This window comes from Bubalus bubalis, chromosome 11 (assembly GCF_019923935.1).
Source record: "Bubalus bubalis isolate 160015118507 breed Murrah chromosome 11, NDDB_SH_1, whole genome shotgun sequence".
Lineage (NCBI taxonomy): Eukaryota > Metazoa > Chordata > Mammalia > Artiodactyla > Bovidae > Bubalus > Bubalus bubalis.
The window spans coordinates 44788137-44932315 of NC_059167.1; the positions used below are offsets into that span (position 1 = coordinate 44788137).

General features: G+C 39.5%; 4 protein-coding genes across 7 annotated transcripts; 1 reads left to right on the forward strand and 3 right to left on the reverse strand.

Annotated features, from left to right (window-relative positions):
• Positions 1–1606: 1606 nt before the first annotated feature.
• TMOD3 (tropomodulin 3) lies at positions 1607–89041 on the forward strand. 3 transcript variants are annotated; one of them, XM_025295596.3, is made up of 10 exons: positions 1607–1777; positions 41699–41894; positions 46975–47131; positions 69260–69382; positions 70568–70657; positions 72661–72791; positions 74513–74620; positions 78628–78771; positions 80343–80487; positions 83909–86191. In XM_025295596.3, the coding sequence occupies exons 2-10, from the start codon at positions 41769–41771 to the stop codon at positions 83923–83925; spliced, it is 1041 nt and encodes a 346-aa protein (XP_025151381.2). In that variant the 5' UTR covers positions 1607–1777; positions 41699–41768; the 3' UTR covers positions 83926–86191. The 3 variants fall into 3 exon arrangements, with proteins under 3 accessions (XP_025151381.2, XP_006066029.3, XP_044780952.1); XM_006065967.3 differs by having other exon boundaries at positions 1608–1777; positions 86090–89041; XM_044925017.1 differs by lacking the exon at positions 1607–1777 and adding an exon at positions 3731–3755 and having other exon boundaries at positions 86090–89041.
• LOC102403605 (prefoldin subunit 4) lies at positions 48046–48598 on the reverse strand. Its single transcript, XM_006065966.3, is given in 2 exon segments — positions 48046–48371; positions 48374–48598. Coding segments are annotated over 2 exon segments (399 nt in total). The 5' UTR covers positions 48504–48598; the 3' UTR covers positions 48046–48102.
• A 1618-nt stretch (positions 89042–90659) lies between the features above and the next one.
• LOC102402947 (RNA polymerase-associated protein LEO1) lies at positions 90660–102411 on the reverse strand. The gene is made up of 9 exons (XM_025295597.2): positions 100736–102411; positions 99977–100122; positions 99138–99222; positions 97805–97899; positions 96436–96570; positions 95821–95956; positions 94763–94913; positions 94187–94284; positions 90660–93222 (listed from the first exon to the last, which is right to left on the reverse strand). Exons 1-9 carry the CDS (start codon positions 100817–100819, stop codon positions 93163–93165), a joined length of 990 nt encoding a protein of 329 aa, XP_025151382.2. The 5' UTR covers positions 100820–102411; the 3' UTR covers positions 90660–93162.
• A 3539-nt stretch (positions 102412–105950) lies between these two features.
• On the reverse strand, positions 105951–140211 carry LEO1 (LEO1 homolog, Paf1/RNA polymerase II complex component). 2 transcript variants are annotated; one of them, XM_006065963.3, is made up of 12 exons: positions 139928–140211; positions 130057–130818; positions 128153–128257; positions 125503–125597; positions 124351–124496; positions 123538–123622; positions 121433–121527; positions 120742–120876; positions 119424–119559; positions 118046–118232; positions 115218–115315; positions 105951–106194 (listed from the first exon to the last, which is right to left on the reverse strand). In XM_006065963.3, exons 1-12 carry the CDS (start codon positions 139983–139985, stop codon positions 106090–106092), a joined length of 2007 nt encoding a protein of 668 aa, XP_006066025.1. In that variant the 5' UTR covers positions 139986–140211; the 3' UTR covers positions 105951–106089. The 2 variants fall into 2 exon arrangements, with proteins under 2 accessions (XP_006066025.1, XP_044780953.1); XM_044925018.1 differs by lacking the exon at positions 139928–140211 and adding an exon at positions 139554–139575.
• Positions 140212–144179: the final 3968 nt, after the last annotated feature.

The window sequence follows — 144179 nt, forward strand, 5'->3', positions numbered from 1 at the left end:
GAGCCTCTTGGTGAAAGTGAAAGAGGAGAGTGAAAAAGTGGCTTAAAGCTCAACATTCAGAAAACTAAGATCATGGCATCTGGTCCCATCACTTCATGGCAAATAGATGGGGAAACAGTGGAAACTTCATGGCTGACTTTATTTTGGGAGGCTCCAAAGTCACTGCAGATGGTGATTGCAGCCATGAAATTAAAAGACACTTACTCCTTGGAAAGAAAGTTATGACCAACCTAGACAGCATATTAAATAGCAGAGATATTACTTTGCCAACAAAGGTCCGCCTAGTCAAGGCTATGGTTTTTCCAGTGGTCAGGTATGGATGTGAGAGTTGGACTGTGAAGAAAGCTGAGTGCCGAAGAATTGATGCTTTTGAACTGTGGTGTTGGAGAAGACTCTTGAGAGTGCCTTGGACTGCAAGGAGATCAAACCAGTCCATCCTAAAGGAGATCAGTCCTGGGTGTTCATTGAAAGGACTGATGTTGAAGCTGCAACTCCAATACTTTGGCCACCTGATGTGAAGAGCTGACTCATTTGAAAAGACCCTGATTCTGGGAAAGATTGAGGGCAGGAGGAGAAGGGGACCACAGAGGATGAGATGGTTGGATGGTATCACAGACTTGATGGACATGGGTTTGGGTGGACTCCGGGAGTTGGTGATGGACAGGGAGGCCTGGTGTGCTGTGGTTCATGGCTGTGGTTCGTGGTGTCGCAAAGAGTCGGACACGACTGAGCAACCGAACTGAACTGATACTGGGTGTAGTTGGAATGTATCTCAAGCAGGCACTTCAGTCCTCTATCTGGATGCATTTGTTTTGTTTTGTTTTGTTTTTAAGAAGGCGTATCAAAGTGGAGCTTGCTCCGAGGAATAGTTTATTCCTGAAGGGCAGACCAGGAAAATTACCGGCGAGTGATTAATGAATGCAAGGTCATGGCTATTTCCTGTCCTCAGAGCACAGGACAAAAGGCAGCCATTTCACTGGCCACCGTGGAGCTGTCTTCTAAAGTATTCCTGCTCTTTTCCTCTTCGCCTCCAGAGTGTCCACCTGCCCCAGCTCCCGGCTAAGCAGCTCTTCTATTTTTTCTCCCACTTCCATCACTTCAGTTCCACTGCCTGGTGTACAGCTTGTAGCTAAAATGCGAGGTTGGGATGGGGCTGAAACTGATCTCTGCAACATCATCCCTGGTTTCATACCTAAGGAACTCACTAGGGTCACAATGCCCTTGAGGTGACATCTCCTTATTTATGTCTCTCTCGTGTCTTGGCCTTTGTTTCCTTTTCTATCAGTTTTTCAAGAAAAATTTAGAGGACTCAAAGTCATGTCCTCACATTAGCAACCAAGCATACAAGTCCTGCCGTGAGTCCCTCTTGACTAAAAGTCAAAGTAAAAAAGAAAATCTATACTAATGAGCCGTTAGCTTCTGTTTATAGCTCCCAAAGGGTCCAAGGTAGAGGACGTTTCCTCGGGCTGGTGTTAAGTCTTGGTATTCGCAGCCTCTTTCAACGTCCACCAAATAGAAAATACCAGGGCTTCGCCTAGTCGCGCCCTCCTCGCTTGGACTACAACTCCCAGGATGCCCCCTTGACCTGGGAGTGCGCACGCGCGTCTGGGGGGCGGAGTGGGAACCAGCGCCGTCGAGTTGGGGGAACGCCGGCGGGTGGATCCGACCACTCCCTGGGAGGCGGACGCAGGCGGACGGGCGGGTACTGGGAACCGAGCGGCAGGCAGTCCCCGCAGGTTTGTGAAGGAGGTCGGTGGCCGCAGCGGACGCCCGTCAGGTAAGCCCAGCCTGGTGCTTTCCAGGAAGGCCGTCTACGGGCGCGGGCAGGGAGTCGCACCGGCCATGGTGGCTGAGGCGGGAGAGGTTGCTGCTTTCCAGCCGCCCGGCTTGCGATCTCCTTCCCTACCGATCCCACTCGGGGAGTGAGGGGACGCTAGGGGTTGCTTCAGAGCTGACGGGCCGGGGTAGCAGCCGTGGGACGTGCTGGGGCGTCGCCCGCGGTGGAGGCGCGCGAACCCCGAGTTGCTGATGAATCACTCGGGGGCCCGGCCTCGTGGGGTTCGGGACCGGCCCCTTCCCCGCCGGGCTGGAGCTCGCGCGGGCCGCTGTCGTGAGAGCTCGAGGTGCCTGCCCCTTCCCCCTCGCCGGGGTGTAGCTCGGGGGACTAGCGTCTAAAGGTTTTTTTTTTACCAAGACTCCTTCAAAGATTTCTGCTTGGTGAAAGTTGGAAAGAAAAAAAAAGCAGGGCACACCCTTTCCTTTTTGATTGAAATCTGGCTTGTCTTGCGTTCCCCCTTTTGATCTATTTGCTGTTAGAATAAGTTCCTGGCTCCCATGCAGGACAGCTGGATCCGGCTGTGAGGTTTGTATGTTGGTTTGTTTTGAGGACGTGACTGGGTCGTTGTATTTTTGCTTACAGAAATTGGGGTGTTACCTCTGCAAGCCTGCATTCTGATTACAAACAAGTGAGAACAGACATAGGGGTTTTTTTTTTGTTTGTTTGGTTTGGTTTGGGGGGTTTTTTATGTTTAGTTAAGAATCGCATTTCCAACTTGCCCTTGGCTTCTCTTAAAACCAAAAGTCATCTGGTAATGAACATTGCAGTAAAACGTAATCCCAGGAGGTCGTACTTGAACAGGAAATAAGCCTGTGGAGATTTAAACTAGTTATGTGCGGTCTCCCTTGGTTTGTAACATTTTCATGTACCTCGTGTTTCTTTTTTCTGAGAATTCCTTCAGATTAATTTTTCAGATTAAATTGATTAATTAATTGGCCTGTCCAAAAATATATTAGGCTTAGAAAAATAATTTTCTTCAGCCTCATTTACCTTTGCTAGTCTCTCCTTCCTAGTCCTAGGCACCTTTTAAAAGTTTTATTTATTTGATTGTTCTGGATCTTCATTGCCTCAGGCAGGCTTTCTCTAGCTGTGGCAAACGGGGGCTGGGGGGCTGTTGTTCTTCCTTGGGTACGAGGACTTCTCATTTCGGTGACACAGGTTAAAAGGCCAAGCGACTTTGCAGCACACCCGCTCAGTATTTGTGGCTCTCAGGCTTAGTTACACACCGCCTGTGGAATCTTACCCACCTGTTTCCCCTGCCTTGGGAGACGGACTCACATCCACTGTATCACCAGGGAAGTCCTTTGGCACCTTTTTTTTTTTTAACCCTCTCACTTCTTTAGGAGCCAAAGTTATTTTATTAGAATACTTAGAATCACTTAACACATTTCTAGGAAAGTAAGAAAAAGGGAAAATGTCAGATGCAGTATATTTTGGCTTGTTTAGCTTGCTTTCTTTCAAAACTCCCAGGATTTCTAGTTTGCTCATCTTTAAAATGAGGTTGTTCGGCCAGATGACCCCAAGATTATCAGCCCTAAATACCTGACTTTAAAAATTCATTTTATTCATTCAGGAAACATTGAGCACACCTGTCATTCCAAGCCCTTGTACTAGGTATAAAGGAACAAAAATAGTTCTTTAGGATGTCACTGACCTAATGCTCAATTTGTGTGTGTGTTGTTATGACTAATTCCAAAGTTTTGTGGTGTATCTTCCAGGTCAAATTACTCTGCAATGAGTAACTTCACCTAAAGTTAAATACTTACAGGTCAAATCCAGTTACAGTGCTCAGATTCCTCTAATCAGATTTTTCAACTTTCAGCTGCTGGTTTATTTAAATGAAACATAGATTCATCACAACAGAAAGGACTTGAATGGGGTAGAGTGACGCTTCTCACCATAAATTACCCAGTGTCTGGTAGGTTTGAAGTGGGGCCTTTGTATCTTCTGGTCAGATAGGGAATACTGTAGTTGCATGGGGAGATGACACTTGGAATATGAAGGGCTGGGAGATGTTTTAGGGTGTTTGTAATGACAGTTTAAAGACCAGTGCTGATAGCTGTGATATGAGATGCATAGCAATGGCTTTTTCCAACCCTCTTTCATTATTAAAAATAATAATAATCCTTCTCTCTAACAAACATAATTTCCTCCCCAAGGTTTCGCCCTTTCTTTTTTTCTCTTTTGCTCCTTCCCTTCTCCTTTCTCTTTGTTGTATTCTCTGATCTTTTTTCTCATCTCTCGTCCTCTTTCACCCTCACATGTTTTCATTCACATTAATTTGGTAATTCACTGATTCAACATGTGTTTTGCCCCCACCTGTACAAGACCCTGTCTTAGGCTTCTGGTGACTACAGACATAGAAGATATATATATTTTTTTGTCTGAGAGTCTGCTGTCTCCGGGATTAGGCATGTGTACTTGTTTATAGTTCAGAGCACTGTAAGCTTGTCTGTAGGGAATAAAAACATGCTGTAGGAGTTCAGAGGGAGAGCTTCAACAGTCATGGGAGTAGGTAACAAATGAAGTCATCTTTTTCCCACTAAGTGATCATCTGCATTCCCCTAGGCTATATACTCTCTATACTGTTTGAATGTATTTATGATATATCTACATAGAATAGAGTGCAACTTCATAAGTTTATTTATTTGGAACCTGGAGTGAGGTGGCTTTATGAAAATCAGTTAGATCTGAGCACTGTCCTGTGGAGGGTAAGAGGTGGTCAAGATGAAAACAGACCTGGATAGAGGCACAGAGGACTCAGTGATAACGGTAGAAAAGGTCTCAGTGAGTTTTAGGTGTCTGTGATGTACACTGCTGCTATTCTTTAGGATATGTTATCTTTTAAAGATCAAATTACCTGGCAAATTATTCTTCATGCTTTTCAGTTGTCCTTAAATTTAAACATACATGACTCTGTCTTGATTGAAGTAGTTGAGAGCCTTATTCTTTGGGTTGTAATAATTGCCAAAATACTATCTTCCATCCTTGCTGACATCCAATTTAGCTGCCTTTTCCTTTCTCAGTTTTATTTCAGACCCTCTAAAATGACAACTATAAAATCATATTAGAAAAAAATTTTTTACTGAACTTCTCACAGTCCATTAGGCATGTATTGAAATTTGTGAATAGTCAAAGTTGATTTGACATTAATGAAACCTGAACATGAACACATATACTTTTGATCTATATACCTATAGGCATCTGTAACCCATTAGGTGGTTTACAATAACGAAGGAATAGAGAGGTGAATAGCAAGTAATTGAACATGTGTGTGGTATTCTAAAATTTCATTTGAAACAAAATCATTAACTTCTGTCTTGAAGCAGAGTACTACATTTTCTTTTTTCTTTTTTTTTTTTAACTGAGGTATAATTCACATTTGATGGAATGCACACATCTTCAATATCCAGTTCAAGTAGTTCTGTCCATTTTATACACTGTAACTTCTACTAACGAGATAGAACATAATTTTTATCACCATAGAAAGTACCCTCATGCCCCTTTCCAGCCATTTCCTTTACACATTCTCCAAAGGCCACCACTTTCTTACTCCCTATTTCTGACACCATAGGTTTGTTTTGCCTATTCTTGGACTTGACATAAATGGTAACATAATGTTTCTGAGGTTTGTCAGTGTTGTGTGTATCAGTGGTAGGTAGTATCAGTGGTTTCTCTCTCCAATTTGTGTATCTCATTTCCTCTTGATGGATATTTGGGCTATTTCTAGATTTGAGTTGTTAGGAATAAAGTTGTTATGAACGTTTTATGAGTCTTGTGTGGATAAGTGTTTTATTTCTCTTTATAAGTTCCTAAGAGTGGATTTACTGAGTCACAGGGTAAGATGTATGTTTAATTTTATTAAAAAGTTGCCAAACAGGTCTCCAGAGTGGTTTATGTGAGTTCTAGTTGCCAAATTTTAATGTTACCAAATTTTAGTGCCATCAGCCCTTTTTATTTTAGTCAAACTAAAGGATATAAAATGGTACCTCACTATAGTTTTAATTTGCCTTTTTTTTTTTTTGATGATTAAGGATGTTGAGTGCTTTGCATGCTCAGTGTGTCTGATTCTTTGCCACCCCCTGGACTTAGCCCACCAGGCTCCTCTGTCCATGGGATTTGCCAGGCAAGAATACTAGAATGGGTTGCCATCCTCTTCCAGGGATCGAACCGGGTCTCGCGCATTGCTGGCAGACGCTTTACCCTCTGAGCCACCAGGGAAGCCCCGAGGCTGCTTAGTATTGTTTTAATATAGAAAGCATTCAGTGGGGTCAAGGAATGGTCCTGAGGCCAGCCATCTTTTCAGGGTGAGGAAAGCCAATTTAGCCTTTATAAAGTTAGAGGATCTGCATGTACACATAATTGGTTTTGAAACTCTTACCAGTAAGTTCCCCCGTTTAAGTTACATGATTGGTCTGTTAATTTCTATATTCTCTTCTGTGGAAGGAAGCAGGAAGGCACCTGCCTCTGTTCAGCACGTGTGCGCGCACACACACACATATAAGGCTTCCCTGGTGGCTCAGATGGTAAAGAATCTGCCTGCAATGCAGGAGACCCAGGTTCAGTCCCTCGGTCGGGAAGATCCCCTGGAGAAGGGAATGGCAACTCACTCCATTATTCTTGCCTGGAAATTCCCATGGATAGAGGAGCCTGGAGGGCTACAGTCCACCGGGTCGCTAAGGGTCGGACACAACTGAGCGACTGACACATATATATACACATAGACATATATATATAAAACCCATGCATTTTAGTTTTCATCTTTCTGCTACACTACTTCAGTCCAATCCTTTTTGACACACAGTTCCTGACTTTGTCTTGAAACAATTTCTAAGGTTGGTTCTTTTTTCTTGGTTATCAGATTATCAGATTTTATTGACCGGTAACACAATATAGTAACATTTTAAAAAGAACATCACCTTAATCATATTACTCTAATATAACTATTTTGTTTTTTCTCATTTCCTTCCAGGCTCTGTTCATCCACATACATATTTTTATGGTTGAAATCATAGTGTACGTGTCCTTTTCTGTGGTAACCAGTGGACACCGTGTTCTGTATGTGGGTCACCCTTGTTAGTAAAGACAAATAAAGCTGGAGATGGAGATGAGACCACTAGGGGACTTAGCAGTGGGAAACCTTGAAACTAAAGCTTGATTGAAATTGAAGTAGAAGACAGTTGAGATTTTCGAAGATAGAGTTACCCTTCCATGGAAATGCAGGACAACTTTGGTTTCCTTATTCTTTTTCTTTTTAATGTATAACAGCTTTCAGTTCAATTCAGTTCAGTAACAGCTTTATTAAAATATAATTCACATATACAGTTCACGTGATGGAAAGAGCCGACTTATAGGAAAAGAACCTGAAGATAGGAAAGATTGAAGGCAGAAGAAGGGGACGACAGAGGATGAGATGGTTGGATGGCATCACTAATTCAATGGACATGAGTTTGGGCAAACTCCGGGAGATAGTGAAAGACAGGGAAGCCTGGTGTGCTGCAGTCCAGGAGGTCGAAAAGAGTCAGACATGACTGAGCAACTGAACGACAACAGCATACAGTTCACTCATTTAAAGTGTAAAAGACAGTGGATTTCAGTATATTCATAGAGTTGGGTAACTGTCACCACAATTCATTTTAGAACATTCTCATCACATCAAAAAGTAACCCCTTGCCCATTAGTAGTCACTACCCAGTTCCTCCCAACCCCCCTAGCCGTAGGCAACTGTTGTACTTTTTGTCTATGAATTTGCCTGTTCTGGACATTTCATATAAACGGAATCATGCAATACATCATCTTTTGTGACAGACCTCTTTTGCCCTTATACTCTTTCTTGTTTTTCCTCTTTTTGCTTGTTTTCTATTTATTATTTCACCCTTTTAATAATTCACTTTGAGAATTGTACCACAGGCTAGGTTCCTCCACAGACATGCACCCTTTTTGATCTGTAGAGAGAGACACTCCCTCGGGTATGTGTGCTCAAACACACCTACTGTCTGAGGGAGGAACACAAACACACCAAGACACACTTAAAATCTAAGGTAATTGATACATGGAGATTACTCTTTAAAAATAACAGTTTTACATCTGGGCACATCTAAGCACTAATGTCACTACAAGTATGCACATGTGAACGTAATTCCTGAAGCGCATGGGAGAAAACGGGTGGAAATATGGTAAGCTGGGAGGAAATGAGGCATGAGTAGACAAGAGTGAATGAGAACTGATGGCAAGTTGAGTTTATTTCAAGTATATTCTCCTGGTGTTAAAACACTTCCTGAAACTTTCAATCTGTTAAATCAGTAGCAATCGTCTGATGTTTGTATTATTTAATATGTACCAATATATTGGCTCAGAGGTTAAAGCGTCTGCCTCCAATGCAGGAGACCGGGTTTGATCCCTGGGTCGGGAAGATCCCCTGGAGAAGGAAATGGCAACCCACTCCAGTATTCTTGCCTGGAGAATCCCATGGACGGAGGAGCCTGGTAGGCTACAGTCCACGGGGTTGCCAAGAGTCTGACGCGACTGAGTGATTTCACTTTCACTTATAGACTTGTATGTAAGATTGTTGTAGTTAGCTTAGATTTGATATAACCCCAGGATTTATTTTTGTTCATGGTGGGTGATTATTAACCCAAGTTAGTATTCTTAAAGAACTGTTTGTTTGTTTTTTCCCCCCTTTGTCATAATGGCCTCTGGGCTACTTTGCTTGGCTTGAAGGTGGGATTGGAGGGGTGGTTGGGATGGGGGAGTGGGGAAGTAGGGAAGAAAGATTATTATGATTAGGAAAAATCAGTAAAGGATTATTTAAAAGTCAACCCCCTCCATTTGTTTGTCCCAAAGAACTACAGTATCTTAGAGAAGATGGTAGAACCATACACAGAAATGGACCTTGGTGGATTTACACATTTTTATCTCTGCCAAGCCCTCTGTGCAGCTACACCTGCTTTAGCTTTGCCAGTTTTGAGCCCCTGTTAGTCCTCCTTGTAAAGAGTCTCACTTCCTGTTCTCCTCTAAGACATCATTTGCTCTCCACCAGGGTACAGGTCTCGTCACTGCATTCAGCTTCTTAGTCAGCCTTCCCATCTGCCATTTCCTCTTGTCTATCTTTTCCCACTGCTAAATAGGAGTTCTGGCTTATAACTCCTTCTGAGTCAGATACCAGGGGAGCCTCTTCAAAGAAATGTTTGAACCAGTCCCCGAAAGAACGGGTCTCAACGTGAGCAGAGGGTGAAAGGACATTTCAGGTGTAATGAGCAGTGTTATCTGAGGGCTGGAGGCAGAAGAGCAGGGAACCATGTTTACTTCGTTGCTGTAATACAGAGTATGTGAGGATCACGTCTTCCCCTTTAAGTTTCTTCCTTTCCTTTCCCTGGCTCCCTTCTCATCCTCCTCCCATCCCTTTTTAACATGTACTTTGATCTTCTAGCTTCAAATATAGCTCCGCCCTGCTATCTGGATATAAGATCCTTCCCTGATCACCCACAGTGATCTCTGAACTTCTGTAGCACTAATTGCTGGTACCATTCTTTTGTCAGTAATTTATATATTGCCTTGATTTAAAAAACAACACACACACACAAAAGCTTTATGTGCATGTCTCATTTTCCCAAAATAGAGTTTATTAATCACGGTTCTTAGGTCTCAGAACACTACCCGCTTAAGCTAGCTTACTCGAAGGTATGGCAGAAAGGCTGGGAGTTATAGTGGGTGTTACCCAGTTAAGGCGCCTGAGCTCCTTGCACCGAACTACAGCTGGAACCCAGAGCAGGCACTTGGAAAGCCCCTGTCCTCCTCCCTCTGAACAGTTTGCATGGGCTCTCTTCAGCTTCTTTCTGTGCTTCCACTCCATTCCAGAGCAGTAATTTGGATTTTTTAAAATATCATCTGTCTTTGTAACTGAGTTTCTTGGTGCCCTCTTACATCTTACACCTGTGGCAAATGTCCCAGCCCTGCTCCATCCTCTCCTGACTTTCTCTGTTTTCCTTTGGCTTCTGCTTCCCCCTTAGCTTCAGCTTAATTTGTGACTTTGGCTTGCTATGAGGCTGCCTCCGGACTAGACTGGACGATATATGATCTCTCAACTTAGGTTTTGTTTCCCAGCTTTTCAGATTCCTGAAGATGGATTTGATCTTTCTTAGGCTAGGGGTACTCCCTGTACTGAACATCTGTGAGGAAGGAGACATTGTTATGGCTGTGTGCTTCAAAAGGCCTGAGGTAAGGGAGGTCTCAGACAAGGGGGTTTAGGGTTGGTCATCCCCAGCCATGCTTACTTTGGTACCAGAGGTCATTGTGTTTTTGTATCTGCACTGCATTTGGCAGATTGACAGCTAAAAAGTAGGTGTGTCTCTTTAGCATCAGTTTATTGCTATGACTTCTGGCCTGGAAAATCCCATGGACGGAGGAACCTGGTAGGCTACAGTCCAGGAGGTTGCAAAGAGTCGGATACGACTGAGCAACTTCACTTTCCACTTTCTGACCGTTAGAATTAACTTTGGGGCATAACAGGCAAATCAGAGCAATATTTTTAATATTAAAAATAAATTACCAAAGTCTGTTTTATCATCACTTGAAAGATTTCTCATTTTAGAGCTAATTAACTATTTTTTAAATATTTTTGAAATGTATTTCCTAGTTCAGAAGGAATAAAGGAGTAGAATGTTGATAATCAATTAAATAAAAAGCGATAATAAGTTTTTACTGACTCTGCCCCCAGTCCTGTTAGGACTGGTAAAATCAGGTCCTCCCATCATAGATCTCAAATCTTACTGAGTCCCACTCCCTTCTAATTTTGTTATACATTTAGTATCTGCTATGCTGCAAGCCCTGTACTGAGCTGATAATATAAAAATAAATGCCTGTCCTTAAAAGACTCTTGGCCTATGAAGAAAATAGATATTAAGCAACTGATTATATTATGAGATAAATGTTGATAGAAGTGTAGGCAAAGTGGTGACTTAACATCTCTCTTGTGCTGCTTTCTTTGTACATTTGTCATGTCTCACTTTTTTATAATCTTTTTTTAGTCTTCATTGCTCTCACCCAGAATTTTCAATTAATTACTTGGATTATATGGATCTCAGTATGATATCTCATTTACCTAGCATGAACTAATGAAGCTATTCCTTTAAAATGAACTTTGAAGATAATGACTTTATTAGCCAAAATTTATCAAACATCTGCTCTATGTCAAGAACTGTTTTGATTTAGATGTATTCATTTGATGAATTAATATATCAGCTGCCTGAGATAGGTACTGTTGTTATTCTCATTTTACAGATAAGAAAACAGAGACAAAAGGTCACTCACTAGCTTGCCCAAGTTTGCAAAGTGAACTGTCTGTAAGAAGACTAAGTTCTTTTTAAAAATCTATTTTAAATGTCATTTTTGGTAAAATGCATTATAAAGCTCTTCCTGGTCTTAAATTCTTTTAAGATGATTTGGAGGATATAGAATTCAGAGTTCATTGTGTTCAGCTGAACATGCATACCCTTGTGCATCAGGTATTATTCTGTGCTGCTGATTTGCCTTCTGAGGTTGTTGGCAGTTTGGGGGTAGTTATATTAAATTGCCCCACACTTCTGTGTTTTTTTATGGTTTTTCCTTCTCTTTGCCTCCAGCTGTGGCTTCTTTTGCCAATTACTGCCGTTTCAGCAACTTGCTTCTGTTAGTATGTGGTGTGTAGTAACATAAAAGTAAAAACGTGGTAGAAAGTATTTGATAGAGGCAGCATGATAGAGTGTAGAAAACGGATTTTAGGGTCAGGTTCAAATCTCACATCCATTGTTGAGAAAGAAGTTGTGTATCCTTCGACAGGCTGTTTATCTTGAGCCTCAGTTTCATCATCTATGAAATGGGGATAGCAATATTTTAAATATTTTGCTATGAGGAGATGTATTTGCTAAAGTAGCTGACACATAACAGGTATGCAAATAAAAATTATTCCTTTATTTTTCTCTTCATTATGTTGGAGTATGACATATGGCCTCTTTGGTAATCTGAGAACTCAGATTAATGAAAGAAATTTGTTTCTAAGATGTAAGAAAGGTATAGACAGTCTTATTCTAACACTTAAAAATTTTAGTTTATAGTTGGCATCAAGTGTCCATTTGAATATTATCCTAAACTCCTGTTTTGGGTCTTATACTAAGCTCTTAGTAACCTCCTCCCCTTCTCTGCATTAAATTAAGTGGCCTTTACTCCTTTCTATGTGGCTTTCTTGATTTCCTTTGTCTGCTGTTAAAGGAAAAATGTCCCTAGCCCTTACTAAAAGAACATATGCCAAGGCGGACATTATGACCTTGGGGACAGTAAACCAAGCTTCTTGACCAATAGCAATGATTTCTAAGATTTCCTTTCTTTCATCACTTCTGCTTTTTTCCAACTATCAACAGTCTTATATATTAGTTTTTCTTTCCACCCCACCCCTTTCATTTCTCCTTTCTCCTGAACTATCCCCACTAGCTGCACAGTTCTATTTCATTAGTTTTATATGGTTTGGTTTTTATTGTATGTATATGTATTTCTCAAAGACTATATTTTGATAATTTTTATTATTTATTGGAAGCTCTACTATCGTAATATGATGAAAATTTTCGGCTTTTGCACCAGAGGTTTTGTACCTTCTGTCTTGAAATTCCAGTAAAAACCTGTGGTACCCTCTCCTTACGGGACTGTTAAATGCTTCACCACAAGCAAGTACGCCAGCTCAAGTCACCCCAAAGATTTTTAAACAGTTTTACTGAAGCATAATTTATGTATTGTAAAGTTTGTCCACTTTAAGTGTACAATTCAGTAACAGCAAATAACTTTCTCTTCTCAAAAAATACTGAGTGCTGTCTTTAGTCTATAGGAGGATAGTCATCTTGGCCTTCTCCCTTTCTGTTCCTGAGATCACTTGTGGTGGGCTGTGTGATCTTGCTCCTGGTTGCCAAGTGGTTACTTACATGTCTCCATCTGTTGATCATTGCTTCAGTTATTCACTTGGGATACCATAGTATCTCATCAACAGTGACGTTCTCTATGCTTGGGACACAAAGTCAAAGTGTTGCGATAGTGCTATTTTCTTGAAGAATGGCTCCTTTTTGGCATTAAGCGAGGGAACTCATTCTTTCCTGCCAGGTATTCTTCACCTGATGAGAATTATACCCTAATTCCTACCCCTTGAGACATCAGGACATGTTATGTAAATTGTAGGCATGTGCCTCTCCAGACATAACTGCTTCTCTATGTTAGTCTGAAAATTAATTGCTATGGCCGAGCTTGGTGTGTCCCTGGTCTGAAATTGATTAGGGTAAAATGAGTGGTGACCCTAAAAGTCACACGTGTGCTATTTCTCCAATGTTATGTATGAAATACTTCACCATGTAGGAGTAAGGCACAGTCCAAGGGGAGCATGTGTTCATAGCAGACAGGGCACCAGACACCTGAATTAATGAAAGTGCTGGGGCTAAATGGTGTGGTGCATCTTGAGCGTTGTTAACCTTCAGGGTGGAAAAGAGGCCAAGTAGCCTGGGAGGAGCTAGGAAAGGCTTTGAGGAAGATGGACTTGAGCTAATCTTTGAAGGGTATGCAAATTTGGATAGGATGGAGAAGTGAAATTTGGCACTGGGGTAGGGAGGATTGTTGAAGAGAAGTGCAGTCCATTTGGGGCAACAAATGAGCCACAGATGTAAAGGTGAACTTTAGGATATTTGTGTGACCTTGAGCCAGCTTGATTAGACCTGAAGATTCCTAATAATCCTTAGTTAAAAAGTAGAAAGGTGGAGTTTTAGGAAAATCACCCAACAAACTGTCAAAATACAAACCGTTAACAAATAAAAATGAATTCTAAGCAAACAAGTGTAATATAGAAGCACTGTTTGAGGAAGCGTAGTTGGGTAACTGTGATCAAGATCATTAGAGCAGGAAAGCAAAAGCTTACGTCAGGCAAGGAGTTCATTTGTCCCTAGGAAAGAGGGCTTGGTACAGCATTGTTTTCACTTCCTCTCTTTATGAGACTCCAGAAATTTTCCTAGGTACTGGAACCATTCTTGGGATGAGGCAGAGTCCAGAAACAGAAATCTTTAAAGGCCTGCACAGAACTTGGGGAAAGCTAAAGTGATTCCTCTTGATGTTTCCTTAGAGAAAAACACCCCAAAACTGGCCCCTTCCCAGTTTGAGTTTTAATTATATAAGGCCTTTGGTCCCAAGCTTCTGGAGCTTTGGAGAATTGATAATTATATATCTCTTTAAATGATTTTTACTATTGGTCTCATAAATTGTTAGGTTTTCCCCTTAATGTTCTGAAATTCTTTTAATAGTACTCTTTTTTTTTAATTTATTTTATTTTATTTTTTAGCTGTACAATATTGTACTGGTTTTGCCATATATCAACATGAATCTGCCACACTCTTTAATGAAACTTTTTGTTATGGCATGCATAAACTCAGAGGCAATATTTGTCACTGTTTTTCATACACAACTGCAAAGTAAAATGAATGATGTATTTGTTATTTAAATTAAAAATTACATGTGCGTGATACAGAACTCAAAAGGGACCGCTGGAGATCTAGTGCACACTCTCCCTGTTTCTTTAGTTCTCTAATTTGTCTCTGGTTCTTATGAGCCCTTCCAGAGTTGGTCCCAAGGCCCTTATTTTTAAAACTTGAGTGATCCTAGACTTTTAGAAAGACCTAGGGATCATTTGTTTACCATTAGTATTTTTTGTGGTAATAGAGAAAAGTGCCAGATTTGAGGAATGGACATGGATGAATTAATGGGGTTGAGTGACTCCTCTAAAATTTCTTAGACTATCATCTTCTGAAACTAAAGCATTTATGAAGCCTGTTTCCCAAACGCCTCTTTCCTAGATTCTAAATCTGTTTTCCCAATCTATTTTCCTTGTTCTAAAGTCTTTTCCCTAATATCTTCTAGTACTGTCCTATTTTTGAGTGTCTTGGTTTTAAATTTTAATTGAAATAGAGACAGAAGTTACTTGTACATTTATTTTAAAAAGAAAAAATGAACAAGGCAGAAGTGCATATGCTGCTTTATACTTCAGCATTTTTACTATATTAATAAAATTTGAATTTAATTTTGTAACTAAAATTCTTTTGCATTCATTCTTATGATTTATTATGTATTGGGAATTCATGTTTTCATAGAACCATTTCTAATTTTATTTTGGAAAAATAGGAAATTATCTCTAGAAATTTGCTTTATTTGGCAACTTATCAAGAAAGCATTTATTAATATGGTCATTCCACTTTAACTTCTTCTCTAGTGCATAACAACATAGGCCCATGTTTGACTTCATTATTTAGTTTTTTTGTTGTTTAATCTGTTCTTGTTTTCCAAGTCACTTTCCTAAAGTGTTTCACTTTATGGTTTTTGAGCTTACCTAGCATGATTCGGAGAAGGCAATGGCACCCCACTCCAGTACTCTTCCCTGGAAAATCCCATGGACGGAGGAGCCTGGTGGGCTGCAGTCCATGGGATCGCTAAGAGTCGGACACGACTGAGCGACTTCACTTTCACTTTTCACTTTCATGCACTGGAGAAGGAAATGGCAACCCACTCCAGTGTTCTTGCCTAGAGAATCCCAGGGACGGCGGAGCCTGGTGGGCTGCTGTCTATGGGGTCGCACAGAATCGGACACGACTGAAACGACTTAGCAGCAGCAGCAGCAGCAGCAGCATGATTCAGCGCTCATATTTTCCCTTTCTGCTTATACATTGTTCATCTTGACAGCGATAAGGGCAAGTTACTATTTTTTCCCTCAAGTTTGGTTAGTATTTCTTTAAGATCACAGACATTAGAGCTAGAAGAGACCTGAGGACATTGGAGTTGGGAATAAAGTTAATAGGCTTCATCCCTTTGCCACTTCTCATCTGTTGGTAGTGGCTGCCTGAAGACTGAGGAGAGTTTACGCTGACTGGGAGAAGACGGTTTGATTTGCTGTGTCTGGACCTGGAGGAGTCTATTGTCAGAACTAAGACATATCTTGGTTATTCCTCATCTAGCCTGAAAAACTGAGAAGGGAAGTAACTTGCTCAAAGTCACAGAGCCCTTACGTCCATGGATCTACTGACCGCCAATGTTTGGAACTAAATGCTAAGCTTTTCTCTCCCCAAGAATTCTGGATTACTTTCTGTATTTTTTGGTTTGTGTTTGTTTTTTTCTCCTTGAGGGATAACTGAATTCTATTAAGTATTGGGTTGGCCAAAAAGTTTGCTTATTTTTTCCATACCATGGCTCTAGTTGTGCTCAGTTGTCTTTAACTTCATTTAAGACAGTTTTGTTAGATTGTATTGTGACAGCTGTTATATCAGTGTGGCATTTAAAAAAAAAAACAAAATAGGTCAGTTTTTATGTAGCCATTTTAATATTGAAGGTGGAAGGAAAAAAGCATTTTCAGCATATTATGCTATATTATTTCAAGAAAGGTAAAAACACAATTGAAATGTGAAAAAAGATTTGTGCAGCATATGGAGAAGGTACTATGATTGAACATGTCCAAAGTGGTTTGTGAAGTTTCATGGTAGACATTTCTCACTGAACAGTGCTCCAGTCAGTTGACACTGATAGTGATCAGATAGAACAGTCAGCATTATACCATGTGGGAGATAGCCAACATACTCAAATCATCCAAATCAAGCACTGAGAATCATTTGCACCAGCTTGGTTATGTTTATCGGTGGTTATGTTAATGGTTTTCACATAAGTTAAGTGAAAAACCTTGATTGTATTTCTGCATGTGATTCTCTAAAACATAATGAGAATGTTCTGTTTTTAAAACAAATTGTGATGGCGATGAAAACTGGATACTGTACAATAATGTGAAACAGACAGATGGTGGGGAAGTGCAGTGAACCACCACCAACCACACCAAAGATTGGTCTTCATCTGAAGAAGTTGATATTATGTACGTAGTGGATTATGTACATAGGGAGTCCTCTATTATGAGCTCCTTCTGAAAAACCAAATGATTCATTCCAATAAGTACTGCTCCCGGTTAGACCAACTCAAAGCAGCACTCTATGAGAAGTGTCCAGAATTAGTCAACAGAAAACCCAAAATCTTCTGTCAAGATAAAGCAAGATTGCATGTTTCTTTGATGACTAGGCAAACACTATTACAGCTTGGCTGGGAAGTTCTGATTCGTTTGTTCTATTCACCAGACGTTGTACCTTCAGAGTCCATTTATTTTGGTCTTTACCATGTTCTCTAAATGGAAAAAAATTCAATTCTCTGGAAGATTGTAAAAAGTACCTGGAACACTTCTTTGCTCAAAAAGATAAAATGTTTTATAAAGATGGAATTATGAAGTTCCTTGAAAAATGACAGAAGGTAGTGAAACAAAATGGTGAATATGTTGTTCAATGAGATTCTTGGTGAAAATGAAAAATGTATCTTTTATTTTTACTTAAAAACCCAAGGAACTTTTTTGCTAACCCAATACTTCAATTTTTCATTTTCCCTGTTGTGTCTTCCGAAAAGACTCAGAAGTTTTCATCAGGCAGTTTAGAAATAAAATTTTCCTCATTCTAGGAAAGAAAGGGGACTTGAGTTATAGTCTAGCTAAAACTGAGAACTTTCTTTTCACTTATTTTTAAGACTGAAAAGTTTTCCTATTAAACTTTTAAAACTTGCTATATTATCCTCATTACAATACAACCAGACCTACCCTCCAAAAAAGGTAGGGGAAAGTAGAATTTTATTAGAAAGAATGAATTTTATTAGAGATTGTTGGTTCAAAACAAAATCCGGTCTGAAAGGATTAAAACACTAGCAGTTATATCACCTGTACTAGTTGACATTTTGGGCAAGATTGTGCATTATTTTGTAATTACAGATACAAGTATCACAGTACACAACACAGATAACAATAGTAGCTGTATTCTGTGTGTATGTTATGGATATGGGCTTACTTTGATGGCTTCAGTTCAGTTCAGTCGCTCAGTCATGTCCAACTCTTTGCGACCCCATGAATCGCAGCACGCCAGGCCTCCCTGTCCATCACCAACTCCCAGAGTTCACTCAGACTCACGTCCATTGAGTCAGTGATGCCATCCAGCCATCTCATCCTCTGTCGTCCCCTTCTCCTTCTGCCCCAAATCTCTCCCAGCATCAGAGTCTTTTCCAATGAGTCAACTATTCACATGAGGTGGCCAAAGCACTGGAGTTTCAGCCTTAGCATCATTCCTTCCAAAGAAATCCCTGGGCTGATCTCCTTCAGAATGGACTGGTTGGATCTCCTTGCAGTCCAAGGGACTCTCAAGAGTCTTCAACACCACAGTTCAAAAGCATCAATTCTTCGGCGCTCAGCCTTCTTCACAGTCCAACTCTCACATCCATACATGACCACTGGAAAAACCATAGCCTTGACCAGACGGACCTTTGCTGGCAAAGTAATGTCTCTGCTTTTCAACGTGCTATCTAGGTTGGTCATAACTTTCCTTCCAAGGAGTAAGCGTCTTTTAATTTCATGGCTGCAGTCACCATCTGCAGTGATTTTGGAGCTCCCAAAAATAAAGTCTGACACTGTTTCCCCATCTATTTCCTGTGAAGTGATGGGACCAGATGCCATGATCTTTGTTTTCTGAATGTTGAGCTTTAAGCTAACTTTTTCACTCTCCACTTTCATTTTCATCAAGAGGCTTTTTAGCTCCTCTTCATTTTCTGCCATAAGGGTGGTGTCATCTGCATATCTGAGGTTTTTGATATTTCTCCCGGCAATCTTGATTCCAGCTGTGCTTCTTCCAGCCCAGCGTTTCTCATGATGTACTCTGCATATAAGTTAAAGAAGCAGGGTGACAACATACAGCCTTGACGTACTCCTTTTCCTATTTGGAACCATTCTGTTGTTCCATGTCCAGTTCGAACTGTTGCTTCCTGACCTGCATATAGGTTTCTCAAGAGGCAAGTAAGGTGATCTGGTATTCCCATCTCTTTCAGAATTTTCCACAGTTTATTGTGATCCACACAGTAAAAGGCTTTGGCATAGTCAATAAAGCAGAAATAGATGTTTTTCTGGAACTCTCTTGGTTTTTAAGCTTTTTTGATGGCTTAGATTAGTTCTAATAATTCCTTAGAGCACTTTGTCCCATGTTTTACCAAAACCTTCACTTTTTTAAGTCTCACAAATGCTGAGACAGCTTTCACACAAAGTATTTTGATGCCTTATTAAAAATGTTAGTCAGCAGGTCTGCAAGTATTGATAGCAACACTTATGTACATCTTCATATAGTCACATTTTTTTGAGAATAGTGGATTTATCCCAGGATAGTTTCCTCATTCAGAAGTATATTTTTCTATAGAAACACATTTTCAGTTAAACAGTGAATGATGTACTTCTTAATCCTTTTCTGTGGCACAATTATTGATACATAGCATTGCTGTAGGATAGGGTTGTATATACCAGTGGATGTTAAAAGGGAGTGGAGAAGGAGAAGTGAAGAGACATCCCAGTGATGGGTTCATCTAATGTACCACCTGGGCTGTACTCTTAGGATGGAAAGTGGCAAGAGGGTCTGAGGGAGAATCAGATTTACTTTCATTGTGTGCCCCGCTTGCTGGTCTCCACATTGGCATATTGAGAGAGCTCAGCAGTGTATCTGAAGAAAACTTAACAGTGTTGAGTTTGAATCTGCATTTATCATTAAATCTGCAGTTGAATATTATGGCCTCTGTGCCCTGTTTTTGCCATGTCTTTGATTCTTATGATCTTTAGATTTCAGTTTGACAAATGTTATATATTAATGCATATACATGGAATCTAGAAAAATGGTTCAGATGAACTTATTAGCAGAGCAGGAATGGAGACGCAGAGGTGAAGAAAAGACATGTGGACACAGCAGGGGAAGGAAAGGGTAGGGCAAATTTGGAGATTATCATTGACATATATACACTACCATGTGTAAAATAGCTAGCTAGTGGGAAGATGCATATAGCACAGGAAGCTCAACTTGGTGCTCTGTGATGACCTAGCAAGATGGGATGTGGGGTGGGGTGGGAGGGAGGCTCAAGAGGGAGGAGATATATGTATACATATCGCTGATTCACTTTGTTGTACAGCAAAAACTGACACTACATTGTAAAGCAATTATACTCCAATAATAAAATTTTAAAAAAAATCCAGTTTGATATACAAGCAGCTCATGCAGCTCAATATCAGAAAAATAAATGACCCAATCAAAAAATGGGCTGAAGAACTAAACAGACATTTCTCCAAAGAAGACATACAGATGGCTAACAAACACATGAAAAGATGCTCAACATCACTCATCAGATAAATGCAAATCAAAGCCACAATGAGGTACCATCTCACGCCAGTCAGAATGGCTGCTATCAAAAAGTCTACAAACAATAAATGCTGGAGAGGGTGTGGAGAAAAGGGAACCCTCTTACACTGTTGATGGGAATGTAAGCTAGTACAGCCACTATGCAGAACAATGTGGAGATTCCTTAAAAAACTGGAAATAGAACTGCCATACGACCCAGCAGCCCCACTGCTGAGCATACAAACCAAAGAAACCAGAATTGAAAGAAACATGTGCATCCCAATGCTCATTGCAGCACTGTTTACAATAGCTAGGACATGGAAGCAACCTAGATGTCCATCAGCAGACGAATGGATAAGAAAGCTTTGGTACATATTTACAATGGAATATTACTCAACTATTAAGAAGAACGCATTTGAATCAGTTCTAGTGAGGTGGATGAAACTGGAGCCTATTAGACAGAGTGAAGTAATAAGTCAGAAAGAAAAACACTGATACAGTATATTAACGCATGTATATGTAATTTAGAAAGATGGTAATGAAGACCCTATATGTGAGATAGCACAAGAGACACAGATGTAAAGAACAGACTTTTGGACTGTGTGGGAGAAGGCAAGGGTGGAATGATTTGAGAATAGTATTCAAACATTTATATTACCATATGTGAAATAGATGACCAGTCCAAGTTCAATCATGAAGCAGGGCACTCAAAGCCAGTGCACTGGGACAACCCAGAGGGATGGGATGGGGAGGGGGGTTCGGGATGGGGGACACATGTACACCCGTGACTGATTCGTGTCAATGTATGGCAGAAACTACCACAATATTGTAAAGTAATTAGCCTCCAATTCAAATAAATAAATTAATTTTTAAAAATTCCAGTTTGAGAAACATAAAATGGGGAGAGAGAATAGCAATCTGTTTATGGAATTATCTGAAATTCTTTTCCTTTCATTTTCATGGTCCTTTTCCTCTCCCTATATCCCACCCGCTTACGTCCAGTGTATGCCTTCTCCTGGACAGCACATTAAATGTAATTGGCACTTAATAAATGTATACAAATACATTTACTGATTTGAAGATGGGGAAATTGGTAAGGCTGAAAAGGAGTTTTTCAGAATGAAGGAAAAAATCTGGTCTGAAGCCCAGGAAATTCAAAAGGGTGAGACTGAGGAAAGATGTTGCTGTTCACCTTTTTGCTCACTGCATAAAACTCAGCTTGATCTCAGCATGATTTCTTTTAGATCTAGCCTAGTTTATTTTAGGATTTAGTATCTAGTTCATTGCTTACTAACTCGGTGTATTAAGAAAATTCTTGCGAGAGGAAGAATGAGTCATAGCAATACTTCCCTTGGGAGAGAGAGAGAGAAAACTCTCAGTCTCTCCATTGTATACTTGGAGTGAATGCAGCATTTTGACTGATGGCTGAGCACTGATAAGCTTTTCCTGCAAGTCACCTCATATTTGGTTTTGTCCGCAGTGTGACTGGTAGAAGGATCCTTTAGGTTAACCAACAGAGATAAAGAGCTCTGTAACCTTAATACCCTGAGAGACTTGTTTATGATGTCATTTCTATTTTAAGGTTTTTTTGAGTTTACAGTAACTTTTAGAAAAGCTTGAACATTTCCTTGTTTACCCAGTCCATTAAACAAACCAAAAAGAAGACTGAAAAATATTTGGTACTTATAAACTGGGTTTGCTAAGGGCGTGGTTGATGTGGCATTCATCCAAATAGAGTGGGTTCCTTTCTGACCTTGCCTTGGATCTCTGATGCTGCAACTACACCAAGAATAGATAGAGAGGAGGTGGGCTACAACTGGGAGCTGGCTTGGCTACTTTGAACCAGAAAAGGAAGTGGGGGTGCTCCCATAGGAGCCACAAGGTCTCTCAGTAGAGTCTTGTTGAAAGATTGTTTTTGAAGTGGTATGAATAACCTATGAAGTATTTCTCCTAATAGTCACAGAAATGACCTGGTTGCTTTTGCCCTTAAGGTCACACTGGATAACCTGCTTCCAGTTTAATCTCTTTTTTGTTCTGGCCCTAACAAGTTTTTCTGGACTGCCCTCAGTCTCCAGACTTTATATTCTTTCCTTGTGCTTTTGGGGTGGGTCTGTAGACCTCATTTTTTAAAAAAAATCAAGATAACATCAGTTACAATGGCAAGAAAGAGCTGCTTAACTAATCTCCTACTTAGTGAAGGTTGGTAAGTTTCCATGGAACTTTTACACAGAATAATCAACTACCATTTTCTCAAACTTCTGTGTGCTGAGCAACTTCCTCACTCAGATGTACCCACATCTAGGTCAACTGTAGCATCCTGTGAATGCCACAAAAATCATTATTTAACACTCTGCCTTTTATGCTTCATGGTATAAAAGAGGCAGTGAACAGAATAGAAAGATTTAACATCCAATTATTTCCTTTAAAAAATGTCTTATTTACTACAAAAGTAATATACATTATATACACCTAAAATAAAATGGTTTTTATTTTTTAGAAGGTAAATATGGTATGCATAGTATTTTGGACACAGTGGTGTCCAAAGTACATTTTTTGGTTATACTGTTATCTAGAATCATAAGCTCATAAAAAGGAAATGACCTGTGAGACTTTTAAACTCCTGCAGTTGAGGAATCTGCTGCACAGTATTCCTAACAGATATTCCTGTGCTTTAGCAAATGCCAGGAATAGAGGACTTTCTTTACTCCAGCCTTCTCCATCAAAGGGAATGTTCCTCAAACCAGCAGAGTTGAAACTCAGGGCTGACACTAAATAGGACAGATTTAGATGCTTTAAATGTTAGAGATAGCTTATTTTAAAATTGTTTCCAGGTTATTTTTGAAGCCAGGCCCAAACAAGAATGAAAAAGGAATGTTGATTTGAATTTTTTTTAACCAAAACATACTGAATCAGATACTTAACAAGTTTTGGATGATGAACCATATTCAATTCAAAAGACTAATAGATATGTATCCAGAGAGAATATTTTGATCCTGAGTACTGTTATCTAATATGTATCAACATTGAAATACTTTTATTGGTTAAAAAGAAATGTGTAGTCATTAAATTTTCTTTAGCATAAAAGGATAAGACTACCAGCCAATAGTCAGTACCTGAAACAAAAGACAAACCTGAATTTAATACCTACTGTAATTAGAGAGAGAGCTATGCTAGCTAAACACAGTATCTCTGAGCAGAGGATACCAATTTCTTATATATGGTTTTTGGAAAGAGTGGAAATATGGGACTGGCAATTGCTACACCATTGTGGTGTGGGTATTCTAAACTGGTTGACTCAATTTGCATTCTGTTAGCAAATTATGCATATCAGTTGCTCCACATCCTTGCCAGTATTTGATATTGTCATTCTTAACAGTACTTGGTATTGTCATTCTTTTTTGTTTTGGCTATGCTTGTAGGTATTAGTATTTTTATTTTGAAAAAGGCAAATTTTGAGGAAAAAAAGCTAAAAATACAGAGTTAGCTCAATCAAATGTTAATTTTCCTATTAATTTTTAGCTTAATTTATTTGCTTCTTAGTAAATAAGCCTGGATTTATTTCTTAAGCAACTTCTTAACTTATATTTGATCTAGGAAGAAACATCCTGAACAAAGCTACTGTCCTTTAAAGGTAAAAGGTTAGTGTTTCAGTAATCCTGAATGACTCCAGGTTGACTTAACGTGACTTTCGTAAGTTTACCCTTAGTCTTAAGATTAGATATGTTTGTTATTTTTTAGTTTTGGCCTGTGCCATGATGTATTCTTGATGTAGCACGAAACAAAGCAAAGTCCTTGATGGAATATAGTTTAGGTTTTAGTGACAAGATATAGATAATACATAGCATGTTAGATAATATAGAGAGAAATATAGGGTAAGAAAGTAGAGAATGCCTCGTACAGTAGTGGAGGAGCCTGTGGGAGTTGTTATTTTATATGTAGTGGACAGAGAACTCCTCTCAAATCAGTTGATATTTAAGCAGAGATTTTTTTTCTTAATATATTTATTTTATTGAAGTATAGTTGACTTACAGTGTTTCAGGTACACAGCAAGGTGAATCAGTTACACATGTGCATATATTATTTTCCATTATAGGTTATTACAAGATACTGACTATAGTTCCTGTGCAATACAGCAAACTTTTGTTGCTTGTTAAGCAAAGATCTTAAAGAAGTGAAACAACAGGTCATTTAGCCGTTTTAAGGAAGATTTTTCCAGGTAGAAGGAACAGCAAGTGGAAAAGCCCTCAGGCAGGAGTACGCCTGGTTTGTTGGAGGAAGAACAAGAAGATAAATGTTGCTCAAGTGATGTGAACAAAGTGAAGAATGATTGGAGATGTGTTGGGACTTGGGTTGGGGGAGCTGGGATGTTGTACAGCTGTGTGGATCATTGGAAAGCCATTTGGTTTTTATTCTGATTGAGATGAGATGACATTAGAAGATGTGAGCAGCACAGTTAATGGAATCCGGCCAATTCACACAAGAACCTATACACAAATGTTCATAGATACTTTATTTGTAATAGTCAAGAACTGTCTTTCAACATCTGAATGGTTAAACTGCAGAAAATACATACCATGGAATATAACTTTTTAAAGTGAACTATTGATACAGAACATCTTGGATGAATCTTTAGGAATTTATGCTTAATGATAAAAGCCAGATCCCTAAGGTTGCATATTGTGTGATTCTATGTATATAACCTTTTTTTAAAATGACTTAATTTTAGAAATGGAGGGCATTTCTTAATTTTAGAAATGGAGGGCATCAAATGTTGTTTGATAGAATTAGAGAAGGAGATGGGTGTGGTTATAAAAGGATAACATGGGGAATCTTTGTGATGTTGAAACTATTCAGTATCTTGACTGTAGTGGTAGGCACACAAACCTAAAAGATAATAAAATTGTATGGAACATACTATACACATATACACAAATATGAGCATAAGTAAAACTGGAAAATCAGACTAAGATCAGTGGGCTATGTCAGTGTCAGTATGTTCATTGTGATATACTATAGCTTTGCAAAATGTTCAGTTCAGTCGCTCAGTTGTGTCCAACTCTTTGCGACCCCATGAACTGCCACATGCCAGGTCTCCCTGTCCATCACCAACTCCTGGAGTCCACCCAAACCCATGTCCATTGAATCTGTGATGCCATCCACCCATCTCATCCTCTGTCGTCCCCTTCTCCTCCTGTCCTCAATCTTTCCCAGCATCAGGGTCTTTTCCAGTGAGTCAGCTCTTCGCATCAGGTGGCCAAAGTATTGGAGTTTCAGCTTCAACATCAGTCCTACCAATGAACATCCAAGACTGATCTCCTTTAGGATTGACTGGTTGGATCTCCCTGCAGTCCAGGGGACTCTCAAGAGTCTTCTCCGACACCACAGTTCAAAAGCATCAATTCTTTGGCGCTCAGCTTTCTTCACAGTCCAACTCTCACATCCGTATATGACCACTGGAAAAACCATAGCCTTGACTAGACGGACCTTTGTTGGCAAAGTAATGTCTCTGCTTTTTAACATGCTGTTTAGGTTGGTCATAACTTTCCTTCCAAGGAGTAAGCGTCTTTTAATTTCAATGCTGCAGTCACCATCTTCAGTGATTTTGGAGCCCCCCAAAACAAAGTCAGCCACTGTTTCCCCATCTATTTCCCATGAAGTGATGGGACCGGATGCCATGATCTTCGTTTTCTGAATGTTGAGCTTTAAGCCAACTTTTTCACTCTCCACTTTCACTTTCATCAAGAGGCTTTTGAGTTCCTCTTCACTTTCTGCCATGAGGGTGGTATCATCTGCATATCTGAGGTTATTGATATTTTCCCCAGAAATCTTGATTCCAGCTTGTGCTTCCTCCAGCCCAGCATTTCTCATGATGTACTCTACATATAAGTTATTATATGTATATAATATATACATGTATGTGTATATGTATAATACATATATATGTATGTATAATATATAATATATATGTAATATATGTATTAATATGAATATATATATTACCGTCAGAAAAAACTGGACAACATGTTCAAGGGATCCCTCTGTGTTGCTTCTTGCAACTGCATGTGAATCTATATATAATCTCAATAAAAACTTAAAAAGAATAAGGTACCTGTGCTACCTTTGCTGAAAATAGACTACAGGCTATATGGGCCTGCAGGAGCCCCAGTTAGGAGGGGATTGCAATAGCCCAGGAAACAGATAATGATGACTTAGACCAAAGTGGAAGCAGTGGAGATGGTAAGTCCATGATGTTTTAAAGATAGAGCCAAATGTTTGATGGATCAGATGCGGAGTGTGAGAGAAGTCCAAGTTAACTCCAAGATTTGACTGAGTTGCTGTTTATTAAATGGTAAAAACATGGCGGGAGTAGTAGGTCTGGGGGGAAAAAATTAAGAGTCTGTTAGTATATATGTGTTTGAGATATCTGTAAGCCATCCAAGTAGAAATGTTACATAGGTAGAAATTTTTAAGTCTGGAGTTTGGGAGAGAGGTCCAAATTAAAGATACAAATCCAGGAGTTGTCAGTATATGAAGTCACCTGGGGAGTAAGTATAGAAGAGAGGCTATCGTAAGTCCTAGGAAGACGAGGAGAAACTAGCAAAGGAGAATGAGGTGAGGCAGCCGAGATACGAGAAGACCAAGAGAAAATAATGGCACCATAGCCAAGTGAGAAAAGTGTTTTGGGATGAAAAGCGTGATCTCTTATCAGATGCTGCTTCAAGAATTGACAGTTGGATTTGGCACCATGCAGGTTATTGCTGACAAGATCAATTTGGGTGGAGTAAGTGCTAGGAATGAACACCAGATTGAAGAGGGTAGAATAAGAGGGCGGCAATGTGGGGTACCAAAACCAAATAGTTCTTTTGAGGAATTTTGCTATAAAGAGTAAAGAAATAGTTGAGAGGGAGATGTGAAGTGTCTGGGGGGGATATAAAGTCAAAGGAATGTTTGTTTTTAATTTGGAAGGTATGTTCCTATCTGTGTGATGATGGTCATGATGCTGTTGAGAAAGGTCAACTTATTGGAGTAATAATGTATATATGAGCATGAATGGGATCTTGTCACGGACTATGGGATTGGCCGTAAATAAAGAGTCTCAACAGCTTATGAAAACAAGAAGGAAAGTAGACTTATGGGTACACATTCAGGTCAGTTGGTAGATGTAGCAGTGGGAACTTACATATCCTTTTATGATTGCTTCAATATTCTTAGTGAAATATTAAGGTGGAATCTTCATCTGAGAGTGATAGGTAAGAAATATTAAAGGTTTGAGGGAAAATAAGAAAGTAAAGAAAATAAGAAGTAAAATAGTCATATTTGATTGTGAGAGAGTGACTGGACCAGGGAAATACAATGGGATTACCCACTAATTTGATGTTAGTGGGGTGATAAATATTAAATATGGTTAGTCAGTTCGTGTGTTTTTTTCGTGCTCTATCTTCCAGTCTGGTACAGGTGAGGGGTAGGAAGAGCGTTTTAACTAGGATTGGGGTTTTGATAAAAGAGTTCCCAAGAGAGATAGAAGATTAAAGAAATTGAGTTATGGAGGGATATAATTATTGGTAATGATTAGCATTAGGTTACAGCCATGGGACTGTAGAGCTAATATAGGGCAGAGGACCAGACCCTCAGAAGAAAGTCAAGGAACTCAAACTGGGTGTTGGAAGAGTCAGCTGTGTGGATCTTGAAATCACAGGGATTGCTGTGTGCCAAATTCATGATTGCCTCTTCCTCAGCAGTTCGACAATAATTGTCAAAAATATTGGCGAGAAAGTAAGTTAGGAGCAGTAGTTGTGTAGTATTTTTTAAAAAAAATCATGGCAGATATTTGCTTGTTTCACTTTTTAGACTGAGCTCTATCTTGCAGGATCTCATTTTCTGGACCAGGGATTGAACCTGGGCCACAGCAGAGAAAGCCCAGAATCCTAATCACTGGGCCACCAAGCCATAGCCAGCAGTTTTATTTAGTAATTTTTAATTGGTTTATTTGGGTGGGTTAGTTGGTTATTATTATTATTATTAGTTTGTTGAAAATTTATTAAAACAATTTACAATGTGGATCTCAAAACAAATCATTATGAAGCTATTAACCAAAAACCTTTTTTTTTTTCCCAGACCTAGAAATATAGGTAGCATAGGGCCATGTTCAGCTCTTCAGGAAAAATAAGTATAGAACAACAAAAAGTTTATTAAATACAAACTGAAATTAGCACAGGGGTCAGCCCTTCAGGCGTCTCTTGTCCTTATCTCCTTACTGCCAGTCTATGAACAAGTCCTTTTAACTTTGCTTCTAAAATACATTACATGTTTTTTTCCACTTCTGTCTTCACAGCTATAAATTCAAGCAAAGCCATCACTGCTTCTCACCTAGATTACTACTGTTAGGAGAGTCCTAGGTTGAGAAAGTTGCAAGAGACTTTTAGATCTTGGCTGAAAAGTCACCTTTCAGAACAGTCATCAAAACCACTTAAAGTAACTTTTCTGACCCTCATGTCATCTATAGCATTGTCCTAGGTTTTTCTTATCATATATGTTATTATTACCTTGGGTCTTTTGTTCATTGTTTTTGTCTTTCTGCTACCTTTAAACTAAATTGGAGCAAGGAACTTGGCTGTCTTGTATACTACTCCTGCCTGTTGTCTGGAACAAGTCAATTTCTGGTGCAGGAGATATTCAAAAATATTTGTTGAATGAACAGTAAATATATTGGAAAGCAAATAATCATCTGGGAATCTTGAAACAGAAAAAAAAAAGTTTCTAATCTGGTGGACCAGGTTAGTTCAGTACCAGTGGGTCCTAGGAGAAGCCAGTGAGGAAAAGACACACAGTCTTAAGCCCAGCACATCTGAAGAGTGAGGCTTGGTATTCCGCAAGGAGGAAATTCATTTCTTTACTCAAAAGAAAATCAAATCTTCATTAGGGCATGTGTTTCATTTCAGAGGTCTGGTCACTGATAATCAGATGTTCTTTCTTTTGTTTTAACTGGGGAAGATTAGACAGCAGAGAATTCTGAATGTTTTGATAGTAAAGAAAAGATGACTAATGCAGAGGCTGTAAAGAATTAGCAGAAGTATGGAAAGACTGATTGTTGTTTTTCAGTAGCTAAGTCGTGTCCAACTCTTTGCGACCCCATGGGTTGCAGTACACTAGGCTCCTCTGTCTTCCAGTCTCTCCTGGAATTTGCTTAGATTCATGTCCATTGAGTCAGTAATGCTGTCTAACCATCTCATCCTCTGGTGCCTCCTTCTCCTTCTGCCTTCAGTCTTTCCCAGCATCAGTGTCTTTTCCAGTGAGTCAGCTCTTCTCATCAAGTGGCCAAAGTATTGGAACTTCAGCTTCAGCATTAGTCCTTCCAATTAATATTCAGGGTTGATTTCCTTTAGGAAATGAAATTGACTGGTTTGATCTCCCTGCAGTCCGAGGGACTCTTAAGAGTCTTCTCCAGCACCACAGTTCAAAAAGCATCAATTCTTCAGTGCTAAGCCTTCTTCATGGTCCAGTTCTCATATCTGTACACGACTACTGGAAAAACCATAGCTTTGACTATAGTGAACCCTTGTCGGCAAAGTGATGTCTTTGCTTTTTAACACTGTCTAGGTTTGTCATAGCTTTCCTGCCAAGAGCAATTGTCTTTTAATTTCATGGCTGCAGTCACCGTCCACAGTGTTTTTGGAGCCCAATAAAATAAAATCTGTCATTGCTTCCACATATTTCCCTTCTATTTGCCATGAAGTGATGGGACTGGATACCATGTTCTTAGTTTTTAAAATACTGAGTTTCAAGCCAGTTTTTGCACTTTCCTCTTCCACCCTCATCAAGAGGCTCTTTAGTTCTTTACTTCCTGCCGTTAGCGTGGTATCATCTGCGTAGTCTGAGGTGGCTGATATTTCTCCCGGCAATCTTGGTTGCAGCTTGTGATTCATCCAGCCTGGCATTTCATGTGATGTACTGTGCATATAAGTTAAACAAGCAGGGTGACAATACACAGCCTTGTGTACTCCTTTCCCAATTTGGGAACAAGGAGATTGTAGATATCTGGGACAGGTAGTTGTTGTTCAGTCAGTAAATTGTGTCTGACTCTTTGGGATCCCATGGACTGCAGCACGCCAGGTTTCCCTGTCTTTTACTATCTCCCAGTGTTTGCTCAGACTCATGTCCATTGATGTAGTGGTGCCATCCAACAATCTCATTCTCTGTCGCCCCCTTCTCCTCCTGCTCTCAATCTTTCCCAGCATCAAAGTCTTTTCCAATGTGTTGACTCTTCACATCAGGTAACTAAGCAAAATGATCACATGGATCACAGCCTTGTGTAACTCAGTGAAGCTATGAACCATGCTGTGCAGGGCCACCTCCTAAGACAGATGGGTCATGGGAGAGTTTTGACAAAATGTGGTCCATTGGAGAAGGGAATCGCAAACCACTTCAGTATTCTTGCCTCGAGAACGCCATGAACAGTACAGAAAGGGGCATGTAGAGGGACTACCAAAAAAAGGAAAGGGGAGAGTGATACATGATCCAGTTAAATCAAAATTGTCTTCCCTATGAATAACCAAGTATTGTGCCTCTTGATGGCATCCCAGTAAGAAATGAGCTCTGGGAGAGAATCTCTTCTGCAAGGGACTCACAGAGTCCAGCAAGACAGACAGACAATGACTGAATACACTGTCACTGTTGTTTTGACTTGAGATAGAGGGTGTGTTTATAAGTAGTTGGCCAGCAAACCCTGGGATAGAATTTCATGTGGTGGTCCTCAGCTTTGTTTTTGCAGAGACCTGATTTCAATCCATCAGTAGGTGCCTGATTTCTTAAAAAATGGCCCGTACTAACCACGCTTATAAGAGACTGGTGCTTCAGTCAAACATGAGTTTATTAATTTACAGTGAGGAAAGCTATGTGAATAGCCAAGTTTTAATTAGATTACTTGGTGAGCACAGAGAAGAATAAGGGGAACTGAGTAAATATTGAATGACATTAAGCATTGGCCATCTGAGCTGCTTCCTACAAGGCTTATAACTGCAGTGGGAACTAGCCAATCACATCTGCTGATTAGGACACTGAGCTTTCCTTGTGCTGAATGAACATGGCCAAATCTTGTTTAATGAACCCCATTTTCTTATATCTGCATGGCAACCCTTTCTTTCTGTGGTTATGTTACAACCATTCTAGAGTCATTTGTTCTACTTTTTTGGGAAACATTCTCTTTTCATCCTTGTATGTTGATCTTATCAGTTGAAGATCATTCCTGGGGGTGGGAATGGAGAGCAGAGAAAATGTCCAGGATGATATGTATGACGTTTACTTAGGCCTTAAAGAATATGTAAGGATTTGAGGACAGAGGAAGATGAGAAAGAGTGCATTCATTGTGGAGAGAGGGAAATAAGCAAAGGCATAGAGACCTAAAACTTTAGGGACTGTTTGGCATATAGGCTATGTGATGGTCAGCAGCCAGAAATAATGTTGGAAAGCTAGCTGGGATCCGTTTGTAAACTTCGTATCTCATGTTGAGGAGTTTGGGTTTTATCTGGTAAGTCAGGAGTTGGCAAATGTTTTCTTTGAAGGACCAGATAGTAAATACTTCAGGTTTGGCACACCATATGGGTCTCTGTTGTATTTACTCAACTCTGCCATTGTAGCGCAAGAGCAACCACAGACAATACATAAGAGTGTGACTGCGAGTATGTTCCAGTAAAACGTTATTTACAAAAATAGGCAGCAGGCCAAACGACCCTGTACTTTACCTTATCCCATTGAAGATACTGTGAGACTTAGATTTTTGAACCAGAGCACATGACCACATGTGTGCATTAAAGAGAGAAGAGATAAGAGGCTGAACCCAGAGCCTGCCTATTGAAATAGTGATGAAATGAGGGTTAACTCCTCATATATTAAAAGAATGTAACTCTGAATCATGTAATTCCAGTTGTGGGGGTTTTTTTGGTCCTTTTTTTTTTTTTTTTACTGGAAGAATTTTAAAAATTAATTTATTTTTTAATTGAAGGATAATTGCATTACAGAATTTTGTTGGTTTCTGCCAAACATCAACATGAATCAGCCATAAGTACGCATATATCCCCTCCTTCTTGAACCTCCCTCCCACCTCCCTCCCCATCCCACCTCTCTAGGTTGTTTCAGAGCCCCTGTTTGAGTTCTCTGAGTTTTATAGCAAATTCCTGTTGGCTGTCTGTTTTACATATGATAATGTAAGTCTCCATGTTACTCTCTCCATACGTCTCCCCCTCGCCTTCCTCCCCTCCCCCCACCACATTCGCAGGTCTGTTCCCTATGTCTGTGTCTCCATTGCTGCCCTGCAAATAATTTCATCAGTACCATCTTTCTAGATTCCATATATGTGTGTTAGTATATGATATTTATCTTTCTCTTTCCAACATACTTTACTTTGTACAATAGGCTCTGGGTTCATCCACCTCATTAGAACTGACTCAAATGTGTTCCTTTTTATGGCTGAGTAATATTTCATATATATGTACCACAGCTTCTTTATCCATTCATCTGTCAATGGACATCTAGTTTGCTTCCATGTTCTAGCTGTTGTAAATAGTGTTGCGGTGAACATTCAGGTACATGTTTCTTCTTGAATTTTGGTTTCCTAAGGGTATATGCCTAAAAATAGGATTGCTGGGTCATATGGTGGTTTTATTCCTAGTTTTTTAAGGAATCTCTGTACCGTCTTCCTTAGTGGCCTATCAATTTACATTCCCACCAACAGTTCAAGAGGGTTCCCTTTTCTCCACATCCTCTCCACCATTTACTGTTTATAAACTTTTTGATCATGGCCATTCTGACTGGTGTGAAGTAATATCTCATTGTAGTTTTGATTTGCATTTCTCTAATAATGAGTGATGTTGAGCATCTTTTCATCACGTGTTTGTTACCATCTCTGTGTATTCTTTGGAGAAATGTCTGTTTAGGTCTTTTCCCCACTTTTTGATTGAGTTGTTTGTTTTTCTGGTATTGACTTGTATGAGCCACTTGTATATTTTGGGAGTTAATCCTTTGTCAGTTGTTTCATTTGCTGTTATTTTCTCCCATTCTGCGGGTTGTCTTTTCACCTTGTTTGTGGTTTCCTTTGCTGTGCAAAAGCCTTTTTTTTTAAAAATTCATTTTTTTAATTGAAGGATAATTGCTTTACAGAATTTTGTTGTTTTCTGTCAAACCTCAACACAAAAGCTTTTAAGTTTAATAAGTGAAAGTGAAGTAGCTCAGTCATGTCCGACTCTTTGCGACACCATGGACTGTAGCCTACCAGGCTCCTCCATCCATGGGATTTTCCAGGCAAGAATACTGGAGTGGGTTGCCAGTTTCTTCTCCAGGTAAGTTTAATAAGGTCCCACTTAATGTGGTGTTGCAGTCCCTTGGACTGCAAGGAGATCCAACCAGTCCGTCCTAAGGAAATCAGTCCTGAATATTCATTGGAAGGACTGATGCTGAAGCTGAAACTTCAGCTGAATACTTTGGCCACCTGATGCGAACTGACTCCTCAAGATTGAAGGCAGGAGGAGAAGGGGATGACAGAAGATGAGACGGTTGGATGGCATCACCAGATCAATGGACATGAGCTCGAGTAAACTACGGGAGTTGGTGATGGATAGGGAAGCCTGGCGTGCTGCAGTCCATGGGGTCGAAAAGAGTCAGATACGACTGAGCAACTGAACTGAACTGAGGTTTCACTTGTTTATTTTTATTTCCCTTACTCTAGGAGGTAGGTCATAGAGGATCTTGCTTTGATTTAGTCATCGAGTATTCTGCCTATGTTTTCCTCTAAGAGTTTTATATAGTTTCTGGTCTTACATTTAGGTCTTTAATCCATTTTGAGTTTATCTTTGTGTGTGGTGTTAGGAAGTATTCTAATTTCATTCTTTTACATGTAGTTGTCCAGTTTGAAGAGGCTATCTTTGCCCATTGTATGCCAGTTGTTTTTTAAATAGTGTCAAGATCTAACTCTATTTTAGAAAAAAAGTGAAACTAAAGGAGAATAACTGGACACTGGTTAAGTAGAGAGGTATTTCTCTTAAATTATTGTAGATCCTAGTGTTAATTGATTATTTTTGCAAAAACTAAATTGCCATCAATGGGAATATGGTACTGACTGCTTCAAGTTCTGTATAAATTCATTATGCCTCTCCAACCATCTGCCATGTGCGAACATAAGTCTTCCTACTATTTTTCTGTATTTGAACCTCAGAGCATCCTTTGGTTACATAGTACTTTGTCTCCATTTTGTGCAAATGCATCATTTAGGTATTAAAACTGCCTGTGTATTCAGTTCAGTTCAGTCACTCAGTTGTGTCCAGCGCTTTGTGACCCCATGGACTGCAGCACACCAGGCTTCCCTGTCCATCACCAACTCCTGGAGTTTACTCAAACTCATGTCCATCGAGTTGGTGATGCCATCCAATCATCTCATCCTCTGTCCTCCCCTTTTCCTCCTGCCTTCAATCTTTTCCAGTGAGTCAGTTCTTCGCATCAGGTGGCCAAAGTATTGAAGTTTCAGCTTCAGCATCAGTCCTTCCAATGAATATTCTGGACCGATTTCCTTTAAGATGGACGGGTTGGATCTCCTTGAATCCAAGGGACTCTCAACAGTCTTTCTCCAACACCACAGTTCAAAAGCATCAGTTCTTCAGCGCTCAGCTTTCTTTATAGTCAAACTCTCACATCCTTACATGACTATGGGGAAAACCATAGCTTTGACTAGATGGACCTTTGTTGGCAAAGTACTGTCTCTGCTTTTTAATATGCTCTTTAGGTTGGTCATAACTTTTCTTCCAAGGAGCAACCATCTTTTAATTTCATGGCTACAGACACCATCTGCAGTGATTTTGGAGCCCAGCAAAGTAAAGTCTGTCACAGTTTCCATTGTTTCCCCATCTATTTGCCATGAAGTGATGGGACCCAATGCCATGATCTTAGTTTTCTGAATGTTGAGTTTTAAGCCAACTCTCACTCTCCTCTTTCACTTTCATCAAGAGGCTCTTTAGTTCTTCTTTGCTTTCTGCTCTACGTGTGGTGTCATCTGCATATCTGAGGTTATTGATATTTCTCCCAGCAATCTTGATTCCAGCTTGTATTTCTCATGATGTACTCTGAATATAAGTTAAATAAGCAGGGTGACAATATACAGCCTTGACCACTCCTTTCCCGATTTGGAACCAGTCTGTTGTTCCATCTCCAGTTCTAACGGTTGCTTCTTGACTTGCATACAGATTTCTCAGGAGGCAGGTCAGGTGGTCTGGTTTTCCCATCTCCTTATGAATTTTCCACAAGAACAATTAAAGCAGTTCTACCTGGTGCTAATGCAATGATAAATATAAATGTAAATATGGCATCTGGAATCTCATAATAGTGCTTCATTTAAAGTGATCCCAAAGATCTAGAATATAGCTATTAAAAAATCTAAATAGAAAGCTAAAATTTTAAACATCTGTCAAATGAGATGGCTGACAATCCATCTGGAAGTCATGTGTGGAAAAGGAGAAGGATTCTAGAGACAGGTAATAACTGAAAAGAAGTTGGTTAATGGAATGAAGGCTTTTGGCGGAACATTCCAGGAGTTTCCCTGTGTTCCTTGGTATTGCTTCCAATAGCTGAATCCAGGGGAGCAGTGGTGGAGTGAAAAGAGAACCGCATCCTGGCAACAGCCCCTCTAGACTTTGGGGCTGTTCTAACAGAGCTCTCCAGCCTGTGAGCAGGGCAAGACAGCTGCCAGGAGGATGAGCCATCCGGCTGTCAGAATGTATACAGTCGGCTCCTCCAGAGCAGAGCAGTGACTCTCAAAGCCTGGTTCCAGACCGACTGCATCAGCACCAGCTGGCAGCTTGTTAAAAATGCAGCTTTTCAGCCCTACCCCTCGACCTACTTAATCAGGAAACCTGGGGTGGGGCCTCAGGGTGACGTTCTAACAAGCCCTCCAGGGGGTTCTGATTCACTCTAAAACTTGAAAACTGTTGCTCCAAAAAATGAGTCAAGGATAGAGAATTAAAGAGTCTGATCATACCAGAATTTCAAGTTTAAAAATTTTCTACTTCTGCCTGAAAGTTTACCTAATTGGCAAAACTAACTTTTGCTTATATACAATCTTTAAAAAAAATGACTATGAGACTATTATGTTAAAAAAAAAAATCTATTCCTGTACTGTGTAAATTGTGAAGTGTATTTTTATTAAATGGATTTTACATTAGCTTGGCGATTAAAAGAGGTTCCTGTAGACTCAGTGTAGATTTAAGATACTTCCTCTAGGACACTGGTTGAAACCATTTAGCATTTGTTCTCCTTCCAATACACAGATGTCAAAGGGCAAACAAGAGAGGACATGTTATCCATGGACAGAAAGCAGAGCTAAGCACAGCTTCCAGAGCTTCCCTTCCTAAGAATTTCGAAGCTTCTCTTGCTAATGCTTGGCATATTGTCACTACACAGCTAATCCTCAGTGAAGGATAAGAGGTACAATCAGGTTAGGAATCTGAACGCTTTTGGTGAGTTTTGAGCAACGTTAGGTAGGATGAACTACCTGGAAGTTCTTGCCTCTTGGCAAAATTCCATAGTCTGAACCTAAAGGAAATGCCTTTGCATTGCTTTGAAAAGGAAAAAACAAGCCAAGGAAGTAAATTCCTTAGATAACTGAAAAACATTTTGATATGTTTTCCCCAAGAAATACCTTAATAAATTAGTAAGAGTTAAAATGGAAGAAGAGATTTGAAATGTGTAACTGACAAAGATTAGTATCCAGAATATGGTAAAGAGCATCTATCCTGTTTTTTAAAGATAACACAATATAAAAATGGGCAGAGGTTCTTCATAGAGTAAGGAACACCACTGTGTCTAAGTGATGAAGGCCAAGAACATAAAAAGAGGCACAGCCTCATCACAACTTAGCAAAATGCAAATTAAAACCACAGTGAAATATCATTTCATATCCACCAGAGTGGGTAAAAATACCCCACCTCTGATAATATCAGTAGTTAGCAAGGATGAACAACATGAATTGTCATGCACTGAATCTTCCAGGAATCTAAATTGGTACAACCACTTTGAAAATAGTTTAACATTACCTAGTAAAGTTGGTAATACCATACCCTTGTCCCAGCAATTCCATTCCTAGCTTTGGACAACTTGGAGAAACTCGTGCACTTGTGTACCAGCTCAATAGGCAACAAGCAGCCTATTTCACAGCAGAAAAATAGAGCAGGAAAGACTGCAGGTCTTCAGATGTCCATTTATACATTGGAATATTATATAGAAATGAAAAGGAAGGAATTTCAGCTCTAAATATGAACGCAAAGCAATGTTGAGTATAAAAAGCAAGTCATACTTGTGGACACAGTGTGGGGAGGGAGAGTGAGATGAATAAAGCAAGCATCAACATATACCCACTATCAGGTGCAGGATGGATAGCTAGTGAGAAGTTGCTTGTAGCACAGGGAGCCCAGTCTTGTGCTCTGTGATGACCTGGAGGGATGGGATGTGGGAGGGTAGGGAGGGAATGTTTGTATAATTATGGATGATTTGCATTGTTGTATGGCAGAAACCAACACAGCATTGTAAGAAATTTTTAAAATTAAATAAATATATCAGGAAAAAGATAAGATACATAATGTGCAAGTCCACATGTGTATATGTACCAAAAATAGCAAAACTAAAACTGTTTAAAGATATGTACATTTGAGGTAAAACTGTAAAGAAAGTAAGAGAATGATTAATTCAAAATTCAATACTTCTTCTGGCTACTACTTCTAGAGGAAAGGATGGAAAGGGGAACATGAGAGTACTAGTATTGTTCTCTTTCTGAGGCTGGGTTGTATGTTCTCATTATGTTCATTTTATTAATCTTTAAGCAATACTATTCAGTGCTTTGTGTGACAGATTTTACTTTGGGATAAGGAGCCATCTCTTGGAGTAATCTCTTCAGTCACTTTAAGGGATGTCATGTTCCAAACCTATAGATCCTGAGTGGCATGTAACATTGCCTTTGCCCCTAATGCCTCGTTCCTATCATATTGCCTGTTACGGTACCTTATTAGTAAGATTGAAATGGAGCAGGACCCTATGGATATTGTCCTTCATGTCCTCTACCTGCTTTTTTTTCTGTGGAAACTATTTAGCTAAAGAATAAGTTTAATCAGAGAAGTGCGAACATGAAGAAACAAAGGAAAACAGTCAAAAGGAGGCCAAATAACACTAGTTTAGCCATTAAGCAAAGTCAAGGACTTTCAGTTCCTCCTCAAGGGCTGTATGTATGTGTTAGTCACTCAATTGTGTCTGACCCTTTACTACCCCATGGACTGTAACCCACCAGGCTCTTCTGTCCCTGGAATTCTCCAGGCAGGAATACTGCAGTGGGTAGCCATTCCTTTCTCCAGGGATCTTCCTGAACTAGAGATTGAACCCAGGTCTCCTGCACTGCAGGCAAATTCTTTACTGTAAGCTACAGTAAATTCCAGGAACAGAGGGGCCTGGCAAGCTAGAGTCCATGGGGTTGCAAAGGATCAGACATGACTGACACACACACAAGGGCTGTAGATAATGTTTTGAGCCATGTCCTGTGAGCTGTCATAGATACTGAAACCCCCACCAGGTGGAGAAGTTAGTTACATGATGACCAGATTATAGCCAAGACTTAAGTTGACACAATTCCAAGAGCTGGCCTTAAGAAATGGAAACCAACCAACTCTGGAACTAAAGATTAACTGTACTTAAAACATATCAAGATGATGCTGATCAGACCACTAATGACCAATTTCAGATGCCTGTCAGAGGTGACTGTGCTGTTTCTGTATGTAGCCCCCTCCCTTGGCCTATAAAAGCTCTAGCCCACTGATTGTTGGCCGGGAGAGTGGGGGTTGGCCTTTGGACAGCCCCCCACCCCCAGCTGCTGGCATCCAAAATAAAGCAAAGTGTCCTTTTCCCCAGCCTTGCCTCTTTACTGGCTTTTAAGCAGTGAGCAGCTGAACCCCACTTTTACAGGATGACTGTTTATTTTATGGCCCAAGCTGGAACACTTATGAGTAAGGTGAGGGGATGCTCAAAATAATTAATACTTATTTCTTTAAAATATTTATTGAGCAAGGTGTTGGCTTTATTGTATGCTATAAGCCTCATGGCAAGCAGATGGGGAAACAATCGACAGTGAGAGACTTTTATTTTTGGGGGCTACAAAATCACTGCAGATGGTGACTGCAGCCATGAAATTAAAAGATGCTTGCTCCTTGGAAGAAAAGCTATGACCAACCTAGACAGAATATTAAAAAGCAGAGACATTACTTTGCCAACAGAGGTCCGTCTAGTCAAAGCTATGATTTTTCCAGTAGTCATGTGTGGATGTGAGAGTTGGACTATAAAGAAAGCTGAGTGTCAAAGAATTGATGCTTTTGAACTGTGGTGTTGGAGAAGACTCTTGAGAGTCCTTTGGACTGCAAGGAGATCCAACCAGTCCATCCTAAAGGAAATTAGTCCTGACTATTTATTGGAAGGACTGATGCTGAAGCTGAAACGCCAATGCTTTGGCCACCTGATGTGAAGAACTGACTCATTTGAAAAGATCCTGATGCTGGGAAAGATTGAAGGCAGGAGGAGAAGGGGAGGACAGAGGATGAGATGGTTGATGGCATCACTATGGACATGAGTTTGAGTAAACTCTGGGAGTTGGTGATGGACAGGGAATCCTGGCGTGCTGCAGTCCATAGGGTCACAAAGAGTCAAATATGACTGAGTAACTGAACTGAACTGATAAACTTCAAAAATATGTTAAACTACATTAAAGACGTTTTGAATTGATTGTTCAAACATTAAAAAATAGCAAAAGCTGATTACTCTTAGTACATATTCATGTACTTATCAGTTTCTTACCCTTATCTGTCTCAAATACCATATCACTGATACTTTAATAAAGAAAGTATTTTTTCAAAATGTTTTCTATTTTTTCCCCTGTAGTTACCTGCCACTTTCTTTAAAATTGCATTTTATGGTTAATATATTTGAAAGTGCTGATACCTTCTATTGAATAGTCCCCACAAACTTTATTGTTTTTAGTTGAGAAGATACACTCCCTGGATGCTTGGTAAGCATGTATTCTTAAAGTTGGAAGTACAGAGGAGGTTTACCAAGCTTAGTAATGACAATAATGATAATAATTATGTGTTCAAAAAAGCGAAAAATAATCCATGGTTGCTGCTAAATCAGATGAGGTGCCAGCAGAACAGGTGTAAGCCAGACCCATCTAGGGCTGTTACACAGAATGCCTCTAATTTAACATCTGTGTAAGTACAGCTCCATTTATTTGCTTGTTATTGGACCCAGATGTTTGCTAGCTGACAGACCCCTGTAGTGAACCTTCCTTTCTTCGTAGGAGATGAAAACACATAAAAGGATCCATAAAGTGTTGCTAGTTTGAGGAGGAAAATGTATTAGTAAAAATATTAAGTTAGGAGAAATTGGGAGAAGGGAGTAGAAAGTGTATCCCAGCTTTAAAGTACTGGGCGTTTTACAGCCGAGAAAAATTTAGCCACATCGCTAAGTCTCAGGATTATTTCTTAATCATACAGAAACATTTGTGAGACAAATGATCCACATATGTAGCTAGAATTTATAGAAATACTTCATTTTTATTTCACACTTTTTGTGGTTCTTATTTTAAGTATTTTTTTCCTGTGGTACAGTCCTGCTGTATCTGGAAAGATGCTGCTTTTTGAGTCACTTCAGAGCTGTTTGGGAGGGACGGACAGGGTGAGGAAATGGTGAGATCCTTTCCTATCACCAGACCCACCTGACCAGTCTTTCCGGTCAGTGGATGACATATCGCAGCACAGTATTGCGTTTTTTTCAAAAGCATTTTCAGAATGCTATGTTGTTCTTTTTTTCCTTTAAAGATGCCTTTTCCTAATAAGAATGTTAGTATGTATTGTTTAGAATATATATAATATTTCATATTTAAAAAATAATCAGTACACTTTCTTCAGAATTTTATTTCAACTTGGAACCTAGATTACTTTGCCAAATAAATGTATTATTTTCATAATGCAGCAAAATATAAATTAGAAGGAAAAAATGCCTTATCAAAAATATTTTTAAAATGCACCTTCTCATTTTTTTCCAATGGCCACTTCTCCTGTGGAAAGTATATTAATATCCCCTCTACACTGAGTCAGAAAATAATGTTCTTCTAAGCAGTTTATAGCAAAACAAGCATACCTCAAACATACTGTGCTTAAACAAAGTACTCTGGTAGCACTCATTTGAAAACCATTGATGGAAAAAATTATATTTTGATACATAAATTCTTCCCCCCTAAAACTCAGTTATCAGGAAATCTAAGTACTATCAAGAAGCTGTTTTAATGGATTTGAATTATATTCTCTCCTTCACCTCTTTCTTTCTAGTTGTGGCTTTCTGTTTTTGTTTGGTTGCTTTTTGTCAACAAAAGACAAAAGGTAAAGGCATTTAATGATTCATAGAGGAGGGTAGTGCGTGATATATGGTCAAAGAATTTACGATACATGGAAATTACATTTCATTTAACCTAGAATAGATCGAAGTAAGGTGGACATGGCATAACATTTTAAATGTTTTTGTTTTCTCTCCATAGTTTTGAGAAAAAAAATCACTTCTCACTGTATTGGATAGCAAAAATTAAGTGACTTCCTCTTCTGCAAACCATGGCACTGTCGTTCCGGAAGGACTTAGAAAAATACAAGGACCTGGATGAAGACGAACTCCTTGGGAATCTGTCAGAAGTAGAACTGAAACAACTGGAAACTGTTCTGGATGATCTTGACCCTGAGGTAGGTGCTAGGTCATAAAGAGAAATGAAATAATTTTTGAAACCCTTTGATACTAAGTAGCTGCCTTCGAGCACTTATCTTTTTCATGACTTTTCCCTGACACTGCCCTCCCACTCCTCTTCTTTATCCAAATGAACTTGTGCCTCCTCAGTTCCCCCACTTTTGCCTTGTATCTCTAATAACATAACTAGTCTAAGCATTTTTTCCAACGTTTTTATTTTCAAACATATCCTAAAATTTTCTCCCTTTTAAGAAATCTTTTCTCTCTGGGCAGGGAATAATGTTTTGGGTAAAATACAGCATATGCCAGCCTCTGTGCCTCTTCAGGGCTTCTATATCAGGATGGTTGCGGTGTAGAAAGTGTCTCTAGAAGGTTCTTCATGACCTTAAATCTAATGCTTACCTTTCTGAAAGATGCTGAACAAACTGGATCAAAGTTTCCAGTCATTGGTAGAATAGATCTAAGTAGACTCTGGGCAGTACTGCAATCCATGTAAAGCAGACCTGAATATATGTTTTGTTTTGCAAAATGGATGTTGTTTATCTTATACATTACTTAAGGCTAAGGTAGAGATCCTTGATCCTTGAATTATTATTAATCCCTGATATGTTTCTGGGGGTAGCAGCAGTTGGGTGGCAGTGAGGGGAGAACACTGAGTTTATGGCTCCCTACTCTGAAGGTAATGACTAATTGCTGGGCTTCTTTTCTTTACCATGACATTGATTTTTAGTGCCTTTTATGGATTGTGGTAGAGTTTGTTTTATGAAAGTGTTCTTGTCACTACCACACGTTTATTTCCTGCTAGAATATTTTTTAAATTTTATTGAGCATTACACTCCTATTCTCAGCATTACTTCAGCACTTGGTTAATGTGTCTGTACTACAGATCAAATCCCTTAACCATAATTGTTATTGTAAGGAAGATTTTTTAGTGCACCTAAGTCTGTAGGATAACTCAGAATAACAGTGCTCTTTTGCATGTCACAGCAGAATCTTCCCCAGGCATTTCAACCTGTCAGACCTATTTGAATCAAACAGTGGAACATAAAGCTTTCATCTAGTCCAGAGTTTCTCAGCCTTGGCACTGTTGACATTTGGGGCTGGGTAATTCTTTGCTGTGGGCTGTCTGATGCATTATAGGATGTTTAGCAGCATCCTAGACCTCTGCTCACTACATGCTAATAGCACACCCTCCTGTTCTAGAATGTACCTGGGGTTTTGTTTTAATCAGGTCTGGTAAGATGACATGTAAGAATAACTTAATTGAAAGAAGAGTTTATTACTTACAGTCCCCAACAGCAGGAGGCACACCAAGCTGCGCAGGGCCGCCAGGGGAAGGAGGGGGTTGGCCAGGAGTCAGAAGGAATGAGGAGCAAGTATGGCCTAGAACTTGTATTGTGCTTTCCAAGGGAAAAAATAGGTAAGACAGAGTAAGCAAGTGTGGGCAAGCGTAGGATTGGGTAGTTTGAATAATTTCAGTGTCTCTGGGCTACAGAAGTGGCTTCTAGTTATCTGGTATCTGGTCCTGGGCTGATTTAGGGCAGAGCAAGTATTGGCTTCGTGTGTGAGAGGTAGAAGAGGTGGTTGGGGATGCAGTCTCTGGTTTCATACCAAAGGCACAGTGATGACAGACAGAGTTGTTTGCTGTCCCTAGGAACTGGTTAGCCCTGCGAGGGGCGTTCTTTCCAGGATTAGCAAGGCCCCCACAATGTCAAAGCATCCTAAAATACAGACAATTTAAAATATGGTTAACATGCTCTCCCGCCAGTTGTGACGATCAAAGATATTTCCAGATATTGCCAGTCGTCCCCTGGGTAACAAAAACACCCTTAGTTGAAAATAATTGATCTAGCTCTTGTCCTCTGTTTCACAGATAGAAAACAAAAAGTTAGGTGACTTGCCTCAGTTTTACAATTGTGGAAAGACCAGAGACTAGATCCTTCACTACCTGATTGATGCCTGGTAGAGTCTGGTGGTCTTTCTGTTAAATGACAGTGAGTCCCCTTTAATTTGTGCCTTATGCTGTAGGTCTAAAAGCTGATGGCTTTTATTTTCTTATTTGGAAATCCATGGCCTGCTTCTTGTATGGAGAGACTTGAGTTCTAACGTTTGGATGTATTTTGTAAACTCCCCAATGCTAGTTGTGACTACCCGACCCCTGGTAATAGTGGTTGAGACCAGAGGAACAGTGATGTTCAGTGACAGCTTGATGCAGTGTGAATATGATATCTCATTATAAATATTTTGGAGGGCTATTTTACTTTCCTTATGCTACATTCAGTTTACTCATTTGCTAACTTAACTGTTTTTTTGAAACTTCTGTCTCCAAAAGACAGCCAATCAGTCTAGGCAAAAGCTATTTTTTCAATTCTAAACTGGGAATTATTACAACAGCATTTCACTGTAAGGGAGAAGCATGTAATTTTAATGAGATTTTTATCTATTTATTAATAGATAAAATATATTTTTATCTGTTAAGTAATTATGATCTATTAACTTACTTGATTAAAGTGTACTTCTAATAAAGCTTAGCTTTTGGCCTCCAAAGCCAGATAGCTCTCATTTATTTTGTGGTCAAAGACTGTATTTAAGGAGCCGGGATTCCAGCTATTGTATCATTTAAAACCTGTATGTTTAATATGGGCTTGAATAGGCAGGTGGAACACTGCAACTCTATTGCTACCACCATGAAATAGCAGTATATGTATAAGGGTCTTATTGATGGTGAAGGGAAGTAGCTTTTATTAATTTGCCTTAATGAGCATTTTTCTTTAAAAATATCCTTGGGATTTCCCTAGTGAACTAGTGGTTAAGACTGCGCCTTCCAATGCAGGGGGTGAGAGTTTGATCCCTTGTCCAGTAGATAAGATTCCACATGCTTTGAGGCCAAAAGAATCAGAATATAAAACAGAAGCAATGCTGTAACAAATTCAGTAAAGACTTTAAAATGGTCAACATCAAAACAATCTTTGTTTAAAAAGTATTCTCAAATCCTTATTCAGGGCCTTCCCCAATGGTCCAGTGGCTGGGACTCCATGCTCTCAATGCAAGGGACGCAGGTCAGGAAACTAGGTCCCACATGGGGCAGCTAAATATCCCGCATGCCACAACTAAAGATTCCATGTGCCGCAACGAAGGTCAGAGGTGGCGGGTGCTGTAACTGGGACCTGGCACAGCCAAATGAATACATAAAATAAATGTATTTTTAAAGTCTTTATTCAATAACTATTGGAGGTGGGAAGCAACCTATATATCTCAGGTACTATGCTAGGCTTAGGGATGCAAGAGTGATCTAAACAAGCGTGGTCTTTGCCCTCATGAGACAGGCTGGTAGGAGTGGGGGGAGTTAGACATTAATCAAATAATCAAGCTGTATAAGAGCATATAATGGGAGGTCAGGAAAAGCTTTCTGTGGAGGGATGAAGCTGCATTCTGAAAAATGAATAACAAAAAAGGATGGACAGAGCGTCCCAGGGAAGGAAGTATATGACAGGTAAAAGGGAGGAGCAGGGCTGATGTAGCTAGAATGGAGAGGGTGTGTGAGGTGAGGCTGGGGTAACCTCTAGGGTGCGGGGATGGGGTGGGCGTGAAGGTTGAAGAGTATTTGGCAACTGAGCCAGGGAGACCAGCCGAGAGGCCTCTGCAATTTTCCATCCCAGCTTGGATCGCAGTGTAGACCAGAGTAATTGTCTGATCTACAATTAGAGGTGGAGGAAAGTTAGACAGCTCTTTTTAGGAAGTAAAAATGGCAGGATGGTTGGTTGGGAATGGATTCCTCATGTGAAGCTCTTGCCTTGATTTCAAAGCCAGAGGGTAGACATCTTCTGTTTCTTCTTTTTGTTCTTATAGACAGTTTTGTGTTGTAGAAACATTTTTGGTGCATGGTGAGGAACAGATCTCTTTTGTATTTCATCTTGAAAGATGAACTTTTGTGTAATACATGCAAAATTACATGAAGAAAACACAAAAGATGAATTTTATGAAAATTATTGTGGATTTCAGCAAATGGCCAGAGTTGAAGTGCCATACCATATTTTTAGTTATACAATGAAAATTTGTTTTTATCATTATCCATATAAGATTACCCCAATGAAAAATGATCTTAAAACAGCCAGGAGATTCAGCATCCTCATGGATATTGGGAGGTACTTCAGAACAGAGTTGTACCTTTTATGTGACTTTTTGTCTGCCTCCCATTTTCAAAGCAAAGAATACTTAAGAACTGTGAGACAAGGTAATATCATCTCTTTGGTTTTTGACAAGCAAAAGGATGACCCTTTTGTCATTGTCTAGTCACTGCTTGTCATTCTTGGGCTTAGTGAAAATACAGAGTAGGACCTAAAAAAGAAAACTTTAGTCCATCGCCTCCCGCCTGTCCCCCAACTGTCAGTTGCTCCATGCACTCAAAAAGGCTGTACTCATGTGGAAACCTAGGGATATAACTCTTGCCGTAAGAATCTCTGAGTGTCTTAGTCTTAGTGCATGAGTAGCCAATGACAGTGGTTGCTCCAAATACATCCTAGTTCCAATGTATACACACATACGTCCATACAGAAGTTGGAACACGTTGCATTTAAACACAAACAAGTAAATGTTAATTGCCAGATATCCTGTATAGATATACTGTATGTACACGTAGTTTTCTTGTGAAAAAAATCTTTATGATGAAATAGACATTATGAAGGACTATGATGTATATAGTCATTTAGCATTCTTTTGCAATGAATGTTACAATATTTTCTGTATATACATATATGTTGAGCTGTTATTAAGCATCACAAACTATTTTTTGTTACTGTCCCCGGACACTTAAAAAATAAAGGGTGTTTCCTGCTAGTAGAATACTCTCTGAAGAAGAGGTGCTGTGCCTATTTAAATAATAGTGTAAGTTAATTTTACCTAATTTTAAAAAACTTCGTTTGGAATACTTTTATGTTGCTGTCCTCGAACCCTGTGATGAAGTCTTTAATGCCTACATCTCATTTTAGTCTATAATTCTTTCTTAGATGGGTAACATCTGGATGCATACAGCATTAGCGTTCTTGCTGATCATAATGGCTGCTTCATTCTCTTTGGCAGAACGCCCTTCTGCCTGCAGGGTTCCGGCAGAAGAACCAGACATCAAAGTCTGCCACAGGGCCATTTGATCGAGAACACCTCCTTTCATATCTGGAGAAGGAAGCTTTGGAGCATAAGGACAGGGAAGACTATGTGCCCTACACTGGAGAAAAAAAAGGTAAGTACAAAACTTTGAAGCACAGAACATGATTCAGTAGCACTTGATTTTTTTTTCTTATAGGTAGAACTGGAGAAAATATTTTTAAAGCTGCATCATGGATAGCCTCAAAGATATAATACTGTTGACTTTAAAAATTATTAGATAATTTGGGCATTTCTTTTACGTTCAGTAACTTGGCCCGTAAGTTCCTTGTTAATGATTTGTTAGTGAGGTTTTATTACATAGTGATTTTTAGTTCTCTCAGGAACTCTTTAGTTCTCAACTGTAACAGATACTAAAAGTTAACTGAGGTAAAATTTTAAATGGAATACTACATTACAAAATGCAGTGATGTCAAAGTGCCACTCAATCCTAACTCTTTATGTATAAAGTGGAATGCCATTAAAAAAAAATTCAGTTCATATTTTCAAAGACTCTTTTTAAGACCCTACAGCCTTCTTTATTAATTCAATGATTCATAACCATTATAATTTTAATTATCAATGCTTCATAATTATTACTTTGGGAAATTCTTCGAGACCAGGTCCTTCTCACTGAAGATTTTGACCTTAGCTAGCCTCAGTGGAGAACGAGTACAGCTATATTTTTTAAAGCTCTGTATATAATAATATTTCGGAGACGGCAGTGGCACCCCACTCCAGTCCATGGGGTCGCTAGAGTCAGACATGACTGAGCGACTTCCCTTTCTTTTTCTTTTTTTTTTTTTTTTTGACTGCTTAACTGATTTTAATAACATGACATGAAGCCCCTACACTTGATATAATTGTTATGCAAAATACATATATGAATACTGTCTTCTTTTAAAAATATAAAATAAATAAGCAAGACATGAAAATAGGCAAGTTTCCGTTAAATAAATGAAAAATTTAAAAAAAGTTTTGCTTTCCATTTCATTTGAAGAAGGGAAATTATCATTTTAAACAATATTCAAGTTTATTAAACAAATTAAAAAAAATTTTATAAAATGTTTAACTTTCATCAGCTTCAAGGTTTATGTTACTCCCGAATTTTGCATATAACTGAACTTTCAGATCTGCTAACACCCGCTGAATTGATTCCACTCTGGATTCTAAGGCGTCAATTTCCTCTTGCAAATTTTTCTTGGCTTCTTCTAACATTTCTTGTGTTTCTTCTTGAGAATGACTAATGAAAACATCGCCAATCTGATAAGGTATCATTAAGCAGTCGTCATCTGCAAGCATGATGTCCTCACAGGCATCTTCTAAATTCTGGAGTTCTTTTTTACTTCTATTTCTTCCTTCAGCTCTGTGATTCTACTTGTATTCCGTGCAAATTTGTTTATCTTTTGTTGATCCTCAAAAGTGACATTGACATCTTCTGCAGCCGCCTTCTTCATGGTGGCCGCCATCTTGGGACTGCGCTACGGCGCGAGGCGGGGAGGGCGGCCGAGCGGACCCGCGGCCCCGCGCCCGCCCTCGCTCGCCCTCGGCCCGGACCCGCGGCGGACGCCTACTTCCCTTTCACTTTTCACTTTCATGCATTGGAGGAGGAAATGGCAACACACTCCAGTGTTCTTGCCTGGAGAATCCCAGGGACAGTAAGCCTGGTGGGCTGCCATCTATGGGGTTGCACAGAGGCAGACACGACTGAAGCGACTTAGCAGCAGTAGCAGCAGCATATAATAATATTTAACATGCAATAGGTTAAGTTTCTCACCTTTCAATACAGGTTGGCCCGAGAAGCCAGATTCTGCTTGCTTTCTGTTGAGAGTACTGTGCATGGAGCGCTGGGGAATGGTGGCAGCAGTAGAGCTGATCTTCAGTTCTTCCAGGCACTGCTTTGACGTCTGAATCCTTCATAGACCAGGCAGGGAGAATGGTTAGAACATGGTGCTTTCTCCTAGGGAGGCTTTAGCTTTTTATTCAGGAAGGAAGCCATTCTCAAGAATATGGCCACAGCTCTGTCACAGGGTGACCCTTTAGCTGCAGGCAAAGGGAGAAAATTCATTTTAGCATTTTCATCTCTGTAATAGACAAAGGTTGTGGATGGCTTTTGAATCGGTATTCATAAAGTCTGCATCAGGCCTTTTCAAAATTACCTATTATCCCCAACTCCTTTGCTCTTTTTATCAACCCCACATCCCCCTCATCTCTAGTTGAGAGTCAGTGCCTTACTTAGATACTTACATTTGTCAGTGTTCTACAGAGAAAGAAAACCAAAAGGGTGTGTGTGTCTGTGTGTAGAGACAGATTTATTTATTCATTTGCTCATTCATTCCTTTTTGTAAAAATTGAGGTATAGTTGATGTATGAAATATAAGTTTCAGGTATATAACATAGTGATTCACATTTTTAATGGTGATACTTCATTTGGTTATTAAAAATATTAGCTATATTCCCTGTGCTGTACAATATATCCTTGTAGCCTGTTTATTTTATACATAATGTGTGTGTCTGTGTGTTCATTTGTGTCTGCCTCTTTGCAACCCCATGGACTGTTGCACACCAGGCTCCTCTGTCTATGAAATTTTTCAGGCAAGAATACTGGAATGGGTTGCCATTTCCTACTCCAGGGGATCTTCCTGACCCAGGAATCAAACCCACGTCTCTTGAGTCTCCTGCATTGGCAGGCAGATGCTTTACCGCTGAGCCACCTGGGAAGTCCACACATAGTAGTTTATGCCTATTAATACCCTGTCCCTATTTTTTCCCTCCCCCTGTCTTCTCCTGCTGGTAACCACTAGTTTGTCTTCTGTATCTGTGAGTCTGCTGCTTTTTTGTTATATTCACTAGTATATTCTCTATTTTTTAGATTCTACATGTAAGTGATAACATACAGGATTTGTCTTTGTCTGACTTACTTCACTAAGCATAATACCATCTGAGTTTATCTGTTTCAGATGGCAAGATTTCTTTTTTTTTTTATATAGCTGAGTAGTATTCCATTGTGCATACATACCACAACTTCTTTATCTGTTCATTTGTTGATGAACACTTAGGTTGCTTCCATATCTTGGCTGTTGTGTTATAAATAATGCTGCTGTGAATACTGAGTGCATGTATCTTTTTGGATTAGCATTTTTATTTTTTTCAGATATATACCCAGGAGTGGAATTGCTGGATCATATGGTAGTTCTGTTTGCAGTTTTTTGAGGAACCTCCATACTATTCCACAGTGGCTACCCCAATTTACATTCTCACCAAGGGTTCCCTTTTCTCTACATCCTTACCAACTTTTGTTATTTGTATTCTTTTTGATGATAGTCATTCTGACAGGTGTGGTATGATATCTCATTATAATTTTAATTTGCATTTCTCTGATGATTAATGATGTTGACATGTGCCTGTTGGCCATATGTTTGTCTTTGGGAAAATGTCTCTTTAGGCCTTTTGTCCATTTTTAATTTTTTTTTTTTGGATGTTGTGTTTTATGAGCTATTTATGTATTTTGGGTAGTAACCCTTTATCAGTCATATCATTTGCAGATATTTTTTCCCATTCAGTAGGTTGTCTTTTCATCTAGTTGGTGATTTCCTTTGCTGTGCAAAAAGCTTTCAAGTTTAATTACATCCTTTTGTTTATTTTTGCTTTTCCTTTGCCTTAGGGTACAGATCCAAAAAAGGACTGCTAGGATTTATATCAAAGAGTATTCTGTGTATGTTTTCTTCTGGGATTTTTATGGTTTCCAGTCAGACATTTAGGTCTTTAATCCATTTTGAGTTTATTTTTGTATATGGTGTTACAGAATGTTGTAATTATATTATTTTACAGGTAACTGGCTAGTTTCCCCAGCACCACTTATTGAAGAGACTGTCTTTTCTCTGTTGCATATTCTTGCCTCTTTTATCATAGAAGATTTGACCATAAGTGCATGGGTTTATTTATGGGCTCTCTATTCTTTTCGTTTGATCTATGTTTCTCTTTTTGTGCCAACACCATGCTGTTTTGATACCTGTGGCTTTGTAGTATAGTCTGAAGTCAAGGGAACCTGATTCCTCCAGCTTCATTTTTCTTTCTCAAGATTGTTTTAGCTATTAGGGGGTCTTTTGTGTTTCCATATAAATTTTAAAATTATTTGTTGTAATTCTGTAAAAAAGAAAAAATGCCTTTGATATTTTGATAGGGATTACATTGAATCTGTAGATAGCCTTGGGGAGTATGATCATTTTAACAATATTAATTATTTGAATTCAGGAACATAGTATGTCTTTCCATCTGTTTGTGTTGTCTTCAGTATCTTTCCTCATTGTCTTAAAGTTTTATGAGTACAGGTCTTTTACCTCCTTAGGCAGGTTTGTTCCTAAATATTTTATTCTTTGATGCAGTTGTATAATAGGTTTCCTCAGTGAAAATAGATTTATTATAAGGAATTGGCTCATGTGATTATGGAGGCTTAGTAAGTCTAAAATCTGCCAAATAGGCTGGCAGGCTGGAGACCCAGGGAAGAGTTACAGTTGTAGCCCAAAGGCAGTCTTCTGTCAGAATTCCTTCTTGCTCTCAGTGAAGATCAGCCTTTGTTCTGTTAAGGCCATCGACTGATAGTAAGACCCACCAGATTATTGCTTTCTCAAAGACTACGGGTTTCAATGTTAATCTCATTCAAAAAATGCTTTCACAGAAACTTCTAGAATAATATTTGACCAAATAGCTGGGCACCATGCTCAGCCAAATTGGCGTATAAAATTAACTGTCACACTGCTGTAATGCTGGGTATGTCATGTTCCTCGGGTGTTTGGGGGCCAGAAAAGGCATTGAAAACCAATGCCTAGTTTTGAAGTGTGGAAAATCACAAAGACAGAAAAAGCATCAATTTCTTTGCATTTGTCAAAGAAAAGACTGCTGGCTATATTTTCATATGTACAGCCATACTTGTAACACTATTTAAAGCTTCAGTCCTGTTTATATAGAGGAACATAATTTTACAAGACTGCTTTTTACAATTATGTGCATTTCATATGGACTCAGGGTGTTAATGAGGAAGGAGAATGGATGTAAGAAACAAAAGGAGAGATGTGAGAAAGATATGGTGGGAAAAATACAGAATTTGAGGACAAGAAGAGAAAAGAAGAGATGTGAAAGAGCTGCATTTGTCCTCAGCTGACCCAGGAAGCTCCCAATATGCTCTTGTGTTATCATCTCCAATTATCTCGAAAAAGATCTTGGAGGGTTAGAGGAGATAGGAAAGAAGGGGGAGAATTGTGGAAAATAAGAAAATATCAAAAGGGAGAAATGATAGAGGTGGGGAATATGGTGATGATAGAAAAAAATATTATATCCTTAACTATAATAGTTTTTGTTTCCTTTTATATAATCTTTTTTCTTACTTTTTACTTTGCATTGTAAATGGGTATGAAATAAATGGAACTGGCTGAATTAAAAAGTAATTTTGCATTCACAATTAGTGGTTTTCATTTTATAGTACATTCAGTATTTTTCTGCCTCTTTCACCATATATGTCTGTTCAGTACTATTTATAGACAGCTATGATGCAGTGATTAGCACCACATCCTTTTAAAAAATAAAGTTTTTATTGAAGTGTAACATGGTTACAGAATATGCCCAAATAAGGAGGAAACAAATCAATGAACTATATAGTGAGCACACTCATGTAATCACCGGCCAGGTCAAGACATCAGCACCTCCAGAAAGTCCCTTCATGCTTCCTCCCAGTCACTTGTCTTTCTTCTTCCCAAAGGTAACCACCGTCATAACTTTTAATACAGTCATTAGTTCTGCTTATTTTGACATTTGTGTAGATGGACTCATATAACCTGCATATCTGCCCTGCCTACTTCATATAGTTTTTGAGAGGATCAAATTTGTTCATGAATATAGTGAAAAATCTGTGTTAAAAATCTTTTATAGTGTAATCATTGTACAGGGTCATAAGGTATTGTTACCAAATAAGAGATTTCCATTCTCTGTCATGGAGGAGTGGTTCAGAACCACAAACATAAGTGTCTGTGTGTATGTTTTTAAAGATGTATTGATTTATTTTCTATTTTGGCTGTGGTGGATCTTCATTGCTGATTGCAGCAAATGGGGGCTCCTCTCTAGGTGAGGTGAGTGGACTTCTCATTGCAGTGACTTCTTTTGTTGCAGAGCATAAGCTCTGAGTCACGTGGGCTCAGTAGTTGCCTCTTACGGGCTCTAGAGCTCGGGCTCAGTAGTTTTGAGTGCATGGGTTTAATTGCTCCACAGTATGTGGAATCTTGCCACACCAGGAATCGAACTGGTGTCCCATGCATTGTAAGGTGGATTCTTAACCATGGGACCCAGGGAATGGGTCCAGGGAAACCAAAAGATAAGCTTTTGAGTTTCAACACTCTATCTGATGGAAGAAAACACTACCACCCACACTTGATGGAGCCAATCCTTAAAAACCATGTTACAAGTGTCTTAGACCTAACGAAGGACAAGTTTATCTTCATCAGTTGGGGAACTTTGGTTACAGAGCTCTGTTTTGAAATACAGCTAAAAGATGGCTCTAGGCTTTTTAAAGCCACCCTGGATCTCATCCTTAAGTTAGTTGGCCTTGGTTATCCATAGTCACTAATCTGCCTTCCTTTCTTTGGGTCTCATCCCCAAGATCTTGATCATATTCAGAATAAATTATCTACATCGCGTTAGCATACCTTCCAATCAAGCTAACTGTGAATCCCCTCCTTAGCTCTGAAAATTCAGAAGTTTGTTTTTTTAAGCTGCCTCTCCAGTGACCTGTTACCTGAACACCTGGGTTGAGTCCCAGGTTTCTTAATGCCTTATTTCACAGGAAATAGACTTTCAGATGAGGGATGTCTTCCTAGACAGAAGAGGTTCTCCTGGTTCTTCTTAAAACAATTTTGCAAACCTATTAAGAAATAAAAACATTTTACTTTTTTGCTGTGCTCAGACTAGATAAGAATCCATAAAATGTGCCATTAGTCTCTAAATCATTTTTCTTACTAAGATGACTGGTCTCAGAGTTCAGTCCCCACTGGCAGAATTAGCTTTCTGTGCCAGGGAATGTTATAGCAATTCACTCAGTTTCTTGAGCTCCTTCCAGCTCTTTCTAAAATCTCATAGGACCTTTCATTGTAAATTATTTTAAAAGATCAATCAGGTGACTCACTTCTTTTTTAAAGAAAAAAATTGGAAACTGCTAAAAGGAAAAGTTATCCAACTACTTTCTCATATTCTGAGACTAGATGATGATTAATTACACTTGTTACTTTTTCACTTAAAGGCACACTGTCTTTCTGGAGCTAAAATTATACAGAACTAGTGTGATGAAAGGGAATCCCCATAAAATTGAAAATTAGACATTTCATGATTTTTCTTTTTGACCATGAACAAAAACTGTATACTCATGCCAAATTTCTCTTTCTGGATCATCTCAGAATGCCTTGAAAAGACCTACAGAGTAAGACTACTTGAGGGTTGTTATATGCTGCGATTCATGGGGTCGCAAAGAGTCGGACACGACTGAGCGACTGATCTGGTCTGATATAGAAATAAATTAGTAATTTCAATTTGTGATTTGTGAAATAATTGTAGTTGTACATTTTATGGAATTAAAAACATAGGTCAAAATCTGAGAAGGAGGAGTTAATCCTAATTAGGTGAATTTTAAGGCTTATATCGTCAATGCATTTGAGGAATGTTTTGTCCTACACTAATAAATGTTCTGCTTTTAATAATTGTAGTTTTTTTGACAGCAAGAAGAAGGTATTAGGCAGCTAATAAGGCATAGCTGTCAAAAGATATGTTAAAGATTGTTTTTAAGTGCATTGTTTACAGTAGAATCCACAATACACATCTATTAGGTCATCTAAATCTAACCATCTTGTGCTGATCCTGGAAAGCGAAGTCAAATGGGCCTTAGGAAGCAGCACTGCAAACAAAGCTAGTGAAGGTGATAGAATTCCAGTTGAGCTATTTCAAATCCTAAAAGATGATGCTGTGAAAGTGCTGCACTCAATATGCCAGCAAATTTGGAAAACTCAGCAGTGGCCACAGGACTGGAAAAGGTCAGTTTTCATTCCAGTCCCAAAGAAAGGAAATGCCAAAGAATGCTCAAACTACCACACAATTGCACTCATCTTACATGCTAGCAAAGTAATGCTCAAAATTCTCCAAGCTAGGCTTCAGTGGTACATGAACTGAGAATTTCCAGATTTCAGGCTGGATTCAGGAAAGGCAAAGGACCAGAAATCAAATTGCCAACATCTGCTGGAACATAGAAAAAGCAAGAGAGTTCCAGAAAAACATCTACTTCTGCTTTATTGACTTATGCCAAAGCCTTTAAGTGTGTGGATCACAACAAACTGTGGAAAATTCTTCAAGAGATGGGAATACCAAACCACCTTACCCGCCTCCTGAGAAATCTGTATGCAGGTCAAGAAGCAACAATTAGAACCAGACATGGAACAATGGACTGATTCCAAATTGGGAAAGCAGTGTGTCAAGGCTGTATATTGTCACCCTGCTTATTTAACTTATATGCAGAGTACATCATGCAAAATGCCAGGCTGGATGAGGCACGAGCTGGAATCAAGATTACTGGGGAAACTATCAATAACCTCAGATATGCAGATGACACCACCCTTATGGCAGAAAGTGAAGAACTAAAAAGCCTCTTGATGAAAGTGAAAGAGGAGAGTGAAAAAGTTGACTTAAAATTCAACATTCAGAAAACTAATATCATGGCATCTGTTCCCACCACTTCATGGCAAATAGATGGGGAAACAGTGACAGCCTTTATTTTGGGGGGCTCCAAAATCACTGCAGATGGTGACTGCAGCCATGAAATTAAAAGATGCTTGCCCCCTGGAAGAAAAGCAACCTAGACAGCATATTGAAAAGCAGAGACATTACTTTGCCAACAAAGGTCCATCTAGTCAAGGCTATGGTTTTTCCAGTAGTCGTGTATGGATGTAAGAGTTGGACTATAAAGAAAGCTGAGCACTGAAGAATTGCTGCTTTTGAACTGTAGTGTTGGAGAAGACTCTTGAGTGTCCTTTGGACAGCAAGGAGATCCAACCAGTCCATCGTAAAGGAAATCAGTCCTGAATATTCATTGGAAGGACTGATGCTGAAACTCCAATAGTTTGGCCACCTGATACGAGGAACTGACTCATTGGAAAAGACCCTAATGCTGGGAGAGATTGGAGGCAGGAGGAGAAGGGGGTAACAGAGGATGAGATGGTTAGATGGTATCACCACCGACTCTATGGACATGAGTTTGAGCAAGCTCCAGGAGTTGGTGATGGACAGGGAAGCCTGACATGCTGCAATCCATGGGCTTGGACACTACTGAGTGACTGAACTGACTAACTGAAATCTAACCAGCTCAAGGTAGGAATGGTCATGGTATCGAGTAATCTTGGTAAAGATTAATGAAAATATCTTTCTTATGAGCCTACTATGTTCAGGATATTGAGAAACTAAATATTTAAGAAAATTAAAACAGCATAATTGTAATATAATTCTCCTTTTACTTGAAGGTATATGTTAAAATGTTGGGAAGCTTTTTACCTCTTTCTCCTTGAAATGTCACAGAAGATGTAACTGAGGCATAGACTAAGGGCGAAGGAGAATATTCATCCAGCTCTTTCTCACTCTTGAGAATGTTGGAAACGCAGAGTTTTGACTGGTGATTATTTCTCATCTTCTTTTTATATACATTGAGTATTCTGTCTCCAGGATAGATAAGGCTTAGAGCCTGGCCATGGATTTGACACTTAGAGGAATATTTGAACCCAGTTTTCAGTATTTCTTACTGACTCTCACTTCACTTTGCTTTGCTTGGAGTCTTCCTCCCCACTTCTGATATCACACTTCCCCCTTATCTAGCCTAGCCTAAGACTTTTTCCCCCTCATTTTCTCTTATTTCATAGACTGGAGCCTACTGTACCTTGTACACTCACTCCAGTGCACCATCAAAGAATTCCTCCATTCGAGCCACTGACACCCACAGTTTGGGTTCTTCCTCTCCTTGAAGAGCACGCCTGCACTCTAAGTTGGCCCTTAGGGTGGACATCCCTTCTTTCTGGTTGTTTCCCTTTCTCTCCAGATAAAGGAATGCCGTTGGGTTTTCTTCTCAAGAATCTCCTATGCCCTGCTCTGTTTAACTTACTAAAGGTAAATTTAACTGATTGCCTTAAACTAAGGGTTTCTCATAAACTTTCCAGATTCTTTATTCACAGTTACCTTAGCCTTCCAGAAAACTTACTATAGTCACTCTTTTCTGAAAGATGCTTCTCTCATCTTGCCGAGTACATGATTTCCTTGTGGAGAAAAGGCAGATCTGATTCCTTAGTTAAACCAGAAAGATCATAATTATAAACTGCCTAAATCAATCAGCAGGATTATGTAACTGGCAGTGGGCAGTTGTTTTCTACTAACTTCAGAATAAAGACTGAGTCTATTTTTATGCTCAGATTTCGTGAGTTGTAAATGTCATTTATACACCTCTAGAAAGTGGTCTTCTCAGCCCAGTAGACTGGGCTTCTTAAATTAGTCATGCAGATACAGGCATCCCCTTTGCAGACTGGTCACTGTATCTTTTGAATGATTTCACTCACTACTCCTTTGGAGTGAGGAGTTACCCCGATGGACTGTTCATTGTTCATGTTTTATGGAAAACTTTCCCTGAATAAACATACCTGCTGTGGATATGCCTTTCCCTCCAACGTGTCTGTATATAATTTACATACTGCAGAATTTTGATTTTTGTTGTTCCAGAATCTTGCACTGGGAGGCTATAATATTAGGTTTTTCATTTTAATTGATTTAAGCTTGTTATATCCTCTTGATGAATTGCCCATTTTGTCATTATTAAGTGACCTTCTTTATCCCTGGTAATGTTCTTGCTCTGAAATCTACTTTATCTGATATTAATATAACCAATATTGCTTTCTTTTGATTAGTGTTAGCATAGTATATCGTTTTCTATTTGTCCTGTCAGTTTTTGTTCCTTTTCTTCTTTTTTTTTTGTTTCATATCTTCCATGTCTCTACATAACCTTTTGAACATATGAACATATGCAATATAGTAACTATTTTAATATCCTTACCTGCTAATTTTATCATTTGTCATTGCCAAGTCAGTTTTAATACATTGATTTTTTTCCTCTTCCTTATGGATTGAATTCCCCTACTTCGCATGCTGGTAATTTTTATTGAATGCCAGACATTATGAATTTTAACTTTTTGACTGCAGGATATTTGACCTACAAATAGTTCTTGAGTTTCATTCTGAGACATGATTAAGTTACTTGGAAACAATTTGATCCTTTGGGGTCTTGCTTTTTAAGATTTGTTAGGTGAGACTAGAGCTGTGTTCAGTTTAGGGCTCATCGTTTCTCCACTACTGAGGCAAGGGAGACCCTTCTGAGTTCCCTACCCACTGAGCCAAAGAATAATGCTTTTGAACTGTGGTATTGGAGAAGACTCTTGAGAGTCCCTTGGACAGCACGGGGATCCAACCAGTCTGTCCTAAAGGAAATCAGTCCTGAATATTCATTGGAGGGACTCATGCTGAAGCTGAAACTCCAATACTTTGGCCACCTGATGTGAAGAACTGACTCATTTGAAAAGACCCTGATGCAGGGAAAGATCGAAGGCGGCGGGAAAAGGGGACGACAGGATGAGATGGTTGGATGCCATCACCGACTTAATGGACATGAATTTGAGTAAACTCCGGGAGTTGGTGATGGACAGGGAGGCCTGGCGTGCTGCAGTCCATAGGGTCACAAAGTGTCGGACACGACTGAGCGACTGAACTGAACCCAGTGCCCTGTGAATTATGAGTTTTCCAGGCTGGTCAGTGGGAGAACATTCTATGCCCAGCCCTGCATGAGCCTGTGCACTGTTATTTCTAATCTTTTCAGTGGTTTTTTTCCTTGGCCCAAGGTAGTTTCATCACTCAAATGTGCTGATCCGTACTCTGCTGAATGTTAAAAGGCAGCCCTCTGTAGATCTCCAGAGTGTGCTCTCTGTGTAACTCTTCTCTCTCTGATGCTCTGTCCTATAAACACTGACTGCCCTCATCTTTCTGGACCTCAGCTGCGTCTCCTTGGTTCAGAGAGTTCCCCGGGCTCTACCTGGGTTATTCCCTGTGCTGCAGCCTGGGTTCTCTTCTCTAGGCAATAACCTAGGTAGTCACGGCTCTCACTCTGTTTCTCACCTCTTAGGAATCACTGTTCTCTTTTGCCCGATGATCAGTGTCTTCAAAACTTCTTCCTTATGTTTTGCCCTTTTTGGCATGCAATCATGGGTAAATCCTGACCCTGTTCCTCCATGTTGGCCAGAAATGGAAGACTCCAGAATCACATACTATAGATACATGATTTCCTCAACTAGAGTATAAGCTCCTCAAAGTAAAGAATCTCTTATTTTCCTTATGCTGTCTTTCTGGCTCATTATCTAGACTATTCAAGCTCACTAAGCATTTGTTGAATAAAGAGGCATTTATTGGGACTTCCCTGGTGATCCAGTGTTTGGAAATCTGCCTGCCAATGCAGGGGACATGAGTTTGATCCCTGGTCCAGGAAGATCCCTCATGCTGCGGAGCAGCTAAGTCTGGCACCACAACTACTGATCCCACACACCCTAGAGCCTGTACGCTGCAACAAGAGAAGCTACCACAATGAGAAGTCTGTGCACTGGGCCCAGTACAGCCAGAAATTAAATAAATAAAATTTTTTTAAATGACAAAAAACGAGGCATTTGTTGATGATCATATTGTAATATTGAGCAGGTGTCATGGGTGCTACTGGGTCAAAACAAAAATTCCTCTCCAGAATCTGCCCCCTGGTCCTTTGGTTTGTTTGATTTCAGGTTTGTACACTTCCTATCAAAAAGCTGTCCCAAAATCCCTTTGGACATTATAGTGGCCAGGTTCCCTTAAATCTTTTCTGGAACAGTGTAGCTTATAAACATACACGTAGTAAAATTAGCTAGGGCCTTTATAGAAATGAAATAACTAAGAGACGACTCTGTTTCTATTTATTTCTATATACTAAGCAAGGATGGAACCATGACAAAGACAATACTTAACATTTCTGGTAGTTGTAACTTGATATCAGAGCAGAAGAGATGAGGACTTTTGAAGAAAGGTCCTGGCAATAAAATTGTTAATATGGTTCATAATATTTTACTGATTTTTGGAACAATAACAAGGGTCTTGGCAAAATATTCCTTTTTTTTTTTCCTTTTCTCCTCTTGGCACAAACACAGTCTGGATAAATGCCTACATTTCAGCTACTATTGTATAAATTTTATCTTGGTTTCTTCTATTTCCTTAGCTGTCATTTTGTAGTTGCAGAAACATTACTGAGCTATTTTAACATTCTTAGCAACCAAGAGTCATAGCCCTGCTTTTGTTTTATTGCATTTGGGAGTGGCAAAAGATTTTTTATGATCTTATCATTCCTTATTTTCATATTTTGCTACAATGTGAAGAACTCTAATTTCAGTTTTTAATATTGCTTTGTTAAAATCCAGTTTTAGACATTGCTTTGTTAAATAAGGAAATTAAAGTTGTCAGATAGAATGCTGTGTACTGAAGAACAGAAGTGAATAGCCATTTTTTTAGACATTGTATTATTTCAAATAAATTCAAATATTAAAAGTTAGAAGTCAGGGCTTTCTGACCATACTTCAAGGAGAGAAAAGGTAAAATTAGTACAGATTACTCATCCTAATCTTTTAAGAGCTGTAATTATACGGATTACCACTTTATCAACATGAGTAGGTAAAAATGAGAACCATATAGGGAGCATTTTCAAAAATATCCAATCCTAGCCAATCTTCATTTTCTGAATTAAAGAATCATGGATATAGACACTTGGGACTTAATGGTTTTCAGTACTCCAGGATTGTTTTTGGAAAATTCTCTCTCTCTCACATACACATGCAAGAAATTCCAGAGAAAATAAGAATAAAGAATTAACATGGGTCTATTGTGTTTACTGTATACCAGTTGCTTTATATGTGTTAAATCATTTTATCAGAATGAGATTGAGAATCCATGATTTGAAAAAACACATCAGAAGGAAGATGATCATAATAAAATAGTATACTAATGAAGTTTGTTAACAGATGGTTTTGGATAAAAGTAGTATCAAATTTTTGCATTTCCCTACCCGCTGCAAACACACACACACACCCCTTTACACCCCTACATAATAATTGTATATCGAATAAAAGCTGAGCATTTCACTCATCCTGTAAGATGTTGAAGGCACATATCACATTAATTGTTATAATTGAAATCTATTTATCAGTGTCTCTTAGTAATTAAGATTTGTAACTTAAATCTCATTTATATGAGACTAAATTAACACCCATGTTTACAAAGGTATTTTCTGTTAATATGGAATTGATCAAGCAGTTTGTTAACTATGTATTTCTCAGAAAACAGCTGATTTTGACACACACACTGTCTGGCTGAATGTGTCTCAGAAAATTACTTTTTTTTTTTTTAATCTATAATTTAGGGGGCCAAATATAAATTTAATCAAAACGACAAAAAAAAAAAAAAGCCCTTATTTAATACATCAGCCCCTTCAGTTCAGTTCAGTCGCTCAGTCGTGTCCAACTCTTTGCAACCCCATGAACCGCAGCACGCCAGGCCTCCCTGTCCATCACCAACTCCCGGAGTCCAACCAAACCCATGTCCATTGAATTGGTGATGCCATTCAACCATCTCATCCTGTCGTCCCCTTCTCCTCCTGCCCTCAATCTTTCCCAGCATCAGGGTCTTTTCAAGTGAGTCAGTTCTTCGCATCAGGTGGCCAAACTATTGGAGTTCACCCAGGACTGATCTCCTTTAGGATGGACTGGTTGGATCTCCTTGCAGTCCCTTAGTGTTTTTTTAAAAAACATCTTTATTAAGATGCAACCCTTATCATAAAATTTACCCATGTAAACTGTACAACTCAATGGGTTTTAGTACATTCACAGAGTTGTGTCATGATCAGCACAGTCTTAAGTTTAGAACATTTTTATTATCCCTGAGAGAAACCTTAAACCATGAGCAGCCAGTCTCTACTCCTCACTGAAACGCCCCAGCCCTAGGAGACCAGTCATCAACTTTTTCTCTAAATTTGCCTGTTCTGGACATTTCAAATAAATGGAATCATACAGTATGTGTTTCCAACTGATTTCCTTCACTTAGCCTGATGTTTGGGTTGGGAGTTTCATCTGTGTTTTAGTATGCATCAGTGCTTCATTCCTTTTTATATGGATCAATAATATTTTGTCGTATGGAAACACACACTTTGTGTATCCATTCATCAGTTGATGAACATTTGGATTGTTTCAACTTTTTAGCTATTATGAATGATGCTGCTGTGAACATTTGTGATTCCCAGGTGGCGTGGTGGTAAAGAATCCGCCTGCCAGTTCTGCGGGCTGCATCCCTGGGTTGGGAAGATCCCCTGGAGGAGGAAATGACAATCCACTCCAGTATTTTTGCTGAGAAAACTGTACGGTCGCAGAGTCGGACACGACTGAGAACACAACCTGCTTTCCATTTTCCTGTGTACAAGTTGCTGTTTATACCTACTAGTGAAATTGCTGGGTCATATGGTGACTTTTTTTTTTAACAATTTGAAGAACTGCAAAATTGTTTTCTAAAGTGGCTGTGCTATTTTACATTCCCACCACCAGTATTAGGGTTCTCATTTCTCTGCATCCTGGTCAACTCTTGTCTATTTGATTATAGCCATCTTTGTAGCTGTGAAGTGATAACACTCACTGTGGTTCTGATTTGCATTATCCTAATGACTAATGGTATTGAGCATTTTTTCATGTGCTCTTAGACATCTGATATCTTCTTTAGATAAGTGTTTCTTCAAATCCTTGCCTATTTTTAAATTGATGTCTTTTTATTGCTGATTTTTGTCAGTCAATATTTGATTTATTATTGATAAATATTCTTTGTATATTCTAGATTTTTTATCACATATGTAATTCGAAATTGGTTTCTCTCATTCCAGAGCTTGTCTTTTCACATTCTTGGTGGTGTCAATTGTCCCACAAAAGTTTTAGATTTTTATATAGTCCAATTTATTTTTTCTTTTGTTACTTGTACTTTTGTGTTATATCTAAAAAATCATCACCTAATTCAGGATCATGGAGATTTACTCTTATGTTTTTGTTTTTGTTTTTTTAGTGTTATAGTTTTAGCTCTGATATTTAGATCTGTAGTTCATTTTGAATTATTATTTTTGTATGGTGTACGATATAAGGGTCCAACTTTGTTCTTTTGCTATTGTCCCAGCACCATTTGTTAAAAAGACAACTCTTGCTCAATTGAATTGTCTTGATATCCTTGTACTGACAGAAATTCAATTGGCCATAAATATACTAATTTATTTCTGGGTTCTGAACCCTGTTTCATTGATGTAAATGTCTTTCCTTGTACATCAAAACACTATCTTAATTACAATAACTCTGTATTAAGTTTTTCAATTGGGAAGTGTGAATCCTTCAGCTTTGTTCTCCTTTTTCAAGATTATTTGGCTATTCTGGGTTCCTTGGATTTCTACATGAATTTTAGTGTCACCTTGTCACTTTCTGCAAATAGCTGAGATTTGTTCAAGGGATTGTTTAAGTCTGTAAATCAATTTGGGGAAGACCCCTTAGGTTTTGTATTCATAATACTAAACTTAAGTTCTGCCTGTTTTATCCTTTTTTAGAAATATTTTCTTTTAGTTTTCTATAAGATTTTATGCATACTCATTAAAGTATAATTCTTACAGTGTATTCATGTTAAACTAATCATGAAGAAATATGAAGTGATTATTTTTTATATTGTTAAAAGCACAAAACTGTATAAACTAAATACTGCTACAGCAAAAATCTCTACATACAGAGGAATTATGTAGAGGAGTATCAGAGGAGGCATCAAATTACTTCACAGATGTATAAATTAAGCAAAATTCTGTCACAGAATTTCCCTAAGTTCTTGGAAATTTTGATTTGCTTTGTTGTTTTTTCTGATGAAATTCATTTTGTATTTGTAAGTATTAGCAAAGGTTTTTGGGGGCAAATTAGATATGAATAATGCCTTTATGGCCTGTAGGTAAGGATTACAAAAATAAACATTTTAGAGTTTTGTAACACTTTAGATTCCATTGGTGCCTAGAATAAGATGTGGGCAGCTATTTGATAGTTTATGTAGTTTTGTTTACCAAGTGAATACTCTAATCCAGTGGTTCTTGACATTGGCTGCTATGCATTAGAATTCCTAGAGAGCTTTTGAAAATCCGGATGTCCCATACAGCACATCAGACCAATTAAATCAGAATCTCAGTGGGTGGGGTAGGGTGTTGGGACTTGGACATCAGATTTATCACAGTTGTCCAGGTGAATCCACTGTGCAGCCAGCATTAGCCGTGGTGATAGACATTTGAAAGTCCCAATAAAATTTTGCTCAGGAAAATATAATTATCCTGAAATGGCAATTAAAGGCATACCATCTGAATTGTATGCCACTTTGTTACATCAGCCACTGTGAAAAGTGTTATGGAATTATCAGGATGTTATGATTTGGATTTGCCTTTGCCTGTGAACCAATGATAAAAGATTATCTAATAATCACCAGAATTCCAAAATTTGATGCTAAGAAGATTAATTATGTTCCACCATATAGATGGGGGCTTCCCTCCTAGCTCAGTCGGTAAAGAATCTGCCTGCAATGCAGGAGACATGGGTTCGATTCCTGGATCGGGAAGATCCCCTGGAGAAGGAAATGACAACCCACTCCAGTATTCTTGCCTGGAGAATCCCATGGACAGAGGACCCTTGTGGGCTACAGTCCATGGGGTTGCAAGAGTCGGACACGACTGAGTGACTTTCACTTCACTACTGCCATATGGATAGGGATTTGAGTTGAAATGTCCACTGTTAAAGGGTTAAGTTTGATAAACCACCAGTTTATTGGAAAAATTACTGGATTGAGAGTTTGGGAACCCGTGTTCTTGTGCTCACTCTGCCATGTAACTTTGAACCAGGGTATTTAGGTTATAGTTTATACAATGAGGTAACTGAGCTGGAGGCAATCACCAAATTATTTATTCAGTAAATTGAATTGCCTGTTGTGAGCAAGGCAGGAATGTGGGGATGGAACAGAACATTGAAAAGCTCACTGAGGACAGGCAAACATGCCAAATGTGTCGGTGTAGCTATAGTGAAATGTTCAGGGAATTAAGGAAGCACAGTGCTTCATCTGGTTCAGTACTGGGACAAATGTGATCGTTTTCTGTTTAACAACCATTCACAAATCCTTTCTTCCTTGCTGGCAGAATCCATCTCTGAAATAGACTGAAAAGGCCAGATGTTGCTTTTCTAGCCACCCTTGCAGGGGGGCATGGCCCCAGTGCTGGTCAGTGAGACCAGAGGAGGAATCTGTCGGACAGTTTTCCTTAACAAAAGTTAGCAGTTGAGAAAGTTCCCTTCCTTCCTGTCATGACCTTGCTGCATGAGGATGTGATATGTAGTGTTACAAAGATCATCTTGAGACTAATGGCCTAAGAACAAAGGCCTTCATGCTGGTTATAGTCAAAGAGAAAATATAGTCTGAATTTTTTTATGTCAACATTGAGCTACTGAACTAAACCTTCAGCCACCTCCCTGTGGAGTTATTAAATGAGATAAAAATAATTACTGTTCCAACCCTTGGTTCTTTGAGAGTGATCTGTAGATCATTGGTCATCTGGGAGGCTGGTTAGAAATACAGATTCTTAGGGCTTGCATCAGACCTACTGCATGAGTCTGCACTTTAATAAGATCACTAGATGGATGACATGCACATTAAAGCTTGAGAAGCACCAGTTTAAACCACTTTGAATTGGGTATTCTGTTACATGCAGTTGAAAGCTTCCTTACTAATATAAGTGCATTATAGTTTGCTAAAAAGACTTCTAATTCAGATGTAGGAAGTTGCAAGAAACTTCTTATTCTCACCAAAACAAGCAATATAAACTACATAATCACAGTTAAAAAAAAAAAATACCAGAGAGCTTGAAGACACAAATCTTAGTGACTCCAGAAAGTGGTAAGTCTTCCATAAGAGAAGTGACCCTCTCTCTGCCTTCTTTCCTGACTGAAATATAGCAGAAAAGCAGAAGCCTGTACAGAGGAATAAGGAGAAGTCAGCCTAACTTTTAAACTTCTAATGGCTGTGTACGGGCTAACATGATAGAGTATAAACCAGTGAAGTTATAGTCTATATAACTAAATAGTTTATAGTTATAAAGTTCTGTCCACTAGAACTTTCTGCCATGATGGAAGTGTTCAGGATCTGTGCTAACCAGTGTGGGAGCTACTAGCCAGACGTAGCTAGTGTGACTGAGAAGCTGAATTTTTAATTTTAATTAATTTAAACCTAGTCACATATGGCCAGTGGCTACCGTATTGGACAGTGAATTGCATGAGACAGAGTGAGACTGCACTGCCCTTTAGGTCTTCATTTAGTGTTAGGGATCCTACTCTAAGAACCAAGGCAGGGAAGCAAAGCTGAGAGAAAATTCCTGAGGCATGGTTTTAGCTCAGGAGAACTGAGAGAAATCCTTTTCCGTCCACCACATTCACAAAGTGTAGAGCAGACAACACGAGAGCAGGGCTGAAAGAAGTAGGCATCACAGAGCTCTCAAAATCTCACCAGAGCTCTAATCCCAGGGCTTGCTGAAGATTAAGTCCTGATCTTTCCTCAAGTGAGGAAATGAATCAAAGTTGCAACAAAAAGCCCAAGTTCAGCTCAACTGTAAAGCATGTAACTTCAGTCTTGACCTGAGGGCCATGCCCCTTTCTGGGAGCAAATATAATTTCCTTTAGTCTCTGCTATACTTTTCTACAAAAATGCCCAATACAAAATCAAAGATCTTAAGACACATGTGGCCCATAATCAAGAACACAATCAAAAGAAGACCCAGAGGTGATCCAGATATTGGTATTATGAGTCAGAAACTTTATGACAGAAATACCAGATCTGGTGGATAAGGTGCACTGCATGGATCAACAGATGAGGAATTTCTGCAGAAACATTAAAACTGGTTTTTTTTGTTTGTTTTTTTTAATAAGAAACGGAAATACTAAAAAATAAGAAATATAATATCAGAAATTAAGATATTTTAGATGGGCTTTTTGGGCTCCAGAATCACTACAGATGGTGATTGCAGCCATGAAATTAAAAGACGCTTACTCCTTGGAAGGAAAGTTGTGACCAACCTAGATAGCATATTCAAAAGCAGAGACATTACTTTGCCAACAAAGGTCCATCTAGTCAAGGCTATGGTTTTTCCAGTGGTCATGTATGGATGTGAGAGTTGGACTGTGAAGAAAGCTGAACGCCGAAGAATCCATGCTTTTGAACTGTGGTGTTGGAGAAGACTCTTGAGAGTCCCTCGGACTGCAAGGAGATCCAACCAGTCCATTCTGAAGGAGATCAGCCCTGGGATTTCTTTGGAAGGAATGATGCTAAAGCTGAAACTCCAGTACTTTGGCCACCTCATGCGAAGAGTTGACTCATTGGAAAAGACTCTGATGCTGGGAGGGATTGGGGGCAGGAGGAGAAGGGGATGACAGAGGATGAGATGGCTGGATGGCATCACTGACTCGATGGATGTGAGTCTGAGTGGACTCCGGGAGTTGGTGATGGACAGGGAGGCCTGGCGTGTTGCAATTCATAGGGTCCCAAAGAGTCGGACACGACTGAGCAACTGAACTGAGCTGAAAATACCTGACAAGCTTTGGCCAGATTCCTGGGAGCAGTGTGCATTGTGGGAGGTTTCCTTATGAGTTACACTGATTGCTGTTTACCTTGAACAAAAATTATACATTACTCACTGCCCTGATTATTAAGCCCACAAACATTTCTTTTGATAGAACACTGCATAGATTTATTTCCTGGTAGTTTTCTGATAGAAAAGAAAATAATTGAACTTCTGTGAAGACACACCTGTGAAGGCCTTCCTAGATCACTTAGTTACAATTTTCACCTCTCTCGGGAAGTAAATGAGAGGCAGTCTTGGTAACTTGGTCCCACTATGTGTAAATATATCTTGTTTGGTCAGCTTGTGCTGCAGTTATATCATTATCATTTTCCATTCCCTTCACATTTTACATTTTTCATTGAACATATGGTAATAAAATATCCAATTTTCACGTACCAAGAACTGTGGGTTTCTAGAAGAACTATTTTCTTAAGTAACCTTGTTACTGTCCATCAAGACTTAGAAGAACAGTGCCAGAAGGTTTCAGATGACCACTCAGTACATACAGAAATCTCTTTTCAATTAAAACTTAAATTTTTGGAAGTTTTTTTAAATGTATTTATTTTATTTTTGGCTGCATTGCATCTTCTTTGCTGTGCAAGGGCTTTCTCTAGATGGGGCAAGTGGGGCGACTCTTCTTGTGGTGCACAGGCTTCTCATTGCGGTGGCTTCTCTTGTCGCAGAGCCCAGGCTCTAGGGCTCAAGGGCTTCAGTAGTTGTGGTGTACAGGCTTAGCTGCTTTGTGCCCCGTGGCATCTTCTCCAACACTGAACACGTGTTCCCTGCATTGGCAGGCAGATTCTTAACTACTGCACCACCAGGGAAGTCCAAATTTTTGGAAGTTGAATTGCCTCTGCCATCCCCCAGGGACTCTAGCAGTTCTTGGCTTAAGAATAAGAAAGTGAATTGTTTTATTTCCTTAATCTTTTTATAGATTTTTTTTATGATTTAGTTTTTTTTTTAAATATTTGTAGAATAACTCATTATTACTTCAAAAAGAACCTATTTACTTTCACAAATGGGAAAAGTTCTCAATTCTTTTTTTTTTTTTTTTTGGTTCTGATTCTTATGGCCAGAATATTGCATTGGAAACTTATAAGTACACACTGAAGATGAAAAGAATTATTGTAGATGTTAATTTTTTTTTCTTTCCTTATTTATTTTTTAAGAGTTCTTAATAATGAATTGTATTTATTTTAGGGGGTATCACCGATTAAAAATGCTGTGATAGCTTCAGGTGAACATCAGAGGGACTCAGCCATACATACATATGTTTTAGATGTTAATCTTGATTTTTATTTCAGCTTCAGTTGTACATACTTCTAATAATTTCTGTTAGAACAAAATGGTAATGAGTTACTAGCAGTAATAGTGAAATTAACAAACTGCTTTATTTTACAGGGAAAATATTTATCCCCAAACAGAAACCTGTACAGACTTTTACAGAAGAAAAAGTGTCTCTTGATCCAGAACTAGAAGAAGCTTTGACGAGTGCTTCTGATACAGAATTGTGTGACCTCGCAGGTATCTCCTAAAATAAATTAATTTGTGAGTGAGAATAGAGGGGGGAAATGCCAACACACACCTGTAGTCACTACACAAATGCTGGCTTTGAATATGTAACCATATATTTGGCTTTGTTTTTAACACTAAATCTGACATAAAGGATTTTGTTTCTTTAAATTCTCTTAATGATCAAATTTTAATGTTAATGGAATTTATTGATTATTGGATGTCTTTTTTTCCCCCTTCTTGCCATCTTTGAAAGTCTTTATAAAAGACTTTCATCAGCCGGTGCTCAGCTAAAAGCTATCTCCAAGGTCAACTGGTATCCCGTTTTTATCAGAAGACCCAGAAATGGGTAACTGGAAATTAGATAAAGTAGTCCTGAGCTACCATCCCACTTTCCTAACTTTTCTGACGTTAGATGGAACTTCAAACCTCCCTGTGACTTTTCACTACCCATTTCTTATCTGGACCAGTGTCTGCCCCAGCTACCTCCACCCACGCCCATTTTCCTAGATAGAAAAATATAATGCCTGGGAAGATCTTAGTACCAAATAACCCCAAGAATTAACAAGAGGACAGTCAGGGTGTGGTACCACACCTGGAGCAGGTATCTTATTCCCTGGGGGGCTGAGGACTATGAACTTGTAAACAGTACACTCATCAGAATGGAACGGGCCAGGACAGTAGTAGCTTCTGCCTCATTTGTGCAAAGGGCAGCAAAAACAAAACCACATTTATTTCTAGTCCTAAGGAATGTGATTTTAATCTTAAATGTGAGAATTCAACTATACTTTTTAGTACTCTGCTCTCAGCTGAAGTACAAATGTAAATTAATATTAAGAGTCAAGGTTAAGTTGAAAAATCTGTTTTTTATCTCATTCTGTTTGAAGAAACATTGTGAGAGGGGTGGATGGATGGCAGTAGATCATTTCCATTTTCTCTCTTGGCCACCAGATGGAGCTAAGCACAGGTTTACATGTAGGGTGAAGCTGGCTCCAGCTGTGTCTAAATTCAGAAGTGGGGAGAAAGTACAAGGGCATTGATAAGAAAGAGATTGTAGGGGTTTTTTTTAATCATGTTGTCTCCTTTTTTGGGCTAAAAAATGTGTGTCTAATTGAATATGAAAATGTCCAGATAATATTAAAATCGTTGATAGAAATTTGGGGGTATACAATAACATTTTTTTTTCTATATTTATAGCTATTCTTGGGATGCACAATTTGATAACAAATACACAGTTCTGCAACATAGTGGGAAGTAGTAATGGTGTCGACCAAGAACATTTTTCAAGTAAGAACTTATAATGCTTTGTGAATTCTAATCTTTTATTAATTATGTTTTGTTTCCTGCATGTAACTACTTCCGTATTTGCATGCCAAATGTTACATATGTGTGCTAGAATCCTGAGATTCCAGTTATATGGTATTAACAATAGAAAATCATTGAAAATAGAATATCAAATATTGTATGCTTAATGTGTCAGCAGACATAATAGGAACCACTCTCACCTTACTAAATAATGCTAATGGTAAATGCTATAAAAACCAGTCAAACTTGGCTTTAATTGACATTTTGTGTTTGGTGTTCCTAATTTTCAGGACGTCTACAACAGTGCTGACAAAGAAACTAAATTATAAAATCAGATTCAGGAGAAAGCAAAGACTTCTTCAGACCCTAAACCTTTTTGTCTGATGCAATGTTAGACAGACTAAAGCAAAGCTTTTTTAAAAATTCATGTATAAGACATTTTAAAACTACCAAAATAATGCATATTGTGTAGTAAATTCAAACATGACTTATATGCACAAGAAGTAAGTGTCTCTATTCACAGCCATCCTGCCTTCTACTTCCTACATCACCACCCCACCCTCAGCCATGACTATTAACGATTTGGAATGTATCCTTCCCGACTTCATGTTATACTTATATAAACTTATATATGTACACATGTTATAAATATCTTTTCTTTTTTACAAAAATGGGATCATACAAGAAGTATTTTTTGTTACTTAAGTTTTCAGTAATAATACTGCTGGCTAATTTTTTTTTTTTTGAATGCTTTCCATGGGCCATGTTCTTCTGTGCACAGCTCTTGAATGTAAATTGTTCTCAATTCTCACAATAGTTCTATGAAAAAAGTGTTATCATCTCTAATTTGCCTGTGAAGGAGCTGAAATTTTAGAATGATGAAGCTAGCTTTAATATCCCATGAACTCGGTGGTGAGGATTTTGATCTATGCTATGTAATGTATTGCTTAGCAACATACCACATTTCCTAGTGAGTGCATATAGATTTACCTCATTCAGACATCTTTATAACATTCCATTTTATGAATGTTCTATATTTGGCCATTCTCCTGTTTTTTTTTTCTCTTTATTGTGGAAATGTTCAAGCATACATAATAGAAGAGGGAATAACATATCCATTATCCAGCTTCAACTGTTTTTCACATCTTGCCAGCTCTGTTTCGTCACCGACTACCTCCCTCCCATCCGTTCTGCTTTGTTCCCCGAAATATTTTATTTATTTATTTGTTTGTTTGTTTTATTTTTTTTTCTTTTTTTCCCCGAAATATTTTAAAGCAAATCCTGTTTGTTTATATTACTTCACCCATTTCCATATGTGTCTCTCACAAAGGCTCTTCTTGTAACATAACCACAATGCCATTATCAAACTTAAGGATTATGAGTAATTCTTTCATGTCATCCAATAACCAGTCCACATTCAGATTTTCCATATTCTCTCAAAAATGTCATTGCACAGCTGGTTTGTTCAAGTCAGGATCCAGAAGGGTCACGCATTGCATTTGCTTGTCTTTTTTTTTTTTTTTTCATTTCTTCTTAATCTCTTAACAGTTGTTAAGATTTTATTATATTAGAACTTTGAGTTATGAGATTTTATCATATTAGAACTTTATCTTGAACATTGCTAAAAGTAAATGGGATCACCATTTGTGTCAGCTTGTATCAGCAAATATATTTTTGTGATAAAGATATCTTATAATAACACCAGGAGGCAAGAGGCAGTGAAAATACTCATTTTTGAAGGCTGATACATTGCAAGCAAATTAAATGTTGAATTATGTTTGGTACTTATATTCAGTAAAATTTTATTTCAGTGCTTTGTGTGTCAGCACATAAATGATCTTTTAGAAATTTGGGGAAAGAAACTTATAAATTAGTTCTACTGAATGTGTGTGTGTGTTTGTACTATGTGTTTCCAAGTTAATATATGCTCTCACTGTAATAGTGTCAATCAGTGACATGCTTGCTCTTTCCATTTGTTACTGCAGATGTGGTAAAAGGGGAAAAGATTCTTCCAGTATTCGATGAGCCCCCAAATCCAACCAATGTTGAAGAAAGTTTAAAGAGGATTAAAGAAAATGATGCTTATCTTGTTGAAGTTAATTTGAATAATATAAAGGTAGGTGTGATAAGCAGGCAGAAAGCTGTTTTGAGTTGCTTTGACTCAGCTGGATCTCGGCTGAGAGCTGGGCAGTTTTGATATAGACTGATCCCTTCTACTTAATGGTAAAGTTTTTACTTCTAGTAGTATGCTAACAGAGATTTCTTCTATTTTAGAAGTTAAGATATAAGAGTATTTTCTGATTTACTTTTTAAAGGCTATCATATATTAATAGAAATATAAACTCTGCAGATGGCAGTATATGTCTTGGGCTTCCGAAGTACTGCCCTTTTATAGGAGCATTTTAATCTTTCAGTTTTTGTCTTTTTAATCAGGTCCCTTGAAATATAATGTAGATGTTGTGAAATTCTCCCTGTCTAGTGTGCACTTCTGTGAGTTAAAGCAAATGCATACAATCGCACCACCACCACCGCTGTCAGATGTAGAACATGTCACACCCTCTGTCCTCATTCCTGCCACCAGCTCCAGCCCCTGACGACCATGGATCTGTTTTCTTTCCATTATCGTTTTGCTTTCTCCAGAATTTCATATAAATGGAGTCATATAGTGTGTGGCCATTGAATCTGGTTTCTTCACTTAGCATAATGCTTGTGAGAGTCGTCCGTGCTGTTGCATGTCTCAGTGGTTTGCGGTTTTGTGTTGCTGAGCAGTATTTCTTTGGATGTGCCATGGTGTGTGTGTCCATTCACCAGCTGATAGACTTGAGACTTAAGAGTTGCTTCCAGTTTGGGATAATTATAAATAAAGCCACTACACACATTCACATACAAGTTTTTGTGTGAATATGTGTTTTCATTTCTCTTGATTACACACCCAGAAGTGGGCTTTATGGGATCTTACTGGGATTTTTAAAATGCAACTCTTCCATGAAGTAAAGAAAGAAGAAATGAATTAGGAGAGCATAGGGATAATTAATTACCAAAGAGTAAACTCAGATGATCTCTTAGGTATTATTAGCCGTTGTATAATAGCCTTGTTACAGATTCCTCATTTTAAATGTTAATTTATCTGAATTGAAGGCAGAGAGAACATCTGGAAATTACAGGAACCTAGGGAATTAAACCTCTGTGCTCTTTCTGTGGGTGTTCCTTCCTGTGAGTTGAGGCAGGAATGCCTTGGGAAAAGCTAATGTGCCTAGTTGATCACTAATCTTTTTTTTTTTTTTTTTAATTTAGTTCTTATGTATCTTGGTCTCTAAATCAATAGTAATGATCTGAAAATAACCAGGCTACAGGAAGTTGAAGTCTTGATACTAAGAGGAAAAACAGGTGTCTCCTAAAACTGTCTCTTTCCTCATTTCAAGTTAATCTGTCTTAACACCTTACAGCTTGTGACTGAGAACAGTATGTCATCTGCCTCAGAAATCACTATAAGTAGATTCCCGTATCTTTCTCTTTGTAGAAAAATGGAACCATTTTAAATACTCATAATACAAATAATTAAAAAGAGAATAGTGAGAATTTTCTTTAACCTTGTGCTAGAAAAGCAGTGATGTATGCTTTGCTCTATGCCAACAGTTTGTGCAGATATACCGTACTAGAAAAGTCAAAGAGATGAGGTGACTGAGTTGTTAGTTTTCATTTGTAGGACAGTGGTTATATGTTACATAATTTCTGAGTACATTTTAAGCAAAAGAGAAAGTAGAGATGTCTTTGATTATTGGACTGAATTTACTGAAAACTAAAATATAATGATGTTTCACATTTTTGTCTTTCAAGAATATCCCAATTCCAACCCTAAAAGATTTTGCAAAGGCTTTGGAAACCAACACACATGTGAAATATTTCAGTCTTGCAGCCACCCGAAGCAATGACCCTGTTGCTATTGTAAGTAAGCTGTGACTAATAATATTGAAATTATGACTGTGTAATACCAGGATATGTTACAAAGGTGATTAAACTGGTTTTATGAAAAGATGTGCTTTTTTTAATTCAACTATACTTCAATAAAAATAAATTTAAAAATAAATAATTTTAGTGTAGTTTAAAAAATTTTGTGTTCTAAGAGCTACTGTTAGTAACCATGATGTTCAGCAGTCAATAAAAGCAAGTATCAGTTTAAAAAAATTTTTTTACTCTTTTTTCAATTTCTGATTACTCAGTATTAGGCAATATATTATTTACTATCCTTTTATATTTATTTTTTCCATGTATTTCCCTTCTTTGAAAATTTTAAAACATGAATGGAGTCATGCAGTGTAAGCTGTTTTGCAACTAAATTTTTTACTTTAATATATCTTAGAGGTCTTTTCCTATCAGCATATGAAGTTCTACATCATTCTTTTAAACCTATGGAGGGTTCCATTTATGGATCTACAGTGTTGGGTTTTTATCGATGCTTTTTATGTGTCTGTTGAAATGATCATGTGGTTTTTGTCCTTTATTCAATTAATATGTATTACATTGCTTAATTTTTGTATGTTAAATCAGTTTTGCATTTTTGGGGGAAGTCCCACTTGACCATGATATAAACCCTTTTCTTCTTGACTTTGAGGGTATCAATCCGTTTCATTCTCCTCCTACCTGCTTAGACATTCTTCCTCTGGTCCCTAAACTGGTTCTTTCTCATCTCCCCAGCATCTGAACCTCTAAACGGCTCAGAGCTTGGCCGTCATCCCTGTTCTTTTCTTCATCTACACTCACATTCTGTTTCATTGCCATATGTTATCCATGTATGCCAGTGACTCCCAACATTATCATCTCCAGTTCATACCTCACCCCTGAACTCCAAACCCATGTTCAGCTTCTCCTTAACAGCTTTACTTGGATGTCTAACAGACGTCTCAGACCGAAATCCCAAACCAGACTCCTGACTTCCATCCCATACCTGCCTCTCTCACATTCTTCCCCATCTCACTAAATGGAAACGTCATTCTTTCATTTGCTCAAGTCAAGATAATAATAATGGAGTGACTTCCCTTTCTCACAACCTTAAATGTATATCCCACTCTGTCTTCAGATATTTCCTTTATATCCATCCACTTCTCACCATCTTCACCACCACCACCCTGGTCCAAGCCACTGTCTTCTCTAATCTGGATTATTGCAGTGGCCTCCTAACTTAACTGCATGCTTCCACCTTACCCGCCCCAGAGCCAGCTCTTTATACAGCATCACAGGTGACTCTTAAATGATTTCGTTCCTATATTCAGAAGCCTCCAGCAGATCCCTGTCTCACTAAGTAAAAATCAGATTCTTTCAGTGGCCTAGTAAGGCCTTAGCTGAAGAGACTCACCTCCTTTGTTGCTATTTTTTTCATTTTATTCCAGCTGTACAGCCTCCTTGCTCCTATCTCCCTAAAGATGCTCCACATAGTTTCACTTCATCGCCTAAATTATTTGAGTCCTTGCTCAGATGTCACCCTCCAGGGGAGGCCTTTCCTGAGCCCTGTATATAAGATAGCAAGCCAGCTTTTTTCCCAACACTCCCCATCTACCCTGCTTTGCCTTTTTTTCCTCCTCTATAGTCCTTTTTACCATTTGACATTATGTTTTGCTTTCTTGTTTATTATCTGGGCCCCCTACTAAAATGTAAGTTCCATGAGGTAGAGACTTGTGTGTTTTACATCAGAATCTATAGAGCAGTGCCTATCAAAAATAGGCCATTCAGTTCAGTTCAGTTCAGTCGCTCAGTCGTGTCCGACTCTTTGCGACCCCATGAATCGCAGCATGCCAGGCCTCCCTGTCCATCACCAACTCCCAGAGTTCACTCAGACTCGTGTCCATCGAGTCAGTGATGCCATCCAGCCATCTCATCCTCTGTCGTCCCCTTCTCCTCCTGCCCCCAATCCCTCCCAGCATCAGAGTCTTTTCCAATGAGTCAACTCTTCGCATGAGGTGGCCAAAGTACTGGAGTTTCAGCTTTAGCATCATTCCTTCCAAAGAAATCCCAGGGCTGATCTCCTTCAGAATGGACTGGTTGGATCTCCTTGCAGTCCAAGGGACTCTCAAGAGTCTTCTCCAACACCACAGGTCAAAAGCATCAATTCTTCGGCGCTCAGCCTTCTTCACAGTCCAACTCTCACATCATACGTGACCACTGGAAAAACCATAGCCTTGACTAGACAGACCTTTGTGGGCAAAGTAATGTCTCTGCTTTTGAATATGCTATTTAGGTTGGACACAACTTTCCTTCCAAGGAGTAAGCGTCTTTTAATTTCATGGCTGCAGTCACCATCTGCAGTTTTTGGAGCCCCAAAAAATGAAGTCTGACACTGTTTCCACTGTTTCCCCATCTATTTCCCATGAAGTGATGGGACCAGATGCCATGATCTTCGTTTTCTGAATGTTGAGCTTTAAGCCAACTTTTTCACTCTCCACTTTCACTTTCATCAAGAGGCTTTTGAGTTCCTCTTCACTTTCTGCCATAAGGGTGGTGTCATCTGCATATCTGATGTTATTGATATTTCTCCCGGCAGTCTTCATTCAAGCTTGTGTTTCTTCCAGTCCAGCATTTCTCATGATGTACTCTGCATAGAAGTTAAATAAGCAGGGTGACAATATACAGCCTTGACGTACTCCTTTTCCTATTTGGAACCAGTCTGTTGTTCCATGTCCAGTTCTAACTGTTGCTTCCTGACCTGCATACAGATTTCTCAAGAGGCAGGTCAGGTGTTCTGGTATTCCCATCTCTTTCAGAATTTTCCACAGTTTATTGTGATCCACACAGTCAAAGGCTTTGGCATAGTCAATAAAGCAGAAATAGATGTTTTTCTGGAACTCTCTTGCTTTTTCGATGATCCAGCGGATGTTGGCAATTTGGTTTCTGGTTCCTCTGCCTTTTCTAAAACCAGCTTGAACATCAGGAAGTTCATGGTTCACGTATTGCTGAAGCCTGGCTTGGAGAATTTTGAGCATTACTTTACTAGTGTGTGAGATGAGTGCAATTGTGTGGTAGTTTGAGCATTCTTTGGCATTGCCTTTCTAAGGCCATTAGTAACATTTTAATAAATGTGGGTACGGATGGATGGATAAGGAATTTACCTGAGGTCACATAGCCAGTTGTTGCTAATAGGTAGTTCAGGAGTGTAGATACCTGCCTCAAGTTCTTTATAGTGTGGCTGCCCCGTTGCCTTTAACGACTTTAAGTTTGATCTTACCCCCTGTTCTCTGGAGTTGGGCCTTTCTTTTGACCCCTCTGCAGGGCTGTATTAATAAACTCACATTCATATTCTTCCATTACCCCCCTCCCCAGCCCTTCTCTTTCCCCTCTGCTCACTTACAGGCTTTTTTAATTATTCAGTATAGTGTTTATTAAGCACTGGGTCAAATGCCTAGCACTGCCACATCCTGTGAGAAATTGTAATGCAAGCAGATGCAAGACACTTTTCTCTGAGGTGGTGAATGTTTAGTTAGGCCCTGCTTTTCCATAGTTCTTGTGCTCTAGCAGTTCCAGTTATTTGTGGCCTTTTGGTTCTTGCTTTGGCAGTTAGTTCATAATTTCCCCTCATTTGGGCTTCACTGTAACCTAGCTGCAGCAGGACCCAAGTAAGAAAACTTGTCCCAAAGAGACATTGATGAAGTTATTCCTACACAGAGACTGAGAGAAAGTCTGAGAAATATGGGAGAAAGAAGCAAGAAGCAGAAGCATGAATGAATAGCAGTAGAGAGTGTTAGCAACAGAGAATTACACATGACAACAAATTTAAAGTTTGTGACCAAGTGCACGTGAAAAGTAGATACATGTGAGATCTGTGAGGTGGCCTGTCAAGCTTAAACAATCTAATAAGAAACATTAAGGTAGCTGTATTGATTTGTGTATTTCTTCAGGCTTGTTCAGTGTTTATTTACCAGGTGCTGTCAAACTAATCTCCAATTATTTTCTGTAATTTCCAGGCTTTTGCAGGTATGCTAAGAGTGAACAAAAATTTGAAGAGCTTAAATATGGAATCCAACTTTATTACAGGAGTTGGGATTCTAGCACTGATTGATGCTTTGAAAGAGAACGAAACCCTGATGGAGCTGAAAATTGACAACCAGGTCGGTGGTCTAAAGCAGCAGCTTTGAAGAAGCTGCAGCCCACACTCCCTGCAGGGCTTGGGAACTCAGGAGGAAGGCTTTCCAGGGAGCCCTTGGGAAGGCAAAGGCCTGAAAAGGGATGAGAACTTTTGGGGCATCCAGAATCTTAATGTATAGAAAGGTATACAAGCAGCTGTCCCTAGTTGGTCTGTAGAGGATTGAGATGGCTAGTGGTTTTGAACTAGAAGGATTCTTAAAGGTGACAGTCCAGCCTCAAAGTTTTCAGTTCTTAGGTAGCAATAGCCACATAATAACCTTTCTGTGGCTATAACATGTCAGTCTCAGACACGAGGTGAACAGAATAGTTCATGAAAAACAGAAAACTCCAGTATCCAGGGTACCCTGAGGGCACAGCTTCTGTCCAGCCACATTGGGTGCTGACCCCGTAAAATATTGCTGGATCACCCAGAGCCAGATGTTCTTATCTTTAGAGAAGTAGAGAAACACATGTTAGAAATGTTTCCATCCGTAGTGTAGTTAACTAAAAATAAAACAACATATACATTTGACTGAAATACTTCAGTTTATTTTATTTGAAAAGTGAATCCAGATATTTTTTTTTAATATGTGGTAAATGACTCCCTCAATTCTCAACATAAATAAATTTTGTAGATTATGAAGATAGAATTATATCTTCAAATTTAACCAGAATGCTATTTAATCAATGTTTCCAATCTTTTGTTGCGATTTAATTCACATACCATATAATTTACTTGTTTAAAGTATACATACAGTTTTTAGTACATTCATAGAGCTGTATAACCATTACCACTGCCTAACTCCAGAACACCTCCATCACCCCAAAGAGAGATTCAAACCCAGTAGCAGTCAATTCATGTTCAGCTGTCCCACCAGCCTCTGGCAGCCACTGATGTACTTTCTGTCTCCATGCATTTGCCTGTTTTGGACAGTTCATATAAGTGGAGTTATGTAATACGCAGTCTATTGTGTCTGCTTTCTTTCACTTAGCAAAATGTTCTGGAGGTTTATTCATGTGGTAGTATGTTACCAGTATCTATTCTTTTTTTATGGTTGAAGAATCTATTATATTTGGATACTTTCCACTTTTTGGATTGTAGAAATATGTTGCTATGAACATTCAGGTGCAAATTCTTATGAATATGTTTTCATTTCTCATGGGTATATACCTCGGAGTGTAATTGCTAGGTTACATGGTAACCCTGCACTTCAGTTTTTGAGGAATAGCCGAATTGCTTTTCATAATAGCTGCACCATTTTACATTCCTTCCAGCCTGTCCGAAGCTCCTAATTTTTCCATATATGTTGCCAATACTTACTATTGTCCATCTCTTTGATTATAATCATCCTAGTGAGTATGAAGTGGTATCTCATTGTAATAATCCACATTTTTTTGATGTCTATATGATTATACACTAATTTTTTTTTTCTCTTATATGTTGTAAGAATTGGGAAACTGTTTTTAAAGAATCAGCATGTACATGAATGTCTTAGACTTGACTTATATTTTGAACTAGCTTATTAATACTATTCTTTATTTCTAATTATTCCAGAGGCAGCAGCTGGGGACAGCTGTAGAATTGGAAATGGCCAACATGCTTGAGGAAAATACCAATATCCTTAAATTTGGATATCAGTTTACTCAGCAAGGACCCCGAACCAGGGCAGCTAATGCAATAACAAAAAACAATGACTTAGGTAAGACATACTTAGTATGAAATCAAAATTCTGAACTGTAATATTAAGCTAATGTATTGGAGGAACTTTGTTTTTAGTAAGTTTTTACACAGGATTTGCAGTTCTTTTAATACTGACTGAATTAGAGTTCGGTTTAAATGAAGTTGTAGTGATTATTAGGTTAGTGGATGAGAACCTACTTCGTAGCTTTTAGTGAAATATGAAATAGTTTTATACAACAGATATTTTGTTCTCAGTTATAAGTTACCTCTTGGAGGTTTTAAAACAAAGAATTCAACATTATAGGAAAATTTTACCCTTTTGATCAAACCAGAAAGTTTCACCCTTTTAGAAATTCAGTTTCACGTGGTGATATATAAAATAGTTGTAGTTTTTGAATTTTTTTAATTTTATTTTTTAACTTTACAATATTGTATTGGTTTTGCCATATATCAACATGAATCCACCACAGGTATACACGTGTTCCCCATCCTGAACCCTCCTCCCTCCTCTATCCCCGTACCATCCCTCTGGGTCGTCCCAGTGCACGAGCCCCAAGCATCCAGTATCGTGCATCGAACATGTAGTTTTTGAATTTTAAGTTTGGTGTTTCTTATTGAAGGGGCTTCCATGGTAGCTCAGACTATAAAGAATCTGCCTGCAACATGGGAGACCCAGGTTCGATCCCTGGGTTGGAAAGATCCCCTGGAGAAGGGAATGGCTACCCACTCCAATATTCTTGCCTGGAGAATTCCATGGACAGAGGAGCCTGGCAGGCTACAGCCCATGGAGTCGCAAAGAATCAGACATGACTAAGCGACTAACACTTCTCATTGAAGTATTTTTTAAAATGCATGCAGAGAATTAAAATACTTCTTTTTAAAAAATTAATTAATTTATTTTAATTGGAGGCTAATTACTTTACAGTATTGTAGTGGGTTTTGCCATACATTCACATGAATCAGCCGTGGGTGTACAGGTGTCCCCCATCCTGAACCCCTCTTCCACCTCCCTCCCCATCCCATCCCTCAGGGTTGTCCCAGTGCACCAGCCCTGGGCGCCCTGTCTCGTGCATCGAACCTGACTGGCAGTCTATTTAAAGGGAGTCACATTCCACTGTGATGCAGTTCTTTTAGGCTTCAGCCATATTTGCCTTTGCATTTTTAAAGATTTCTGGAGCAGAAAAACCTTTAATCCAGATCACGATGAAAAATATTAGTTCAGACTTTCTGTTCTTTGATGACCGTAATTTCTCGTAGCAGATTTTAGCCTTTTTTTAAAGGGAAATTTGGTGTGTGTTGTTTATTTTAGATGTAGTTCGGAAAGTATGCTGATTATTTAGTATTTCTTCATTAGTTAGCTTCTGTTTTTTACACTTCAGGAATTTAAATTTTGCCTTTTACAGCAGTGTTTCTCAAGTCTAACTGAACTTCACAGTTAGAAAACCTTAAGAACATATACCTTATTGGCTTTAAAAAGTTAGTTTTTTACTTACTAGGTTATACTTCATTCTAATAATCTATTTTATTTTCTAAGACTTTAAACTTTAGAAGGTCGGGGGCCATGTGTATCTTTTGAATCCACAGCTTTCTTTAAAACCATGTCTGACAATAGTAGGTAAGATTTATTAAGTAAAAAAGAATGTAGTAGAATTTGAATCCTGCTCAAAGTTGAATTTTCTCATAACTAAGCAGCTTTCCTGGGACACTCTTCCAGAATGGGTGATAGCAGAGAGGAAGAATGGAGAGGATGAATGGAGAGAGTCTCCATGCTTCCTCCCCTCTGAAACCACCTTAGCTTTCCTGGGATCCCACCAGCATCCTTGTAGCCCTAGCCATCTGTCACCTATGTCCCTCCTAGAGAAGGTGCCAGCAGCCGTCTGGCAGGAGCAGCACCGCAAGGGCCTGTATGTATACAACCCTGCACGTGGAAGGGGTTCCGGCCCCTGAAGGCTCAGCGGTTGTGCTCTTCTGCGTGCATGTTGTGGCAGATGCTTTGTCCAGATCTCTGTCAGAAAGGAAGGCCTGATATCAGAGCAAGAAAGACTTTTGGCAGGTGGAAGATGCAGGGAACAAATGAAAACAATTTCCTGGACTGCCTTCTGTCAACACTGGGAAGTTAAGAGTTGTGCATAGGCTTGTGTAAGAGGATAAAGAGGCCATGCAGTCGGACACCAAGCTGAGGGCAAACGGCTTTGTGCTGGTAGCTCTCTAGACAAACCGTCTGCCCTCCCCACGCTGTTTCATTCTGGTCCAAACCAGAGCTTCAGACACGGGTCTCAGGCATGAAATGAGAATAAGGACATTCCTGGAGTGAGGAATTGCATGGATAGAAGCTCAGATTTGGGACTAAGCAAGTTATTTATATGCTGAAGACTGCTGCTGCTGCTAAGTCGCCTCAGTCGTGTCCGACTCTGTGCGACCCCATAGACGGCAGCCCACCAGGCTCCCCCGTCCCTGGGATTCTCCAGGCAAGAACACTGGAGTGGGTTGCCGTTTCTTTCTCCAGTGCAGAAAAGTGAAAGTGAAGTCGCTCAGTCGTGTCCAACTCTTAGCAACCCCACGGACTGTGGCCCATCAGGGTCCTCCGTCCATGGGATTTTCCAGGCAAGAGTACTGGAGTGGGGTGCCATTGCCTTCTCCATGCTGAAGACAGCCTGCCGATTTTGAGAACTGACTTTCTTAACAGGATGCAGGATCCAGAATAAACTTTGCACAAGTACTTGCTATTTGAAGCTAACAGAATGAAAATAAAATGCTGCCAGTGGATTAAGAGGGAATACTGATAGGAGGCACTAAAGTTACATGGTCAGGAACTTAGATTTCTTTGGAATTTATGTGGAGGTATCTGAGAGCCATTTTAGGGCACTCACTGAGTGCATGATTAAAATGATGCTTCAAAAACACAATTCTTACTACTCTTCTAGAGATGGAGAAGAAATGAGATCAGTTAGGATTTATTGGCAATTGACTAATCATGAAGTATGGAGAACTTATGTTAGTGGAGGGGGTTTTGGAAAGAAATTGCTAAAGAATTGTGAATAGGGCCAAATATATTAGTCTCTCATCTATGGGCTGAACTGAGGAATTGCTGAGGTAACACGTGGCGCCAGTGAGGAACGGGGGTCAGGAGTGGCCTCTGCCTATCCTCTGCTGTCCTGTGCGCGCAGCAGCGGCAGCCTACCTTCCCTGCACGCTCAGCTGGTTTTATTGTTACCCTGCACTTTGATTTCTGCCTGTAGATCAAGATGGCAAGCCTAAAGACTGTTTTCTTACAAGCATTCTAGTATGTGGTAACTGGACAGAGATATCAGAGAACAAGACTTAACAACTTGTACAGCATCTCTGGGGCATATAATTTTCCTTTACCTTGCAAATGGGGCTGTATCCTAGCTTTAGTGTCCCGATGTTGATAACATCTTCCTCTCTCATTGTTTTCTTAGTCTCAACTTTTCACTGAAATAATCCTACCTACTCGCCATCTCTCCAGCTAAGAAGTATCACGGCTATAACAGCAAAGAGGTTATATGGTGTATGTGCAACATTCGACTGAACTCTGTCTTATATTCCTGTCTTGACACTCACTAACTATGTAATCAGTTTTCTATACTTTGTTCTATCTGCCCTATCGATCTTGTTTTTAATGTGCATTTTTAGAATAATATGCATTTTAATATCTGAAATGGTCTGCCAGTAATATCCAAACACTACTGCAATTCAAAATTTTCTTGGAAATGTTCTACTTTAAAGAATATGATTTTCCTTTCAGATATATCCATGTGGTTCAGATATCTATATACATGAATTAAGTTTGTATTTGCAGACTCAGTTCTCCATTTGATTTCTTCCCCTAGTATTTCAGTAAACTTGTTCTTTGTTAACATGGGCTAAAATTAGAGTTGAGGTGCACACAGTTATATATATATATAACTGTGTATATAAATGTTCATGGGGACCTGAAACTGCAGCCCTCCTGGTTTTCATTTTCTAGCCAGCGCCCAGCCAATAGCTGGACAGGCTTTTATGCACATCACTTGATTGTCCAGTATCATCTCTTAAAGGCCAGTGAACAGAAGCCAGCAGTCAGAACGACATGAGAGCAAGACCTGTAGCCTGGCCAGGAGGCCTGTGCACCTGTTGGCTTTTCATTCCTCTGTTAAAACAGCCAGTTCAGGCTGCACAGGGGCAGGTGCCTTCCTGCTTGCTTCCACAGAAGAGAGTATAGAAATTAACAGACCAACCATGTAACTTACACAGAGGAACTTAACTTACTGGTAAGAGTATCAAAACCAATTATGTGTACATGCAGATCCTCTAACTTTATAAAGGCTAAATTGGCTTTCCTCACCCCGAAAAGATGGCTGGCCTCAGGACCATTCCTTAACCCCACTGAATGCTTTCTATATTAACACAATACTAAGCAGCCTTGGGGCTTCCCTGGTGGCTCAGAGGGTAAAGCATCTGCCTGCAATGCGGGAAACCCGGGTTCAATCCCTGGGTCGGGAAGATCCCCTGGAGAAAGAAATGGCAATCCACTCCAGTACTCTTGCCTGGAAAATCCCATGGATAGAAAAGCCTGGTGGGCTACAGTCCATGGGGTCGCAAAAAGTCGGACATGACTGAGCGATTTCACTTTCAAGCAGCCTTGAATTGCACAGCCATGAGGTTCAGGTGTCACTATTCTACTGTTACAGAGGATGAGTTGAGGCTCAGAGAGGTTGCCTTGCTTGCCAAAGAGCACACTACAAAAAGCAGCAGGTTCCCACTGCCCAATGCTGAGGAGCCCTGAGCTGCCAGCTCTCAGCAAATGTTCTCTGGTGGCTGATAGGTGAGAGAGAAGGTAGCAAGATCCTGACTGAAGACCTCACCCTGCTGCCAACAATCTTGGCCTCGCAGCTCAGGGTCTCCAACCCGTGCCTAGGCTGGGCACCCTCAGATATGCACCTTTGTTTACTCTGCTAACTGTGGGTCAACCACTTTGACCTCCCGAGTTTATGGTAGCCAGAGGTGACATCACCATGTTACTAGGGTCTAACATCTGCATTACTTTGCATTTGTTGTATTCTCAGAGCCCCAAACTGGCTCATTTTGTAGGAGATAAGGAAAATTTGGAGAGCAGTAGTAGCAACTCACTTACCTTTGAAACTTTCAAAAGTATTTTTGGTATGTTCTTTCACCAACTAAGGAAATAACCAGAAGGGCATGCAAATTACCTTTAATACTTTCTAATCCCAGCTGCCTGTGTGTTATTTCAAAATTTAATATGATAAGTTACCATTTTTAATGGAGGTATAAAATTTTTTAATACATGGATGAGACAGGCACAGTGAGTTGAAGGTGACTGCTGACCATTCTACTGTGGATTTCTAATGTTGCTGTTGTATGAGCACAGGGGAGCTTAGCTCCTCAGTTCTCAGCAGGTAAGTGAACACAGTAAAGGATACGAGTTTTTTATTTTAATAATAAAGGATATGAGTTTTTTATTTTAATGGCTGTGTGAACTACAAATGGACAATCCATTTTTTTACAACTCTAACTGGATTGCACAGAAACTTGTTTGTCACAAGCAAATCAACATTGTAAAAACTAACAGGGATTTCTAACATTCTTTATTTTCCTCATAGTTCGCAAGAGACGAGTTGAAGGAGACCACCAGTAAGTCTGCCAACCTGTCATAGTTGGAAGACATTGAAGGGTCATCGAGGGTTCTTGTGATATCAGATGTAAAATTTTCCTGGGTAGAAGGGAAAAGACTGGAAAAATTTTTTTTAATTACATGTATCTTTTTTCTAGTTTAAGGTTGTTACCAGTTTCAAACTGCAAAATCAATAGTAGGTGATATTTTGTATACTAAAGCATTATTTCTGCTAAAATTGATTTTAATTTAGCTTAATTAAATGTTTTGTGATGAGTTGGGTTAAAAAAATACGGTTGTAAAAAAGTTTAGTAAGTCATTTATGTAGAATAATATGAACATTTTAAGGACCAATATTTTTTAAGTCAAAAAGGGACATTGCTGATGTCAGAACTGCTGTCGTACTTCTTAGGTACAAGGCACTTCAAAGCTTTCCTCATTCCATGGCATGGAGACTTTTCCATGTTTTCTAGAACACACACACTTCTTTCTTGCAAAAAGCAAAATGCCATCATCTTAAAACAGATGACTTAAAACTTGGTCATCTGTCTTAGAGTCAAAGCAGGTTTCCAGGCAAGAGGAAGCGGTCTCCTGTGCCTCCCCAACACTGCACCTGTCTGAGGTGTCTCAGCACCTACAGTTTTTTTAAACAAAGTCATCATCTTGGCTAGGTTACACACTTGGTTTAAAAAGTAGCTATGTCTAAATTCATTACAGGCTTTCATTTTAATAATGTGGGAATTATTAAATTTTTGTGAAAGTTCATAGTAAAAATAAAATCTGAGAAGGAAAGCTATTTTCTTCCCTGTAAAAGGCATACAGCTAACTAACTCTGTTATTTAAGGTTAAAAAAAAAAAAAGCTGTTGTTAAACACATGAAATCAGACTTATTAAATGGCGGAGATTAAGTCTCAGGGGCATGCAGAATAGTCCTTTAAATTGATGGTTACTGTAAAGTAAATCAGAAGCTGACCTGCGTATAAATTAAGAGTTTACACAAGATAGTGAAATGTTCCTGTATGCAGTGCAGAGTTGTCTGGATGGTATACAATCACCCCTTACTACAGATTTTCCAACCAATAAGGAAAATGACTATTCTTGATAAATCTAATTTTTATTAACTGTTTCCTTTCATCTTTAACTTTTTGGTCCATACTGTACAAAAGTAGTTTCTCATAACAAGATGTCTTCCTATCACTCAGAGTATTAAAGTGAGTGGTTGAACAGTGTGGCGTGGTGGGCAGGCCACTCCAGGTCCAGTAGTGTGACAGACGACGTGGACCTGTATTCATGCCAGGTTCCAGGGCAGTCCCGGGAGCAGGAGGTGGCAGAGGCCGTACAGCTACAGAGGACAGGGCACAAAGGAATCTGAACAATTCAGGCCTGCCTGTGTCACTTAACAGGGAGATTTTTCTAAAGGGAGGAATCTCTTTCCAGAATAGGGGAGAGATGTGTTCTTAATTTTTTTTTTTTTTTTTTAAACTTCTTGAAACCAAATTATAAAATGTCTGCTCCTTTGTCTTGGACTAGTCAGTTTGTCTCGAGCTGGATGGCTCCCTGCATGCTATAGAAATAAGCTGCCTTGACAGGTGAAAGCTTTCCTCATAAGGACTGAGTGTGAGTTTCTTTGGAATCAGTATCCAGTGTTTGAAAGGGGCCAAAGATTGACTTTGCACTGTTCCACTATTCCCTTTTGGTTATAGGGTGCTGGAGATTTTTTTTTGTTTCAAGTTAGCAAGTCAGGCTCACTCTCACTGGCTCTCCCTCTCTCCTTTTTCATAAATGACTTTGGAAATGTACTTGATTTTTAGAGACTGCACAGTTCCAACAGGGTGGGGGGGTTGGCATGGAGCAAGAGTACAGAGCCGCCAGAACACTTTTAGCAAGGCTTCCTTTTTTGCCCTGCCCTGTAAGTCAATGAATTGATAAGTATGTTACCCTGTCTTCGCAAAAGTCTTTTTTTTTTTTTTAAAATATAGGTAGGTAGGGCCCCACCTAGAATTCTGTATTACACTTATGAGTAATATCTTTTCATTTATTATTTATCAAAGTATGAAGAAGTTGAGGGTTTTGCTTGTACCATTCCAGTTCTGAGCTACAGTTCATTATATAATGGAAGAAAAGATTTGTTAATAACTAACTAAAGGTGAGCATTCATCTATCTGAATACAGAAAATCCTTCACAAATTGTAACACAAGGGAGAAAACGGATGTTTACTTTGATCTTTAAAAATCTGGCACCTCGCAAAAAAACAAAATCTGGCACTTCTTATCCTTTTAGTAACTTTCAATATTTCTGTATTATGCTAAAATTTTATAATAGAATTGTGAAATAGTCTTGATTTTTAAACCAAAGATCTTCTAAGACATATAAGTTTTTGTAGTGTAACCAGTATAGATTTACCTCGTTATCCAAGCAAAGACTGTTCTTTGCGTTTTTAAATGGCTGTTTTTTTAAAAAGCTTTTAATTTCGCATTTTATAAAATTTTATATTCATATTTGTCAGAAGTTCTAATTTTTCCAGTTTGTCTACATGAGATTATATGTATTAAAATCAATATGAATGATATTATTAAAATGGATTTTGGTGCTATATACTTGTAGCTAAAGCCTAGTAGCAGTCTAAAGAATAGGTGGAATACATTCTCTAAGGGTGCCTGTCATTTAAAAGACCAAATAAACATTTTGTGTTTAAAAAAATTAGACTGTTAGAAATTCTAAGGAGAATTACCTTGATCGTTAAATTGCAGATTCTCATGATTTGAATGAAATAACCCACATACTTGCTTTGTGCAGTAGGTACTGCCTCAAAAAGTTAACAGGTATAGAGCTTTGTAAATTCTTTTTTCCATTTACAGTATCTGATGTTTTTTCATTTAAAAGGGGGAATCCATGGTATAAAGAAAATTATAAAAGAAAACATGTTTTGATAAAAAGTTATGTTCTGTTTTACTTTATTTTAACCCTTGCTGCCATTAAAATAAGATTAAACAATTCATGAGGTTTCATAAAATTGTAAAATTTTGGCTCTGTGGTCCTAGAACTTCTAACTTTTTCCTTATAAAATCAGGAATCACCATTATCTCCTGGCAGAAAAAAGGATCATTGTTTTTCTGGAATCTACAGCAGTTTCCATTCTCTGTAAGTTCAGTACTGCCTGGTTTCCCTCCATTACAATGTCACGTCACTTAAATTTTTTTTTCTAGTTTTATTGAGATAGTTGACATATAACATAGTTCAAGGTATAAAACATAATGATTTGATATATGCACATACTTGCAAAATGGTTACTACAGTAAGTTGAGTAAACATCTATCACTTCACATAGTTTTTAAAAATGTTTTTCCTTGTGATGAGAACTTTTAGGTAACTTTCAAATATGTAATAATACAGTATTATTAACTGTCATCACTATGCTGACATTACATTCCTGGGACTTATTTTTCTTAGAACTGGAAGTTTATACCATTTAACCACGTTCATCCATTTCACCCACTCTCCACACCCCAGCTCTGGCAACCCGCAGTCTGTTGGCTGTATCAATGGATTTAGTCTTTTTAGGTTCCAATACACGAGATCATGTAGTATTTGTCTTCCTTTCAGATTTGTTTCACTTAACATAATGCCCTCAAAGCCACTCCACTTTCATACAGTATTAACTGAAGACACAGCACCCACAAGACCCAAACACACTGGATGTGTCAGAGCAAGTCCTGTCAAGGGGTGTGAGTTCTTCAGTCTAAACATCCACAGAACCCTCTTTTCCATCACTTCTCATTGAACATTCATGTTTCTAGCTACTTCTCACTCAAAGGAACTCTTCACCAAGTTTTAAATTGAGAAAATTATATTTACAATCAGCAAAGAATTTATATTAGCTCATTTTAATTTGGTCATTCTTTCTTATGTCATATTTCTTGTGTGTTATAATTTAGTTCTGTATGTCTTTCCCTACAAAAACTGAACACATTGGAAATTTTTTATAATAAAACATTTATAAGTTTGTTAATGCTAAACTCTAACATGCAGCCTGATCATTCAGAGAAGCCAATCTTTAAACCTCTACCAGGCATTTTAGACAGCCTTCACTGATATATAAGGACTTTTACTTAGGATATCTGCTCTGGTAGCTAGATAATAGATTGTAACACTGTGAAACACCACCAGCCATGTTTTGTATTTAGCACTATTGTTCAAGTTTGTACACTTTTAAAATAATCAAACTCTCTTAGAGCACACATATGTGAGTGAGGCTTAACTTCCTTTTCTACAGACAATCAGAATGTTTTAAATGCTGCAAAGCAATTAATAGCTCTAAAATTTTTCTGTCAGATATTGTAGTTCATCAGAGAGTACGGTTTAAAAAATTCTGGGTGCTTGTTCATGGGTGTAAAGCAAATTTTTAGTTTAAATTTCACCTTAAGTCAAAAGGAAAACAATTTGATTCAGCTGTTTAAACTGTTTAGATTTGTCTGCTTAAGAAAATTGTTCATGCATACATGTGCATGCACACACGCAGAGTATATAAAAACCATTGTAATTTTGAGAAAGTGCCCACTTTTTTTTTTTTTAGTCTTTTGGATGAATTATATTTGGTTTCAGGTACGTTTAAAAGCTTGAAAATTACTTTTGTAACAGTGCATTCTTTGTCACATGAAATTGGGCATTTAAATACATTTTTTAATGCTAAAATATAAAAATGCTGTAAGTGCTTACTTTTTCAATTTTAATAAACTATTACAGAATATTCATATTAATAATACTGGTTCATAATAGCACAGTGAATTTTCTTTTGAAGAATATGGATTACAGGCATTTAGGATTTAAAATTTCATATTGGAACAAATAATTTCAATAAAGTCTATCAAATATACTGTAGACTTAGACTGTTTGGAAAATCCCTTTAATGCCTATGTTCTAAAGTTCACTCCTTACATACCTTTTAAGAACAAGTTTATTAATTTCCCTGAGTTATTCTGAAACTGTCAGTACTTGACCATTTATACCCATAAGGTAGTAAGTTCATATGGTTCAGTCTCATACCATCAGTACTCAGTCTGGCCTGTCCATAAAGTCAAATTGAGTTTTTTTTTTTTTAAACTGAGTTGACAAATTGAAAGAGGGACGTATGATACAGTGTGTTCTGGGCCTGAGGGGAGCCAATCCTGCTATTAGAGATTATTTCTAAGGTAAAGCATAGATACTGCTTATCAGTCACCTAAATCCACCAACCAAAAGAGGAAATCAGTGAAACGTGTGATGGGTTTGAGGAAAGTTTTAGGGATAAATATCAAATAATTCAGCTTTGAAACTTAAGGAATAAAGAAATTTCTCTTGAATCTTTAGTATTGGCTGGCTTTCCGAGAATGCCTGTTGGGCTTACGTTCACATGCGGGAAGCCTTGATGCCCGTCCGCTTTGGTGAGTCAGAGGCTTGGGTGCTTCGGTTGTCAGTTAACTTCAGCTCCTCCCCGAGGGGCCATGGAGACAGGCGCTGTAGCCGTGGGGAGAGAGCCTTCTTGCTCAGCCAATGGCACCTCACTCCTCTAGGTACCAAATATTAAGCTTTCCAGCATGTCTGCAAGGGTTGGTGGCCTCTAGGCTCAGCCCAGCTTTAGCCCCAGTCCTGTTGCTAAAGTAGCAGAGACTCAAGGCCACCTCTATAAAAATAGCCAACCTAACCTATAGATCTAATGCGATCCCCATCAAATTAACACATTTCATTTTTCACAGAATTAAGACAAATAATCCTAATATTTATATAAAACTATAAAAGACCCAGAATTGTCAAAGCAGGAGGCATAACCCTCCCAGACTTGAGATAATACTACAAGGCTATGGTGACCAAAATAGTGTGGTACTGGCACAGAAACAGACATCCTGTTATACACAGGATGGATGAACAGCACAGGGGACGATAGCCTGTGACAAACTATAATGGAAAAGTATGAAAAAATATGGAAAAGCATGTTTATGTGTGTATAATTGAGTCACTTGTGCTGTACCAAAGAAATTAGCACAACACTGTAAATCAGCTATACCTCAATAAAATTGTAAAGAATAGTCAACCTTATGACTGAACTGTGATAGTACCTCTCAGCAATTTAGATGAGTCTCTAAATGGCCTTTCTGGAGCTGGTGCTAATTATGGCTGTGTTTACTGCATGAAATTACACTTTAAATATATAAAAGGGAGGGAATTATAATGTATATCCAGGTTTCCTGCATGGTAAGTGGGCCATTTTTCTTTAACCTTTTCTATTGAACAATAAGACTCTTTAAAAAAAAAAACAACATATTTTTTCACATCTCAGAGGTAGAGGAATATAAGCATTAAATCATGAAAGATTCACAGTGGTCAAGTCCAGACCCCACCAAGTTGAGCAAACTGACTTCAGAGAAGTTAACTTGCCCAATGTAACATCATTGGTTTGTACATTCAACAAAAAAAACCTTCATGTACCTATTATGTTCCAGCTACTGCACTAGACAAAAAGCTAACAGTCAAATCTAGTATCTTGTTTCCCAGTGCTCTGTTTTCCTCTGAACTCCTGGTGACCGTTTCTCCCCGCATTTTGGATGTCTTTCTCCCTAAGGTCAGTAACAGACCTGCTCAGCAGTGTGATGGCCGTGCACATAAGTTCCTGATCCTTGCCTCAAAAACGCTTTTTTTTAACTTGAGAATAAAAAGCTTTGGATAAAAGTCTTAAGTTCTAACTTAGCTTCCATATCTGTAGTATGAGAACAGCAGCAGCCCTTTGAGTTCTGAGGATTAGAACTGGTAAGGCCCATACAACACATAACAAAGCGTTGACTCTCCAGTGAGCTCTCTTGTGCCATGCCTGCTCTGACAAAAAAACCCAAGACACAGCGCAAACTGTTACCAAAATGGCCTCACCTGGGAACAATGGATTTTCTAAAGTCACAGACTTGCTTCCAAACATTTTAAAACCACAACTAGGATTATGCAAAAGGAATTCAGTTCCTCACTTCAATCCCAAGTCATTTCATCATTGTTTTAAAGCAAGCAGTTGAAAACCATATTTATAGTGAGTACACGTTCTATGCTTCAGTCATCCTCTTCCTCTTCACCCCCTGCTTTCCTCTTTCTGGACGGTTCATCTGAACAGATAACAAGAGAGAAGGTATAAAATTCAATACTGAATGTTTCTGGAAATTCTGTCTAAAGTAGTTCTGAGCTGGTGGGGGAGCCAGCCCTTCAAGTTAGAACTCGACCCCCCCAGCAATGACGTTGTCCACAGACACTGTCTCTACAGGTCAGGCAAGGGGAGCCCGGACTTCCAGCGGTCAGGGCCAAGGGACACGTCACTCTGTTTTGGTGTGGATTCCCCTCATTACTACTTGAAATATGTTCCTCTGCTTCCTCAGTACTTCACCTTCTCTCACTATTTTAAAGCCTGTTGACTTTTTTTAAAGGACTGCTTGTGTTTTATGTGCTTTTTTCACATGAAAAATGAGTGCTTCTTTTACATAGTAAGAGCCATTTCTGTTACTGGGATGGTTCCTCTGACCTGTAACTCAAGACCCACAGTGGAGTGAGTTGTGTGTCCAGAACACACTGGATAAATGGAAATGGTACAATGGCAACAACAGAGTGAGTCACTTGTGTAATTAAGACTTAAAATTTCTTGTGATCTTTAAGTGGAAAAGGAAATAAAGTAGATAATTTTAATAACATGGAAATGAAATAACCCTGCACTATTATTATGCTCATGGTGATCGGGAGAGGGCCCTTGATCTATTTCACTGAACTACTTCTAGTTCTCTAGTTGGGCCCTGGTGTCTCAGCCACATGTCTTTTCTCACAGGCCTTTCTGTCCACCGGCACACCCACCCTTACACTTCCTTCAACTTCCAACAAGAGGGTGACTGTTCTGGGCTGCCTCCCACTGCACACAGGTGTCAGCCTAGGGCCACGCCTAGGCTTGTTACTGCATTCATCTCACTGAGTTGTAGGGAGGTGTGTAGACACCTGTCTGTGCTCCTGGGCTGTAAGCTCCTTATTCCGGGAGTCGGCTTGTGGCTACAGAGCAAACCCCTTCAGATTGAATAAATTTGGTTTTACCTTATCAGTGGTGAGTTTCTTTGCTGTCAGTGATCTTTGAGCCCCATCTTCATCTGGTCCCTCATCACTCTCTGGAGAATAGATTCTGGCCCCTTCCTCTGAAAGCAAATTTGAGGACTTTAGATATGGGACTGACCCTCAAAGATGAAGACCCATTTATTCCTGAAAAAAAATTTTTTTTTACTGTTGAATGTTCTTACTTCCCACTGTATATTTACCTTTGTTGAGACGCCAACCATTTTTTTTTTTAAGTTGTCATGAAGAGATACATACAGCTTTCAAACATGCTTAAATGACTTACATTGGAGAGGTTTTTTCCCCTCAGAGAGACTGATCACTTTTAAATACCCACAGGGCTGCAGACACACATTTTACAATCAGGCAAACTGCCTATTATACATTTTTTACAATGAGGACATAAATTATTTAGTTGATTTTCTTAATTATGGGGGTGCCTTATTTTCCCAGCCAACTTTTCATGTGAGAAAGTGGTCCTAACAAAAACAGGAGAAAAGGCCTTTGCATTGTCCTCAGTGAATAACAGCAGGACAGACACTCAGTGGTCACCAGACTCACCTCTGCGTTCCCCTTGGTCGTGGTTTTCGACGGCTTCACCCTCCTCCTCACTGCTCGAGTCCTGGTAGGGGGCACTTGGCACCCCCTGGTTCTGCAGAAGCATTGTCTCCTGGTGAGCAGAAGCCCTCAAACGTGCTTCTTTCTGTAAGGACTTAAAAAAAATGAATTTACTTAGTGCCTGCTTGAAACTAAAGAACATGAAAATGCCTTGCCTGGGATAACACCAGTTCCTATGTCCTCAGGGTGAGTTCTCTCCATTTCACATCTCTGTTACCACACATGGTCGTCGTCGTGTTCAGTTCTAAGGCATGAAGACACCACAGGGTGGAGAGGCAGAAGGCTCCCTCACACCAACCGCCCCATCACAACTGGCACGGGCACGGCCTTGGGAGCTGCAGCGTCCCCTCTGCTGCCAGAACAGTCCAGACGGCACGACCAGCCCAAGGAGCTGCGTCCATGCCCAGCAGATGCCTGAGGGAAGCAGGTTCTCTTCACCCTCCCTGAGACACACCTGACTTGCCCAGGCTCCACCAAACGACCATGGCACCCAGATATTCCTGCTTGGGGCTGTCAACCCAGGGCACTCCCCACAGCTGCTGATGGCAGGATGAAGGGGGTGCTGGTGGGGAGGGTCCCTGAGTCCCAAAGTAGAGACCTTGTTACCTTCCATCCACCTGGCTTCCACATGTTGGGCTCCAAGGGTAGGGCCAGTGTTGACTGAGTCAGGAATGTCCTTCTGACCTTCCTACATCACCTCTCCTCTGGCTAACACAGTTTAATGATATGTATCAAAGGTTATGTTTTTTTAAAAACTGTCAGTTTCCCTCTGAGAGCTCATAGATTGGAGAGAGAACACCTGAGTGTCTGGATTGCTGTATCTCACCACTGGCCCATTGGCTATGACCATTTCTATGGTTAACCACACACTTGGAAGCTAAACTGGCTCCCTGATAACTACAAGAAATAAAATGACTGTCACAATAAGATGATTTAATATTCTGAAAAGCACAGCTCTTAATGCCCCTAAACAATCCTGGGATAAAGCTCAGCCAACATACCTTAATCGACTCTACACGCTGGCATTCAGGATCAGGACCCGCCACTGGTAAGATTCTAATCGTCTGCATCCTTGAGCATCTACTAGCAAATGGCAGGGTCACCTTTTTATGTGTGGCATAGTCTGTAGCATGAGGTCTGTGGGAAACAGACAAAAATGACTCACTCTACTAAGAACATTTGCAGGCAATCACACCAACAGCAAACAGCGGCGGACAGCAACATCGGCACCCACAGCCCTTTCCTCTGGCACATGCACACACCAAGAGCATGCTTGCAATCAGCCGGCTTCCCAGGTAAAAGGCCCTGAAGAGAAGGGACATGCTGACCAGCAGAGTGGCACAGACAGTTTAGGCCTCTTACCAGGTGTGCTGATCAATGTGAATTAATAACTGGTCTTCTGGTTTAGACAGCAGCCTCGTGTTGGTTTCCATAGCATGAACTGGCTCCCTGAGAGACAGGAACTTGTTGCAAAGGTGAAAAATGGCATGGGAACCAGACCATGGGCCTTGGGGAGCTGCACCTCAACATCATGTCAGTCAGGCTCTTTGCACATCCAGCCTCTCTAACCTGTTGCTCAAACTGCCAAGCAGCAATAGGTCACTCTGAATAGTTACCTGAAGGTGAGTTTGGACTTAAAGACGGCTTGTCCCTGCAGACCATTGTCTTCCCTGATGAACAGGTGGTTGTGATTGGCCTGCATCGGGGCCTTGTAGACATCAAACACCTCATTGCCCAAATGTAGGGACAAGCTGGAAACAGAAATAGTTCAGTTATTAGGATGGATCATTAACAAATCCTATAGCATCCATTCTGTCATGTTTTGTCACTAAGTTGTGTTCGACTCTTTGCAACCCCATGGACTGTAGCCCGCCAGTCTCCTTTGTCCATGGGATTCTCCAGGCAAGAATACCGGAGTGCGTTGCCATTTCCTTCTACAGGGGATCTTCCCAACCCAGGGATCAAACCTGCATCTCCTGCATTGGCAGATGGGGTTTTTATCATGAGCTACCAGGGAAGTCTCCTCTACCCTGTTAGCAATTCTTAAAATGCTGTGGAACTGCAGGATCCTGTCCCCATACTGAAGATTTAAGACAGACAAAAGATACTAGAAACAACTAACCTACCTCCTTTCAAAGTAAAAGGTGGTAAAATCCATCTTCCTTTCAACTTGAAATCTAATTGTTTTATCATTTCCCAATCTCTACGACTTCATTAGTAAAATAGAAATCGTTTTTTCAAACATACCAATCTATAATGTCTAATGGTCACATATGGGCACTGACATTAGGTTTTCATCTCAATAAGGTAGATACTGTGAATTCCTTTACTTCTTGGGTCTATGTCTAGAGTCTTCCAGCACAGCACTGTGACCTCAACCCTGTTTATTTCTCCCAGGTTTCCCAGATAATGCAAGGAGCCTCAGTTCAGTTCAGTTCAGTCGCTCAGTCGTGTCCCACTCTGCGACCCCATGGACTGCAGCATGCCACGCCTCCCTGTCCATCACCAACTCCCAGAGCTTGCTCAAACTCATGTCCATTGAGTTGGCGATGCCATCCAACCATCTCATCCTCTGTCATCCCCTTCTCCTCCTGCCTTCAGTCTTTCCCAGCATCAGGGTCTTTTCAAATAAGTCAGTTCTTTGCATCAGGTGGCCAAAGTATTGGAGTTTCAGCTTCAGCATCAGTCCTTCCAATGAATATTCAGGACTGATCTCCTTTAGAATGGACTGGTTGGATCTCCTTGCAGTCCAAGGGACTCTCAAGAGTCTTCTCGAACACCACAGTTCAAAAGCATCAATTCTTTGGCACTCAGCTTTCTTTATAGTCCAACTCTCACATCCATACATGACTACTGGATGAGGTCTAAGAGGCCTAGATTTTGTTAATTCTGTAATGAAAAAAGATCCCCAAATATGGTCCTACACAGAAAACTTCATTCATCCCAGGCCTCCCTCTGGGTGTTTCTCCTCAGGTCTGTGCTCACCTTCCATCCGACCACTTGACTATCCAAGCATTGCTCTCTTTAATTTTATTTCCGTCTTTATCCCGGTGTATCCTCCATCGTATAGTATTTTCTATCTGATATAAAACACAAAGGCATACAAAACCAGTTGGTAAAGAATCTGCCTGCAGTGCAGGAGACCTGGATTCGATGCTTGGGTCGGGAAGATGTCCTCGAGAAGGGTGTGGCAACCCACTGCAGTATTCTTGCCTGGAGAATCCCATGGACAGAGGAGTCTGATGGGTTACAGTTCATGGGATCGCAAAGAGACATGACTCATCAACTACACTTTCACATACAAAACCAGACTGACCGCATGTTCTTTTCTTCTCAACTGATTTATAATCACATGCCAAGAATTCAGAGGTGGGGAGAAGATAAGCTCACCGAAAAATAGATGATTAGGCAACACAGAAACCCTCCTACTACAGATACCTATAGACACTGGTTAAATTCACCAGACGTTCTGTTTTAATCTTTTCTGAGCTCCACCTCATGGCAGTGGAAGCAAAAACTTAGGGCCCATATGAGGTAGGAGGTTATAACTGAGATTTCTATTGCAGCCCCACTTGAAGGGTTATGAACCCAATGAAAGAAGGACTAAAGAAAGGCCCCGTAGGAAAGAAAGCTCTGAGCATTAATTTTTAAAAAAATGTAATTCAATAATAAACAATAAATTAAAACCTGAGACTTTTGCTTTATCCATATGGTGAGAAAGTCCAAATCAGAAAAGTAGTATAAGAATGGTTCCTGCCACTGCTACCACTGTGGCCTCTGGCAGACGCTCATTCCATACCCGGTTAAAGACAATGCCATTCCTATGAGAGCAATGGTAGGGTTTTGCTTTCCAGGTCTTCTCAAGGGGGACCCCCTAATGACAAGACCTCTTCTCTGTACATAAGCTGAATTTCCATAAATAGTCTGAGATATTTTTACTATGGGAAGCAGCTCAGATCTATCCATGATAAAAACTGGAGGGGCAGTTCTGTATATCTAGTTATATTATTATTTATCCTGAAGGAAGTAGCTAACAATTTTTAAGAATTCTTATCTTGACTGCTGTCAAAAAATTACAACTGCCAAAGAAAGGTTAGAAAAGTGATAATTCTACAACAATTTTTTTAAAAGGATATGTACCTTCTCTCCTAATAATATTCTGAAAAGACGTTTAATTCCTCATTCTAAACACTTATTTATTGATCAAAAAATAAACATAAAGATCATTTTGTAAGTTCATCTCAAACTGTTATCCCTGTGTTTTTATTTTATAAAAAGCTTAAAAAAGAAAAAAAAGGAATAAAGTGTAGAATGATACCTTTAATTTTAACCTGGTTCTCTCTTCTTCATCAAGCATTTTCTTATTTTCAAATTCATCTTCATAATACTGAGGATCAAAAGGCCTAAAAATTGTTTTTTAATGTTGTATTAGCCATCTTTAGTATGAATATAATACTATAAAATAATAGTCTTTATAACATGTACCAATATGTTAAAAAAAAAATCACAGTTGACAAATAACTTCAAGTAAAACTTCAAAGAAGTATGCAAATTACTGTTTTTTAAAATTTTATTTAAAATTTTTTTTGCCTGAAAAAAATCCAAATGTGACTAATAATTCAAAATTTTTAAATTGTTTTCTTGTTTGGTGAAATAGTCCTCTAAAGGATAGGTGACACATGATCTACCTTTTCAAATTTTTAAAGAAAGATATCATGTTTAATTGCACAAGAGCTTGCACTTGTGAACCATCATGATATCCCTCCACACTATTTTGTTTTCAAATATCATCATCTTTTCTAGATTCACAATGGCTTTTGCATTGAACTTTTGTGATTTTTCCAGCAAACTTTCTCACCTTCGTTTACCAATTTTTCAGCTTTATGAGAATAAAAAACATCTTCATCAGCTATGATATCTGCTCATTGATAAGAAAGTGCCAAAATGCTAAAAGAATTATTAGCAGTAAAACTTTCTCATACCAATAAATTCATCATTTTCTACCACAGCCCACCCTAAATTTATTTTTTCAGAGTTACATGAAAAATCTCCCACCTCTGTGATTAGCCAACGCATTACAAACAAGAACATTTACAGTCCACATACTTTTACTCAATATCTTGCAGGAAAAATAAAACTTTAAATCAGTCTTCTTACTTGGATTCTATGCTGAGAAATTTGGGTAGTTTAACAAAGTATAATTCATTTCCTAAATCCGAATTGATGTTAGGAATTTCTACTTCTATTTTGGTTTCAGAAATCGGCTCTTCCTCCTGCTGGTTCTGAGGCACTCCACATCCATCCTAAGAAAGGAATCAGAATGTGAGAGCTTGAGGTGACATTAGAAATGCTCTAGCTGTCCTTCCGCAGCAGGCAGATGCAGGTTTGACAGGAAGTAAATTTAGAAACCACTTCAGAGATAAAGTAGTCAGCAGCCCCTCCAGCCTCACCTCAAAATTTCATCCTCTCTATCCTACTCCCCCAAAACCACCATGCAAAACAAGACCTGTCAGCCTGCATTACCAGAAAAAAATGTTGACATACCTAGTTTTCATAAGATATTTAGCAACACAAGTGTGAAATTATACAACACTTCAATACTAAGTAACTATTAAAATCAGGGGAAAATGTCAAATAATACACACTTCTCGGCACAAGTTTGAGTAAGAAAAGCTTTTGAATCAAAGGTTTTCAAATTATGAGTCCTCACAGTCTAGCCCCTAAAGTTTTGCATCAAATTCATTCTGAGCAATTCCTTCTATGCCCTTTAATATCCAGAAATTCCCAACATAGCTAAGAAAGTCACCTATTCATCAGATGTTCTAGACTCTCTCTATATGAGAGAGTCAGGCCCATCAGCCTCTGAAACTTTTTTCTTAGCTTTGAATAATGGGCTCAGTTGAGATTTGTACTTACTGTAACAGGCTGTCTTTGAATGGGTGGTTGATTATCCCCATCACTATCTGAAGAAATGTCATCTATGTCTCCAAACAGATCCATTGTCCCACTATAATCTTCAATGTTGGGAAAGAATGCATCATATTAATTAATTTCTCTTCACTGAAGTTCTTCACATAGTTCTTGGCCCATCATTTCACTATATTTCCACGATTCATAAACCAAATCTTTATTAAGCCATCCTGAAACTGGCTCCATGAGCCTGGGCCTCAGAAGCCTAACAAGCCAAGAGTGACTACAGAGAAGGAAAATGGCAGTTAGTTGGTGGAAGTCAAGTTGCTGTGATGGCCAGCTTTCAAGGTGGAGCCCAGGGATTCCTGCCTCTGGTATTCCGGCCCTTGTGCAGTCCCCTCCAACAGGCATCATGGTTGGTTTATGTGATCAACAGAATATAGCTTCACTTCCAAGGCTCAGCATGACATCATGGCCTTTCTGCCTCACTCTTTGTCCCTTGGGTCACTTGCTCTGGAGGAAGCCAGCTACCACGATGTGAAGACACATAAACTACCATGGAGAGGCTCATGTGAGAAAGTCCCCCCGCCCAAGCACCATGCGAGTGAGCCATCCTGGAAACAGATCCTTCAGCCTGAGATAATGTCCTGACTCAATGTTGGATGAGCCAACATCCTGACTAAAGCCTTGTGAGAGACCCTGGGCCAGGGCTACACCACTCCTGACCCTTAGGACTGTGAGATATATGAAATGTTTGTTATTTTAAGCTGGCCTTCTCAGGGAATGTAGTTGGGGAAGGTGAGGTGTGGTGTGCAGGTCATACAAGACATGTCTACTTCGACACTCCTGTCTCCATTTTTGGATTCCCTCTGCACAATGCCAGGGAAGCTTTGGTGTCTCAACTTCATTAAATGTAGGCCACCACTGAGTGTTTCTAGTTAACCAGTCAAGCACAGAGCCGTGTCCAGAATATATAAGTGCACCCGTATCAGTACATTTGACACCCAAGGTAGTCAAGTGTTCTTCCTTCATCTCACATTCTTAGAATCCATTTTCCCACATATTCCCCAGGCTTTTGCCCATATGTATTAGCAACACCTTGCAATTGTTTTGATGTATAAGCTATTTCTTCTTCAGTTGAAGTTTACGCTTTCTTTGCCAGTGTATAAGATCCTAGTGATGGATCTATTGGTAAAAATTGGGTAAGACAGCACTCAGCTGAGTGGTTCTTGAGGAGAATGAAAACTGACCCAAGTGATGTTATTACAGGATTTTCAAGCAAGAAGACTAGTTTCACAACCTACTGAATAGGAGAAAATATTTGCAAATGATATGACCAATAAGAGGTTAATATCCAAAATATATAAACAGGTCATCCAACTCAATATAAAAAAAATCTGATTAATGGGCAAAAGACATTAATAGACATTTTTGCAAAGAAGACATGGATATGTTCAAGAGGCACATGGAAAGATGCTCAACACTCCTAATCATTCAAGGAAATAGAAATCAAAACCACAGTAAGATATCACCTCACTGAATAGCTGCCATCAAAGAGTCTATAGACAGCAAGTATCACTGAGAATGTGGAGAAAAAGAGACTCTTGCATGCTGTTGTGGGGAATGTAAATTGCTGCAGCCACTATGAAAAATATTACGGCGGTTGCTCAAAAAACTAAAAGTAGGGGTGTCCCTGCTGGTTCAGTGGCGATGAATCTGCCTGCCAATGCAGGAGACATGGTTTCAATCCCTGATCCAGGAAGATCCTACAGGCTGCAGAGCGACTAAGCCCACGTGCCACAAATACTGAGCCTGTGCTCCGGAGCCCACAAGTTGCGACTACTGAGCCCACGCACCCTGGAGTCCGTGCTGTGCAAGACGAGAAGCCACCACACTGCGAAGCCCATGCACCACAACTACAGAGTAGCCCCTACTCCCTCAACTAGAGGAAAAAGCCCACACAACAATGAGGACCCAGCACGGCCAAAAATAATTTTTTAAAAAAATCAGAAATGAAACTACCATCTCATAATTTTACTCCTTGGTTTATATCTGAAAAAAACAGAAACCCTAATTTAAAAAGATACATGTACCCCAATGTTCATAGCAGCAATATTTACAATAGCCAAGATATCAAAGCAACCAGCCCATCAACAGATAAAAAAAGATATGGTGTGAATATATATATATATATATAATGAAATATTACTTACTCAGCCATAAAAAAGGAAGGAAATTCTGTCACTTGCAACAACATAGATGGACCTAGATGGTACTATGCTTATTAGTGAAATAAGCCAGACAATGACAGATACAGTATATTATCACTTATATGTGGAATCTGAAAAATAAACCAGTGAATATAACAAAACAAACAGACTCACAGATAATAGAAAACAAACTAGTGGTTACCAGTAGGGAGAGAGAAGCAGGGAGGGACATAGTAGGCGTAGGGAATTAAGAGGAACAAACTACTATGCATAAAATAATAGATTACAAGGATATAGTTAGTGTACAGCACACGAAACATAGCCAGTATTTCATAACTTTAAATGGAGTATAATCTATAAAAAATATTCAAATCACTATTTTTGTATACCTGAAACTTTAAATCAACTATATATTAAAAAAAACACAACTATTAATAGTTTCCTCAGACATAGAGAGGCAAACTGCTTCTCACGGGCAAGAGAGGCTCAGAGAGACTACAAACTTTGTTTTTCACCTTTGTCTGAATCCAAACATATTCCCATCCTGTGATAAATCATAATAAATAAGAATATAAAAAAGAACATATACATATAACTGAAATACTTTGCTATACAGCAGAAATTAACACTGTAAATCAATTTTTCAATTAAAAAAAAAGCCAACCTAAGCTTGTAAACTTTCTGTAAGTGCTCCAGGGCACTCAGAGGTATGCACCCCATACCAGTCCTTAGTCATCAGGACTGCCTAACAAGTGTAGCAGCCACTTGAGCCCTCGACCACAGGGGATAATCTGATTCATCATGATGCCAAGGCATCACCGTTTCCCTTTGGTGAGGAACTCTGACCTGCATTCAAACCCAAACCAACCTATGCACCTCATCTTTGAGGATTTGCTTCATGGACTACCACTCAGGTCCAGGTTGGGCCACAGAAAACATACCGGTTGTTTATACAGATACATTTTAGTATTTTTTAAAAATCACAATTAGGTTTAGAGCTGTTGATTTTGGTTACAAGAAATACAAAGAAAATTCCTAAGGGATGACAAAAGTAGCAAATTCAGAGAACCACTTCCACCCCTACAGATAAGGGAACAAACGGAAAATGTAGAATTATTCCTAAACTTAAAAACTTATAACAGAGCCCCTTGGAACTGAAACTCACACCTGAGGAAAAGAAGTGTCCAGCTGGTACTGATGTCTCTCAGAAATACAATGAAGCTGGCTCTTCAAGTCTTCGTAAAACTGCAAACTGGACTGAGCAGCTGTGGGAATATACCGCCTCAGCTGAGATGAACAACTCCTGGTTGGCTCCCTTCAACAGGAAGCCCCCACAAAGTTCTATAAGCAAACAGGAAGGAGCAATCTATTCTTTGTTATCTATGCTCCCAGTTCTTCTCCAGCGCCCCCTAACAGGGGGCAGCTGGCAAAGCTGAAATGTGCTTGCAGAGGCTTGACCTTTCACCACCAAGCTCTGCATAGAAAGGGCAGGTTTGGAGATGAGAGACTCCAAGAGCTCAGTCATTGTCACATAAGTATCTACTAGTGAAAAAACAGAAACTATGTTGTCCTAGAAAGGACAGAGTCAAAAATGAAGGCTCTCAAGGGCCAGACATCAGTTTCAACTTGATAAGCCAATAGCAAAGGGGCTACAGGTTTGTGAGTTAGGAAAAGTGACACAAAGGTGAGTTAGGACCTTCTCCTTCAGTGCCACTTCTCTATAACCAGGTTTCAGGGAGAGCCTCCCATAGATAGCCACCATTCCTGGGTTGTATTAACAGCCCTAGTCCATAAAGGAAAGATTAGTCCATGTAGAAGAGCACTGTAGAAAACACAAATATGTGTCTTATAGATTTAAAATATATCTATCTGCTAACTCAGCCATTTATACTATCAAGGGGAGTCAAATTTTCCTCCCTCTGAATATGGGCTCACATTAGTGATTCACTTCCAACGAACAGAATGTGGTGGATTCTGTATATGACTTTCAGTGCTAGCCATAAAAGGTACTCTCAAGAAAAGGTAAAACAGCTCTCTTGGAGTGCTCACTGTTGAAGCCTATCACCATCTGTGAGAAAGCAGGGCCATGCCTAGGATACGACAAATGAGACACTCACTTAAGGGCTGCCAAAATCTCAGTGATCGAGAGAAATAATATTGCAATACATTTTAAATCACAAAAAATCCCACTGAACAAAACATCAAAATTGTAAATAGAGATGATCCATGGAGTTCTGGACTTGTACAACTCCTGTCACTTGCCTTACCCTCATCCCAGACCTGCTAGATCATCTTTATGTGAATTTTTGACATTTTGTCCATCATATTTTTGCATTAATTTTAATTTTTTAAAATGCTGTATCACAATATTATTTAACTTGATTATTGTAGTGGGCTGAATAGGGACCCTTCCAAATTCATATCCAACCAGAACCTCAGAATGTAATTTTATTTAGCAATAGGATCTTTGAAGATGTAATTATTAAGATGAGTGGACACAGGACTAGGGGTGACCCTAAACCTACCAGTGCGTGTCCTTAAAGGAGAGTGGGATCTGGCAATACAGAGCAGACACACAGCGAAACAACCATGTGAAGATAGAGGTGAGATTAGAATTACACTGCTACGAGCCAAGGAACACCGGAAGCCTCCAGAAGCTAACACGATGCAGGGGAGGTCTTCCCTAGAGCCTCCAGAGGGCGCATGGCTCGGCTGATACCTTGATTTAGGACTTCAGGCTTCAGAACTATAAGAGGATACGTTTCTATGGTTTGAAGTCTTCCCGTTTGTGGTACTTTGTTAAAGCAGCCCTAGCAAACGAATACAATTATGGAAACTTTTTGTGTCAATTTTTAAAAACTTTGCACCCCAGAAGAATGCCTCCTTTCTTCACTGGGCCTTGGCCAGGTTCTTTGCAGGGCCTGGGAGAAATGTACTAAAACCTAAGATTTAGTGTAAAGCATGAACAAAATCAACCGGCTTCGGAAGAAGTCCATTTCTTGAACAGAGACTGACTTTTTAAAAATTTTTATTACAATTAAAGTTAGTCAAAAGCAAATCGATTTCTTTTGATCAAAATAACTCATGTTTACATCATATTTATAAAACAAACTGTACAGTAAAATATATAAAGTTTTCACATTTTGCACTTCAATCATCATCTTCTTCCTCTTCATCACTGATCACGTACTTCTTGTGCTTTTTATTCGCTTTATCGTCATCTTCTGCTTTCCTTTTTCCAGAAGGCTCACCCTCCTAAACAGATAAAAATCTTTAAAGTCTAAAAGTTCATAGAGAATATTTCTAGAAAGGTTTATCAAAAGTAGCTCTGAGCTGAATAACCCTCAGAAAACCCAAAATAACATAACTGTTGTAATAAGAATGTTTACCAGCTGTAAAACCAGTGGTTCAGGTCATGGCAGTTTCCAAATCTTACAAGTACTAGAGGTGTTCAAAATGACTCCAGAGTAATTACAAAACTGATCCTAGAACCCAACTTCAGGACCACAAGGGTGAACTGCTAAGCAGCTGTGACCCAGTCTCACAGAGGGAAGAAGCCACTGTACATGGAGAAGGGCTGCAGGGAAGTGGAAACCGGCTTTGCCCCGGGAAGGGTTAGCGCTCTCCCAAAGAGGTTGGCCTGTGAACCACTTGTCCTGCTGAATATTTTACTTAAACTCTTTTTCTCCACTTCCTCAGACCTCACTTTTTCATTATGTAAAAAACTTTTAAAGATTGTCAATTAAAAAAATAATTTCTTGTTTTGGATGTACTAAAAACTCATAAAGATTTTTTTAAAAAATATTTGAGGGAGTTCCCTGGTGGTCCTGTTTAGGAATCCGCCTGGCAATGCAGGGAACGTGGGTTCGGTCCCTGGTCTAGGAACTAAGATCCCACATACCGCAGAGCAACTAAACCGGCTTGCCACAACCAGCGAGCCCGTGTGCCACAATGAAGACCCCGCACGATGCAACGAAGAGCTGACGCAGCCATATATGGTTTTTTTTTTTTAATTTTTAAACAATTTTTGAAGAAATTAAAGGCCTTCATACAGAAGTTTCCAAAGCTTAAAATCATGCTGCACAGTGTTCTAACAGAAACAAAAAACTCAGGAAGTTAAAACAATTTTTACAGATAGAATTCAAACAGATCAACACTGAATAATATCAAATATTGATTAAAATGAAATGATACTAAATATGACACTCCAGAATTACCTTAATGAAACTCTTCACCAAAAATAAGACAGGGTGAACAGTTTAAGGCTGAAGCTGGGGAAGGCGAGGCCTCTTACTACCCTGTCCAAAGGACTGCTTCTGGACGTAGCATCCAAGCAGGCATGGCCACTTTTCCTGATGGTCCCTATGCCTGGCCTCTGAGGAGCAAGATCGTACCTCACACCTGCCTTATTATCCCAAATGCATCCCCACAGATCCGAAGTCACAGAATTCAAACAGGACAGTTATGAACCCACAGGAAGAGATCCAGAGGTCCCCTGCACTTACTTCCCGGCAGGCGGCAGTAAAGTTACCCCAACAGCAAGCCTGGAAGATGGATCCTGCCCCCAGGCTCTGACTAGCCTCCTATCTACTTCCCAGCCTTGGGCAAACCCAGATACTTCTCTCCCAAGACCACTCAGGCAAAAGCAAGGAGGACGCTGACTACTGCCACTATTTTTCATTTATTTTCAGCTGATGAATCTTATCTTAATAAACACTTTACACGCAAGCCTGTTTGTGGCAACCTTGCCCAAGTAAATTTCAGTGTGTATGGTCTCTTCAGCTCTAAAATTTTTTAATGGGTTTGGGTGAATAAAAGAACAGCTTTCTAAAAGGTGGGAGCAACTGTCCTGAAGGGTCCTAGATAATGCCCAGCAGCTGGGAGGGCAGGAGCCAGGCCAAAGCTCTCCCAAAGAGGTCTAACCAGCACCAGTTCTAATCCTCTGTCTGGGATAAAATGCTCCAGAATTCAGCTCGAAAAACCCTTCCAAGACTGACTGCCCTGGCAGCTACAGAGAAGCACAGTGAAGTCCAGCAAAGGCATGCAGGCCTGCTACTCTCAGGATTTAGAAAGCTAGTGGCACCCTTCGGGAGATCTCATCTTAAGAAATTAGGAGTGTGGGATTCTGCCTCGAACTAAGCTGGAATAAACCCCTGTGCCATGTAAATACAACACATGACAAAAGTATATTAGATGAACACAAAGCTTCCTAATATAGCCATGAATGAGGTCCTGCATACTAAGTCTCTTCAGTCATGTCCGGCTCTCTGAAACCTATGGACTGTAGCCTGCCAGGCTCCTCTGTCCAGGGGATTCTCCAGGCAAGAATACCAGAGTAGGCTGCCGTGCCCTCCTCCAGGGGATCTTCCTGACCCAAGGATCGAACCCAAGCCTCTTACATCTCCTGAATTGGCAGGTGGGTTCTTTACCACTAGCACCACCTGGGAAGCCTCATAGTCATGAATGCAGGTCCCTAAAGACAAAAGAACCGGCAACCCACAATTATACAGGAACTATCTTCTAACAATTTATTTTTCAGGTTGATTATAAAATTCACATTATAAACAGCTCTCAGACTTTACTTAACCCAAAATATACCTAAGACTATATACCAATTAAGGTATCTTAAAGTACAAGAGATGGCAAGAGTGAATGTCGACATTCTAGGAATCAGCGAACTAAAATGGACTGGAATGGGTGAATTTAACTCAGATGACCATTATATCTACTACTGTGGGCAGGAATCCCTCAGAAGAAATGGAGTAGCCATCATGGTCAACAAAAGAGTCCGAAATGCAGCACCTGGATGCAATCTCAAAAACGACAGAATGATCTCTGTTCATTTCCAAGGCAAGCCATTCAATATCACAGTAATCCAAGTCTATGCCCCACCCAGTAACGCTGAAGAAGCTGAAGTTGAACGGTTCTATGAAGACCTACAAGACCTTTTAAAACTAACACCCAAAAAAGATGTCCTTTTCATTATAGGGGACTGGAATGCAAAAGTAGGAAGTCAAGAAACACCTGGAGTAACAGGCAAATTTGGCTTTGGAATACGGAATGAAGCAGGGCAAAGACTAATAGAGTTTTGCCAAGAAAATGCACTGGTCATAACAAACACCCTTTTCCAACAACACAAGAGAAGACTCTATACATGGACATCACCAGATGGTCAACACCAAAATCAGACTGATTATATTCTTTGCAGCCAAAGATGGAGAAGCTCTATACAGTCAGCAAAAACAAGACCAGGAGCTGATTGTGGCTCAGACCATGAACTCCTTATTGCCAAATGCAGACTTAAATTGAAGAAAATAGGGAAAACCACTAGACCATTCAGGTATGACCTCAATCAAATACCTTATGATTATACAGTGGAAGTGAGAAATAGATTAAGGGCCTAGATCTGATAGATAAGAGTGCCTGATGAACTATGGAATGAGGTTTGTGACATTGTACAGGAGACAGGAATCAAGACCATCCCCATAGAAAAGAAATGCAAAAAAGCAAAATGGCTGTCTGGGGAGGCCTTACAAATAGCTGTGAAAAGAAGAGAAGCGAAAAGCAAAGGAGAAAAGGAAAGATATAAACATCTGAATGCAGAGTTCCAAAGAATAGCAAGAAGAGATAAGAAAGCCTTCTTCAGCGATCAATGCAAAGAAATAGAGGAAAACAACAGAATGGGAAAGACTAGGGATCTCTTCAAGAAAATCAGAGATACCAAAAACATTTCATGCAAAGATGGGCTCGATAAAGGACAGAAATGGTATGGACCTAACAGAAGCAGAAGATATTAAGAAGAGATGCCAAGAATACACAGAAGAACTGTACAAAAAAGAGCTTCACGACCCAGAAAATCAAGATGGTGTGATCACTGACCTAGAGCCAGACATCCTGGAGTGTGAACTCAAGTGGGCCTTAGAAAGCATCACTACGAACAAAGCTAGTGGAGATGATAGAATCCAGTTGAGCTATTCCAAATCCTGAAAGATGATGCTGTGAAAGTGCTGCACTCAATATGCCAGCAAATTTGGAAAACTCAGCAGTGGCCACAGGACTGGAAAAGGTCAGTTTTCATTCCAATCCCAAAGAAAGGCAAATGCCAAAGAATGCTTAAACAACCACACAATTGCACTCATCTCACACGCTAGTAAAGTAATGCTCAAAATTCTCCAAGCCAGGCTTCAGCAATATGTGAACCGTGAACTTCCTGATGTTCAAGCTGGTTTTAGAAAAGGCAGAGGAACCAGAGATCAAATTGCCAACATCTGCTGGATCATAGAAAAAGCAAGAGAGTTCCAGAAAAACATCTATTTCTGCTTTATTGACTATGCCAAAGCCTTTGACTGTGTGGATCACAATAAACTGTGGAAAATTCTGAAAGAGATAGGAATACCAGACCTGCCTCTTGAGAAATCTGTATGCAGGTCAGGAAGCAACAGTTAGAACTGGACATGGAACAACAGACTGGTTCCAAATAGGAAAAGGAGTACGTCAAGGCTGTATATTGTCACCCTGTTTATTTAACTTATAGGCAGAGTACATCATGAGAAACGCTGGACTGGAAGAAACACAAGCTGGAATCAAGACTGCAGGGAGAAATATCAATAACCTCAGATATGCAGATGACACCACCCTTATGGCAGAAAGTGAAGAGGAACTCAAAAGCCTCTTGATGAAAGTGAAAGTGAAAAGAGAAAAAGTTGGCTTAAAGCTCAACATTCAGAAAACGAAGATCATGGCATCTGGTCCCATCACTTCATGGGAAATAGATGGGGAAACGGTGGAAACAGTGTCAGACTTTATTTTTCTGGGCTCCAAAAACTGCAGATGGTGACTGCAGCCATGAAATTAAAAGACGCTTACTCCTTGGAAAGAAAGTTATGACCAACCTAGATAGCATATTCAAAAGCAGAGACATTACTTTGCCAACAAAGGTTCATCTAGTCAAGGCTATGGTTTTTCCTGTGGTCATGTATGGATGTGAGAGTTGGACTGTGAAGAAGCCTGAGCGCCGAAGAATTGATGCTTTTGAACTGTGGTGTTGGAGAAGACTCTTGAGAGTCCCTTGGACTGCAAGGAGATCCAACCAGTCCATTCTGAAGGAGATCAGCCCTGGGATTTCTTTGGAAGGAATGATGCTGAAGCTGAAACTCCAGTACTTTGGCCACCTCATGCGAAGAGTTGACTCACTGGAAAAGACTGATGCTGGGAGGGATTGGGGGCAAGAGGAGAAGGGGACGACAGAGGATGAGATGGCTGGATGGCATCACTGACTCGATGGACGTGAGTCTGAGTGAACTCCGGGAGTTGGTGATGGACAGGGAGGCCTGGCGTGCTGCGATTCATAGGGTCGCAAAGAGTCGGATACGACTAGTGACTGATCTGATCTGATCTGATCTGAAAGTACAAGAAACCAACACACAGACAGCCAAGGCTTCCAGGGAAACATACTCTGAACCTCGGCCTTGGGAAAGCCTCACACTGGAGGGGAAGCTGGAGCTACAGTTGTTCCAAGTTGCTGATGGCTCCATAAAGACAGGGGCTTCTAACAGAAAAGGCAAAGCTGCCAAGGGGGGAATGAAGGTTCTATGAGGCAGAGCTGGGGGAGGAGAGAGAGACAGAAGGAAGCAGACCACCAGCACCACATTCTGGGCAGTCTCAGCAGGTCACCTCTTTTACTCAAGAAAGCTGCAGCCTGGACATGCCACCCTTTCTTCCCATCGTCTGCATGTTCCTTTCCACGGGATCTTTCCCTTTTCCACAGTTTCTTCTACTACTACCAACCTTTCACTCTGGGAGTAATTTAGGTTTTCTAAAATTTTCTCTGCTTACAAAAATAAGGGAGGATAAAAAGCTTTGTTTTTTTTTTCGCAACTTAGTCCCTATTGGGGAAGGGAAATGAGCATTCACTGTGACACCTACTTTCATATCGGTTATTAACTAGAATACAACTTTATAAGGCAGACAGCGTTAAGTCCCATAGAACAGGTGAGGAAACAGACTTGGAAATGTGAGATGCCTTGCTCAAGCCAATATAAAAGGTAGAGGGTAGCCCCAAGATTCAGCAATCCAGAGCCCTGTCCTTTCCCCCATATCAAGGAATGCTCTCGTGACAATGGTCATTCTCTGGTGCGGGAACTTAAGGTTTGAAAACTGGCTTAATCTCAGAGGAATACCTAGATTCATGGCGTGTGGGTGGGGTTTAGTGTGCAAATAAGGAGAGAGGCCTAGAGCAGGTTCCCCTTCCCTCCACTCTCCCACTGTAACCCACTCCAGGACTTGAACTGGGGTAGTGAGGAGGTTGGGAGGTCCAGGCAGAAGCAAAGTCTCTGATGTCAGGAAAGGAGAAGCGGAAGGGGGGCTGGGGGAGGAGCGACAGGAAGACTTAACAGCGAGTATGAGTATTCGAGTATTCGGGTGAGGGAGGTAGAGGGCAGCCCCTGTAACAGACATCTAGGAGGCATTCGCAAGAGATATTTTTAAGTCATGCAGTTACAGGTTTGTAACTGCCCGGCCTCAAAGAAGGCTATCTGATGGATCACAGGTTGAAATCTCATTTCTGAGAATTCTAGGAATAAACAGAAGTCCCATGACACTTCTCAATTTTCATTCAGTTTCTGCTTGCCAATAAATAAAACGGCATCTGCCTAGATGACAACAGCTGTTTGCCAACAGTTCAACACACTGTAAATACATCATTAAGACATCTCCTATCTAATTTAAAACAAATATGTTGCAGAATAATTTAACAATTTTGTCTATTTATCTTCCATAGCATACCACTTCCAAGGAAGACTGGGAAATAGTAAATGTTGTGATTAACAAACAATAACACAAGGACAAAATTCCGTTTCACATGAGAAAAGAGCTCATGCAAGTTCACAGTTCATAGAAGGCCAAAATGATCAAAGTACATTAAAATCATGAGTAACAGGAACACAACAATGTTTCCACAATATGGCAGAACAGTCCTTCGAATAACCCTCTCTCTGAAAATAACAATGATGAAAAACTATAAACAAACCCAAGTGATGGCAAGAAAATAAGGTATAATCACAAGCCAAAAATTAAGCAAAACCAAGAACCCACAGAGACGAGCAGAGCACTAAAGCAGGCTTTCTCCTTGAAGACAGTTACCGAAATGTATGAACTACAAGCTTTGCTTTTATGCCCTGCAGGGTGCCAAGGACAGGACACCAAGGCCAAGTGCAGCAGATGAACAACAGACCCCGAAGGACTGTATCTTTACTGTTCAGGTGAACTACAGATAAGCCCAGGCCCCTTTCTCTGAGGCAGGGGTCAGCAAATCATTCCGGTAAGGGGCCTGAGGCCAAATGTCTTCGGCTTTACAAGACATATGGTTTCTGTTGCAACTAATCAACTCTGTCACCGCAGAAGGAAAACATCCAGAAACAATACATAAATGATTAACTATGGGTAGATTTCAAAAAAAGTTTATTTGAAAAAGAACAGGTGGCAGGCTAGATTAGTCAGCGGGATGTAGTTTGCCAACCCCTGTTTCAAATGCCTGCAAGGGTAATTTCCAGTCTCTAACATTTGAACTAATTAAGAGGGGATTAAGAAAAAATTTAAACATTTCTAGGAAAATTCATAACAACAAGTCAGAACCCATACTTCCAATAACTAAAATGATCTGTTCCAAGAATATAATTTAAAGTAGTCCCAAGGTAGCCGGCAGAAGCAAATTTATATCATCTTCAGAGCCATCAATTTAGGCTATAAAAATCTCCACTGATCTGAGTAAATCAATCATTTAATCACAGAACACATGGAGAAATAAGTCATCATAAAACAGCTATCAGAAATAATCAGAAGTAAAACCACATATGTAAAGACTTCAGAATATCAGATATAAAAGACCATACCGGTAGGTTTAAAATACTTAAAGACATAAAGGAGAAACTGAAAAATATGAATTAGGAGCAGGATTTTTTTAAATGACCAATTTGAAAAACTAAACCTCTAGAGATTAAAAAACTGAAACAATTAAAAATTGAGTAAAAGAGATCAACAATGTATTAGACAGCTAAAGAAAGAAACAGTGAACTAGAAGAAGCTGTCCAAGAATGCAAAGCTAAAAAGACATGGAAAATATGAAGGACAGCTTGAGAGTCATGGAGGATAAAGTGAGAAGGAATAACATGCATCTAATCAGAGTTTCATGAAGAAAGGAAAAAGAATGGTAGGAAGTAATATCTGAAGAATTAATAGCTGAGAAATTTTCAGAACTAATGAAAGATATCAATCTATAAATTCAGAAAGTCTAACAGATCCCAATCAGAGAAATCAAAAGAAATTCAAAGTAGGATACCACAGAACAGTTCAAGAACACCAAAAATAACAATAATCTATAAAGACTTAAGTAAAATAAGTAAGTCCTGGGTATGTAATGCACAGCACAGTGACTGTAGTTAATAATACTCTATTGTACACCTTAAAGTTGCTAAGACCATGGATTTTAAAAGTTCTCATCACAAGAAAAAAAATATACATAACTATCGTGGTGATGGATGTTAACTAGACTTACTGTGGTAATCACTTTGCAATATATACATGTATCAATCAAATCATTATGCTGTACACCTGAATATAACATCACATAAAGTTATATGTCACATATCATGTATCAAGTTACATATATCTTGAAAAAAAAACTTAAAATTTCTCAGTACCTGAACTCTCATAATTTGAAAAGGATACTGTTAAAAATATAAATTAAAATTTCTTTGAAATTTTATTATTTCAGTAACACATGGAAATTTATTTTATTGAATTACTCAGTACTATTTCAAATACTAGTTCATCTACATAAAAAGAAAAGATTTTTCTACCATAAGAATTATTTCTGTAATTTTAAAAACATATTGAAAATTTTTTAAAAAGAGCAAAAGAAAGAAGAGATACACAGTCTACCCACACTAAATGCTTTCTATACTAGCTCTCTAGTAGAGCCTGGCTCTCTCAGGGCAGGTCTTCCCCCAGGCCTCTCCATCTACCTGGCACGCCCATCCTGGCTGGTGTGCCCTGTGCTAGCATTCTTCCTGCAACACACCAAGAAGAGGTCTCCTTCTCTAAGCAGGGGTATCAGACGCTCTAATGGGCCACTCCCAGCCTGTTTCTGGATTTATCTCACTGAGCTTCAGTGAAGTGTGTAGACATATGTCTGTGCTCCTAGGCTGTGAGCTCCTCCTCATTTCAGTCATTAACATGTGGGTACAGGGTAAACCTCTAGAATTGAATAAATTTGGTTTTACCTCATCACTGGTGAGTTTCTTCGCTTTGAGTAACCTTTGAGCCTTATCTTCTTCTGATCCCTCATCACTGTCTGACGAATAGATTCTAGCTCGTTCCTCTGAAAGCAAAGAGGAAGATTTGTGAGTGACTTTCAAAGATAATCCATTCCTGGATCTTCTTCTGATGTATATCTTCAGTTCCTTCTGTATATTGTTTACAGAGAAGCAAATAATTAAGAACTTTTAAAATTTCAGATTTCCCTGGTGGTACAGTGGACAAGAATCCACCTGCCGATGTAGGGGATACAGATCCAATGCCTGGTCCAGGAGCAATGCCACACGCCACAGCTAAGCCCACGTGCCACAGGTACTGAAGCCTGCGCTTCTAGAGCCCATGCTCCACAACAAGAGCAGCCACCGCAGTGACGTCTGAGCGCCACGACAGAGTAGCCCCTGCTTGCCGCAACTAGAGAAAGCCTGCAGCAACAGTGAAGATCCAGAGCAGCCAAAAATAAAAAAATAAATATTTTTAAAATTTAAAGATAAATGTAAATTGAGATCTGTTGAAGCGAAGTACTTGTCCTCTCAAATACAAGACTGATTTAAAAACAATTTTTTTAAGGTTTGTGTGCAAGATGATTAAAGAGACAGACATCAGTATTCTTCCAAAATAGCCTGAGTCATTCTTTCATAGAGGTAACAGTTAACTCAAGCTTTGAAGATAAAACAGGAGGTGGTTTCCAGGGCCTGTAAGACCACCTATTGCCAGGTAGACATTTCCAAGGGAGATGGAGATGAATAAGTCTGTGCTGACACCCCAGCTCAGGTGAAGCATGGGTGAAATAAGAACAGTTGCTATTAGACCAACCTCCTCACTTCATAGCCCAAAGCCCTGCCTTTCCCCCTACTCCCTGCCTACCTGACAGAACTGACTGTTAATAAACTTGCCTGTCAGGACTGTAATCACTGGGGAACTGAATATTATACAACTCTCTCCTAAAGACATCCTCAATTTTTTGTTTTTATTTAGTTTATATGGCATGTTTTTCTACAATTAATCTTTTCTGTGGGAAATTAGCACTATTGAAAACATAAAAGGTCTTTATACTGTAGTTCCAAAATAAATAATAGGCAGGTAGGAAGGGTGTAAAAAGTCCACCAGAACAAATGCAGTTGCTGTTTAAAAAAAAAAAAAAAAAGGAGAAAGGCATCCCATGGGATGGTCAGAGAAAGAGAAATTTGGGTGTTCTTAAAATTTATCATTCTAACAGAGCAAAACCATTAACAAGGTGACCCAAGGTTTTGTACAGTGATTCCCAAAGCTCTATTAAAGCTCATCTGGAGAAGATTTGATCCTCATTTTACTGATGGGGAATGTGGTATATTCAGAGATGTGGAGTCACTCCTGAAGCTGATGAGTGCTAAGTACAACGATGATAGTTTTGTGTGGCGTTTATTTAGTACTTGTTATATGCTGGGCACTGGATACAGTATTTAATATGCAGTATGTCAGTCAATTTTCAAAACAACCTCATGGTGTAAACACTTACTAATAAGCAGCTTTTTTCTTGATAAGGTAACAGAAAAAAGAGGTACTGTAACTTTCCAAAAGTCATCCAGCTGAAAAGTGGCAGGGCTAAGATCAGAGCAGGCGGAACCAGGGTGTCCAGCCTGGTCTCCCACCTTCGGGTTCAGTTTACTTTTCAGCACAACATCTCACTCGCTGGCTGCGGGGAAACTTCTGGAGGCAGTACTGTGGCCGAGACAGATGCCTCAGAAGTCAGGCCGCCTGAGTCTCGAACTCTTTGTGTACCAGCTATGTCTTTGCACAAGCCACTCAACCTCTCCAAGTCTCAGTTTCCTCAATAAGGGTGAGACAAAAATGGACCCTGAGGCATTATACTAAGTGAAATAAGTCATACAGGGAAAGACAACCACCGTATGATCTTACTTATATGTGGGATGTGAAAAAAATGGAAAACAAAGAACCAAGTTCATAGATACAGAAGCCAGATTAGCAGCTGCCTGAGATGTGGTGTGGAGGGTGGAGGCAAAGGGAGTCAAATGGTACAAATTCCAGTTATAAGATAAATAAATCCTGGAGATATAATGTACAGCATGGTGACTGAAGTTAATAATAATGCACTGCATATTTTAGAGTTGCTGAGAGCTGATATTAAAAGTTCCCATCACAAGAAAAAGAATTCTACAACTGTCTTTGGTGGCAGACGTTATTAACTAGACTTATTATAGTGGTCATTGCACAATACATACAAATACCGAATCGTTAGACTATAACCCTGAAACTAATGCAATGAGTTTAGTATTCAATTAAAAAATTTTTAAAAAGAACAAGACAATAATAGTAACTGGGTCATAACATTGTTATGAGGACCAAACAGGATCCATGTTTGAGTGTTTGCCTGGAACTCAGTATGTGCTGAAATGACCATTAAAAATTACTGGTACTTGTGAAAGAAAAGAATATACAATGGAGAAGTTTGAAAGAAAACACATGTATTCTCTGAAAAACTGAACTTCCTGATTTCTAATTAGTAATTTTAAAAGTTGAGAAAAGTTCCAAGATACACAGTTGGCAGACATTCAAACCAGGGAGCAGAGGCTCAAGAGACGAATCTAGAAGTGCAAATACAAGCAGCTTCTACTCTTTTAGGCTGACCCCAAAGAATTTCACGACGACTAGCTCTTGAGACCTTGAAACGTCTCACTTATTAACACTGATTCCTTAAAAATAAAATGCCCAATGACTCGGCATTCACAGTATACTGAATGCAAAGGTGAATTCCACAACCCTGAAATGATGAAATTTCATTTCTGCTCAAACTCACCTCGAATGCCCCCTTTGTATCGGTTTTTAATGGCAGCCAAGCTGATGGACTCCTCGCCTTCCTCCTCCTCATCGTATCGATCAGGTTCTAGGTAACTAGCACTCAGTCCCCGCTGGTGCTGTTTCTCTCTCATGCGGCGCTGCTGAGACTCCCTACGAATAGAAGCCCTCAAACGTTCTTCTTCTTTCTGTAAAGAAGCAAATTAGTGAACTTTAAAAAAGATGACCTCACTTAATGCCCACTCAAAACTACCTCACTCTAAAGAACATGAAAATGCCTTGCCCGGGATAACACCAGTTCCTGTGTCCTCAGGGTGAGTTCCCTCCATTTCACACCTCTGTTACCACAGGTGGTCATCATCATGTTCAATTCTAACGCATGAAGACACCACAGGGTGGAGAGGCAGAAGGCTCCCTCACACCAACCGCCCCATCACAACTGGCATGGGCACGGCTTTGGGAGCTGCAGCAATCCCTCTGCTGCCAGGAACAGTCCAGAGGGCACGACCAGCCTGAGGAGCCGCGTTCATGCCCAGCGGATGCCTGAGGGAAGCAGGTTCTCTTCACCCTGAGACACACCTGACTTACCCAGGCTCCACCAAACTACCATGGTGCCCAGATATTCCTGCCTGGGGCTGTCAACCCAGGGAACTCCCCACAGCTAATAGCAGGATGAGGGGGTGCTGGTGGAGAGGGGCTCTGAGCCCCCAAATAGACCCTTCATTCTCTTCTATCTGCCTGGCTTCCACACCTTGGGGTTCACCGGGCAGGCCCAGGCAATGAGAGGTCAGGGATGTTCTGGCATTCCCTTGATTCCTTGTTTAATTGCTTTATTACTGCATACAACTCTAATCCTGTAATAATCACTGTCAACAGAACATGGATTAAAAACAACCTAGTGGATTCCTTGTGCATTTCCACAGGAGTTGGGGAAGTGAAGGAGGGCCTGGGCATCTCTCAACGTGGTCCTGGAGTCTGCAGGTCCTTCAGCCCCGCTACCTTCAGCGGAAAACGGAGGAAACTTCTGGTCTTTTTATATTCTATCTAGACTAATTCTCGAGCACTTGCACTGATTTTTGACATGGACGCCAAGTCAGCCATGGATGACTTATTTCAACATCCTTAAAATTATCTGTGAAGGTTCAGATTCCTTTAGTCAACAGGTTGCTCTCAGCACTTGGTGGGAGAGAAACCAAGCCAGGGTCTGTTTTAGGACCCTCACCACATTACCCTTATTTGCCAAATGTTTAGGAAATGGAAACCAGCTCCCTGTTCATGCCAGCTGGAAGGAGGAAAGGTGGGTCAGTAAGAGATGATGAACAATATTTTGGGAAATGCTTAATATATCAAAATTCTAGGATAAAGCTCAGCCAACATACCTTGATCATCTCTGTGCGCTGGCACTCAGGATCACGACCAGCCATTGGCAAGATTCGAATCTTCTGTGTCTTTGAACATCTATCTGCAAGTGACAGTGTCATCTTTCTATGTGTGGCACTGTCTGTAGAGTGAGGTCTGCAGGAAAGGAACAAAAATACCTCACTATTTAGCAAATACATTGGTGAGCCAGCCATACCAACATCAGACGAGGCCAGTGAGCATTTCCCATTCTCAAGAAAAAATAGGCAGAGACACAAAACAATATACTAGATGGGGATTCGAACCTTTCTTCATTCTGCAGCTTACTAAACCATTCTCACCTCCACAAGTGAAGTAAAATATGGAAAGCTTGAGTAAAAAAGGCTTGCACAGCATGATCACCCTCTAGAAGCAGTAAATTGATGGGCTCACACAGCATTCATTAAAAATTAAAAAAGAAAGAAAACAAAACCAAAAACCAAGAAGCATTCATTGAATACTGAGTGCGAAGCACTGTACTCTTGTGTATTCTATATTACATGACTTCACTGTCATAGCTCCTCTAATGAGATAATTATTACATTTTATATATTAGGAAACTGAGGTAAGGAAAACTGAGAAAAGTTGCACAAGGTCATGCATGTGGAAGTGAGACTCAGATACAGGTCTATTTGATTCCAAAGCTATAATCTTGACCATTACAATTTTGAAAATGTAATTCATAACCAAGAATACTGTGCCATCTCTAAAGGTAAGGTAAGCATTACCCAAGGAGGATGATCTGCTTAGAATCAAGGAAAGAAAAACATGAACGTTTCACTGTGCTGCTGTCCTGTCTCAACAGGGGGAACGCACTTGCCCGCTGACCCAAGTATGCAGGACCGCCTGAAGAGGCAATGGATGCAGGGCCCTAAAGAACAGATGACCTTGGCCTTCATACCCCCCAACTCACTGCCCTTCCTCTGATCGCATGCCCACTAAGAACCTCTAACTATCAGTCTCACAGGTAAATTTTACTAAAAAGGAAGATACTCTGCCCAGTTAGTACTCTTAGGTCTCCTGGCAGCTATAGTAATCTCTAGAATTAATATACTGACGTTCTGGTTTACATACCAGTCTCCTGGAGCTCTGGTTAGCACGACCTGGCTCCCTGTGAAGCAGCAACTTTCAGAGCACTTGACAAAAGAGCCTTTGAACCTTCAGAGCTGAGAACCAGATCTTGGTCTTTGGGGAACTATACTGTGAGGTTATGCCAATCAGGAGTCAGGCACTTTGAACAACACCTGTATGTCACTGCTTTTACTGTTTAACAAATAGTACGTTGATGAGAGTAATTACCTGAATGTGAGTTTGGTTTTAAAGACGGCTTGTCCCTGTAGACCGGTACCTTGTCTTATAAAAAGGTGGTTGTGATCGCCCTGCAGTGGAGCCTTGTAAACATCAAACACCTCATTGCCTAAGTGCAGGGACATGCTGAAAAGAAGGAACACTTCACATGTTAGTCAGAGAGCTTTCACTCTCTCATTTTACTTCACTTCGAATGTGATTCAATGGCTGTTTTCTCTCCTAACACAGAATTCAGAAGCAAGGGAAGAATAAAAAGGCATGATGTGAAAAAAGACTTACACAGAAGTAAAGAACACTGTGTGTTTATGTTTAGGAAGCAAAACATGCTGTGACATTCACTCAGCCCCTACCACCTTCCCAGCGAAGGGCAGCTTTACTAAAGTGTCAGCTTCTAGGGAGTAGTACGCAATGGGCAGGGGAGCTGGTCTAATTTTCCTGACTACGGTGCTATAGCCAGAGGATGATCACATTTCCAGCCTACTTTTAACAAGTCTCCCACCAGCCTGTACGACCCTCAACTGCTTACTTATTTCTGAGGTTTTCTATACCAGAGAAATGCCAGAGACTAAATAACAGAAATCCTTTAATAAGAGGTATACCCCAAATAAGGTCTTACTGCAAAACATCATCCCTCCCAGCCACATTCTGTATGTTTCCACACTCTTCAGGCATCTGTGCTCACCTCCCATCAGACCACTTGACTATTCGAGCATTGCTTTCTTTAATTTCATTTCCTTCTTCATCCCGGCGTATCCTCCACCTTATGGTATTTTCTACCTGTTTTAAAAACACAAGTACCTTAGAATACTGTCGTTTTTGCGTCTTCTCTCCACAAGAGATACATAATCACATAATCACAGAATAAGCATGGACTATACAGTCCATGGAATTCTCCAGGCCAGAATACTGGAGTGGGTAGCCATTCCCTTCTCCAGGGGATCTTCCCAACCCAGGGATCAAACAGAAGTCTCCCACATTGCAGGCAGGCTATTTACCACATGAGCCACAAGGGAAGCATAAAACAGGTTAGCCACATACAAATATGAAAACACAGGGGCCATTATTAACTGTGAAGCCACTTTGAAAAACGCTTTCTATTACATAAGGTGATTCAAATAATAATGATGCTATGATAGAATACTCTGCTAGGTCTTACCCTATTGGGATGAAAGACACATTAAAGCACTTCTAAAGACACAGAACTCAGAGAGGTACGTAAACTGTACCTGGCTCTTTGTTCATTAAAGAATTAATCATACCACCAACTGACTCTTTAAGAATGGCAGGCCTTGTCTCAAGAGCATCATTCAAAAAAGCCAAGGATCCAAGGTTATTTTCCATCACCCATCAAGGTTTTAAAAAACAATAGTCTGCTATACACTGACATTTTGTAGTCTACACACTAAGGTTTCAGAGTAAAACATTTATTTCTAGACATTAATGCTGATATTAGAGTCTGGTATTATGTGACCTTAAAACATAGATACATGGACACTTGTTGATGTACCATGATAAAAGATAAGGGGAAAATGTAAAAATCAGTAAAAAAGTAAGTAAATAAGGAACTATCACATTAATTTATATAAATGATGAGAAATAAAAGCAACAGAGTAACTCCAGAGGTACTAAATCAGTCACGAAAAATTAACAGTGCTACCCTTAAATCAATAGATATACACATGTTCCAAGGGAAACATTAAGAGATAACCTAACATGGAGACAGAGGAGGGGAAGTAAAAAAGAGCAAAAAAAAGAGCCTATATATTTAATGGTGTGACCTTGACCAAGTTAATGGTGCCTGTTTATCTCCATTTCCTCATCTGATTTACATTTCCATTAAGTGGGAGGAGTAATGAAATTTCACTGAAAACCTTTGGAAGCTCATGCATTTTACAGAAACCAGTTTATATCAAGGTTCTTTAGGTACTTATGGATCCATTAAACTTGAAAAGATGGAATTATTCTAAAAGTTCAGCCCCTGAATTCTAAGAAGGCCGGACTCTCACTTCTTAATATTTTAATACCATGTACAATATCTACTGGAAAAAAAAAAGAAAGTATTTACAGGAAATCTTCAGATTTAAGAATTTAAAATGCATAGTACCAGTTTTGGTATCATGAGTTCAACTGTTTCTTGTTACTGTGCTACAACTCAGCTCTAAACCTTCTACTTAAACCTACATCCTCCTTGATTAAAGGAAGATTAGAGGCCGTCCTTGGACAGAGTAACCAGACAGTACAAGATCTCAAAGAGAAGCATTAATAGGAATTTAGCACAATAAAAATCCCTCCTAATAGTGAACACGAACAATTGGAAAAATACAAAGACACCCATGTGGTGAAGTGTTAAGTACCAGTAATAAATTCTTCTTTTGTATATGATTTGTACATCCGTAGATCAAAGAACCTGAAGATAATTTCCCCTTGCAGGAAGTTGCTAGAACTTAACCCAAAACAAATATGGAGGGAGCTGTTCTAAACACAAACCACAGTACAACTTATTATGAAGAAAGTAGCTAATAATTTTTTTAAAGCACCAAAAGATGTAATAGAGCAAAAAAAAAAAAAAAAAGTGATAAAAAAAGTGATGTCTTTTGTTTTTTTGTGATTTTTTTGAGAAAAAGCTATGCTATTTTCTTTCTAAAAACTATTCTGAAAAGGTAGACGATTAACTTGTTGACCACACAGGAAACAGAGATCATTTTCAAAAGCTTAAGTCTCAAGTTAGTATCCCCAGGTTTTACTTTATAAAAGAAAAAAAGAAAAGGGTAAAGCACAAAATGGTACCTTTAATTTTAACCTGGTTCGACCTTCTTCATCCAGCATTTCTTCATCTTCAAATTCATCTTCATAATACTGAGGATCAAATGGTCTACAAATTGTTTTTAAAATAAATTATTAGTCATATTTTGTAAGAAATATTCCTGCTACATAAAGCAACTTTAAAAAATCCTAATAACTAAAAATCATAATAGTCAACTATCTTCATGTTCAACTATAAGGATGTATTCAAATTACTGCACCTTCTTGAAATTTGGTATTAATACATATTGCTTGAAATAAAGAGCAAGCAAGGAGAAATATTCAAGTACTCTTAATTCTTATGTAAGTCTCTGAACAAGTAGGCCACGTATATCCTAGCTTTCCACGTTTTGCTAGGAACAAGTTTTTAAATAGCACAAAGAGCTTGCATGTAACTTAGTGAATAATATCCATCAGTGCTGTTTAACAGTCCAAACCCTTCGTTTTTCTAGATCCACAACGGCTGCTATAGAGGACATCTGCAGTTTTTCTAGCAAACTTCACTACTCTCAATTTCAGTTTTTTCAGGGCTTCATTAGTCAGAAACACCCAAGACTAGTGACACCTGTTAATTCATAAGAAAGTAACAGACTGCTAAAAACAACTACAAGCATTATAAATCTCCTTTACCAATAGTCCATACTTTTTCTATAAAAGGATATATTTGGTTTTTATTTTTTCAGAGATATATAACCAGTTTTCCATTTTGTGACTAGTCAATCTATACAAAGTAAGAAAAATATCAACATTCTACATATTCCTATCCAATATTAAAAAACTATCAACTGATCCCCTTACCTGGGTTCTACACTGAGAAAGTTGGGCAGCTTAACAAAATATAAGTCATTTCCTAAATCAGTGTTTACTTTGGGTATTTCTACTTCTATTCTGGTCTCAGGAATTGGCTCCTCCTCCTGTTGATCTTGAGGCAATCCATTTTCATCCTAGTAAAAGAGTCACAGAATTTTAGAGCTTGATGGGACTTTAGAGATGGTCCAGCTCCATTTCCACACTTTAATCGTTTAGGAAGATAAGAAGCATAATGAGACATGACTTCAGGGCTATTATCCATCCCTACCAACCAACCCCCCAAAACCCCCACAGAAAAACAAGATCGGTTTAGAAGCATCAAAGCAAGAAAACATCTCTTTTATGATAAATCTATCTTCCACATACTCACCAACAGAAATGTTAAATTAACAGACACTTGAATATGAAGTCACTTTATCAATTAAAATTAGAGAAAATTATCAACAAAACACACTTGCTGACATGAACAAGAAAAACATTCAAATAAATGTTATTCAATTCACAGGTCCGTGCAGTCTAGTCTCTTAAGGTGTGGGCCCACCTCACACTGGGCAGTTCTTTCTTTCTATCATCTTTCCCGCAGTGACAACATCTTGCAAAAACTACAGTACAATATCACAACCAGGAGACTGACCTGACCCAGGAGGATAAAGGACATTCCCATTACCACAAGGATTCACGCTGCCCTTTTATTGCCAATATCCACTTCCCTCTTGCCCTCATTCTGCTGCTGTAATTTCCATTAATCTTGTCTCCATTTCTATAATTCTGTCATTTCAAGACTGTTATAGGAGTGGATTTATACAGTCTTAACCTTTTGGGACTGGCTGTTTCTCACTCAGCATAATTCCCTGGAACTTCATCCAAGTTGCTGCATATATCAGTAAATTTCATTTATCAGTAAACTTTATCCAAGTTGCTGCATCTATAAATCCTTTTTATTGCTGAGTAGTATTCCACGGAAGGACGTTTCAAGACAGTTTTTTCTAATCCTCTTTATAACCAGGAGTTCTCTACATAAATGAGGAAGTCACACATTCACTGTATTTCCATACTGCAATTCAGTTACCGACTTCCTCTTCCTGGCATAAAAGAGACACTTAGTTCTCTCTTCCAGTTCTCACTGGTAATTTTACTTACAACAGGCTGTCCTGGAGTGGGTGGTTTATCTTCCCCATCACTCCCTGAAGATATATCATCAGCACCTCCAAAGAGATCCATGGTTCCACTATTATCTTCAATGCAAGAGGAAAAAGGCACAGTGTTTAATACCTGTAACAATGATTCTTCAAAGCTATCACTTCAACATATTCCTAAAGTTCCTAGACCCAGCACCTGGAAACCACCCAAACACAACTCTGAGCCTGGCATTCAGGGATCTAACTAGAGTGTCTGTGCAAAGGAAGAGGGCAAATCCAGTGAAGCGCAAAGTTCACAGGAGGCACTCCTTTCCTCCTTTACTTACTGTTTTTCCACTTTCCTTTATTCCTCAGGAGCCCAAATATCCTCCTACAGTCCAGATACTCAAATTTGGGGCTTAAGCACACCATACAGGCCTATTCTCCACGTCATCCTTCAGGTTTTAAAATTACAGGTCATGTCTACCCAGGCTCCCTTCCTCTCAGGAAAAACTTCACCCAAAAACAGGCAAAACAATAACATCAACTATAATCTGTAATAAACCAAAGTGGGGTAGTAAAGGAGATGACAGGAAGATAGGAGGGTGGTCAATAGGTAGACTGCTTGAAACAGATTATAGAAGCGTTGCAATTTTGGTAATGACATGGTCTAGGGTAAAATCATGAGAGTGAGTCACTAAGAGAAGGTAAAGGACAGACCACTGAAAAAGAGAAGGAAACCTATTAAAATGGTCAAAATTCAGAACCCTGACAACATCAAATGCCAGCAAAAATGTGGAGTAACAGGAACTCTCATTCACTGATTCAGGTAGGAATGCAAAATGGCACACCTGCTTTGGAAGACAGTCTGCAGTTTCTTACCAAACTAAACATATTCTTACCAGATGCCCCAGAAATTGTGCTCCTTGGTGTTTACCCAAAGGACGTACACACTTATATCAACACAAAAACCTGCACACAAATGTCTACAGCTTTACTCATAATTGCCGAAATTTAGAAGCAACCAAGATGTCTTTCGGTTCGTAAATGATAAACTGATACATCCAGACCATGGAATACAGGAATACCTTGGAGATATCTCAGGTTTGGTTCCAGACTATGCTCATGTGCCCACCTGATTATTTTCTTCTTAGGTTTTATCACCATCTAACATGCTATATATTTCATTTACTTACCATGTTATCATCAGTCTCTCCACCCTACCCTGACCCCAACAGAATGTGGATTTTACAGGGAGACGTCTTTGATTACTGCTACATTCCGAGTGCACAGAATAGTACTAGTACAAAGCAGATTCTCAATAAATGTGAACAAAATAAAGTAATTAATATATCTGATTCTCACAACAACACTATTTTAAGGTGATAGCATCATCTCTCTCTTAACAGATCAGAAACTGAAATTTAGTAAGTAATTAATTTAACCAAAATCAAACAATTGGAAAGTAGAACCACAAAGATTCTAACTTGGGTTATCTGATTCCCAAGTCCATGTACATAACTAGGAGTTATAGACCCAAAGATCTTTAAGTAAATCCCAGAGCTTGTTGTTCTGTCCAGCTGTCTCCTTTTCTCTCTAGTTGACCTGCTAAATGTTTGCTTTAGTTATACTGTTACTTGTGATAATTTATATAAGCTATTTAACATTAATGCCTAACTACCATTCAGCACAATAATGGCTGTGTAAATTATCAAAATTATGTTATTGTAACTTTTATACTAACATCTTTATTGTATAATAATTTGCCATTTGAAATGTAGTCATACATAGAGATAAACAGGTAGATCTCGTGTGTGTGTGTGTGTGTGTTAGTCGCTTAGTCATATCTGACTCTGCGACCCCATAGACTGTAGCCCTCCAGGCTTCTCTATCCGTGGAATTCTCCAGGCAAGAATACTGGAGTGGACTACCATTCCCTTCTCCAGAGGAACTTCCCAATCCAGGGATTGAACCCTGGTCTCCTGCATCACAGGCAGATTCTTTACCATCTGAGCTTCAGGGAACCCCCTCAAAGTCACTCAGTCGTGTCTGACTCTTTGTGACCCCATGGACTATAGCCACCAGGCTCTTCTCTTCTGTCCACGGGGATTCTCCAGGCTATTCTATTGGAGTGGGTAGCCATTCCCTTCTCCAGGGGATCTTCCCACCCAGGGATCAAACCCGGTCTCCCGCATTGCAGGCAGATTCTTTACCAGCTGAGCTACCAGGGAAGTCCAGGCAGATCTTATATCCTTACAAAAAACCTACCTTATCTAACACTGGGTTTTTATGAACTCTTCATCTAAAATAGCTTGAAGAATCAGCTTCTTCATCTCATATTAACCTATTAAGAACCTAAGAACAAGCTAACAAGCTGTCCTGGAACTGTCACGATTCAACCTGAAGAACAGGCAATGCCACTTCCTCCTCAACAGAGCCTCGGGCCCCTAACAGCAGACTCACTCAGACTACAAACGAAGCAGGTCCTTCAGCTACTTAAGTGTGAGCAGTTTCTCATATCTGTACAACTTCCCTGGGTACACTAAACGTATCCACATTCTTTTCTGTGAGTCCTGCAGTCGGGGGTAAACACCCAGGGTTGCGAATGTACCACAGTTAAACGCAGAGAGAGGAATGGAAATATAGATATATAAAAGAAGTAAGTAGAGTACCTTTTGGTACCTCAGTGTCACTCTCCGCTTCTGAATCAGATGCAATTGCATTCTTGCGTTTCATTCGTAAAACTTCATCCTCACTATCACTGCCTCTTGCAGATTCTGTAAGAGGAGAATCAGAAGTTCTGCATAATCACAGTCATACCACCACTTTGATTTTTTGTGTTTGAAAAGCAACACTGGAGATAGATAAACTATGGACCACCCATACAATGGAAGATTACTCAGTCATAACTAAGAATGAACTACTGATACAAGTAACGATTTGGATGCATCTCAAATGCATTACAGAAAGTGAAAGAAAAAAGGCGCCACTACTGTCTGATTTCATTATAAGATGACATTCTCAAAAAGACAAAACTCCAGTGACAGAACAGAGCAGGAGTTGTTAAGGGTCCCAGCTGGGGAAGTGTATGACTACAAACGGGACAGAGGGAGTTTTTTAGGGCTGAGAGAACCTTTCTATATCATGACTGCGGTGATGGTTACAAAAATCTACACATGCGTTAATGTTAAGAGAACTCGACATACACACAAACAAATCAACTTACTATGGTTAATTTTGAAATAAAATTAAAAAAGGAACATTGGTTTTTGTGAGCAGAAAAACTTGGGAGAATGAGAAAAGCAGTTCTGAAACTTTAAATTTATATATCATTCAATACAGAAGACAAAAGAGAAGGAAATACGCTGTAATGGAAGACACGAATATGTCATTTCTGGATGGAACAACTGTTCACGCAATTTTCAACCCAACCGCTGTAGAACTAGTTAAGGAGGATGACCAGCGACAAGACTCCCACTCTTAGTTTTATGTTAGTCTGCTAGTATTTGGGAAGTAGTGCGTAAGCCTTAATGATTCTGGGTATTCCCAGTACAAATAACTCTACCCAGAATTAGTTATTGAATACTTACAACAGTTTTATAGTCTATATAGACCTATATCCATCTCTGGAAACTTTTTGACCTCCTCTCCTAAATAATGTTAAAATGCAATCTTAAAAGCTATCCTGAGGTATGTATTCCAGAGGAAAAGACCTCCCACTCCCCATACTGCAGCTCTCTAACAAGACAGAACCAATATATAATTATAATCAATTACTTATAAAAATGAAGCAACCCAGACATTACTACAGGAAGACTTCCAACTTAATCAAAGTGACTTTTGTATAACACAAAGAAATCAGATGGTTAACTGTTTTAATATTTTATATAAAGAACGTGTTAACTTCAAGAAAACAGTGTAAGTGGCTATTATGAAAAGGAATCCAAAAGCCAAAGTTCCGCTCCATGTTTCCCGCTGTCTTCAGGGAATGAATGTTCTAATGCAAGCGCATCTCCCCAGGATGAGGATGCATGTGTCAGGCTATCATAACTCACTGAGATCATCCAGCCTGTGTTGTCATTCTGGATATCATGCTCCTCAGGCAACCTCCTGACTTACAATTTGGTATCCAATGCAAATTTCCCCCCAAAGGATACAATGATAAGAGAAAAATAACTGATGCTCTTGAAACAATCTTGCAATTCAATTTTTATAACTTCCCCCCCAGGCACATCTATTCTCATCTGGGGCATGCTCTTCAGTTACCCACAAAAATGGAACTAACTCTATTCACTATCTAGCTACTTTAGCACTATACACCTTACTCTAAGACTTTCCTCTTTAAATTTTTTTCTTCCTGATCTATCATTAATGAAATGCAAGGGGAATAGACAGAAATAATACACGGATTAGCAAAATGTTTACGAGTAAAATGTATAGAGTTAGAAAAGGCTGAAATTAAGGAACAGAAGAGAAAAACCAGAGTACTAAAGGTGGGACTGTAAGAAGAATCAATGAGCCCCCGCTGTACCTCAATGCTTCTACTAAACCACTTTGGTTCTCATAAGTGTATTACCTGATTTATGGTCCTGTTCCTCTTCATCATCTGAATGCCTGTGTTCTTCATCCGAGGGCTGTGGCCTTTCATCATCAGAATTTTGCATTTTCTCTTCATCAGATATCTGTGGCCGCTCTTCATCATCTGAGTTCTGTTTCTCATCATCATTATCAGAAGCTGCTGGCCGTTCATCATCAGAATTAGCCTTCTCCTCCTCAGACAGCTGTTGTCGCTCATCCTCTGAAAGCTGGGGCCTCTCCTCATCATCTGTGTTCTGCATTTTTTCATCATCATCAGAATTCTGCAGTTTATCTTCATCAGACCCTTGTGCCCTCTCCTCATCATCAGAATTTTGTATCTTTTCATCATCTGACTGATCGCTTTTATCTTCCCTGCCCCATTTTTCATCATCTGAGTGTGCTTTTTCAGAACCTTCTGCTTCCGAGTGATGGCTCCCTCCATCTGATCTATGACCATCATCCTCATCATCATTGTCATTTCGGGTTTCTGATCCACTGTGCTGATCTACATCTGATGGATCGTTGTCTTCATGGTCAGAATGCTCAGAAGCTTCTGATCTATTGTCTGATCCTTCAGAGTGATTATCACTCCCACTATGATGAGAGGCTCCCTCATCCTCACTGTCATCTCCAAACAGTTCCTTATTACTTGGTTTTCCTGCATCATCTCTTTCATCTTGATCACTTTCACTCCCAGAGGCGTTACTGCCAGAAGCAACATTCTCTTGATCAGAATCCGAGCCGGATCCAGAGTCAGAATCTATGGGATCATATAAACACAGGGTGATGTAAGCAAAAAAAAAGCAGAATAAGGAACACTAAAAGTCCATCCCAACATAAAAGCAAGGAAAAAACTTCTTAAAAGCTGTTAGAATCTATCTTCTCAGACTCTGGAAAATAAAAGTTGCAACAACCAGGGGAATGTTTAATGAGACAAAAAAAAGCTGAATCTCAGTAAAAACACAGAATTTAGGGATCTTCTAACATACTCTGGTCCCTATCCCCACCCCCCACTGCCCCCAACCCACCCCTTGGTCAACACTGCCTTGAAGATAATATAATACCCTGAATTTCTGGCCCATGTGCCACTAATGGAGGGAGCAGACAGCACCTCATTCGCAAAGAATCATGGTTGTTAGTTCTGATCTGTCTGGTGAATCACTGAAGGGACTGGCTCAAAGGACTTGACTTTATCTCACATAACTTGGAACACTCTTGTTGCTAAGGTGGCTACTCAAAACATTTTACAGGTAGATGTATTAGTTGTGTCTGCTTGGGACAATGAATAACAGTTAGGGCAAACAATAGACTAACTAAAAAGCTTGGTTGAAAAGGCTGCTGCTGCTGCTGCTGCTGCTAAGTCGCTTCAGTCGTCTCCGACTCTGTGCGACCCCATAGACGGCAGCCCACCAGGCTCCTCCATCCCTGGGATTCTCCAGGCAAGAATACTGGAGTGGGTTGCCATTTCCTTCTCCATGAAAAGGCTGAGGAATGACATAATATGGGGAGTTAAGGATTTTAAAAGGATGACAAAACTTCTGGAGGAAAACACAGGCAGAACACTCTCTCACATAAATCACAGCAAGAGCTCTTTCAATCCATCTCCCAGAATAATGGAAATAAAAACAAAAATAAACAAAGGGACTTATTTAAACTCAAAAGCTTTTGTACAGCAAAGGAAACAATAAGCAAAATGAAAAGACAACCCACAGATTGGGAGAAAACATTTACAAATGATATGACCAATAAGGGATTAGTCTCCAAAATTTACAAACAGCTTATGACACTTAACAGCATCAAAACAAATAACCCACTCGAAAAATGGACAGATGACCCAAATAGATGTTTCTCCAAAGAGGACATACAGATGGCCAACAAGCACATGAAAAGATGTGCACATTGCTAATTACTGAGTGAATGAGTAAGTGAAGTCGCTCAGTTGTGTCTGACTCTTTGCGACCCCATGGACTGTAGCCTACCAAGCTTCTCTGTCCATTGGATTTTCCAGGCAAGGGTACTGGAGTGGGTTGCCATTTCCTTCTCCAGGAGATCTTCCCGACCCAGGGATTGAACCCAGGTCTCCTGCATTATAGGCAGATGCTTTTACCATCTGAGCCACCAAGGAAGATTCTCTGACAATTATTAGAGTAATGCAAATCAAAACTACAATGAGCTACCACCTCACACAGGTCAGAATGGTTATCATCAAAAAATCCACAAACAACAAACACTGGAGAGGGTGTAGAGAGAAGGGAAGCCTCCAACACTGTTGGTGGGAATGTAAATTGGTACAGCCACTATGGAGAACAGTATGGAGATTCCTCATAAAACTAAAAATAGAGCTACCATATGACCCTGCAATCCCACTCCTGGGCATATACCCAGAGGAAAACATGATCTGAAAGGATACATGCACCCCAATGTTCATTGCAGCACCATTCACAACAGTCAAGACAAGGAAGCAACCTAAATGTCCATCAACAGAGGAATGGACTAAAACATGGTACATATATACAATGGAATATTACTCGGCCATTAAAACATAATGAAATAAGGCCATATGCAGCAATATGGATGGACCTAGAGAGTGTCATACTGAGTGAAATAAGTCAGAGAAGGAGAAACATCGTATAACATCCCTTATATGTGGAATCTAAAAAGGAATGATACAAATGAACTTACTTACAAAACAGAAAGAGACTCATAGACTTAGAAAACAAACTTATAGTTGCTGGGGGGGAGGGATAGTTAGGGACTTTGGGAAGATTATGTACACACTGCAATATTCAAAATGGATAACCAACAAAGACCTATTGTATAGCACATGGAACTCTGCTCAACTTTATTTGGCAGCCTGGATGAGAAGGGGGTTTTAGGGAGAATGGATACATGTATATGTATGGCTGAGTCCCTTCACTGTTCTCCTGAAACAAACACAACATTGTTAATGGGCTATATCCTAATACAAAATCAAAAGTTCATTATAGAGAAAAAAAAAACCTCCCACAATAAATGAAACAAACAAACAAATAAAACCCTCCCATATAGTTTTGGCAATCTGGAAAGCCATGCACTTCCCCAGGGCTGTGCACATGCTCAAGAAAGAACCAAGAGGGCCCTAAGACCTCACTTCTGGTTGACCTTCAGGCTCCATGAAAGCAAGAAATGAAAGCAAAGACAGGGCGTAAGCTACTTGCTGGAGTGCTGATACCGTGCCCTAACACAAACAGAGACAACCTGTGAAATCTGGAAGTTCTTCTGTGATTGCTGTTGTTTCTTTTTCTGCATATAAGGAAACCTCTGTCCAATCACTAGCTGACCACTAAGCTAATGGAGCAGAAACTTTAGTGGTCACATACAAAAATTGCAGACTTTACAAAATTAGTTCAAAAGAGTCAACAATAATTACTACAACAAACAGCAACAATAAATGCTGGGGGTGGGGGTGGGGAAGGGAGTGTGCTGTCCTGCTGCTACTGCTAAGCTGCTTCAGTCCTATCCGACTCTGTGCAATCCCATAGACGGCAGCCCACCAGGCTCCCCCATCCCTGGGATTCTCCAGGCAAGAACACCGGAGTAGGTTGTCATTTCCTACTCCAATGCAGGAAAGTGAAAAGTGAAAGTGAAGTCGCTCAGTCATGTCCGACTCTTAGTGACCCCCTGGACTGCAGCCTGCCAGGATCCTCCATCCATGGGATTTTCCAGGCAAGAGTACTGGAGTGGGTGCCATTGCCTGCAATATAATTTCAAAATGTCCAATTATCAATAAAAACTTATAATGCCTGCAAAGAAACAATGAAGTATGGCCCATACATGTAAAAGAAAGGTTACAATTTGTCCCTAAAGAAGCCCAGACAATGAAAATGATATCTTATCAAATACAGAATATCAATAAAAAGACAGATATTATTTTCCCAAAAACTGAACAGAAAATCTGGAGTTGAAAAGTATAACTGAAATGAAAAATTCATTAAAGAGGTAAACAACAGACGTGAGTGAGAAGAAGAAAGAATCAGGAAACTTATAAGATACATAATTGAGATTATCCAGTCTGGTGAACAAGAGAGAAAAGAATGAAGAAAATGAAGAGTCTAAAATACTCGTAAGAAAACTGCAAGTGTACCAATCTATGCATAATGGGGGTTCCAGAAGAAGAGAAAAAAAGAGAAAGGGACAGGAAATACATTTGAAGACATAACAGCCAAAAACTTCCCAAATCTGATGAAAGACATGAGCATACACATCGAAGCTGTTTAACAAATACCAAGAAGGATAAAGTTAAAGAGACAGCACCCAAGCGCATCATTATCAAACCACCTAAAAGACAAAGTAAAATCCTAAAAGCAGCAAAAAAGAAACAACTCATCCCATACAAAGGATCATTGGTAAGGATAACAGCTGATTTCTCATCAGAAACCATAAAAACCAGGAGGCAATGGGATGAAATATTCAAAGTGCTGAGTCAATCAAGAACTTTATATTCAACAAAACTATTCTTCAAAAATGAAGGAATTATAAACAACAACACAAGATAAACTAGACTTCCTCAAAATGAAAAGCTTTTGTGCAAGAAAGGATATTGTCAAGAAAGTGAAAAAACAACCTATAAAATGGGAGAAAATATCTGCCAACCATATATATGACGCATATGTAATGGAAACAGTGAGAGACTTTATTTTCTTGGAAACAGTGAGAGACTTTATTTTCTTGGGCTCCAAAATCACTGCAGATGGTGAATGCAGCCATGGAATTAACAGATGCTTGCTCCTTGGAAGAAAAGCTAAGACAAATCTAGACAGCTTATTAAAAAAGCAGAGACAATACTTTGCTGACAAAGGTCCACCTAGTCAAAGCTATGATTTTTCCCGTAGTCATGTACGGATGTGAGAGCTAAACCATAAGAAAGCTGAGCACTGAAGAATTGATACTTTTGAACTGTGGTGTTGGAAAAGCCTCGAGAGTCCCTTGGACTGCAAGATCAAACCAGTCAATCCTAAAGGAAATCAACCCTAAATGTTCATTGGAAGGACTGATGCTGAAGCGGAAGCTCCAATACTTTGATCACCTGATGCTCAGAGCCGAATCATTAGAAAAGACCCTAAGGCTGGGAAAGATTGAAGACAGAAGGGGATGATAGAGGATGAGATGGTTGGATGGCATCACCGACTCAATGGACATGAGTTCAAGCAAGCTCCGGGAGATGGTGAAGGACAGGGAAGCCTGGCATGCTGCAGTCCATGGGGTCGCAAAGAGTCGAACATGACTGAGTGACTGAACAACAACAATCTGGAATATATAAAGAATGTTTACAACAACAACAACAAAAAAACAAACAACCCATTTTAAAAAATGGACATTGAACTTGAATATACATTTCTCCACGGTTACACAAACATGAAACAAATACATGAAAAGATGCTCAACATCATTGGCCATTAGGAAATGCAAATCGAAACCACAATGAAATATCACTTGACACCAACAATGATGGCTATATTTTAAAAAGGGATAAAGAAAAGGTAAAATAGATATTGGCAAAGACGTGAAGAAATAGAACCCTCAAACATTGCGGGTGCTAATGTAAAATGGTTACAAAAATGGTTGGCTGGTCCAAAAATGGTTTGGTTGCGCCTCAAAAAGTAAAACAAAGAATCGTATGACTCAGCAGTTCCACCCCTACATATATATATATAAAATTCCACCCCAAGAGAACTGGAAATAGGCACTTACACAAATACTTGTAAACAAATGTTCACAGCATCACTATTTAAATAGCCAAAAGATGGAAACAACCCAATGTTCACCAGTGGCTAAATAAACACTGGGATATATACATAGAGTGAATACTATTCAATCATTTAAAAGAAATGAGGTATTGATACATACAATAGGGATGAATTTCAAAAACACGATGGCAAGAGATAGAAATCAGACACAAAAAGCCACATGTTGTATGAGTCTCCTTATATGAAATGTCCAGAACATAGAAAATCCACAGACGTAAAAAGCAGATTGGTGGTTGATGGGGGCTAGTGAAAGGAGCAAATGGTAAGTAACTGCTCAATGGGTGTGGTGTTTTATTTTGAGGTTATGAAAATGTTTTAGAACTAGACAGAGGTGGTGGCTGCAGGACATTTTAAATGTACTAAATACCACTAAATTGTTCACATAAAAATGGCATATTCAGCAACCAAATTGAAAAGAACTAAAACTGTCACTATTTGCAGATGACACATTATATATACAAAGTCCTACAGACTCCACCAGAAAACTGTTGCCGCTAAGTCACTTCAGTCGTGTCCGACTCTGTGCAACCCCACAGACGGCAGCCCACCAGGCTCCCCTGTCCCTGGGATTCTCCAGGCAAGAACACGGGAGTGGGTTGCCATTTCCTTCTTCAAGACTAATAAATAAATTTAGTAAAGTTGCAGAATATAAAATCAATACACAGTTGTGTTTCTATACATAAATAATAAGCTAACAGAGAAATTAAGAAAATAATCCCACTTATAACTGCAACAAAAAGAATAAAATACTTAGGAATAAATTTAACCAAAAAAGGTGAAAGACCTGTACAGTGAAAACTGTAATACAGTGATGAAAGAAACTGAAGACACAAATAAATGGAAAGATTGCGCATGGATTGGAACAATCGATATTGTTAAAATATCCACACTAACCAAAGTAATCTACATTTTGAACACAATCCCTATCAAAATTCTAATGGCATTTTTTATAGAAATAGAACAAAGAACTCTAAAATTTGTGTGAAACCACACATACACACAAACCCATACAGTCAAAGCAATGTTGAGAAAAAAAGAATAAAGCTGGAGGCATCATGCCCTTGATTTCAAACTGTATTACAGACACATAAATCACTGCAACAGAATAAAAAACTCCGAAATAAAGCCACACATATATGGTCAATTAATTTACAACAAAGGAGCATGCCAAGAATACACAATGAGGAAAGAATAATAAATGGTGTTGAGAAAGCTGGATAGCAATATGTAAAAGAATGAAACTGGGCCACTATCTTATTACACCATACACAAAATCTAACTCTAAATGGATCAGACTTAAATTTCAGAACTGAAACCATAAAATTCCTAGAAGAAAACATAGGCAGTAAGCTCCTTGACATCAGCCTTGGTTATCATTTTTTTGGATTTGACACCAAAAGCAATGACAACTAAAGCAAAAATAAACAAGTGTGACATATCAAGCTAAAACACTTCTACACAGCAAAGGAAACCATCAACAAAATGAAAAGGTAATCTACTGAATAGGGTAAAATATTCACAAATCATATATCTGATAAAGGATTCAGTTCAGTTCAGTCACTCAGCCATGCCCGACTCTTTGCAACCCCACGAATCGCAGCACACCACCAAAAATATATAAAGAACTCATATTATATATATACATATCAATGGGCAGAAGACCTGAATAGACATTTTTCCAAAAAAGACATACCAATAGGTACATGAAAAGATGCTCAACATCACTAATTGAAAGAGAAATGAAAATCAAAACCACAGTTGGAATGACTATTATCAAAAAGACAAAAAATAACAAGTGTTGGAGAGAATATGGAGAAGAGGGAACATTTGTACACTAATGGTAGGATTGTAAAGAGGTGCAGTCACTATGGAAAACAATACGGAAATGTTTCAGAAAAAGAACAGAACTACTATATGATCTACTAGTCCACTTCTGGGTATTTATCCATAGGACACAAAAACTTAATTTGAAAAAATATATGCACACCTATGTTCACTGCAGCATTATCAAAATATGGAAAAAACCTAAATGTCCATCTATGGACAATGTGGTGCATACAAACAACAAAATATTATCCACGCCACTATAAATATGGCATATATACAAAGGAATATTATTCAGCCATAAAAAAAGAAGGAAATCTTGGGAATTCCTTGGCAGTCTAGTAGTTAGAGCTCAGAGCTTTGGCTGCCATAGCCCAGGTTCAAACCCTGGTTGGGGAACTAAGATCCCACAGGCCACACACGTTTTGTCAGAACTCTCCACCATGACCTGACCATTCTGAGTGGCCCTGCACAGCATGGCTCATAGTTTCATATGTGATCATTTTGGTTAGATTTCTGTGATCCTGGTTTTCTTTTGAAAGCTGTGGGATTATTAAGTTCTTGCTTCTGTCTGCCGTCTGATGGACTGTGTACGTTCCCTGATGGGAGGAACTGGCTGGGAGGAAAACTGGGTCCTGCTCTCCCGGTGCAGGGCTTTGCCGAGTAATCTTTAATTCAATTGTCTGCTAATGGGTTGGGCTGTGCTCCCTCCCTGATAGCTGTTTGGCCTAACAACTCTCAGATGGTTAAGAATGTAGCAATGCAGGTGATGTGGGTTCAATCCCTAGGTCAGAAGGATCCCCTGGAGAAGGGAATGGCAACCCACTCCAGTATTCTTGCCTGGAGAATTCCATGGACAGAGGAGCCTGGTGGGTTACAGTTCAGAGAGTCACAAACAGCTGGACACGACTGAGTGACAAACAGTAACAACTGAGGCAACCCAGTCTTGGAGTCTACAGGCTCTATGTTAGGACCACCGGGGACCTCCCAAAAGGACTTACGTCAACCCATGCCTCCCAGGACTGCAGCTGCCAGTGCCCCTGTCCCTGCGGCAGGCCATTTCCAACCCTCACCTCTGCAGGAGGCCTTCAAACACTCACTACTGCTTCTACCTATTCAATTATTTATGTATTAAGCGATGAAGTTAACTGAGGGAGGGTGATGATCTTTGCATCATTATAATCCCTACACTTAGCAAAGTAGCTATAACACGATAGAGGATCTATAAAGGATGAATGAATGAACTTCATGGAAGTGAGTGATGCCAGGGTTCACATGGCTCCGGTTCCTTAGAAGGGTGAATGGGATACGGACAAATACAGCAGATAGGGTAATAAAAACATTAGAAAAGTAAGTGGAACAAGAGTTAGTATAAGGGCTCTATACTTCCAGATCTATCCTGACCAGAACCTTCAGGACATCCATCCTGGTAGAGCCCTCACACTAGATTCCACTTGGTGCTCCCCTGCATCATGAACATACACTTATTAATTCATTTCATCACCAAATCCTTCATCCCTTCTCTCCAAACACAGACTTCATATGCTCCCCAATCTAATACCACCGACTCAAAGAAAATTCTAGAGTTTTGTACAGATTCTCGGAGGACACGGCAATCCACTCCAGTACTCTTGCCTGGAAAATCCCATGGACGAAGGAGCCTGGTAGGCTAGAGTCCATGGGGTCGCAAAGAGTCAGACATGACTGAGCGACTTCACTTCTTCGGAGGACACATTATCTCCATCGCGTAACACCTATATGCAGCCCTACCCCAGTAACCTTGCCAGTCTTCTCACCCAGACATTTTAAACTTTCCATCACGCCACGTTCTGGTTTCATTCAAAAGGACAATCAGAGCCCCTCTGCAAATTCATCCTGTCCATACCCATGTTCCTGAACACGTAATTTCCATTCATTCACAATAGTCCATGTGCAAGGCAGGACAGAGCAGGACTCTAAGGTTCCTCCTGTCGCTGCGCCGGCTCACCGGCCTCCATTCCTGCCCCGCGCCTAGGGGGCTCGGCTTGCTCGATGGACATCAAGAATCTCGAGGCACACACTCTGCATTTGTCCCTTCATCCCCTCCCTCGGGAAAAGGCTGGCACCGCCGGGAGGGCAGGGGGCGCTGAGGCAGAAGTAGAGGAAGCGCCATCCGCCAGCGGCGCCAGAGCGTTCACAGACCCGGAATCGGGTCGCTGTAGGACTCCCGCCGGAGAAGGCCCACCACGCTCGCCTCCACCGAAGCCCTGCGGACCCCACCTTTACGCTCAGGATCGCTGTCGGCGTCGCTCCCGAATAGGTCCTCCATATCCGCCATTGCAGCGCACGTCCGCCGCAGTCTTGACCGGGAGCGGCTCCCCGACTGCGTTTACGGCACGGAACCAACGAAACGCGACAGTGTCGCAAAGATTCGCTAAAAAGTCTCCTTTTCTACTGGAAGCTTGTTTTCGCTTGCACTTTGAACCCGCACTTGCCCACGCTCTTACGTCCAGCAACCCCGCCCTTCGTCAATATCTGTTCTTATTCGCGAGGATTCTCACCTGGGTATATCAGGTCTGAGTGTCAGTGGAGGGGGTGGTACTTGGGGGCTCCCAGGAAGGACCTGTGACCGTGTTAAACCTGCCTGGAGTCAGGCCTGCAGTCCTTTGTTTTATACGGATCAGCTGTTCTCAAATTGTTGAGGACTCAAAATGCTTTTGTTTATGTGGCTTGTATCTATTGATATTTACTGTAATAGTAATTAAGGCAGAAATTTTAAAACGTCGTTGTACAATAATAAACGAGTTAACATAAAATAGCATTTTAAGATTTTAAGTGACTTATTTCTGAAAATTGAAGAGTGGAATTATTTACAGTTTTGAAAGCGTCTTTGGTATCTGCCTCAAATGAAAACAGCTGAATTCTCATACCTGCTTCTGCATTCAATCTTGAGAAAGGTTTTGGTTGAAGCTTGTGAAGAAAATCTGTCCTCACACACACATATGTGTGTGATTGGAAGAGGAGAGGAAGGACCTCTCATACCCCTAAAAGGGTCATCTTCTGACCAGTCTGACCACAACTTTGCTTGCTTGCTTGCTTGCTAAGTCACTTCAGTCGTGTCCGACTCTGTGTGACCCCATAGTCGGCAGCCCACCAGGCTCCCCCGTCCCTGGGATTCTCCAGCCAAGAACACTGGAGTGGGTTGCCATTTCCTTCTCCAATGCGTGGAAGTGAGAAGTGAAAGTGAAGTCGCTCAGTCGTGTCCGACTCTTAGCGACCCCATGGACTGCAGCCCACCAGGCTCATCCATCCATGGGATTTTCCAGGCAAGAGTACTGGAGTGGGGTGCCATTGCCTTCTCCAGACCACAACTCTAGAGTACTGTATGTCAGACATCAAAAATGTGCCATCCTAACCCGGTACACACTTTTATATAAAATTGAAACAAATAATCACAAAACAGTACTGATTACTAAGATGCAACCTGAGATTTCCTATTCTCTTTTATTTTATTCTGTTTAAGCTTGTTTTGTTTTATGCTGACAGGCAGTGCATCTACTAAATTCATTTCGTGATTTATTTAATGGCTTGCAGCCTGCAGCTAGAAAAACACAATTTCGATTCCATTGACTTATTTTTTCAGGAAAAAAACTAATTTTGCTGGGGAATGTGGCTAAACAATTGCACATTATAAAATCAGGCAGTAATAGAATTTTTTAATAGGTCAGTGCTAGATAAACCCTTTTGCTTTACAGAAGCTCAAAGAAATGAAGTGACTTGGATATGTTAAACAACTAGGTCTCTTCTAGGAATTTTGAATTTTCAGAAATGTACATCCAGTGTTAAGATATTATCTGATTAGCTCAATATGGGGGCTTTGATCTTGGACAGGCAACAGTAGATTTTTTAGTTTGGAGGTTATGAGGTATATTTTTGTTGTAAATTGGAGTGCCTGATAAGGTTTAAATGGACAAGAAGTGGGACTGACTATGTTATCCTAGAGCTATTGTGTATAAAATGGATAATATAAGAGTAAGTAGACGGGATCACTTTAAAACTTTCTGGAATGCTGGAAAAACCAGTATTCTATGTGATTGTGATTCAGTTTCATTTTCATTTGGAATACTATCCTTGAAAAGAGCATTGATTAAATCTTAACAAATTGAATTACAGTGAGGCCTGCTGAAACACCCTACCCACCTTGACTAGCAGAATTAATGTGTTTATCTCATATGAATAGTGCAAAACAAATAACTTCTGGTTCCTTGATTTGTTTTTTGTTTGTTTGTTTGTTTTTGCTATACATTGCTCTTCTATTCAAGTTGTCTTTAGACAGGATCTAATACATTTAATTAGATTTCAGCTTAATCAGTCACAGGTAGTGCTTGCCTGAGGTTACACCCAGATCACTATCATTGATGTTTACAGTGTTCAAATAACCTTTTCATTTACTAGCAGAGCTGGACAGGTTTTTCCTATTGGGTTTGTGTTTTACTTTAACTTTGGGTATTAAGATTCATTCATTTATTCATTCATTAAGATAATCTTTTCTTTTGCTCTAGGGATGGAAAATCTCATATGTTAGGTGAGTAACTGGATAAAACATTTCCAGGATAGCTTTATCATTTTTTTCCAGTTTTTGAGAGTTTGTCTTTTTCCCATGTTCTGCCTTCATAAGATCCTCAAAATAGTAAGCAATACCCACTAGTCAAAGAACAAAGATTAAACTAGGTTGGCTAACAACACAAATAACATGACACAATTAGTGTAACATTACAAACACTTCTATAAGGTATCTATCTTTAAAATTGATAAAAATCTATGCTTCCATCAAGTTGCAAAACGGAAATATTTGTTATAAAGTTTGTATAACATCTGAAAGACTTAGAGGAAAAACAACAGTTTGATTAAACAATACATTAACTGCAAATTCACTCCATTTATGGTAAACTGCCACCCCATGGGAGGATCGTGTGGCTCATTTCTGAGTACTTTGTGGATGGAGTTAGCCTTTAGAAGGCACAGCTTGATCTAAGCTAAAGAGAAGAATTCCCAAAGTCTCTCCAGCAGCAAATGAACAGTGTGTGCTTGTGTTTGTGCTCAGTCGTACGACCCTATGGACTGTAGCCCACCAGCCTCCACTGTCCGTGAAATTTTCCAGGCAAAATACTGGAGTGAATTGCCATTTCCTACTCCAGGGAATCTTCCCGACTCAGGAACCGCACCTACTTCTTTTGAGTCTCCTGCATTGGCAGATGGATTCTGTACCACTGTGCCACCTGGGAAGCCCCGAATGAACAATGGGGCAGCTCATTTCTTGGAAAACACAGAGCGTTCACTTATCATCTGCCTTTATTAGATTTCTTACTGAATTGAGTCCCTGCAGTGGGTGCTATGCAGATGTAAAAATAAGAGCAAAGATGATTTTTTCATATATATAGAAGTGCTTTGAACTACTGTCAACTTTAAAAAAAATGCACAACGTGAGAGTTGCAAATTAAGCTTTATTTGGGGCAAAATGAAGACTGCAGCCTAGGAGACAGAGCCTCAGATAGCTCTGAGAATCTGCTCTGAAGAGGTAGAGGGGGAATAACAGTATATATGTGATTTTGGTGAAGAGGGAGTACATGTAGTCAAGCACATATTTTTCCAGAAGCTTCTGCTATGCATGAAAGAGAATCATCACTGTGAAGGATTTTGGTGCTTTTCTAGATATGAAGTGATATAAGAATTGCACTCATAAATTGACTCCTGAAATTATCTTGATATCTGAACACATGTTTTGCCAGTTCCCCCACCCCCAGCACAGAGTGCCTCATTTCTGCTCACCATCCTGAGCTCCTTTCAGGGAGTGTTGAAAATCAGCAGTTGCAGCAGCACATAATTTAATTTTTGTAGAAGTAAGTGGCAAGTGCCAGTTTGTTGTTCAGTTGCTGAGTCATGTCTGATTCTTTGTGACCCCACGGACTGTAGCACGCCAGGCTCCTCTGTCTTCCACATCCATATCCTGGAGTGTGCATAAATACTTGTCCATTCAGTCAGTAATGCTATCTAACCATGTCATCCTCTGCCACCCCCTTCTCCTTTAGCCTTCGATCTTTCCCAGCATTAGGGTCTTTTCCAATGAATCGGCTCTTCCCATCAGATGGCCAAAATATTGGAGCTTCAGCTTTAGCATCAGTTCTTCCAATGACTTTTCCAGTTCAACTTTGAATTGATTTCTTAAAGGAAACCAATATTGATTTCCTTTAAGATTGACTGATTTGTTCTCCTTGCAGTCCAAGGGACTCTCAGGAGTCTTCTCCAACACCCCAATTTGAAAGCATCAGTTCTTCAGCACTCAGTCTTATTTATGGTCCAACTGTCACATTCGTACATGACTAGTGGAAAAACCATAGCTTTGACTATATGGACCTTTATCAGCAAAGTGATGCCTCTGCTTTTTAATATCTTGTCTAGGTTTGTCAAAGCTTTCCTTCCAAGGAGTACCTTTTAAATTCATGGCTGCACTTACCATCTGTGGTGATTTTAT

What these genes read in the sequence shown, in the direction of transcription:
- TMOD3 (XM_006065967.3), top strand. Translation starts at nt 41,769, where the DNA reads ATGGCACTGTCGTTCCGGAAGGACTTAGAAAAATACAAGGACCTGGAT. An exon ending in TGGATGATCTTGACCCTGAG is followed by an intron (nt 41,895 to 46,974) that starts GTAGGTGCTAGG and finishes TCTCTTTGGCAG; the next exon opens with AACGCCCTTCTGCCTGCAGG. An exon ending in TTAATTTGAATAATATAAAG is followed by an intron (nt 72,792 to 74,512) that starts GTAGGTGTGATA and finishes TTGTCTTTCAAG; the next exon opens with AATATCCCAATTCCAACCCT.
- LOC102402947 (XM_025295597.2), bottom strand. Translation starts at nt 100,819, where the DNA reads ATGGATCTGTTTGGAGACATAGATGACATTTCTTCAGATAGTGATGGG. An exon ending in TTTCTCAGCATAGAATCCAA is followed by an intron (nt 99,223 to 99,976) that starts GTAAGAAGACTG and finishes AACAATTTTTAG; the next exon opens with GCCTTTTGATCCTCAGTATT. An exon ending in GTCAAGTGGTCGGATGGAAG is followed by an intron (nt 96,571 to 97,804) that starts GTGAGCACAGAC and finishes TTCTGTTTCCAG; the next exon opens with CTTGTCCCTACATTTGGGCA.
- LEO1 (XM_006065963.3), bottom strand. Translation starts at nt 139,985, where the DNA reads ATGGCGGATATGGAGGACCTATTCGGGAGCGACGCCGACAGCGATCCT. An exon ending in CAGCGATCCTGAGCGTAAAG is followed by an intron (nt 130,819 to 139,927) that starts GTGGGGTCCGCA and finishes ATGATCCCATAG; the next exon opens with ATTCTGACTCTGGATCCGGC. An exon ending in TGACACTGAGGTACCAAAAG is followed by an intron (nt 125,598 to 128,152) that starts GTACTCTACTTA and finishes CTTGCATTGAAG; the next exon opens with ATAATAGTGGAACCATGGAT.